The 144,179-nt window shown below is 39.4% G+C and overlaps 3 protein-coding genes across 9 annotated transcripts; 2 read left to right on the forward strand and 1 right to left on the reverse strand.

Moving 5' to 3' along the window:
* Positions 1-4,170: 4,170 nt before the first annotated feature.
* On the forward strand, positions 4,171-20,223 carry TSEN54 (tRNA splicing endonuclease subunit 54). Of its 2 annotated transcripts, none has more exons than XM_034408662.3 (11): positions 4,171-4,309; positions 5,940-6,104; positions 9,363-9,426; positions 10,178-10,261; positions 11,412-11,510; positions 13,785-13,837; positions 14,097-14,192; positions 15,819-16,441; positions 16,617-16,677; positions 18,468-18,584; positions 19,190-20,223. In XM_034408662.3, the coding sequence occupies exons 1-11, from the start codon at positions 4,266-4,268 to the stop codon at positions 19,338-19,340; spliced, it is 1,557 nt and encodes a 518-aa protein (XP_034264553.2). In that variant the 5' UTR covers positions 4,171-4,265; the 3' UTR covers positions 19,341-20,223. The 2 variants fall into 2 exon arrangements, with proteins under 2 accessions (XP_034264553.2, XP_087743308.1); XM_087887182.1 differs by lacking the exon at positions 4,171-4,309 and adding an exon at positions 4,471-4,833.
* A 5,481-nt stretch (positions 20,224-25,704) lies between these two features.
* LLGL2 (LLGL scribble cell polarity complex component 2) lies at positions 25,705-106,030 on the forward strand. 6 transcript variants are annotated; one of them, XM_087887183.1, is made up of 26 exons: positions 25,705-25,868; positions 39,015-39,118; positions 50,711-50,808; positions 52,089-52,170; positions 57,186-57,304; positions 58,145-58,303; positions 59,763-59,925; positions 61,539-61,671; positions 62,517-62,571; positions 64,298-64,452; positions 71,747-71,964; positions 74,054-74,121; positions 75,876-76,029; positions 76,156-76,260; positions 78,883-79,175; positions 80,857-80,995; positions 86,182-86,326; positions 87,799-87,915; positions 89,960-90,126; positions 90,423-90,684; positions 91,318-91,471; positions 92,248-92,294; positions 94,011-94,058; positions 94,571-94,613; positions 101,968-102,029; positions 105,359-106,030. In XM_087887183.1, the coding sequence occupies exons 2-26, from the start codon at positions 39,044-39,046 to the stop codon at positions 105,361-105,363; spliced, it is 3,066 nt and encodes a 1,021-aa protein (XP_087743309.1). In that variant the 5' UTR covers positions 25,705-25,868; positions 39,015-39,043; the 3' UTR covers positions 105,364-106,030. The 6 variants fall into 6 exon arrangements, with proteins under 6 accessions (XP_087743309.1, XP_060547019.2, XP_060547018.2 ...); XM_060691036.2 differs by lacking the exon at positions 25,705-25,868 and adding an exon at positions 25,941-26,148; XM_060691035.2 differs by lacking the exon at positions 25,705-25,868 and adding an exon at positions 26,128-26,233.
* A 161-nt stretch (positions 106,031-106,191) lies between these two features.
* On the reverse strand, positions 106,192-109,297 carry LOC117660508 (uncharacterized). Its single transcript, XM_087887185.1, has one exon. It carries the CDS (start codon positions 109,147-109,149, stop codon positions 108,238-108,240), a length of 912 nt encoding a protein of 303 aa, XP_087743311.1. The 5' UTR covers positions 109,150-109,297; the 3' UTR covers positions 106,192-108,237.
* Between the last annotated feature and the right edge of the window lie 34,882 nt (positions 109,298-144,179).

Raw genomic sequence — 144,179 nt, forward strand, 5'->3', positions numbered from 1 at the left:
GGTTTCACTTCTTCAAACTTCAAATAAATTGTTCCAGAGTCATTCTACAGTGTATTTGGGCCAGAATTAGAGCAAAATTACATTGAATTAAATCACAATCCATGCCATGGCTGAAGGTGAGAACTATATTTAGAAACACACTATATTTAGAAATGGACAGGCTTTCAAGATTCTGTTATAACCTACAACATTTCCTAATAGTTTATTAATTTAAGCTCAGCAAAAAATGTTCTTTGGCCTGCTCTTTTCCAATCCAGAAAATTCTGGGTCTTTCCTCTGTAGGAAGAAATATCCTTCTGGGTTCTGCTCCAAGTGGGGTAAAAGTGGGTGTTAACTTCCTACACCTCTTTGTGATGAAAATGATAAATTGTTAAAGAGATAAGAGTAAAGTTGCTTTTGTTGGGAGTCCATGGGGGAGCAGCCCATGGACTGGAGAGCATATTGTATTGGAGTCCAGGTCACCAAGTGACTTCTTTGGAAACAACTAATTTGTTCATAAAATATTCCGTGCTAGGTGTGACCAGTTCCAAAGCATTAGGGTTACCATACTGTATATGGTCCGCAAACATCTGGATGAAAAACAAAAACATAGCCTTAATTACCATCTAGTGGTCATCTGGATTTTTACAAGCCATGTCTGTGAACCCTAATGAACAGCAATTTACCTGAAAGCAACCAGGTGACACCTTACCTTCTCCTCTGCTTTCTCCTCAGGGTTCTTTTTACCATTACAGTTCTCCATTGTGTATGGAGACACAAAATATACCAGGCACATCCATTGATCACTTTTAGTTTCTAAATATACTTAAGGTGACCTAAAAATATAGAAAGAGTTTGGTCTAGTGGTTAAGCCACCAGGCTAGAAACCGGAAACTGAGTTCTAATCCTGCCTTAGGCATGAAAGCTGGCTGGGTGACTTTGAGGCACTCATTCTTTCTTAGCCTAACTCACCTCACAGGATTGTTGCTGTGGGGAAAACAGGAGGAGGAAGGAGTACTACGTATGTTTGCTGCCTTGAGTTATTTATAAAAATAAAGGCAGGATAAAAAATATAAAATAATGCTGAAGATTTTTTAATTTTTAAAATATTTTTATTGAATACATTTTCAACAGAATTTTAAAAAGTACAAATTTTGAATTAAGGAGGAACAAAGAAAAGTAATAAAGAACAAAACAGAAATACAGAAAAAGATTCTAAAGAAGCAGATTTTTATCTTCATGACAGCAGTTATAGATGTGTTTTATCTTTTCTTTCTCTAATGTGACATCATGATTTTCTTTTCATAAGCTATCCTAACCTCAAAATCATAATTCACAAATTCATTTTTTTCTTTTTTTCAGCTCTAGTCACTAATAAGAGTCTTTTAATTCTCATGCCAATTAAAAGAGAGACTAGGCTTATCCTGAGGGTCACAATCAAAAAAAGCAAGATATTGTACACAAGTAAAGAGGAATGAGTGGAAAAAAGGAGACATCACTTCTTTTATGCTTGGAAATAATATGCTGCATGTTTAGTCCAAGTTGATCTTCTCTTGCAGTTATTCTCATTTTAATAGTTCTTGCTCCTTTGTTTGAGGAATGAGGCCAGAGGCATCTGCTCTCCAATTCTAGGACAATTATTTTTTAAAAAAATTGATTTATATGCCGCCCTTCTCCGGAGACTCAGGGCGGCTTACAATGCGTTAAGCAATAGCCTTCATACTTTTGTATATTTATACAAAGTCATCTTATTGCCCCCATAATCTGGGTCCTCATTTTACCTACCTTAGAAAGGATGGAAGGCTGAGTCAACCTTGAGCCTGGTGAGATTTGAACTTGCAGTAATTGCAGGCAGCAGATGTATCTACAAGACCACATTCTGCCACTGATTGCCTCCCACCGACTGGTACGCTCACACAGAGAGGGCCTCCTCAGGGTGCCGTCAGCCAAACAATGTAGACTGGCGACCCCCAGGGGGAGAGCCTTCTCTGTGGGGGCCCCTGCCCTCTGGAATGAATTGCCCCTGGACATACGAAGGATCCCCGACCTCCGCGCCTTCCATTGTACAATGAAGACCCTGTTATTCCAGCAAGCCGCTCTGATGGGATAAATGGTTTTAATTTGGTTTTAATGGGGTTTTAAAATTGGTTTTAAATGAGAGTTTTAAATTCGGCCTATGATTTAATTATTTTAATCTGCTTTTAAATTCTATTTTGTACACTGTTTTATTATGGCTGTTCACCGCCCTGAGTCCTTCGGGAGAAGGGCGGTATATAAATAAAATAAAATAAATAAATAAATAAATAAATAAATAAAGTAAGTGGATGTTAATAACAGTGCTTTAGTTTGCTGAGCCACCAGAGCTCCTGTCAATAGAATTTGATAGTTCAATCTGGCTGGACTCTACAATTAACATAACAGACTTGGAAGGGAGCTTGGAGGTCGTCTAATCAAACCCCCTGCTCAAACAGAAGAATTTATACCATTCCAGACAAATGGCTCTCCAATCTCTTCTTGAAAGCCTCCAGTGATGGAGCATCCACAACTTTTGAAGGCAAACCATTCCACTGGTTAATTGTTCTTACCGTTAGGAAATTTCTCCTTAGTTCTAGGTTGCTTCTCTCAATTAATTTCCATCCATTGCTTCTTATCTTGACTTCTGGTGCTTTGGAGAATAGGTTGACTCCCTCTTTTTTGTGGCAGCCCCTCAAATATTGGAACATTGCTATCATGCCACCCCTAGTCCTTCTTCTCACTAGACTAAGAAACTCTTGAGTCTACTTTTAAAAGATGTGCTAGCTGTGGATTATGGAAAGTGTAGCCTTGCACATCTGAAATACACTAAGCTGGAAAGATTTAAAAACTTGTTCTTGAAATGAGAACATATGGGAATAACTAACCACGGGGACCAATTTAGAACCTTACTTACAATGTAGAACCTTACTTTTTTCACCACTGAATTTCATTTTGTTAGATAGCACCCAATGTTCAAGTCTGTCAAGATCCTTCTGTATCTTAAGCGTATCTTCTGGAGTGTTGGCTATTCCTGTCAGCTTGGTGCCATCTGCAAATCTGATGAGTTCCCCATCTATCCTCTTGTCCAAATCATTGATGAATATGTTGAAGAGTACTGGGCCTAAAACAGAGCCCTGGGATACCCAATTTGATCTAGCAGTGGCATCCAGAATAACAAGTTAGAAGAAACCTTGGAGGTCTTCTAGTCCAACCCCCGCTCATGTAGAAAACCCTATACCATTTCAGACAAATAGTTGTCCAATCTTTTTTAAAAAAACTTCCAGTGTTGGAGTACCCACAATTTCTGAAGGCAAGTTGGTCCATTGATTAATTGTTCTGCTGTCTTAGTTCTAGGTTGGATCTCTCCTTGATTAGTTTCCATCCATTACTTCTTGCCCTGCTTTCAGGTGCTTTGGAGAATGGGTTAACCCCCGTCTTCTTTGTGGCAGTCTCTCAAATATTGGAACATTGCTATCATGTCACCCCTAGCCCTTCTTTTCTAGCCATACCCAGTTAAAATAAAGGCTCCTCCACATCTTTTTATTTATTTATATGCCGCCCTTCTCCGGAGACTCAGGGCAGCTTACAATGTACTCAGCAATAGCCTTCATCCTTTTTGTATATTTATACAAAGTCAGCTTATTGCCCCCACAACTGGGTCCTCAATTTACCTACCTTAGAAAGGATGGAAGGCTGAGTCAACCTTGAGCCTTGGCGAGATTCGAACCTGCAGTAATTGCAGGCAGCTGGTCTTAATAACCAGCTTAATAACAGGGTGCCTTAGACCACTGTATTACCAAGGCACATCTGTGTGATGACACTTCTTCCTTTATGGTTTAACAGATTAACAGAGTTGGAAGGTACTTTATAGGTCATCTAGTCCAACCCCAACCCCCCCCCCATCCCCGCTCAAGCAGGAGACCCTACACCATTTCTGACAAATGGCAGTCTAATCTTTTCTTGAAAGTCTCAAGTGTGGTCAGCATGACTAAACGCCAAAGTGCCGCAACTTTTCTGTGTTTAACGCTTGACTGGATGAATGGAGGGACGGGAATCCCATCTGAAACAGAATTTGGATTAGAAACTTGGTTTATCCCGCTGATAGCGCCCGCCCGGTCGGCTTTCTTTTCCGAGACTACGAATTGTTTTCAACCACGCCAATTCTGAGCCGCGGGGCTCGGAAGCCTGATTAATTACGGCACTAGGACCCAGCGGGCAAGGCGGGCAAAGAGCGGAAGTTCGAAGAAGTGGCTGCGAACTGGCTCCTAATCATGGAGGCCGAAGAAGAACCTCCGGCCGGACGTCGCTTACTCAGGTATCTGCAAGGGAGGGAGGAACGGCGTGGGGATGAGGAGGATTAAAGGAGCCGCCTCCCTCCCGGGGGGTGGGGCGGGGGGAGGATGGGTGGCTGGAGAGAAGGCCGGAAGTGTTGGAGGGACGGGCGTTTTACTTCTCCCTCCTGCGCCTTTGCCACGTGCGGCTCCTCCCCGGGCCGTTCTGACATCTGCAAGCCGGGAGTTTTGCTCCAGGAAAGCCCCGCTTGCACACGCGATGCAGGAGCAGTGGTTACAACCAGGCAGGGAGGAAATAAGAGGCTACGGGTGCTTTTCAGTGGGTGGTGCGCACCCATTCTGTTTGCTCAGCTGGTTCCGCCCTCCCTAGAAATGACTTCAAATGTATATAGAGCGCGTTCCTTTTCTCTTAGCAGAAATCACATTTTTTTCGAGGAATTGCAATAGTCTGGCCTTCTCGGGGCTGCTTCTCCTATAGGGATTGAGGGGGAAGAGAAGAGGATAAGAAATTGCAGGCAGAGAGAGGTCGAGATAGGCAAATTAGCAGGTAATCTTAGGAGCTAAAAGAGCAAAGCAGAACGCTGGTGTGTGTGTGTGCATGTTAAAAGTATATATGCTAGAAATGGAAAGAAATGAGAAAGCATCACAACAATAGAATAGAAATAGACTTCAATTTATTTCATGATCGGTTCTGTCTCTCTGCCTTGTAGTGAAATCAATTAAACTAAAACTATTTTAAAAAGTAAATGACTATTAAGGAAGGTAAGTAAAGGTAGTCCTCGATTTACAACAGTTTGCTTAGTGACCAAAGTTACATCGCTGAAAAAAGTGACGTCTATTTTTCACATTGTAGCATCCCCATGGTCACCTGATTTACATTTGGTTGCTTAACAAGTAACATTTATGATGGTTTCAGGGTCCCAGAGTCGTGATCCTCTTTTGTGACCGTCTGACATGCAAAGTCAGTGGGGAAACCAGATTCAGTTAACAACTGTGTTACTAATTTAACAACTGCGGTGATTCGCTTAACAAATGTAAATAAAGTCACAAAACTCACGTAACAAATTTCTCACTTAACATAAATTTTGGGCTCAATTGTCATAAGTTGAGGACTACTTGTACAAAAAGAGAGTTTGAGGAAATCCAAAGGGATTTCCCTAAAATGAGCAAAAGAGCCATGTAGGGTGGACATTTTGGCAAAAATGCACATGCAAACTAGACGTTATGTAGGGCCCCGACAGTAATTCTCCTTGAAAGGACACAAGGTTTAAGCTTTTAATTTAGAGAAAAGATTAGAAGTGTGTATACTAGCAATTTTCCATGTTGGCAACTTTAAGTATGGCGATTGGGGAATTCTGGAAGTTGAAGGTACACATATTTTAAAGTTGCCAAGATGGAGAAACATTGGTGTGTACTTACATTGTAAACGGAAATTATCTTTATACTAAAACCTGGGGTGATTTGGGGAAGTTGAATAATAGGATATTTAGAAAGTGGGTAATAGCAGTTGTTGGAATTGGCTATGCTGGCTAAATAGACTTGTGGTCTGATCTGCTACTGTTTAGCATATTTGGAGGAATCCATCATGGAAAAATTGAATATTTAAGTGATTATTCTTACCTTCTCTCTCCCCCGATTCCTCCCCCCGTGAAGCCCAGCAGAACTGCTGGCAGCTCGAACACGTGATCACAAGATCCCCCAGCGCTCACTTGGTCAAAAAGATTTCATTCCTGATGGAGCAGAAGAACAAGAATCGAAGTTGCGTCAATGTCGGAAAGAACATTGGCAACTTTTGGAGGAGGAGCGTGTTGTGCGGTTGTATGTATGAATTATGCCTAGAACTAAAGTACTAAACTATCAATTAATTTAAAATGTTTTGTCTAGTATGTTTTTAGCTTTTCCAGTTCTACACAAGGGACTCTGTTAACAGGAAAGGGAAAAACTTTTCTTGTTCCAGCAAACTGGAGAGTTTCAGGCAGTTCTCAAATACACAGTTCTTAGCTAAATAACTGAGAAGATGGTTGTTTCACAATCTGAGATAAAGGTAGAGTCCGGACACATTTGAGTCAGGTTTTTAAATTGAAATATGGCACTGACTATTTTTGTTTTCTTGTTGTCTGATCTACATCAGGGGTGCTGAAATCAGGCCCTCAGGGCCTGCGTGGAAATAGCAAAGCCTCTGGACACGTCTGGCAGCCAAAATGGGGTGCGGGGGGGGGGGTCACACGCGGTCCCTGCATGGCCTGTTTTTGGCCTGGATGGCCTCTGCAACACTTTGCCAGCCAAAATGGGCGGGGTGCACGGCCCCTATGCCCCGTATTGGCCAGCAAAGTGTTGCAGGAAGCCGTCCAGGCCAAAAACAGGGCGTGCACGCCCCCTCACACCTCATTTTGGCTGGCAAAGTCCTGCAGGAGGTGTCCATCCCATCTCCCCCCCTCCCCCAGCTGGCCTGTGGAGAACTACAATGCTGATCCGGCCCTCGAAGAAATCCAGTTTGACACCCCTGATCTACATAAAAAGGGGAATGCTGAAAATATTAGATGCTTTTGACATTAATGGTCATAGTATCCTTTGTGATTGTGTGGGTATGTGTAAGGCTATATATTATATAATAACAGAGAGGTAGCTCTCTACCACAATGTTTTCTGGGTTTTCCTAGCTTCCTATCTGGATTTGGAAGGTAGGATGAAAATTTGTTAGTCAACATTATTGACAGACTCTTCCTTACTCTCTGTGATCAATATTTACATGAAATAGGTGAGAATACTCATTCAGAGCTTTATATATGCTTATTTATTTTTATCAAACATTTATTATTTTTGCAAATAATTCAAGGCAGCAAACATATCCAACACATCTTCCTGCTCCTATATTCCCCTCAACAACAATAACCCTGTGAGGTGGGTTGGGCTGAGAGACAGTGACTGGCCCAAAGTCAGCCAGATGGCTTTCATGGCTGACACAGGACTTGAACTTGGAGTCGCCCACTTTCTAGCCTGGAGCCTTAACCACTAGACCAGTTTCTGGCTCAATGATGCACATTCAACCTTGTTGCAGCTTGACATACTTTCAAGATAGAAGTCCAGAGTGTTGAACTTTAGACTTAGCCAAGATATTTATTTATTTATTTACTTATTAAACAAATTTATACAGTTGCCCAATTAATACCCCAGTGACTCCGGTTTACAAAATTTAAATGGATGATGGGCAACAAACTCTGTTTAAATTCAAACAAGACAAAAGAGATTCTGGTCAATAGAAAATCAGCTCAGGGGTTGAGGTTTATTTATATGCAAGGAAATGGCATTTCCTCTGAAAGTTGTATATGTCAATCCTACATTGTTCCAGGATTACTAAATGGTAGCAGATTTGTGCAATTAGATTTTACCTGTAGGCTGCAGCCACTCATGAATGGGTGGATCTTAACAAGAATTATTCTTTTGGCTGAAGCACAGCTAGACTTTTGCACATATTGTATGTTGATTTAAATTTTTTTTAAAATAAAATATAAATTTCATGAAGAGGCATACGGGCTACATCTGGATGCGACAGTTGGTGCAAAATGTGACCATTAGATTGTTGATTGGTGCAGGGATTATGATTATATCTGACATAGGGAAAGGTCTGCACTATTTTGGAATTTTGGGGTTAAATATGAGGAGTAAGTTTTCCCTTTAAAAATCCAAGCGCCTAGGGTTTGCCTGAGAAGCCACTTCGCTTGTTTTGAATCTGCCTGGTTACAGATATTTGCAGAAAGTCTCTTGTGAAAATGTCGTTGGCTTGTGAAACCTGCCAATCAGATATATGGAGAGATGCTTCTCTTTTTCACAGTATCTATCCTGAAGTAAACTAATGTCATATAAGGGGCCATGGACCACTTTTATAAGGTTTTCTGACAGTCTAACTATTTCATAATGAAATTGAGGTGAGGGTTTTTTGTTTTCCAAGGAATGGATACATCCCAGCATAGCAAATCTATACATGATGCTTTATTTATTAGAACATATCTTTTATTTTATGTACACTGAGAGCATATGCACCAAGACAAATTCCTTGTGTGTCCAATCACACTTGGCCAATAAAAATTCTATTCTATTCTATTTCAGCACTTACCTTCCCAAACAACAAGCTACTTTGGGTCAGCTCGACCCATCTAGGACTTGCAAGTTGCTGTGACCACATGTTTTTAATACTCTATACCAGTCTTTTAACACTCAGTTTAAAAAAAAAAAAAAAAGTTTCCAAAGTCTACAAAGTAGCATACAACTCTTTGTCTTTTTCCAAAAGTTCTTGCACGGGTTGGGATGGGGTGCTGTTTCAGTGTGGTTGCTCCTTTTCTAGGTGCTGCCAAGCTCCAGGCAAAGCTCTAAGCAGGACCCCCAGCAGGATATACAGTAGCTTGTGGTCCTGGCAGTTGAATGAAAGTCCTCTTGCCAGCTCATAATAGTAGCCAATCTCATGCCACCACTTCCACTTCCCCTCTATAGGCTATTTGCTATCACCTTTCCTCCTACGCCCCTCTCCACTGTCTTAGCATTTGCTCTTGTAAGCCAAGGGCCTGAGGTGGAGAGATGCTGCCTCTGGACGTCAGCACATCCTTGAAAACACCAGGGAGTGGCTCAATTATCACAGGCAGCTGCAACTTGGATGCTTAGTGCTTGTGAGTAAAGTGAATGTATGACGGCATGAGGGATGTGGGGGTGGGAAGCATTTCTGCTTGGCTACAGCTGCTTTTCCAAAGCACAGAAAGCAACCTCAACTTCACTCTCTTTTAACTTATTTAAAATCCTAGTAAGTGCTCTATAATCTAGACACCACAAGTTATTTCTTCTTAGATCTGTGTCTTTTCTATTAGCTGTTCTGTGCTGGTAGAACATGGATTTTGGAAGGGAAAGTTTCAATAATCTGCTTTGTTGTTTATGCATAGTAATTCTGGAGCTGCTCTGTACCTATTTTAAGAAGATGTAAATCTTCTGCTTCCTGTTAAAATTAAAATAACTTCTTAACCCTTTTTTATGGCCAAGAATATTGGAGAATGAACAGATAGAGATTCTTCTTTTTAAATTTCCTTTATAGGGGAAGTTTGGTGAAGGCTGAGTGGAAGCCCCAGGAAGGTATTGTGGAACTGAAATCCCCTGCAGTAAGTTTTACTACTGTATCTTTTATATGATGTCATTCCTACTCTCTTAAATAACTTACTGTTACCAGCTTCTATCTCAGAGCAGCATATACCAGTAGCCAGAGGCTTCTTTCAGATCAGAGCCAGATGTAGTAGGATTGATTTCAGTTTTCATATTATGACATTGCCACTGAATAATGTGTGCCCTCTCTCTTTCATCAGATTGCTCAAAATAAAAACTGTATTTGCAGTGTTTGGCTTGTAGCTGTGGCATTGTTTATACTGGAACCAGCTATGATTCTTGGAATGTGATATGTGGATAAAGAAGATATGGGATGAGCAAATGAAATCTGTTAACTTTTACTCTTGATTTCTTTCCTGTCCCTCCTAGTAGTGGTCTAAAAGCCAGCTTTTTTGAAAGTTAAGACAACAAGGTTATTGAATTATTCTTATTGTCTCACCTCCAATAATTCAATCCCTGGGAGAACCGGACATCAGGCTAACTTTCTCCACACACATACAATAGGGTGCATTGAGAGACCAAGAATTCTGGGGTTTTATGTTCCCTAATTGTAATTCAAGCCTTTGGCACAAGGATGAAATTCCATTCTTCAGTACAGCCTTAATTCAGATAGAGAAGGTCCGACTGAATCACTGAGTGAAAGTCTCCTAGAATGCTCCAACAATCCTGGGCTTATTTTGTTCTTTTTGAAATGTTAATAGAGATTGGGATTGATTTCCTAAATTAACAGTGTTTTTTTGTTGCCATCAGGGGAAATTCTGGCACACCATGGGTTTTACACAGCATGGAAAGCAGTGCCTGCTTCCAGAAGAAGCCTTGTATCTCCTGGAATGTGTAAGTAAATCACATCCACAAGCTTATGAAGCAGTTTCGTGTAGCTAAGCATCTCCCCTGTTCTGTTGTCTGGACACACAGTTCCAAATTTTGCCACAGAATAATCATGTAAATTAAGAAAGAAAGCTGTCTAAGTATTTGGAAAACGATTAGGAGGCGGGGATGCTAGAATGACTACAGCCATATAATACTTTTTCAAGAGAAGGAAATCTGTTTAGGGGAGTTGGCTCTCTGTCTTAACCTCGTACTAATGGGAATGTCTAAAATGAGAGTGTAACCACACTGCTAAGAGTGGTTGCAATCTCCATAGGATTGAGAATCCTGCACAATCAGGATTACACAGAAGATCTTCTGAATAATTGCCACTTCTTCATGTCAGACCTTTTCTTATGAACATGCAGGTTGGGATAAGCAGACTCGCAGGAAATGTTCCCATCTCCCATTCCTTGATATTGCAACACTAGTTTCTTCTGCAGAAAGCACATCTGTTTGAAACCTACAGATGTACATGACTTTATAAATACCAGTGTATAATTCTTGGAATTGGGTATCGTCAAAGCTGCTGCAGTATTTTCATTGCAGGTGTTTTATTTACAGAATTTGCCCCCAAATGGCCCATTCTGTGGGTCTGTGTGATCATTCTGTGTGATCGTTCTATAAGCCGTATTGTACTGTAAAACCAATTCCTGTATCTTGAGATTACAGGTTAGCAACCACTCATTCAGCAATTGTTCAAAGCACTGAACAAGTGGAATTTAACAACCAATCCTCAAAGTCGTGGCTATCATAGCATCCATGTGATCACATGATTGCGATTCAGGCACATGATAACTGACTCACATGTGTGATGTTTGCAACATCCCATGATCATGGGATCACTATTTGCAACCTTGCCTGCTGGCTTTCCAAATCAGACAATGTGATTGTCTGGATTTGTTTTCTCATTTTGTCTCTCATAGTTGAGGTCTACCTGTGATGACAATTACAGGCCTCTCTCATCTTTTTAAGTGGGAGAACTTGCACAATTGGTGGCTGACTAAATACTTTTTTGCCCCACTGTAGCTCTTTAGACCCCAGGGAATATATGAGGCAATCGCCACAAAGGTAGGTTTGCACAGTTCCTGAACATTGATTTTTTCTTTCCTTACAGGGATCCCTTCAGTTATTCTACAAAGACCTACCTTTGTCAGTCCAGGAAGCATATGAGGATCTGCTGTCTCCAAAGTCGGTCAGCCTACTAAAATACCAGGTGCATTTCGAAATTTGGAGTTCAACATCTATGGAAGTGAAATTTGGCAGTTTAAAAGAAGCATTAAATTTCAAAGCTGGCAATTCTGCTGTAATTACATTATCACAATTAGTTGTGCAGTTAAGTTGACGGGAAAGGGCATGTGAGGATATTTCATTGAAGTTTGAGGTTAACTGCTTATGCAGTGAATGCTGCTGTCCAGCTTTGTTGGACAGCAGCATTCACAATACCACAGACAATACCACAGGTAGTCCTCAACGTACGACCACAGTGGAGCCCAAAATTTATGTTGTTAGGTGAGAAATTTGTTAGAGTTTTGCCCCGTTTTACAATTTTTCTGACCACATTTGTTAAGTGAATTACTGCAGTTCTTAAATTAGTAACACGGATATTAAGCAAATCTGGTTTCCCCATTGACTTTGCTTGTCAGAAGGTCTCAAAAGGGGATCACATGAACCCGGGACACTGCAACTGTCATAAATGTGAGTTCAGCATCGAAATGTAAATCACGTGACCATGGGGATGCTGCCATGGTCATAAGTGTGAAAAATGATCATAAGTCACTTTTTTCAGTGCTGTTGTAATTTTGAATGGTCACTAAATGAACTGTTGTAAGTCGAGGACTACCTGTACTCTGCAGTATGATATCGATGGTATTCCTTAAAAAGTAGAGTGGACTGAAAAGGGGAAATCACTCATTAAAAATCTGTTTCTAATCATGCCTTTGAAGCATCAATAATGGCACTTACCATATTTTTCAGAGTATAAGCATATAGTGCAGTGCTTATACTTCAGAGCACTGCACTATAAGACGCACCTACTTTTTTTGGTGAGGAAAACAAGAAAAAGAAATCTGCCTCTGCCTCTGCCTCCCAGCAATTTTGCCTCATGGCAGCAAACAGCAAACAGCCTGCTTTACTTTAATTTTCGTTTTCAGCATAGCTTGATTAGCACAAGGAAAAAAAAAATCTGCTCCAGCAATTTACCTTCTTGCAGCAAGCAGCAGAGGCCTGCCCAAAACAGCTGAGAGCAAAACAGCTGAGAGTCTGGAGGCCCAGACTTGTGCTAATTAGGCTGTGCTAAAGCTGAAAGGAGCTATTTTTTCTTGCTGTTTGCTGCAAGGAGATAAACTGCTGGGAGGCAGAGGCCAAAGGGTGGGGGCCAGTGGGTGGGCAGGGCTACATTCGGTGTATAAGATACACCTAAATTTTCATCCCCTTTTAGGGGGGAAAAAGGTGCATCTTATACTCTGAAAAATACGGTAAATATATCAAGTTGCAGTCCAACCTAGATATTGCTGAATGGCCTGAGCAAATACAGTATTAGACCCAAAGTACAGAATTCAGGCAAGTGTCCTTAGCTTGATGGTTGAATGTAAAACATCATTGTTTAACTTGTTAATAATTTAGAACATAACTTGTTAATAATTTTTCATACCTTCATCTATGCAAAGACTAAATTGTGCCTCTTGTAATATCTGATTATTATGTATTATATAGTCTCTTCCTTATTTTTAAGGGGCGGTTTGTTTTAAAAAGAGATCAGATATCAGTGAAACCTTTCTATGGTGTTCTTAAGTTTATTCGGCTGAGACTTCAATGTTGATTAGAATCCTTAAGAGACTTAGGGGAACAAAATCTCAGTTAAAATTGTGATCTTCTCTAGGCGGATGGAAAAAAACCCAATGTTTGTTGTACTCAAATGAAAAGAGATCATTGTTAAATTTTAAAAATGATGCAGCATGTTAACTACCCCCGTATCATTTGTTGCTTTGGGGTCCCATCACTTTTGTACTACAATTTTATATGTTTACTTGGAAGTTAAAAAAGAAAAGTTTCCCTCAAATGGGGCTCAACTCCTAGTAACTACATGGATATGCCTATGTTTTCTTAGCAGCCTTATGGAAATAGTTTGCCACAGCTGCCTTCTGGTGTGGATCTTGTAGCCCTAATTTTCTGTGCTTTGTGAAGGCTGCAAGTTCAGTTAAATTGATTTTGTGCAGTTGACTTTAATGTATTCAAGGTTTTGTTTGCATGACAAATGGCTATTTAAATGCCTCTTTGATATAGATACACCTTTTTAACAACTAGGAGCATCTACAAATCGTGCTGTATGTATATATGGGAGACATTGTATGTGTGAACCACCTACCAATAGGAAGGTGGCTTTCATTCACACAACAATTCAGGTTAAAAAAGGGTTTGATATTTGAATCTCTAAAGAACGTAGAGTCCTTTCTCATGTGAACTGCTTACATTTCATCCCTATTGTAAGGTATATAGCCACTTGAAGCGACTGGGTTACATCGTTTTGAGATTCCATTCCAGGTAATTGTTTGACAATCATTTTCCCTCTCTCCTGGCACTGTGTCCATTATGAATCTCTTTAACTTTGCACGGTTGCTCCCTCTTCTCCCCTCTCAATATCCCTACTTCCTGAGATGATTGTATTTCTCTTTCAGTCTTTTGCTTCTCTGTTTGATTGAAGAAAAAGGAGAAAAGGTTTGCTTTTCTAGTGTGACCTGTTGCTGTCTCTGAACCGATTGTTTTGATCTTTTTTTGGGTGGGGGGGATCTCTCTTTTACAGCACTGTTCCAACACCTTACGAGAGGCAGCTGAATCTGGATAGCCACTACCAAAGCAGGGAGAGAAGCAGCCACAAGAGGAGATGCTCCAGCCCTGGGTAAAAGCATGTGGGCAGTGGGAGTGATGGCCTTGACAAGCTAGCCCTAGGTGGGCATGGAATTAAGCACTGAGAAATGCATCTGTTTTGTTCTTGTCTTCATATTTGTCTCTTGCTCTAGATGGAGAGCGAGTAGCTCTCCAGTTACTGCTGAACATAATTTGTAGCAACCACAGCCAACATGGCCGATAGTGTGATATATAGGTACTCCCATTACAGGCAGTCTTTAACTTACAACCCATTGCCGAGAAACTATTTGAGGTTACGACGGACCTCTTAGGGTACTTTTGTCCTGAATTTGAAGTTCTGACAATTGTGCCCCTCCTACGATCACATGACCACATTTCATGTTCTTATATCAATTGGTCCATATTTATGATGTTTGCAGCATTCTGTGATAATATGATGGCATTCTACAATGTTTTTGCCCAAAACTGGCATTTATTTTTGTTTTTTGGCAAAACCGTGCCCGTAGTGAACCATTGCTTCGCTTAACAACTGCAGATGCACTTAATGACTTCTGCAAAAAAAGTCAGAAAATTTGCTTAGTCACGTAAGTGAACATATTGATGACTGTCACAAGTTATAACCATGATGGGCAGGTTCCATTACAGTCGTTAAGTCAAGGACTTCCTATAGTGGGAGTACCTGAGGATCATAGATTTCTGGTCCCTGATTTTAAAAAAAGAAAAAGTTAGCTATAGTTAGTAAGAAAAATATATTACAAGACATACCTGTGTGACTTGCCCACTTTAAAAAAAAAATCAGGAGTGCCTCTTGTGAGTGACACACTATAGGGGGATCACCCTGTTGCCATTTTAAGTAGTACATATGAGATCAGTCATTTTGAAGGCTTTGAAATATGATCATCATTATGTTGGGAACACCAAGTTTTGTTTCTCTGAGTTACCTTAATCAAGGGAAGGTCTGGAGATGCTAAATCACTATCTGGATTTGGCAGAGGGATAAATATGGATAAGTAAGTTAAAGTCTCGAGAAGAAGGAAACTTTATTGGTAAACAGGTGGTTTGCAGGTTTAAAAATTTGGTACTAGATGTATTCTGGATGAAAGTGCATACCCACTGAAGAAGCAGGTAAAGTGTTAATTATGTCTTAATCCAAAATTTCAATACACAGATCAACCCTTAGCATTTTTTTCCTGACATATAGCAATGCCCTTTCCTGAACAGGGATAGCCTTGCTATGGTGGATTTATGCTCTAGGAATGTTTAATATCATGGGGCTGTCTTCAAAAATAGTTAAGACCCTTCAAGTGGTTCAGAATTCAACTGACGTAGCTAGTTTAATAAACTGTTAAGAAATTAAACTGTTTTACTTCATTAAACTTGCATGCTGCCTGTCATTGGTTCACAACGATCAAACAAAAGCTGTCACTTTTAAATCCTCAGTTTGACCCAGCAACTAAGGAGTTGTTTGAGTATTTTACACGTCTAGAGGTTTTTGAATGGACTGAATTATTGGTTGAAAAAATGATTAAAAGTAACTGAGGTATAATTACTTGCATCCTTTTGAACGAAAGACAGTTTATGAATAATGTGTTTGAATAATTTGGGGATAGTAACAGATAATCTGTGCCCATGTTTTTATCCTCTTCTCTTTTATAAGATCACAAGAGAAGACACCCAAGCTATCTGAGAAATCCCAAGAACGGTCACCTAAAAAGGCTAAGATCCGTCATGCTAATTCCAGTTCTACTGCATCAGATGGTTCACCCAAAGCAACAATAAAGACACCGGATCCAAAAATTGCAAATGTTGAATTAATCCCATCTTCAAGTGTCACAAGAGACTGCGGCGAATTGCCCACCTGTGCTCAAGACTACAAAGAGACATGTAGGAAGACCTTTGGGGAAAGCCATAAGGATATGCGTACATCCAGGTGGAATTTCACCTCCATTGATTTTCCTAACATGGGTGCTGATTGCCCTGAAGTCTTCCTGCCAGAGCCTGATAAGAGGCTCCTCCCAGAGAACGTAACAGCACAGGCAATTGACGCAAGCCATTGGCGCAGGCGGCTCAACCAGAAACACGAGCGGTTGACCCGCAAGGAACAGGAACAGCTGAAGTGGGAGAGCAGATACAAAATCAGTGTCAATGAGGATGCCGAAGTCCGGCGTTGCACCACCTGGCAAGAGTACAAGGCACTTCTGAGAGAGAGGAGTGATCGGGAAGATCTCTGCATACAGACAATCGCCCCACTTGTGAAACCAAGCCAAGGACTTTCCACAGGTATTGTGGCTTCTGAAAAAGAGAGAAAGATCTGACTTTTGTTCTCTGAAGAAGAATACATACCACCTTGTTTAAGGTGATGGGTATTTCTGAATGCCAGAATAGCTGGCTTGGCGGCAGAGACATGTTTTGTGAAGGCCCTAATCCAAATTTCTTTTCTTTCCTTCCCTTCCAGCTGACATCCTTCAACAGATCAGTGTTTTCCAACCCTCACGCTTATTGGAGGAAGCATTTCAGTAAGTATCAAACCAGAAAATGAGCTAAATGCTTTTAACCTGTCCCAGTAATTGTAGGTATGAGCAACAGTCATATTGAGCAGGATGCAGAACCTGTAGCCCTCTGCAACACCCTACCAGTTGGAGCTCTGGCTGTTCAGGTTCAACAACTTCTGGAGGGTCATAGGTTCTTCTCATATAGCATATACCTGGGGATGTTTACTTCCAAGCATTACAAATCATTAGTTTACACTTGGAAAACATTCTGGAACTAGTGGTTCTTCTGCCCCTATTTGCGTGTGGCATCTCTATTATTCATTAAAGCAGTATTTTTCAGGGTCGCACAGGATCATGAAAAATCCAGCTGCTTTAATGAGTAGCAGCAATGTGCTGTGTTCATGTGTGATCCAAAGGACTGCTTCCAAATCATTTTCCCAGCATCCATAGCACGACAAATTGTATGTCAGAAGCATTACTTGAAAGGTCAGCACCTAATCTTAAATCCCCTAAGCCTCTGTGCAGTGCAAATAATTCCATCCAATTTTGAAGGTGTTTCATGCAGTGCACCACGATACATGTCTCTTGTCTTGTAAAGTGTTAATTGTTAAGTTGCAATTCTTTTAACTAAATGCCAATAAAAGTAAATAAGTCTCAGATTCAAATAGGCATACTCTGCTGGTCTTAAGTATAGCTGTCCAAACTTCGTATTCTCCAGATACGTTGAACTAGAATTGTCCTTGTCCCCAAGCTAATAAGGAAGAAGGTGAGGTTGAGGAAGTCTACTTTAATTTTTTTCAGCATGTAATATTTTTTAGGAAATCCTCTTGCCCTTAGGCTAAAAATGATGGAGATAACTGGAATCTTAAAATTTATCTGAGTGTTGGTTTTTCTCTTGATGCAAATGCTTTCCTGTTTAAGGAGGTAGTTTGGTATTTACTGTAATTACATGCCTGGGAAGTGAAGTTGAGGTTCATGCTACATTAGTCATTCAGTGTACCATTGGCTATCTGCCTTTTTTTTTTTGGACACGAGAACAAGCCCATGGGATCCTCTGTATTGAAAACATTCGAGTGTTTGTGGAGAAGGAATGTAATTTTTTCCACCATCCGCTCCTGCTGCTTGCTATTTAATTCCACTCTTAAAAAGCCATTTAAAAATTTAATCCTGAGTCAGATATGCCATTCTGCTACTTTCCTTTCCTTGCTGACATGTTCATGTCCAGTATGGATTATCCAATTGCCTTCAGGGATCATGTTTTAATGGATGAGGACTTAAAGTAACATTTTGGGAAATCTGACAGCTGTGGCAATTGGTTTATTATTGTCAATTTTTGTGCTGCCTCAGTAAGTGACTTTAGATAGCTTGCATTATAGGGTAAAACATCTGGTAAATAATTACTCAAAACAAAAGCAAACAAAACTGAAAGAATACATGGCACGGGGAGGCACAGGAATTAATGAATTCACCATTAAACTACCCTCGAGGAGCAAGCACCTTCATCCAACCCAGTCCTAACAAAAGAATTTTTACAGGGTTGAACCAGTAATGGAAAGTGAATTATTTGAGGATTTCTTAGTATAAAAGAATAGTTTGCAACCTATGCTATAGTTTTCATGTCCTTTCTGGCTTAAATAGTGAGACTTTGTGCCACCAACTTTGAGCATTAACTGTTTGGGGTTGCTAAAGGATAGGGAGAAGGCTAATTATAAGTCCTGCTAAGATTTTCTGTACCTGAATATTTTTTTTTCCTTCCCCTCCTTTGGCACATCTGAGAATGGCCAAATTTTTGTACTAATGGTTAACCTCCACAGATTACAGAATGATTCATCAGAGCTAAAAATAGATTTTGATGTGTATCCTGCTGATGGTGCTTCAACTTTTAAAAAGAATGATCCTGGGAAGCCTTATGTCCGCATGTGCGTTCAAAGGTAATAGTTGCTTGTAATCTAATTTCAATCTGTTATAGATTTTGCTCATGTGTTTATATGGCTTGTCCAGTTTGTTTTGATGGATAAGAGAAAGAGATAACAGTTGTCCTGTTTGTGATGAACCTGTTGTGATAGATGACTGCCCAAACAGATTTAGGACTTCAGATGCCACCCTGAAACTAGATCCACCCTGAAACTAGATCCTCCAGTTACTGGATCTAACAATACTGGCTGTTATTGGAGTTCTTGCTTTTACCATGGGGACCTGAAACTCTTTTTTTAAAAAAATAGTTCCCTGTTTCATTGGAACAGATATGTTCCATCTCTTGCCCCCAGATACAGTAATACTTTTTATGATGTGACTCTTTAAAATTAGAATAGAATTGTTTATTGGCCAAGTGTGATTGGACACACAAGGAATATCTTTCATATATATGCTCTCAGTATACATAAGGAGAATAAAATACATTAATCAAGAATAAAAAGAAAAAACTGTCCCTGTGTCTAGTTTGTTCTTATTATTTATTATTATCAAATATAAATAATAATATTAAATTATTATCAAATAGGAAAAAAAAGTTGGGTTGTTTTTCTTTTTCTTCCAGTTTTGATGAGCAGGTCCCATCCCTGAAGATTGTCAAGCAACTGTCTTATCAAAGTGGAGATGTTCCGGTGGTGTTTGCTCTAGTTGACAATGGAAACCTCGCTTTCTTCTCTTTTAAGGAGTTCAAATTGCCAATTGATATTTATCCTTGATACTGAGGGTATCATTTGGAAAAGCTGTTTTATGAATGGGTGGGTTGAAATAAAAGATTACTCAGGGTTTGACATTGTTCAGTAGGATATCGCCCAGAGAGGTCTGATTGACAGTACTGTCCTGCCAGTAGGACACATATTCTATATAGCAAGAGCCTAAAAAGAAAGAACCATTCCAACAAAATCTCTTCTGGTTAGAAACACAGTTATTTTATTCTTTTAATCCACAAGTTCTCTGTTTTTAGTTTGCTATTACCTAAGATAGCATTTCTGCCAATCTGGAACAGTTCACGAATTTGAGCCTAGGCAGAATCCCAAAATATATTTCGGCATCAGCTGAATGTAAAAGTTGGAAGCTACTTTCATGAATCATCAAATAGCAAAGACAAAAATATTTTTTTTTCTTAGTAATCTTCAGTTCCAGACCCAAACATGGAACATATTAGAATAGCTGGATATATAGAACATTTTTTATTTTTTCTACAAGAAATGTTGGAGGCCAGAATCAATGGAATTATATCAACACTTAATTTCTATTTGCAGATTATCTAATTTGTTTAGGATTTGGTTAGTGGAAGGCCACGATTTTTGCTTTCTAGCATCTCTTCTAGATGCAATTTAAAAGGGTTTATATCAGCAAGTTTATTTTACATTCTTGGTTGCTATTTTTTCCCCCCTGCAGATCCTGATATTTTCTCCATACTATGAAATTCCAAGGCAGTTGAACCTTGCACTGTTACTAGGAAAAAAGGCACTGAATATTTCCTTGTTTAAGAATAACTGTCATGAGAATTTTTATATAGAAATTGGAGAAAAAATATTTTGCATTTTCAATTATTTCAGTTTGGAAACAGAAGTAATAAAATTATTTGTGTTAACAGAATTTTAAAAGATTTCATGTAACATCTTTTCTTGGCAAAATGATATATGCAATATATGCACAGAAATATATATATTTGTAAATATTTATAGTGGTATAATCTCTCCCAGTCCCAGAGGAGCAACAAATATGAAGATTTTAAAAAAATGCCCATCACCAAAGAGCAAAACTATTCAGATCAGCACCCGTTAGTGTCAACTGGAACCAAAGGCTCATTGAAACACGTCTTTGAGCTGTTTCTGAAAAATGGGAGTTGCACATACTTATGGGCACGAGGGTATTTTTCAAAGGGTGGGGGTTATCAGAGAAGAATCATATCTTGTGTACCTTGTTTTAGCAGACCCTCTGGACCAAACGCCTGAACTGGCTCTGGCAAGATATTGTGTGATGCATTTAAGTTCTGCAGTGTAGGCCTTTAAATAAAACAACCAGCATTTTGAATTTCAATGGAAATCTTGGGTGATAGATGCAATGAATTTAATATAAATATAATTCTGCACTGCTGGAATTGTCCCGCTTAAAAGTCCACCTGCTGCATTATATACCAGCCAGAGCTGCTGTGTCTTCTTCAGAGGAAATTCCATTCAGAATTGAAATTATAGTCACCCAGTTGAGTGGTGATCAGCATGGGTTACTGATATAGCAGGGATGGGCTGCTGGGATTCTGTGCAGTTTGGAGAACCTCCAAATCCCACTCCTGCCTGGCCCCACCCACCCTGCCCCTCCCTCCGGTTTTAGATGCAGGTAAATGCAGGGCGCGCACTGAGGCTTGGGGAGGGCGAAAAACAGGCCTACCGGAAGTTCGGGAAGGCTGGAAACGGGCCAGTTTCCGGCTTCCAGAGGGCCTCCGGAACCTGGGGAGGCCATTTTCACCCTCCCGGAGCTCAAGGAAAGCCTCCAGAGCCCGGGGAAACGCAAAAATGCCCCCCCACCATGGTACAGGAGGCCGACTAGGCCATGGCCACCATGGCCACGCCCACCCAGCAACCGGGCAGAGAACCCCTTGCTAAAATTTTTGAAGCCCACCCCTGGATATAGGGCATATGTACCTTGAGACTTTCTTCTCTGGTGGTGGTTTATAATAGCTACTGTCAGCAATTCTAACAAATTGCCTATAGTTATGATAATAAGCACTACATATTTGTCAAAGACAAAATGCCCCCATATCACTCAAGAGTTAGGAACCTTCTGAATGCATTTGCATGAGTTTGAAGGACTAGAAGAAAGCCTTCACGCATACAGCTCTCAATGGATCGTCTGCTACGTAAAAGGGATCTGCAGCGACATCATCTCGTGTCTCGTGGAAGCCAAAATATCCGTTCAAAGGATATTGTCTTCTATAAACAGTTGCTCTCTGACATTCTGTAAGAAATCCTCATCATTTGGACGGTGTGGACTGGAGATGGGGTTCAGGTTGCTTTCATGTGTAGTTGCTCCAGATTTGAGAATACCTAATTAGAGCTAGCAGATAAGATAGATATTTGGGTACTCCTGATTTGTAGAGATGGTTAAGTTTTGAAGGGCAGCAGCTCATTGTGATTGTGTGTACTCATTTCACCAGAAGTAGAGCGTGCAAATGATTCGCCTCAGCTCTTCACTTTTACGTAGGAATAGGGCCCTACGAGAGGTGGAGGCACTAAGCCTGCCTTAGAAACCTTTTTGTTCAGCTCCAATTAACTTACACGTGAAGAGGAATAGAAGAGTACTTTTTTCTACACATTTAATTGTTTTCCAGCCTAATTTGCTATTGTATTCAATCTTGAATTAGATTTTGTGTATATCTATCTGCGTTAGTGAAAGAACACAAGAAAAAAAGCAGAGAATGATGGTGGGTTTCTGAACAGCCTTGCATTGCAATCCATAAATGGTTGCCCACTTCTTTCTGAATAAAAAGTGGCATCAAGGATGTGGACTGAAAGGTAAAATAAATTTGACAGATGTTAGAAAAAAAATCAAATCCTTACATGTGGCTGAAAGGCATCTTGACTATAGTTTAAACCAACCAAAGCTGGCTGAGAAATCCTGAGGGATGAGGTCCACACCTCTTCAAGTTGCCATTGCCAAAGTTGAAAAACACTGGTTTAACTCTACCAAGATGTTTTGGTGTATGTAGGGACATATATAACTATAATAAGTAGGAGCAAGAAGATTGTGTAGCTGTAGGGTGAGCTAATTAACATGCTAGACTAAAATGTGGTTGGCTAGATTATAGTTCAGGATATTGTGTTGCAGTATAGTTAGTTGCAATGAATCATGTGAATCTAGGCAATGGGTTTATTCAGTACAGGTAGTCCTCAACTTACAAGAGTACATTTAGTGACCATTCAAAGTTACAATGGCATTGAAAAATGGGACGACCATTTTTCACATTTACAACCATTGTGCCATCCTCATGGTCATGGGATCAAAAGTCAGATGCTTGGCAACTGACTCATTTATGATGGCTGCAGTGTCCTGGAGTCATGTAATCACCCTTTGCGACCTTCTGACAAGCAAAGTCAATGAGGAAGCCAAATTTACTTAACAACCACTTTACTAACTTAACCACACTGATTCACTGAACAACTATGGCAAGAAAGGTTGTAAAATGGCACAAAACTCACTTAACAACTCAGCAACAGAAATTTTGGGCTCAATCGTGGTCGTAAGTCGACTACGTATACAGAATCCTGAGAATATGAACTTTAGAACTGAAAAGATGGGTATTACAAGATTTATTCAGCCTATTGCTGAATAAATCCAGATGGGTTGGAAAGCATCTAGTTGGAGATACTTCCGTATTTTTTGGTGTATAAGATGCACTTCCCCCCGCTCACCCAAAAGTGGGTGGAAATGTCTATGCGTCTTATAGAGCTAATGTTGCCGAAGCCCCGCCCACCCGCCGGCCTCCACTCTTCAGCCTCTGCCTGCCAGCAATTTGCCTCCTTGCAGCAAACAGTCTGGCCAGCTTCAGCACAGCCTGATTCAGCACGAGCAGCCGATTAGCGATTGGATCAGCTTCCCGGAATACCACCAATCAGCTATTCCAGGCTGCGGGGATCAGAGCTGCCTCGCGCACCCCATTTTGGCCTATGCTCGTCCCGTTTTAGGCCTCCATGCGCCCCAATTTCAGCCCATTCCAGGCAGTGGGCATAGGCGGTGGAGATCCCTGCTGCATGGAACAGGCTGAAAACGCGCCAAAAATGGGCTGTGCAGACAGCACAGCTATCAGCGGCAGCGATGGGCGGTGACAGCGGCTGATCGGCGGTATTCAGGGAAGCCGATCCAACTGCCAAATCAGTTGCTCATGCTAAATCAGGCTGTGCTGAAGCTGACCAGGCTGTTTGCTGTTTGCTGCAAGGTGGCAAATTGCTGGGAGGCAGAGGCAGATTTTTTTTCTTGTTTTCCGTCCTAAAAGCTAGGTGTGCCTTATAGTCTAGAGCATTTTATAATCCAAAAAATACGGTATTTTTACGGGTGACGTCATGATGTGCTAAAAAACACAAAGACCAAAAGGGGGAATGGTTAGGATGATTAACTTGCATCAAATGTCTATAGCGCTTTGAGGTATGTAATTTTATACATTCAGACAGTCTTTAATTTACGACCAGTTACTTAGCGTTTGAAGTTCTGATGGAGTTACCTGGGGGGTACCAGTACTTACAACCCAGATTCAAAGTTCTGACAGTTGCCCCTTCCCCTACAGTCACATGATCACACTTTTGGCATTCGGGCATGATTGGCTGATCAGCTTTGCATGATTCAGAAAAATCAGTAAATCCATCTTGTTGACTTGAGGACTTCACGGCAGTGTGACAGTGCAAATAATATTGCTAGTTTCTGGGCAAGATCTGTTTAAATTGTATATATTTTAATCTTGTATTTTAAATTTTATGTCATATAGTATGCTTTATTTTAATTGTGATGCTTCTAACACAAACAAACAGCAATACTGTATGTCTTGGAAGAATATCAAGTGCCAGATAGTGTGCTTTGTATCGTAAATTTCCGCAGAAGGAATGGGAACAATGAGCGTGATTATTTACTGTAATGCAAAACTAGAAATAGTAACATTAGGAAATACTGTTTAAAATATAGAACACAGTATTCAAAATGTTACTCCATGACTTACTAATCACATAAAAAAAAAAACACACACACAGTCACAACTCCTAGGCATTGATTTAAACAAATAAGGTCTTCATTTTTGAAGACTTGGAGTCTGGCCCTAAACACAGCAATCTAGTTATTACTTCTGACTAGATAAAGCTATAATTTTTAAAATCATAAATGTTGATGAAGCCACAGTTGTCTGCATTCCCTCAACACATTAAATTATAATATGCTTGATTTGATTTGATATAGCTGATATATAAACTGAGTCCACTGTTTGCTGTTTCCTGGTAGTTTTATCCCACCAGTGTCCTGTGCATTTTAAACCCTGTGTCAACTCGAGGTCTTAAGGTCTAGTCAAGGTTGGTTCCTATCTTTGCTTCTGAACTAGACAATAACACAGCCAGTATTCTCAGCATCTGCAAGCAGCATCAAATCAGAAATACGTAATTGAAAGGGTATTGTAAAAAATTATGAAATATGAGAGCCAATTTAGTGTAGTGCTTGAAGAAGCTGGCCTAGAAACCAGGAGTTTAGACCTTCCTTAGGAAGAAAGCTGGATAGGTGACCAGTCCCTTTCTCTTCCAGCCCACTTATAGGATTTTCACCTATAGGAAAATAGGTAGGAGTATTATATACCTGGTTTCCCTCAAAATAAGACTGACTCATATTTTTTTGAACCCTGAAATAAATGCTTGGCCTTTTTGCCATGTGCTCAAAAGCCTAATTGGGCTTATTATCGGGGGATGTCTTATTTTGGGGGAAACGGTACATTCACCCCATACATTTTTCTATAGGCATACACACATGCAAATAAAAACCTCATAGCGATGGCTCCCTATTTTGCCAGATAACCATGGCATGTAAATGAAAATAGACACATCAATTCAAGGAAAATCAATTAAGGACCATCAATTCTATCTTGATATTCTTAACCATGAGTGGCCAGGAAGAGCCCAATAGATCAATATTTATTGCCTTTATTACACAGACGGGGAGAGGCCGAACACTAGCCAAAACTCAAGACGGGTGGCCTTGTTAACTAAAGCTAAACTGGGGAATGCGAATGAAAATGCCAGTTTCGAGGAATAAAGCCCGATTTCATCCTTTCGCTGCCGCGTACGTACTTAAACAAGGGCAAAGAGGCCATGCATTATTTCTCCTCCGGAATCTACGGCTCCTTGCTTACAAATCGCGGGTCGGCTTCACCTGAAGCGCTTGAAAGCGGCAACCGAAAATTTTGGACGGAAAGAAATGCCAATTTGACCAAATTGGAGACCCGCTTTTCAAAGCAGTTCGATTCAGAACGGAAAGAGCCCAGCGCTGCCAGCGCGACTCCGCATTCTAGAACTCGCCGTCAGTGACCTCACTGACTAAGAACCTCCCGGGTTTTGCGTTCAATGCCCCCTTTTGTACCCGGCTGCTAACACACCGTCTGCTCTACCGGAAAAAGGTACGCCCAGGACGCGGCGGATGTGGGGCGTGGTCAAGGCTCATTACAAAAAAAAAAAAAAAAAAAAAAGCCATTCAGAAACCAGATCGAATGATAGCCTAAGGTACTCTCGGCGCGTTGATTTCCACCCCCTCTCCACCCCACCCTACCCCCACCTCCGCGGCCGACCTTGATCTTTTTCCATTGGTTGCAGGCAAAGAGAGAAGAAGGCTCTCGCCGCTTCCTGATTGGCCGGGATAGTTAAACAAAAAAAAAAAGAAAAAAAAAGAAAAAAAAAAAAGAAAGAAAAGCGGTGAGCGAAATTAATTATTCACGAGCCGCGTCGGGAGTTGAAAGAAAGGCGGCGGGGAGAACCACGCCCCTCCGGTCTCATTTACATACGGGTAAGGCACGCCCCTCCCGGAGGTATCCAGGAAGGAGGCAGGCGGCCGCGGCGGCGCGAGGAGGAGTTGTGTGGTTGCTTGCAGGGTAGGTGGGCTTAGCGCCAGTCCTCCCGTGGAGCGGGCGGGTGGGTGAGTGGGTGGGGTGCGCGCGCGCGGCCTGTGGGGTGGGGGTGAGGGTTGGGCGGGTCGCCCGTTTCGGGGAGCGGAGCGGCGAGGGGAGGGGAGTGGAAAGGGGCCGGCAGGTGAAAAGGCTCCTCGGAGGGATGGTGGGGGGGGGGTGAGTGGGGAGAAGGAAAGAAAGGAAGCGAAGGGGCTCGCTTGGACGGATGTGTGTGTGTGTGTGGGGGGGGAGTGGCGCTGAAGGGTGGACTCCGTGCCGAAAAGATGTAGCTGGGCTCCGCTGAGGTGGGGAGGGAAAGCGGTGGTGACTTAACAACTTCCAAGTCGGTCGGTCTCTGCGTGCCGCGCTCTGCCCGGGCTTCAGAAATAGGCGCGGTAAGTGTTGGTGGGGGAAAACGGGGTGGAGGCTGGCAGAGGGAAAGAGACTTGTAGGTATCGGGGCAGGGTGTTTCCGATGCGGGCGGGAGCCCATAGAGATGATTTAGCGGATGAATCGGGTGCCTTAAAATTGGAATGGGCTTTGGCGAGGGTATGTGGTGGGGTGATTTGGGGGGTGGCCCCAAATAAGCCGTCCGGAGTTGCCTTTGCATTGCGAGCTGGGCGGTGTATTTAATATGATTTAATTACATTTATTTATTTATTATGTTATTAAATAACATTTAATATGAATAAATAGATCTCTTACAAGCCCAGTGGGAGAGGTGTGAAAACTCGTACTAGATTAAACTTTGCAGGATCCTTGGCCGTCATAAAGACTTTGGTTCTGGGCACTCTCGCCTCTTTCAACGCGTGGAATAAGGAAGGTGGATGGTATTTCAGGAATGCTTTAACTTGAAACTAGTTGTCTTACAGGTGGAGACCGTAGGCTAAAAAAAAGCAAACAATGAGCTCCTAAGTATTATGTGGTTTTTTTTAAAGGGGGGGGGGGTTGCTTTTCTCCTGTTACTACCTGTTTTCAGGTGATTCTTATAAGTGCTGCCCAGATAATTCTTGCTTTCTGTTTTGAGAGTTGAGAGTATCTGCTCTTGGTGTAGAGAGCTATATTTCATAGAATAAACATACCGAAGGAAAACAAGGAAACCTAAAGGAAAAAAAAAAGCCAGATCAGTGTAGAGATTGTGGTTTTAATGCAAGCAATCTAGGTTGGAACAAAGCGTTGTCTTGGGGCCAATACATGTGCTTTTTAAATGAGTCTTGTAGACGTATGATAGAGTTTTCTTAAACTGAATATTACATATATGCCACCTTGAGTTATACAAATATAAAGGTGGAATATAAATCTAATAGTAATGTAAAGTTGCCCCATTATTGCCAAGGTTCTATACACTGCATTCAACTGCAGCGTATCTGTTAGGTTTACTGAGTTAGTATATTGGGTAAAGTTAGTATATTGAATGAACCTAGCCAGTTTTAACTGATTTAACAAACCATGTTATATTGGTAGTCCTCGATTTACAACAGTTCATTTAGTGACCGCTTAGTTACAATGGCATTGAACAAAGTGTCTTATGACCTTTTTTCACACTTAATGACAGTTCCTGTATCCCCATATTTACGTGACCGAAATTCATATGCTTGGCAACTGATTCATATTTATGATGGTTGCAGTGTCCCAGGATCATCTGATCAACTTTTGTAACTTTTTTACAAGAAAATTCAATGGGGAAGCCAGATTCCTTTAACAACCGTGTTACTAACACTGCAGTAATTCACTTAACTGTGGCACGAAAGGTCTTAAAATGGGAAAAAAATCACTTAACAAATGTTTCACTTAGCAACAAAACTGGTCTCAATTGTGGTCATAAGTTGAGGACTACATGTAGCCGTATGGGCTTAGTTTCAAAATTAGGTAACTTTTCTTTAAGGATCCAGAATTGGATCACATTTAGACCTATTTGTGAAACTTTGCTTAGAGGCTTGATACAGTGAACGCTTCTGCCAATAAAGTTTAAGAGAAACTGAACCTCCTTTGTAGTCTTTGTCAGTCTGAACTAATAAAATTTCCCACTTAAAGAGATTGGTCTGTTGAGTATCATCTTCTAAGCAAATAAGATAGTGAGTGCCAATTCTGCCTGACCCCCTGTTTGCCAGGAATCTCAGTGACCTGACAATCTACATTTTTCAAAACCATAAAAAGAGTAGCCAATGGCACATTTGAAAAATTAACTGCATTGTAAGCTGGGAAAAGTTGTCCTGTTTCCCCCTCCCCCCTCCAAAAAAAGTGGGCTGATTTAGTAGATACTAGAACCCTTTGAAATACTCCAGTTTATTTTTACATCAAACACAAACATCAAACACAAAAGATATTTATTTACCACTGGGCATTTAGCAGGTTTTTATTTCTGCATTCAAACAATGGTGCATAGACTTATGTATGGGTTTAATTCCCTTATCCAACCCTCTGCCTCTTTTTGCAGACATTTTTCAATGCATAAACTGGTGTGTTTTGTACTTAAAACTGCCTTTGTATATTTATTAAGTTGAGTAGTTGCCTATTCTTGCAGTTTCCTGTGATTAAACATTGGTAAACATGTATGTTTGTTGTTTTACATATTATATGCAGATATTTGGATAATTGTGTTTTTATATGCAGATCAATGACACCTGAATGGAATGCTTAAAATGAATCCAGCCCACAGGGAATAGCAATAGCACTTAGATTTATAAACCACTTCATAATACCTTACAGCCCTCTCTTAAGTGGTTTACAGAATCAGCACATTGCTCTCAAGTCTGGGTCCTCATTTTATTGACCTTGGAAGGTTGAGTCAACCTTGAGTTAGTAAACGTAAATGATAATGTTTGGTTATTCTGCAGCTGGACTCTAGCACCCACACTAGTTTAATAATATTCAGTTGACAATGATCCTCAGAGTATGTTCTTTATAATTGGTGAGTTCGTGGTTTTCCTTGGCAATGTTAGATACTCTCAAATTACTGGACCCCCAAGAGGAGTTACTTAAAAGAATGGGATTAATTTATGGATAAACATATGTAGGATATGAGTTACAGATTGCCTCTTCAGAGAGTTAAATTAGAAATTGCAATATCTCTTGACAACACAGGATGAATGCTACTGTTTTATAAGTTTTCTAGTATAGAGAAGCTACTTATCCTGTTCCTTTATGGGTATTAATACAAGTAGTGTATTAATGGATGGCTTAATATGCCATTTCTGATTCAGCTGCACTGTGGAACTTTTGATCACAGAACAGTCTTTTCATACAGTAAGAAGGCCACATAAAGATTTCTATCAAGAATTGATGAAATAATGTTGATAGATTATCTTTAACCTTTCAGGCCTTTGTGTTTTGTGCCTGTATATAAATATTGCAAGGTGATCTATTTGAAGACTGTTTAAATTATAAATCCTGAGTGATTATTGATCATTATTCTCAAAACATTCTTATTCCAGCAGGCTGGTCTGGCCTAACCTCCCTTTTTAAATGTTTTTAAATTGGTTTTATAATTGGGGTGTTTTAAATCTGGTCAATGTATTTAATGTATTTTAAAGGGTTTTTAACATTTGTATTATGTATATTTTACTTTCTGGCTGTTCACCGCCCTGAGTCCTTCGGGAGTAGGGCGGTATATAAATTTAATTACAAATAAATAAATAAATAAATTATGTTTTTATCCTGTTTTCAAAAAGGAAATAATATGCTGTTTGAAGTTGGTTCTGATTGGAGTGGCCACTATACCCTATAAATAACGAATTTAAAAGGGAAAAAAAATACTATTTGCCTTTGCTTGACACCAGCAAAATTTTTGTGTGACATTTGTTGTTTTAGTTCTTCAGATGGGATTAGCAAATAAATTAGCTATTCAGTACTGTATAAGAAACTGTATACATAGTACAGAAGTGAATGAAAATTGTAGTTTTCAGAATAAAATGAAACTCTTTACAATGGATGATAAATGTGTGGCATAATTTACGTGATATCAAATGATTTACTGTAGAATCATAACATGGTTTGAATCTAAATCTTTTCAGCCTTTGTTGAGAGTCTTGTGATTATTATATTCCTTGTTATCTTGTTATAAAACACTGTAGATGCAATTATGATAGTTAATGTTTATACCTCAAACTCTAAAAGAAAACTTAATGAATGCTTGAGCTGTAAAGGTATTAAACTGCTTATATATTTTATTACTTTTTTCAAGTTACCATAGCTAACTTTTTTCAATGCTAGATTGTCATCTTAGCCATTGAGCTCCTTAATAAATACATGCATCATGCTTAGCCTTAATATGGTATGTTTGATTTTTGCTTAACATGTGTGAACATTATCATTATGCTTTGTAATCCATAATTTTTAATTAGCAAGTTAGATAAATGCAGTCACTAATTCAAACAAACTATGGTTGAAAAAAAGGTCTTAGTGATGTGCGAACCCCGACTATATACCACAACAATGATCTGTTTAATTAAAGTGTCAATATTTGTGTTAATTCAGAGTTTTATAAATGTTGACATAATGCCTTGGGCAATATTTTTCTTTTGTTAATTATATATTAGTAATATATATAGGGTTTGATTTATAAAGATACTGTGGATCTATACATTTGGCAAGAAAGCTAATTTTACAAATATGTTTAATTTACCATATTTTCGTTTCATAATGTTCTATGTGCATATCTATATTTTTAAATGTCCTCAATTAGTTCAACAATTAATATTGTACTTGTGGTGTCATATTGAATCTTGGGCTTTAGTTTGTGCTCATCCTTATTTGATCATTCTGATTTTTGACTGCCAGTCAACCTTTTCTGCTTTTTTGGGGGGGAGGGGGGGTTTCTACTTGCTGTATCATTTCTGTTCAGTTATTTTAAAAATGTTAAAGGAATGAAGTATCTAATATGTTATAGAAATACCATGTAAAAGATTGTTTGGGATTTGTTAGTTATGAGGAATAATAACAGGTTCTCAAATTTCAGTTTTAGTGTAAAGCTTCATAAGTTAAATTAATATTCTGTGCATATTTGGATGACGATCCATTTCAGTGTTTTGTTATGTGACGAACTTGAAATCAGGGTGGTAGTTTCTGAAACTTAAATGATTTTTTTTTTTTAAAAAAAAGCATGATCTAGAAAAACTGGTTTGTGCATATACAGCAGAAGTATTTCCTGGTAGGTGTTGGAGGGTGGGCTATTTGGTTTTTCAAAATCCTAATCTTCCTTACTCAGAAGTAAATTTCACCAAATTTGCTTCTATTTATTTCTTAGTAATTTGTATTGATTCTCTATAATGGTGAAGAAGATTCACACAGACTATATAACATGCTAACTGGTAATTCTCAGTTACATTTGGCGCTGTAATTCTTGGTGCTACACAGGAATATAAAATATGTTGGTTTTAAACATGATTTTTTCAGACTACTACACAAAATGGAAACACATTTTGGAAAGAATAATGACATCTGCATAAAGACATACTTTTCAGAAAACTAAAATGTTGCCGTGGTTTCAAGTAAGCATAATTATTCTGTTTTGAGTTCTATTTATAATTGGCTTAGATTTATACGGAATCTAAACAATATGTATTAATTTCTTTAGGCTTTCATAAAATCTGAGTTTGAGTTTTTAGTTAAAAATAAATATGTAACTGGGAGCTTGGCACAAAGAGAAAGTAATTAAATTTTAGTCCTATAATTGCAGAGATTATTTTAAAATAAATTCACATCATCTTTCTCTTGCTTTATTTTATTGTTTATATCCCGTTTTTATAAATAACTCAAGATGGCAAACATGCCTAAAATTGCATCCTCATATTTTCCTCACAACACCAGTCGTGTAAGGGTTGGGCTGAAAGAGTGTCACTGGCTCAGAGTTACCCCACCAGCTTTGACATCTAAGGCGGAACTACAGCTCACAATCTCCTGGTTTCTAGGCCAGCACCTTAACCGTTTAACCAAATTTATTTAACTCTCCTGTCTGATTTATTTCTGGGAATGTTACATGCAGGCAGAGGTGAAGATTGAGAGTGAGCTGTCTTAATTATGCAAATTGTGTTTCTTTTTAAATGGCATAAAACATTTGTCAGCTGGAAGTTACCAAATAATGCTCCAGTATAAATTAAATAAATATGGAGAAGCTATATATGTTTCTGTGTTCCATATTTTAAAATTTAATGATTGAGCTATGTCCTGGTTTATACATACAAGCAACAATTTATGTAATTTATAATATTTCTATATCCTCGAGCAAAAGAGTTTGGTGACTATAATAAATTTGAATAAAAAAAGAATTTGGTTGATTTTGCTATGTGATGTGTGAATCGTTATGGTTTAGCATGAAGTACAAACTGATTACTGTGATTTGTTTAATCAGTTATTATTAAATAAGACTAAGGGGTTTTGTGTGGAAACATAACCAAAATATGTTCCAACGGGGCCATAGTTTAATTGGGTTTTTTTTTGTGGGCGGGGGTATGTGCAATATTTCCATGTTACCGGTAATTGAACTCCCACATGTGTTTACAAGGTCTGCCATTTTATTGTAAAATCTTGAGGTATTTTTGTCATTAGCAGAGACCTATTTACAATATAGTGAATATTGGACTTGATACAGTACTGTGAGGAGCATGTTCAGTATTGAAACTGAAATGCTTGCATTTGACAAGAAAAAAATTAGAATACTTTATTGAAGTGAATAACTCCATGTCATATATACAGTATAAATGGTCAAAAACTAAAGTAAGGAGATGAATTTGGATATCTTAGTATAATGTGTCTATGGAGATTCTCAGTCACCCAGGTCATGATTGTCCCAAAAGTGCTTTTTCAAAAGGCAACTGTTTCTTTGAAGACAGAAGTCGGAACTGAAGAAGCATCTTGGACGAGAAGCGAAACATCTTCAAGGAAAAACAAAGTCCACTTGCCTTTTGAAAATGCACTTTTGGGACTTAGTATAATGTCTATTAAAGATGGAAACACAATTAGAGATGTTTTAAAACAACTACTTTAGAAAGGTTATTGGTTGTACATGGTCTGTTGCAAAGAACAAGTGTCAAAATAAGTGAAAATGATTTTGTATCATTGCTTGCCTCTGCATACTTTATTTCAGTTTATGGAAATGAGTGTGGATTATATCAGGTGTAGAAGGCACTGGGAATGGATATGATAAAACAAGAACTAGAGTCGAGAATGAATGGGTACTGAATGAACATCGACTGAATAAAAAAGTGAATGGCCTGTGCAAACACATTAGAGTATGCTGAGTTTCTGAGATGCAGATAGAATGCACATCAAAGTGCAGAACAAATAAAGAATATATGAATAGGTTGAATAGAAAGATTATTATGCTAAATAACAATTGCTATCATTAAAGTGAAAACTTTAAAATAGACTCCATAGAAGTAACGTGTCATAAAAATTATTATGTCCTAATTCAGAAAACAAATCTACACTAATGCTTAGTTCTCCCTTTTAGCTCTTAGTCCTATGTTGATATTATGGAAGGTTTTTCCCTTCTATTTTACTCTAGCAAATTGGTTGTCATGTTATTAGTTCTCATGTTATTTTATGTCTTTTCAGCTGCTTTGAACAACTCTTAAATTCATTCAGTAAAAATGTATGTTCTTGGTATGCTCCTGGCTGTGAATTTGGGAGTTGGCTCAATTATGCGTAGCTCTTCTATCAGTCAGGTGCATATCTCTACTTTTTTTTTTAAATTGTATCACTGTAGGAATTGGAGCACATACAGCATTGTTAATTTTTTTTTTAAAACAATATGCAAACTGCGGTGTTAAGATAAAGCCAAATTGAATTCAAAGGACATCACTCTAAGGAGTAAAGAATTAGTTGAAGAATGCCTTTGAAGTGGCAGCATTTCTCTCCCACAATACTATTTAAAAGGAGGAGCAGTCTGCCAAGAAGGACTAGACTGGGTGACCAGACTTTAATCTTCTTAGTGTTGAGGGTATTGCATTGCAGAGAGAAATGTGTGCCCTGTGAACAGAGTAGTGCTCTCTGTATAAATCAAGTTAAACCTATCCTGCTCCTCCTATCCTGCTTTTAAGGGAAATGTGCTTAGGAGTGAACCAGGACATTTTGTTATGCACTGGATTTAACAACCTTGGAAAGCCTTTCTGTTACTTATTCATAATAATGAAGGGCAAAGGTTATTTGTTCAAACAACATCTTTATGAGCTTCTCACTGTGGTTTATTATTTCCACTTTTTTTTTTTTTTGTGCTTGGTACAGAGTTGGACACTGCCCTTCCCATTTGTTTTTCCTTATTGTAATTAAAGGACCTTCTTATTCTATCAAGGTACTACAATACCTGGCTATATTATTTTTACTCAAATTAGTATCTCAATTAGTTGGACTTTAGAAGCTACACAATAATGCAGATCGATGCATATAAACAGTTTGCTGAAGTGGAAGATAATTCCACTTTGTTCAAAGCTAGGTTAGGTTCTAAAACGTTAGTTTAATCCTAAAACAATACACAAGATGTCTAAGAGTCTTCTTAGATTTAGAGAAGAAATAAATTAAGTTAGTTGTAAAAATGAACTGATATTGTTAGGACTCTCATTTTGTCCCTTTACTCCTGTGTAGTGGTGACTACTAAATTAAACTATTCCTTTATGAATTTATGACATGACAAATGGGATGACCTCAGTATTGGTTGGAATGTGAAGACAATGAGCCCACTTGTTTACATAAGCATAAAGTAATGATGTACTTTATGTAATGAAGTAATGAATACTGTAGCTACCACAGTATTCCTGCGCAGTCCAAAAATTTCAAATGGAAGTAACTCAGAATGTTTTTTTAGTTCTCATAGTTTCATAATTAATATAATAGTTTTGTCTGTGCTTAGTTACTAACATTAAACTAAACCCTTTTAGGAATATTTATATTTGAAGTGGTTCTTGCATGGTTTATTTGTACTAGAGTAAAGATTTTATGGAAAACTGCTTCAGTGTGAATAATCTGATTTTAACATTCTCACAAATGTGTCTTAAAATCTCAAACAAATTATATATTAGATTCTTGTAGCGCTCCATATGGTGTTTGCTGCAAAAGACCAACATAGATATTATATTCATATAAAAACAGATTTTCAGAATTCTGTTTTAATTGCCTTTTACAATGTTTGTTTATAGCTTTTATGATTTTATGCCTACTCTACACTGCCCAAAGTTGCTCTGTGAGGAAGATGGGCGGTTTCTAAATGAGATATATAAATATATAAATATATGTAAATAAGAATTAAATTCTACAGCTTTCTTTGTGATCACAGACTATGGTCTCATTCATTTCTTGACAGAAGAACATGTGTTCTTACAAGATTGTTTTGATCTGGGAGATTTTTTTAAAAAATGCATGGAAGAGTTATAGCTCAGTCAAATGCTTTATATGAAGACTTAGTTTCATTATTTTTAGTTTATCATTTAAAATCAAGTTCTTTTGATTAAGATGCATTAGTACTAGATATTGCCACCCAAAGAACAGGTGTATATCTTCAAAGAAATTGGAATGATTTCTATGATGAATGTACATTGGCAACAGTCAATGTTTTGGTGCTAATTGTTTTGATTTAGCTTGAATTTCCATAATCCCCATCAGTACACTTGTGAGAGTTGATGTCCAATATGTCTGAAGGGTATCCAGCTTCGGGGGGGGGGGGGAGTAGCAGACTGCAAAATAAGGCCAAATGTTTGTCTCATTACTTTCTCTAAATAGGGCTCTTCTATTTTGATCAATGAATTGAGAATCCCAGTTGAACTACAAATGTAGTACAAGGAGAAATTTCCTGAGAGAATAATTAACCAGTGTAACAGCTTGCCTTCAGAAGCTGTGGGTGCTCCATCACTAGAGGATTGGACAGCCATTTGTTCGGAATAGTATAGGGCAGTGATAGTGAACCTTTTCGGCACCGGGTGCCTAAACTGGAACGTGCATGCGCACGCATACGTGCGCGCACACTGGAGCACCAGAAATCTGAAGACCAGTAGCCAATGCACATGCATGGCTGGACAGCTGGTCTTTGCGCACACCAGAGCGCCAGAAACCCAAAGACCAGCTGGCTGGCGCGCATGCACGCGCTGGAAACCACAAGAGCAGCTGGCGATGGCATGCGTGCCCACAGAGAGGGCTCTGCATGCCACCTCTGGCACGCGTGCCATAGGTTCGCCATCACAGGCATAGGGTCTCCTGATTGAGCAGGGATTTGGACTAGAAGACCTCCAAGGTCCCTTCCAACTCTGTTATTCTGTATTCTGCAACATCTTTAATCTGAATGCAACACTCTGTGAAGGGGAAGCTGATTCTCGAATGTACACAGATGTATGGCTCAAGGATTTATTTTTGTTTTGCTCAATCCACAACTTGGGGTTTTTTGCCTTTCATCCTGCTACGTATTATATACCAGCACATCTTATGTTTGAGGCGGTAACCTTTGATTTCTCAGCCTTCTTCTTTTATATTGGCCTTCCTTTATGGTCATAAACTTTCCCCAACTTTTTTTTGCAAATGAAGACAAGTGAACTCTGGACTCTAAATTGCACTGATTCAGAATTATTTCTGTTTCTATTTAGTTCATTGTTTATTAGTTTTTCAAGAGATACTCAACATTCTGTATGAAAAGATACAAGTACTCCATACTCCAAGGTGTTGCAATCCTTATTGTTTTGCCTTTTTCTGCTTTGAGCTTTTCTGTGCTTTCATAAAAATAGTTATTAACAAGGCCATATTCCACATTTTGTTACTTTCTTTTCTTAAAGGAAGGTTAGATATATAGTAGTTAGCTGACTAGTTGTAAGCAAAATGAAGATTCATGTATATCACCATTATTTCTTTAAATATTTATAATTGTTTGGAGTTGCATATAATTTTATTTATTATCTTCAACATCTCATTTAAGGAAACCTTGCTTTCTACTTGTTTCTCTTCAGCTGTGGCTGCAACTCTAAAGCATAATTTTAATAGAACTTTATTCCTTCAATTGCAACAGAATTTCACTTAAGGTTTCTAGGCCAAATATAGACAAAACATAAAACTTGGCTGTAGGTCCTCTTTGTCTATACGCCCTAAATTTGATATTCCTTTGCAAAAATAAACACCCATTATAATCTTGCCATCTTCAGCTCAGTCAAGGACATCTTCTGCATAATATCCATTAAAGGGACAAAAATAATTGAAAGGATTTTCATGCAATCTGGTTTTAGGCCTTTGTTCTACATGTAAATTGTTTAGCTTGTACTGATATGATTTACATTGAGGAATAGATTAAAATGCATATATTCTGATGGGTCTTTCAGAGACTTGAATATGCTATTAACCATGATATCCTTCTAATTTACTTGATTGATACAACATTAGAAATGGTATTGTGGATTTTAAATCTTTCTGTGAACCCTTGCTTATATCACTGTAAGGTGGTGTTACAGGTGGTTGTACCATTTGTGGAATAGGCCTTGGCTATGTTAGCATTATCAATTCCAAAGTTTGTGGAATTCCAAAGTCAGTTGAGGTATGTTATACCAAGTATTACATTGATTGCCATCCTTGAGACTAATTCTGTCCTAATCTCAACCAAAGTTTTCTTGGAAGACTACCATTCTCCATTGGAACCTACCATTCATATTTATATCAACTTATGGGCCTAGTTTGTGGGACCTTTGTGAGACCAATCAGTTTGATTGGTGTCCAATAGATGCTAGGTTGACTGACATATGCATCTTTTGAAGACCCATTTGTTTTGTTCTATTTTTTTCTGAAGTAATAGTTGGTCTTTTAAATTGGCTCAGAACAAGTTAGTCTCCTGATAAGTAGAACCAGTTAACGGAATAGTGTTTGCTATAGTCTTATGGCAGCACAGTTGATATGGTACATAGTTAGGCTTTTTAAAATGAGATTGTGTGTGTATGCATACAATTCCCACAATTAATTTCAAGTGTCTATGTGTTGCTTTACGCATTACAGCCCCAAATGGCGTACAGTAAAATATCATACTAGAAGATGTTCTCTAAGGACATGGTTTTTTTAAATTCCCAGAAATATTTTGTAATAAATCAATTCTAATGAAGAAATGCCAAGTCAGGATAATATATTCTCAGCTCTTTAAACTGGATTCTTGATTTAGATTACAGTGATGGGTAATATGAACAAAGGAGAAATATCCTCATAATAACATAACACATAAAATGTATATTTGCACACGTGACATTATTTTAATACGTTTATTAACAACTGGAGGTATCTTTATTACACTTATGGGAAGGCTAAGCTCCTTATTTTTCTTTCTCCCATATTCAATGAGCTTGATTTTGCTATGGCAGAAGATATTAGTACTAATTACCATTCTGGAATAATGAAGACCCTTTAAATAATCTGCTGGAGTCTTACCTAAACCTCTGATGTGTAGTGTAATCTCTTTTTTGCTAGTTTAAAGAGGCAAGATGCCTACTTTTCGTTCTGTGGGATTCTTAGTGCTCCCTAAACTTGGTTTTTGTTTTTTTGCTTGCAGACAATTCATTAGACAATTGGGTAACAACATCAATAATACTGAGTATCGGTTTTGCTACCTACACTCCCTTGCACTGATGATGCTACCTGTTTGGGTGATGAGAAAAGTCTGCAAGCAAACAATCAAGCTCAGAGAGCATCAAGAACTCCACAGTTTAATCCTGAGCTGCAGATATTATTTTCTACAGAATTTTCACTTTTATTTCTATCTAAGCACATTGTATGTAGCTGATATCCAAGTGTCTTTACAGATACTTTTTCTTCTCCACAGCTTTTGGTGCCTGACAATTAAAGAAGAAAATGAGAAGATTTCTGAGGCCGGGACATGATGCCGTAAGAGAGAGGCTCAAGCGTGACCTTTTCCAGTTTAACAAGGTATATTGTAGGGCTTGAATAAGATCTAAGAGGAAACAAATACAGAACCTTTCCACATTTTATGTTCCGTTGCTGATTCGGGTGAATTGAGGGATGGAAGAGATGGTTCTCTTTAATCCTATGACTTTTCCAAATGCCGCTTGCCCATAGTTATACTTAATTTTTGGCTTTGAACATAGCATGAAGCACAAAAGTATCTGATAAACCTCCCAGAGTTGTTGGGAGTTGGTGATGTTCAAATTTAATGAATCATCATCTTGTGCTGGACCCTATGTCACCACTGAGGCAATATATTTTTTTTGATATTTTTGTGTCTTAAACTTGCAGATGGTTTCCTGAATCCCAGATGGCCATTTAGAACTCATAATTTTTATTTATAATTTTTAAGACACAAAGTCTTTTTCTCTGGCAATATGTTCCCTCTGTGGAAGCACATGGCAGCTATTGTGGTTTGAATATAGTACTGTTTTTAAATAAACAAGCAAAGGGCAGTGTTGAATTCACAAGCTTGTATGCACTCCTTCAGTGCAAGTAGGAGGAATGTTAAATTTTATTTATTTTTTAAATGAAAGCAGTTAGTATGATTGTTTAGTAAAAAAATCTGAAAAGCTAATACTGCTATGGGTGTTAAAGTAACTCTAAATAGATTTCTGTTAATTGAGGATAAATTTCTCCTCCTTTGAATTCAACATCACAAACAGTGCAGTGAACAACAGATAGTCCTCACTTAACAACTGCCTCATTTAACAACCATTCAAAGGTACAACTATGTAAAAAATAGATTTATGACTATTTTTCACATTTATGACCATTCCGGCATCCCACAATCATGTGGTCACTATTCGGACACTGTTTGGCAACTGATGCTGTTTATGACATTGCAGTATCCCACAGTCAGATGATCACCATTACAATGCTTTGCAACTGGCTTGTGAGAAGCAGAATTTAAAATAGAGAAGTAAAATTGCCAGTTGGGTTCATGTAATGTTTCACATTGTGACCACAACATTTAGCAATAGGGTTGCTGGTCCCAATTGTGGTGGCAGTTAAGAGAGATAGTTAACTATATATAGCAGAAGTTAAAAAGTAGGCAATTCCTGGCAAATAGATGGAGAAGAAATGGAGGTAGTGACAGATTTTATTTTCCTGGGTTCCAAGGTCACTGCAGATGGGGATTATAGCCAAGAAATTAAAAGACGCTTCCTCCTGGGGAGGAAAGCTATGGCAAATCTAGACAGCATACTAAAAAGCAGAGACATCACCCTGCCAACAAAAGTGCGTATAGTCAAGGCTGTGATTTTCCCAGTTGCAATGTATGGCTGTGAAAGTTGGACCATAAGGAAGGCTGAGCGCCCAAGAATTGAGGCCTTTCTGAACTGCCATATTTCTTCATAGTGAACTGGAAAATTGCAAATTCAATTGTTCATGCATGGAATTCCATGTTAAACATAAGCCACCAAAATGATTTCATTTGAAAATATTATTTTGATATCCAGATTCTCATACTGCAGTTGGTTTACACACTTAAGTTTCATTTGCTAAATATAAACTGGAGTGCAGGAAGTATCCATCCTTGACCCTTCTCTCTCTCTTAAGTCATGAAACGGCAGTATTTTTAACTTACATTACATATCCAGTTTCTGATTGATGTGATTTGTGGTGAATTGGCCCAGGGCAGAAAAAGAATTATGCCTGTTGAACAAATTTCACAAAGCAATCAGATTTATTGACATGGTAATTTATTTTAAAACATTAAATTGTACTCAACCCAGGAAATCTTTCTTTAATATTGTCCATGAAGTAAAGAATCATTGGAAATATAGCTACATTCTGGAGGGTTCTTTTAAAGTTAAGGTTAAATTTTTGCAGTATTGAACTCAACTGCATTATTAAATATTTATTAATCTATATCATCACATAACACCTAATCACATAATGTTGGAGTCCAACTTTTTTGCTGCTAAGCGAGATAGTTTTTAAGTGAATTTTGCTCCATTTTACACCCTTTCTTGCCATAGTTGTTAAGTGAATCCCTGCAGTTGTAAGGTTATTAACACAGTTGTAAAGTGAATCTGCTTCCTCATTGACTTTGCTTGTCAGAAGGTCGCAAAAGGGGATCATATGACCTCCGGGCACTGCAACTGCTATAAATATGAGTCCGTTGCCAAGTATCCAAATTTTGATCATGTGACCTTGGGGATGCCGCAATGGTCATAAGTGTGAAAAATGGTCATAAATCACTTTTAACACTGAACGGTTGTAACCATTCACTCAACGAATGATTGTAAGTTGAAGACTACCTTGTGCAGGCATAATATACAGTAGATTTTGTCCTGCACTGGAATAGGGAGCCTAAAACCAAATCTTATTCAGCCCGAGTCCCATTTTTGTGGTGTTCAAAAACTGCTAAGATTGCATCATTGATTTTAGATACCAAAATACTGATTTTGGGTGGCATCATTTAGATGAACTACAGTCTCTGCAAATTTGTCATACCTATTTTACATGGAAACTCTTTTTAGCTATACATTACTTTGATTGCATTTTAAGAGCCATGAAAAAGATTGCCTGCTGTATTTTATATGTGTAATGGTGCATGGAGAATATTTAAATGTGCATTAGAAATGTTAGTTATTAAGTTATCTCATTGTTTATTCACTAGATAGCCACAATAAAACACTGAATTTATTGATGTATCTGGTTATTTATTTGCTTGAAATATTTATATGGCCAGCCATCTCAAAACAGTTCAATTCTGGGCAATGTGAGAAACAAAAAAAAAAAAAAAAAAAAGAGGGATGGGTGGGTGGGAAATAAACAAAACAAACCTATCATTAAAACCAAATAAACAGTAAACATAAATGGTAACATGATTGAGTCCATGATTCATGATTGAATCCATGAAAATGGAGTGTCTACTTATTTTGGCCCAAAGGCTTGTGAGAAGAGCTAGATCTTAATGGCCTCCTTAAAGTATTATAGGATCGGGGCCAACTCTGGGCTGGAAGAAGATTATTTTAAAGGACAGGTACCATGACTGAGATTGCATGGCTCCTGGATCCTACTGATAGTCCTTAGATTATTTTCATTTTTTCAGGGACTGCTCTAAATTATGATGTCATTGAAAAATGAACTTAAAACAAGTGCTTGCACTTTCAACAGTCGAAGCATTCCTAAGATCATGTGATCAAAATTTGGGCACTTTGTGACCAGCCACACTTATGACTGCTGCATTGTCCCACAGTACATTTTCCTGCCCTGCCCAGACTGTCTCTGCTTCAACTCCCCCCCCCCCTCCCACACACACATACACACTTCGCCTGTCTCCCTGGATGCAGAGTGAGCTTTGCAGAGCCAAGCACCAGTGTGGCCAGCAGTAGTACCACTTCCGCTGCATGCAAGCAATGGTGGGTGCAGCCTTGGAGGAGGCACATTGCGGGGTTCTCAACTGTGACTGCCCAAGAAGATGGCTCAGATGGGACACTCACCTATGTCACTCCATCTCTGCCCTTTTGCCCTTATGCAGCACCACAGAAATTTGCCTGTCCCACTTCCTTACTGATTTGATATCTATAACTGTCCATCTCAGCAAACCGCTCTGGGTGGCTTCATTTAGCATTAATTTACTGAAGACTTTAATAACTTCTTCATCTATTCATTCTCTTCTTGATTTGCTTTAAATATACATCTTACAAGTGGCTGAATATCAATTCTTTTTTTAAAAAGAAATTTGCTAAAATGTCACATCAATTGTTTGCAGTTTCTACGAGTCCATTTTTCATTTCTAGAGGCCATGAAGCATCCCAATTTTTATTTCAAGCTGCTTTAGTTACAAATAAGTATTCTTAACTGCAAACATACAATGCCTACAGCTCAGTCTTTGCTTTAAAGATTACCCAAAGCAAACCAGCTCTTCCAGTCTTTCTCCTTGGTGCTGGGAGTACTATACTTTCGGCAAATAAATAAACAAAATACCAAAACTACTGTGAATATTCAAGTTGGGGGATTCCTATTTGCTTGGGTCTATACTATGGGTATCATTTATATTTTCAGAACGTAAAATTCAGATATTTGTATTCTTAATCCAAAGGAAAATGTTTTCCTCTCTGAAAAGCTGCATCATAAACAAAGAGTACTAGAGGAGTGAGTTTCAAGTACCTAGACAAGGTTGCACTATGGGGTAGGGTGGAATGGAGAGAGAATCCACTGACTGATTCCCAAATCAGCTGCAGATATTGATAGGCACACCCTATGGCAGCTCTTTTCCTAATTAGTTAGTTTCACTCAAGCTTTTAATTTAAGGATATGTAAAACTTTGCAAATGGTCTAGAGTTTCAAGAATATTGGTCTGGTTAGTCTAAAATGTTGAGTGCTTGAAATAGTCCTGCCTCGCCCAAATTCAGAAATTCAACCTGGAGCTGTTTTACTACATAGTGCTTCCAAGTACAGGTAGTCCTCAATGTATGACCATAATTGAGCCCAAAATTTATGTTGCTAAGTGAAAAATTTGTTAAGTGAGTTTTGCCCCATTTTACGATTTTTCTCATCACATTTGTTAAGTGAATCACTGCAGTTCTTAAATTAGTAACACAGTTGTTAAGTAAATCTGGTTTCCCCATTGACGACTGCTTGTCAGAAGGTCGCAAAAAGGGATCATATGATTCCAGGACACTGCAACCATCATAAATGTGAGCCAGTTGTTAAGTGTCTGAATTTTGATCACATGATCATGGGGATGCTGCAACAGTCATAAATGTGAAAAATGATCATAAGTCACTTTTTTCAGTGCTGTTGCAACTTCGAACAGTCACTAAATGAACTGTTGTAAGTCAAGGACTAACTCTATAGTCAGAACAGTGAACTTCAAACTTTGAGCTTTCAACCTTAAACTACTACAAATCCAGAAATTTGGGGTATCTCTAGCTTTATTAAAACATTTTCCTTCTTGAAATAATCTGTCTCCAAATGAAGGTGAGACAAATGTAAGAAATATAGCAACAATTGAGTTGTGTTTGAATTATTTGAATTGTTCAGATCTTTCTAGAGTAATATAAAACTTTTAAAAAAATAAATGCTATCTTTTGAATTTGACTGTTACTGTTTGTTTTTTAAGATTCTGTCTTATAGCTTATTTTGAGTGTTTTTCCACATTTTGTTGCTCTTGAATTTCTCCTTTTTAAGCATGTCCATATTATGGTCAGGCATATCTTTAAAACAATGGGACATTGATCTGTTCACTCAGGCATTCCCCCCCCAGGCAAGGCCAAAAGCAGATACACCAACTGAAAGAGATTATCCTTTTAGTATGGTATCTCTCTGGTGGTGTTGCAGCATGTGGTCAGAGGGTGGGAGGGAGGCTGTATTTCTCTCCTAACCAGAGTGCCTTGTTCATGTCTAAGAACATGTATCCCAGCAACACAAGCAGCTGTCACTACCTAATGGCAGGGGAAACACTTGGGGATACTAAGAACACCTGTGATTCTATCTTGCAAAAATTCTCAGACCAATGAGCAACACAGTGTGAAATTTAATTCCCTCATCTTGGTATGGCTTGTTGTAAAATTCTGCAGGGCCAGACATGTCTCAATTGTGAAGTTAGCTGATCAGCCAAGTTCAGCTGCCAGACAGGCTGGTTTCACCTGTGTTTTACCCAACTGGAAGCAATCCACTTGGTTCATACCTGAATGGGGTTCTTTAAGCAGGTAGGCCTTTCAGCCTGCCTCGTTCACTGGGGTAAACACAGGCTTGTGTGTGGCAGCAAAGCAGTTGCCAAGATTTGATCTAAGGGCTATATTTCTAAGGACAGATTCAGAAAGCAACTTGTTTTTCTCATGGTTATAAAATGATTGTGTCACTTTTGAGTGAAACTTGGAAGAAACTTGTCAGAAAGTTGGTCCCTCCCATGAGAAAACAACCAAATATGGAGTTCCTTGTTCTGAGAATAAAATATTCTTTCCCTAAATAAAAGCCAACTTGATGGCTCATAATCAGTCAGCAAATTGAGTTGGTGTATGTGTGTCTGTTTTCCACTTCTGTTTCATTGTTCCCTTTCTTCCACGCCCATTCCAGGTGTACCTGCTTCTGTCCTCTACTGGTACTTCATGTTCTAAGGTGCAAGCTTCTTGGTCTTTTTTATTTCTTCCCCAAATCTGAATATTTTTGCTTTTCCTTCAAACTGCTACACCCCGCCGCAGGAAGGCGGAACCGACTAGGTTCCGCCCCAGGCGCTTGATGGATCCTGATAGGTTCCAGACGGAGCTTGGGCCATTCCCTGAGGCTCTGGCTGATGACCCGGCTGAAGATCTGGTGGCCGCCTGGGATAGGGTGGCCGCTGGAGCTTTGGACCGTGTCGTGCCTTTGCGGCCTCTGACCCGCCGCCGATCTCACTTAGCTCCCTGGTTCTCCGAGGAGCTGAGGGAGATGAAGCGCCGGAAAAGACGCCTAGAGAGCAGTTGGAGGGCTAGCCTTTCCAAATCCGACCGAACACTGGTAAGGTCTCATATTAAGACCTACCTAGTGGTGATAAAAGCACCACATTATTTTTCCGTTCTTATCGCATCTGCAGATAACTGCCCAGCCGCCCTGTTCAGGGTGACCCGCTCCCTGCTCCATCCGGGAGCGCGGGAGGACCCCTTGGAGGGCAGGGCTGAGGATTTTGTGCAGTATCTGCATGACAAAGTTGCTCAAATTCGGGAAGGCCTGGACTTTGACTGAGTAGATTCAGGCGGAGTGACGGAGACAGGTCTTGAGAGCGTTATCTGGGAGGAGTTTGACCCAGTGACCCGTGAAGACGTAGACGGGATTCTGGGTAGACTTAGCGCGGCCACATGTTTATTGGACCCGTGTCCCTCCTGGTTGGTGCTGACTTCCAGGGAGGTTACACAAGGCTGGCTCCAAGGGGTTGTTGATGCTTCTTTGAGAGAGGGCTACTTTCCCGCTGCCTTGAAAGAGGCGGTGGTGAGGCCTCTCCTCAAGAAGCCCTCCTTGGACCCGGCTGTTTTAGCAAATTATCATCCAGTCTCCAACCTTCGCTTTGTGATGAAGGTTGTTGAGAGTGTGGTGGCGCGACAGTTCCCCCAGTACCTGGATGAAGTGGTCTATCGCGATCCGTTCCAGTCGGGCTTCAGGCCTAAGCACAGCACAGAAACGGCATTGATCGCATTGGTTGATGATCTCTGGAGGGCTCGGGACAGGGGCTGTTCCTTTGTCCCGGTCCTGTTAGACCTCTCAGCGGCTTTTGATACCATTGACCATGGTATCATGCTGCGCCAGTTGGAAGGGTTAGGGGTGGAGGGGCATGGTTTTGCGGTGGTTCTCCTCCTTCCTCTCTGACCGGTCGCAGTTTGTGTTGACGGTGGGCCAGAGATCGACCCTGAGGTGCCTTGTATGTGGGGTGCCACAGGGGTCGGTCCTCTCGCCCCTTCTGTTCAACATTTATGTGAAGCCGCTGGGTGAGATCATCCGTGGTTTCGGGGTGAAGTACCATCAGTACGCTGATGACACTCAGCTGTACATCTCCACCCCGGACCACCCCAATGATGCCTTTGACGTGATGTCCCGGTGTCTGGAGGTTGTATGGATCTGGATGGGGAGAAACAGGCTCAAGCTCAACCCATCCAAGACCGAGTGGCTGTGGCTTCTGGCGTCCTGATATAGTCAGTTGGTGCCATCTCTGACTATTGGGGGCGAGTCGTTGGCCCCCACAGAGAGGGCTCGCAACTTGGGTGTCCTGGATGCACGGCTGTCTTTAAAAGAGCATGTGACGGCCGTGGCCAGAGGGGCTTTTTATCAGGTTCGCCTGATTCGCCAGTTGTGTCCCTTTCTGGATTGGGACTCCTTACGCACGGTCACTCATGTCCTCGTCACTTCCCGCCTGGACTACTGCAGTGGTCTCTACATGGAGCTCCCCTTGAAGAGCACCCGGAGGCTCCAACTGGTCCAGAATGTGGCCGCACGGGTGATTATGGGAGCGTCATGGCGCTCCCATGTAACACCTTTCCTGCGTGAGCTGCACTGGCTCCCGGTGGTCTTTCGGGTGCGATTCAAGTTGTTGGTGACCACCTTTAGAGCGCTCCATGGCTTAGGGCCGGGATATTTACGGGACCGCCTTCTGCCACTGAGAGCCTCCCACCGGCCAGTACGCTGTCACAGAGAGGAGCTCCTCCGGGTGCCGTCGTCCAAACAATGCCGACTGGCAGCCCCCAGGGGGAGAGCTTTCTCTGTGGGAGCATCTGCCCTCTGGAACGAGCTCCCCCCGGAGATACGGACGATTCCGGACTTACGTACTTTCCATCGGGCCCTCAAAACCTTTTTATTTCATCAAGTCTGGTTGACCTAATCTCTCCAATTGTGTATTTTAATTTGGATTTTTAATGGGGGATTTTAACTGTCAGGCCAAATTGTTTAATTCATTTTTAAATTGTTTTTATATTTTGTATTTGATGTTTCTTACTTCTGCCTCTTCACCGCCCTGAGTCCTTCGGGAGAAGGGCGGTATATAAATTTAAATATTACATTAAATTAAAATAAATTTTATGCCCAAATAAATCTCATTTATCAGTGGCCATATTGGTTGTGCTATAAAGACTTGGAGTGCTATAAAATGTAGCTAATTATGTTTAAACTGAAAGCAAAGCACCATAAATAAAGTTATCCTCTTCTACACAGCTAAACAGACTTTCCTGAGGGTTGGGTGGACTCTCAAACAACTGTGTTGTTCAGGCTGGTAAAATCAGTGGAAATGAAATCTCTTCAAAGCTTTCTGCTTGTGCAATAGGCTATGTGGACTCAACACATTAACATGTTTTTTTCTGAAACATGAAGCTTACAACAGGTGTACTTGCAGATAATAGAAACTGAGTAATGTTCATTGAATCCATAGTAGCAGAGTGTAGTTGAAAAAGATGCTTTGATAAAATTTATAACCTTTTATTTTCTTCAGTTATGTAATCAATGTTCATAAAATAAAAGTATGTCAGTTTTCAGCCAGGGATGATTTATTAAGCAGAATACAAAAAGCTGAATGCCAGAGAATGCAAGGATGACCAAATGTTGTTTTCTAAAGTTCTGCACCTCTGTTTGCAATGTATACAGTAATCAGGACTTAGGTGTTGCTTCTTTCAGTGTATATATAGCTTATTAATGCTCCATTTTATAGCGAAAGCCAGGAAAAATGACCTTTCATTTCTGCCATTCTATGCAATTGGCCTCTCATTTGTGAGTTCAATCTATGGTGTCCTTTCCAGCAAGCAACTTCTCAATGAAGGATAAGGACATCTTGGATGTTTTCCAGATTAAACTTTTTTTTTTAAATGCAAACTGAATGTTTTTATTTAAATCCAGACTTTCTACCAGACATTGCATAAAAGTACGGTGCTAATGCTGTGTTCCTTTTACAACTGCTGCATTCCTTTAACGGCCTCCATGGAAAATGTGATAAAATTGGATCAGCCATGTGACCGACCTATTTTATAACTATTAAGAGTTATGACCATAATGGGCGGGCTCCATTATGGTCATAACTTGGAGACTACCTATAGGCACCCTGGAGAGACATTTCTGTATTTGTACATGTGCAGGTCTTTTGTCTGCCTCTTTTCAGACAGCCAATTATTGCAAGTAATTCTTGAAGGATATTGTCATGATAAGACAACTTGACTTTCTATTGTGCCCCATGAATCCTGTTTGGAAAAAGCTGAAATAGTTCCCAGTGGTGCTTCAGCTCAGCTGGAAACCTCTTCCACCTGCAGATATTCTGCATACATAGATGTAAGGGGTTGGCTCCATGACATGTGACAGCAGAGAATAGTTTTATTCTGCACAGTCCTGGTTCCATCCATATTTTGGAAGATGTAAATTTGTCCATGGGGTCGCGATGGGTCGGACACGACTTCACAACTAACAACAACAACAAGTTTAGAGAATGCTGATCATGCTTTTAGGTTCTTATGAAACCAGAAATGTGACTGATTTGAAGCTGAACTTTACAAATTTTATCAGTCATGTCGTATTTTCATTGCTGCAAGGTTTCTAGCATTAAGAATAAAAAAACCACAATTGTTTCCTTCAGCAAGAGTATTTGCTGAGCCCATCTATTTATGCCTCACAGTGATCATTATAGTAAATAAATAGTTCTGGAGTTTGTATATTTCCCAGATTGTTTTTTTTTATAATGTTGCTATAGTGCAAATTATTTATTTATTGAGCATCAGCATATTTCCCAGATTGTTAATGTTGATGACACTGTCAACCAAACAGCTTTATTGCTCATTTTCATAGCATAGAAATATGTTTCCAAAAGTTCTCGGCGTCTTGGCCATAATGGGGTTTGACTTAAACCCTTATTCTAAAAATCTTTCACCCTAGTTTGTGTTATTTGCTCCTAAATAGAGGGCTGCAAATGAATGGAAGAAAGATTAGATTACATTTTCAACATTGCAAATGGCAACACTTCTCTTAACATATACATCTATTCCTGAAGAATCACTGATTCTTGTAAATGCAAGAGAAAGTATGTTTTACCGTGTTTCCTCGAAAATAAGACCCTGTCTTATATTTTTTGAACCCCAAAATAAACGCTTGGCCTTATTTTCGGGGAGTCTTATTATTTTGGGGCACGTGGAGCAAGACGGGGCTCCTCTTGCAGTCTTACCTGATTTCCAGCTCTGTCTCCCCAACCCTAACCAGAGGAAAAGGCAGGGATTGGCTGCACTTGCATTTAAATATTTTTGGGGAGGGCTTATTTTCGGGGGGGGGTTATTTTAGTGTATGCGCTCAAAAGCCCGATTGGGCTTATTATCAGGGGATGTCTTATTTTCAGGGAAACAGGGTGCCTGTTTGTGCATATCCAATTTTTTTTTAATTCCACTCTCGCGCTGGTAAACCATGCTCAATGGTTTAGATATTGTGTTAATACAATCCTTGTGGCTTATTCACCAAGCTATGGGTAGGGGAAACTGGATTAGAGCAATGTTCAAACCAGGTTATATATTTTCCTACATATTTTGCTTTGCTTCTGAAATTGCTTTGCCTGTACTTTGGAATGCTGTTGTTAAGATTAACGATACCTATATGGACTAAAGGTCTAGCTATATAAGACCATATAATACATGTTTTTCTGGCCTGACATATTTACAGAGTAAAGGCAATGCTGTACAGGATACTAGGTCTCCACTGTAGAAAATCACATAGCACATAGAAAATAATTTGTTAAAGTTAACATTAACAAGCTAAGTATGGAAGTTTTGGAAATAAAGGTTCTCAAGAGTGACTTTACTCAAGCCTGGTCTGGATGAATGGGGTAAACTTTGTGCTATCAATATTTTACAGTAAAAGGATTTTGAAGTGTATTTCTGAGCTGTTATTCTAGGGGAAGTTCTTCTATAATGGCTTTTAAGCATGATTAATGCAGACCTCTGGTTCTGTAAGATTTGTCTGAAGAAGTACTTTATTTCAATATTATATTGCTTGAGTCCAGATGTTATGAGTCCAGAGTTATGATGAAATTTGCTCTTATGTAAGTTCACATTTTTCATAGTTTTTTGTCTTCATGTATAATATATATTGCTGGTTTATCTTTTTCTTTTCCACCAGACAGTTGAACATGGTTTTCCTCACCAGCCAAGTGCCCTGGGCTACAGTGCTTTTCTCCACCTTATGGCTATTGGGACCCGGGCAGGAGCCATCAAAATGTATCCTTTCAGTTGTTTATTTCTGAGAAAGTAGGTTAGTTACACACTTAGTAGATATAATACTTTAGACCAGAATCCCTAAAGATGCTATGGAGCCCAGAAATAGTATTTATCTATAATTCCTTTAAAGCAACTATGCCTTTTCTAAGGACTGTGTGATAGCAGAACTCCTATGAATCACTTTTTAAAAATTTTAATCAAAGCACTGCACAGCCCTCATTCTTAGTCTGTAGATAGAACTTATTCAAAACATTTCTGCACATTATATTAGACTATAACAATAATAGCTCAGTTAAGATATTTGGTCTTCCTAAATATAGAACAGATTTCCCAGTTCTGTTCACAGTTTCCCGACCAGCAGGCTAAAGAATCAGAATTTAAATTATACTTGCTGGTCTTGTTCCTCCTCATCATATAAAGTATAATTGTGAACATGAATGGTACTAAGGTTATCTCTGTATTTGCAAAATGGGTTGGGAGAGTAGAATGGAAAAATGCTAGCTTGCTTTAAATCGGTTATCTTTGAAATGGTGATAAGACATGAACCAGGATAACCTAATCACATTAGAACGGAGTCCTAGGACCTCAATTGTGCCACGTTAAGCTAGTTTCTCTCATGGGTAATGGAATGTGTAAATTCTTGTTTAGAGATTCAAGAATACTGAATTAAAAAAAAAGACTGCTTTAAAATTACTTCTCTTATATTTAGCCCCAATATATAAAATGCAATCCTTATCTCTGCATCATGAAGCCAGTTAAATGTAGAAGAGTGGAGGAAATGGATGGCAAAGAGTCTAAATGCTTTCCCACATAATCGTCATTTTAATTGGCTTCTCTTTTGGAAATTGTTTATATAATTGGATCATCTGCATACCTGGATTTATGGATAGAAACAGGAGCCTCCTTGGGAACAAATAGGTTCCAGTCAATTCCATCTTGCTCATTTCTTAAAAAGGTGCATGTGATCAAGCCCCTCAAAAATTTAAAACTTAAAAACCTGTTAGAAAGTATAAGGAAAGGCTTTGAAAAGGGTCCTTTACTAGGGGATCTCATATAAATCAAGGAGTAAATTGCTATACTTCTGCTGTCTTCTCTTCAGACTAATAGAAATAGTCCTCAACTATTTAAACATATAAAAATGTTATTAGAAGAAGTATGGTCAGCCTTGAAAATTACAACAAAGAATGACTGTTTTCCTAAAATATAATTAATTGGTTCACGCTACATGTCAGTTGTAATAAATGTCTATTTCAATGCTATTGACCTCAATAGTGGTTCAGTTACGGTACTCCAGGAGTGGAATTCATGGGCTTGCACGAAGAGACCAACACTGTCATGCAGATACATTTCATTCCTGAACAGGTGAGCAAAACTAATGCAACCAAATTTGGTTTCCTCAGAGATAACGCAGTTACTCAATATTAAAATGAAAGTATTTTTAACGTAACCTGCTATAGCACTGATGTAGCTGGTAACTCAGTATGATTCCTGAAGTGTTTGTGAACTGAGCTTTCATTTTATTCCCAGCTTCCCAATCTTACATATTAATTTAAAAGGAGACTTCGATTTTGGATCTTGGTTCCAGCAGAACCTGTTAGAGGGAGGATTCCAGCTTTGTGGTCTTCTTCCTTAAGTGTTTTGTTGCCAGTTTCCTGAGAGACCAAATTCTGCTTGATGCAGTTATTGGGAGGAAGGTTTTGAGAATCATGGACTGTCCTGTCTCCTTTCCATTCCACTTAACCATCCTGAAGTTAATTCAGACTCTTTATTCCATAGTTGCCTAAGCAGAAAAGGGAGATCAAATAGAATGCTTGTGACTTCCTGAAAACTGCCCTGTACAATTCAGTTAGTGTCTAATGATACCCTTTTAAGAATAACGTTTTTATGATGACCTAAATCATTATAACCTAGCCCAGAGTCGCTTAATAGAGAAGTGGTTGACATATAAATTTAATAAATAAATAAAAGTAGAGCTTGAACATACCCAATGGCAGTTTCAGTATTCTCTCCTTTAATGTGATAGTAGATTCAATCTACTTCTGCAGTAGATTGAACATGCTGCTGGTTAAATTTGTTCAGCTAGTGGAACATATCAATCTAAGCAATTCGTTAACATGCGCATTATGGTATACAGATAAACCTTGCTTAATTTCCATTCAGTGTTGTGATAAACACTGAAAAAGGGACTTATGACCAGTCCTTGAAGTTCTGGCCATTATAGTGCAGTCATATGAACAAAATTCAGGCCCACCCACCTTATGACCACTCTTTGGCTGTCTGCTTACCCACTGGCACTAGCTGTCCTTGCCTAGCCCTGAGTCTCACGGTACTGCATACCAGTTGTGATCTTCCTTCATATCATCATCTTTCACATTAATGCAGCTGGGCCTTCTCTTGTGCCCCATCTGGGGCTACTGCATGCCAGCCAGACTCTTCCTTCATGTTCCACCAAGGGCTTGCTTTTGCCAAAGAAATCCAGTGCATGAAAGAAGGCCTCAGCTTCTGGGTTCTTTTGTACCACTGCAGTCAGCTCTTCTTTCATGTGCCTGGTTTTTTGTGTGTGAAAGAAGGCCCTGGGTGGAGCAGAATGGAGGCCCCAGAAAGGATGTGAAAGAAATGGCTGCACTAGTCTGAAAGAACACTCAGGCCAATATAGTAATAGTGCATAGTGTGGCATCAGGGCTAAGTGGCAGGGGTCAGCAGGCAGCCAAAAGGGCAGAATGGTGTGGGAAGAGAGGCATGTGGGTGAAGTTCAAAAGGAGGCAGAGGAGGCAGTCCTTATCAAGGCTTGGGGCTGGGAGGGACCAAGGCGGGAATAGTCCTCACTTAACAATTTGTGGGAATCAGTTAATGACATCAATGGGGACTGCCATGATTGCCATTGTTAAGCAATGTTAACCAAGGTTTACCTGTATATCAGATGTATGATTAGACGAAGAAGAGCACAGCCCTCTTATTTTCTATATGGGACCCTCATCTGAATTAGGACTTTTGGGTTTGTGGAAGAAGGAAATGATGTAAACATTTTCCCCAGTAACTTGCAGCCTGAAACTTCCTGCAGATTTTTTTTTAAAGCAACCATTAGTGCTAATGAAGGTTATCTCTTCTTAACCTTTATGTTTGGAGAAGAGCAGAACAGGAAGACAAGAGCTAAACATTTAAAAAGGCTAAATACCAGGGCTATGCATATATCTGAATTCAAAGGGTGATTCAAAATGTGCATGGCTGCATGCACTACAAATTGTTAAAACAAATGCTTTTTTTTTTCATTAGATTGTGTGTTTTCAGTTTGATTAAACGATTGCCAACAGGTACAATGATATGTTCACCCACACACTCCAAATTTCCTTTTCCCCTTTGAATCTGTTTTGCTGCACAATTCTCTTAAGTATCTTAAGTGCTGTGCTACGTTGAAGCATCATGTACTCACCTGGGAGTAAAAAGAGAAAGCAAAGAGCTATAAATTTAATGTATCATGTAATTTCCTTCAACATAGTTCTTATTTTGAAATAGGGTGTGTACCTATTGAGTGAAAGTCCCTTTCATATTAGGAAAAAGATCCTGCGTTTTAGAGTACATCCGTATTCCATTTGTTTCAGGAAATTTGGATCTGATTCCTATGCTTCAATCAGGAAATATCTATAGGAAAATTGGCATGCTCAGCTGAGTGTCGGTTTGGTGTTCAGAATATTTGATTTTAAATCTAAATAGTGGTTAGGGTTGGGCTTTAACAAATACTCTGGGGCACCAGTTTTAAGAATTAACTCATATCCAAAGAATGCAAAAATGAAAAAGGAGATTTAAAAATGTCACTTCATAAAAAGGTGTGTGTTTGTTTAATTCAGACATCAGGAATTCAGATTGTCAGCTAGGTAAAATTTATCCCTGGAAGCAGGTAGCTCAGATAACTTTGGGTTAACCGACCTAAAACACAATTTGTGTAAGTTCTTACTGTTGTGTAACACTAATGTTTAAATACTATGAAAAGCCCAGAAATAGTTTGGAGTGCTTAGACTTGATGGACAGAATCTTAAGGAAGTACAAGACATGGAATATTATTGGAGTGGGTTTGAGAACATCATGCAGGGTAAAAGTTTATGGTTGGTTGTGGTTTGTTCTCTGAGCTTGTTCTTTAGTTTCCGAACATTTCATCACCAGGCTAGGAAACATCATCAGCAGAACCAAAAACATCTACCACCCGAGCTACATTTTCCACTATATATAAAAGTTTATGGTACTACGTTAATGAATTTATTAAGGTGAAATAGGTTAGGGAAGTGGTTTCCAAACATGGAAGGTAATACCAAAAAAATACAATTAGAGAAAGCAGAGTAGGACCATTTTGCTGAACAAATTTGTGAACCAAAGAGGCACACTCTTTAATAAGCCTAATAAATTCAGCTTCATTTGATTTATGTGATTAAGTTATTGTATATTACTCATTAGAACTGAAAGTAACTTCCTGTTTGGGCCAGTTCTTTTCCAACATGTTAGATATCAAGTGTGTCCTGAATGTCCAGAATATATTCCCTATGTCAAAAGCAGTTAAATTTAAATTTGAGGAAACATTTAGTACTTTATAATATCTGTCAGTTGACTGCATGTGTACTGCGTTATAAATTTTTTTCCTTCTGGTTAATCAATTTAGAAACAATGTTCTAAACCATGGGTGTCAAACTCGCCATGTCACGTTGCCGTCATGTGATGTATTGCAATGTTTTTTCACCTCATGGAGCTGGGGTGGGTGTGGCCTGTGCATGATACATCCGTCCTGCGGGGCTGCCAGTTTGACATCCCCTGTTCTAAATGGAGACCACATATTAAATTGAGTAAATGTTGGTAACAGTACATTTATATTCTGAAATGTGCAAATCCAGTTTTATTTGCTCCGCTTTGGTACAGAATTTTTCTTAAGATCTTGCATGTTTTAATTATTTATTTTTGTTATACACCAGTGTGAGCAATTTATAATCTTTATGATACATCTTTCAAAGTACCCCCCCCTTTTTTTTAATGGCACTTCTTGGTTCCCTCAGATCAAACAACTGGAATTCAACAGCAAAGAGGTTTTATTGATTTTTTTCAAACTAAGAAATAAAATTAGAGTGTTAAATATCCTGTCAAATTTTACTAATAGCTGTATAAGTAATCTGCACTGACAGCTGCAGCTGTGCATGTTCACAAACATGCACATGCACACACAAACACGCAATAGCATTTTAGGTACCTGGCAACCAGCTCGCCTTTATGGCTATTTACAACTTGTTGTGACATGACTATGATTTCCTATTTTTTTGTCAGTTTCCATCATTTATTTTTGGTTTTCAGCAAAAAGAAAAAAATGCTTTCCCCGAAAATAAGTGTTTCCCCGAAAATAAGACCTCCCCAGATAATAAGCCCTCCCCCAAAAATAAACCATCCCCAAAATAAGCCCTCCCCTGAAAATAAGCCCTCCCTGAAACTATTTAAACGCATGCGTGGCTGGTCCCCGCCATTTCCTCTGGTTAGGGTTAGGGAGATAGAGCTGGCAATCAGGTAAGACAGCAAGTGGATCCCTGTCTTGCTCCATGCGCTCCAAAATAATAAGACCTCCCCGAAAATAAGGCCAAGCGCTTACTTTGGGGTTAAAAAAATATATAAGACAGAGTCTTATTTTCAGGGAAACATGGTAGCAAAAAATCAATTTTGGGTAAATTGATATACTTAACAATCATGGCATTTGCTTAATGGCCATTGTGTTTGCTTAACAATTGTGGGGTTCACTTAATGACCTTGGCAAAAAAAATAACATCGGGTCTGTCACGTGGTGATCTACTTAGCAACTTCGATGACAACATAATGCTTAATTACAGTTATAAGTCAAGGACTAACTGCATTCTGCTAATTGGATATTTCACACATAGCACACACACACACACACACACACACACACACACACACACACACACACAGAGCCATCTCCCTCCCCATCTCATTTGCTGATTCCTATGTTGTCCTATCATCACTGCCCTGTCCTTTATGGTTTTTAGAGGCTGGACTGTTTTGTTTTCATAGCATAGATCTTGTCTTAAAAGGGGTTCCTATGTTTGGTATAGACAGTATATGTGCTGAAATAAGCTGTCAACTTCTATAAAATATGTGAGCATTTGCCTATTGGTCTGGTTGTTGCTCTTGGCTACTCCCTTGAAATAGACTTCTGAAGTGGAGATTATGTAATAAATCTGTTTCTGTATAACTTTGTCCCATCCCAGATGGGAATTTTATTTCAGTTTAGTCATGGATTGTAGCTTAAAACAATAGCTCAGTTCTTGAAATGCTGCTGCACATAATAGTTCTCCAAAGATGGCTTTATCTCTGTTTCTTTTGATAAATTTCAGTGCCGCTTAGTGACCCTATTGGATGATAACAGCCTGCATTTATGGACCCTGAAACACTCCCATCATGGTACATCAGAGCTTCAGGAGGAAAGACACTTCACACTCCGTGGGCCTCCTGGGTAATTAGGATACTTCCAATCCTAGCACTTCTGGGCTGCTAAGAAAGCCAACTTGCTTGATATACAGTAGATTCTTCACTGTTGATAATTTCAAGGAAATATAAACTTGAAGTTCTCTTAAGTAATCTGTTTTTTTTTTTTTTTGTGGTATAGAGAATTGTGGTATGCATCATCTTTTGTAAACCCAGTTTTCCTCTTGGCCTTATTTTAGCAAATTTAATTTGTTATTTCATCTGAAGCAAAAACCAACTGTGGTTCAGCAAGAAAATTAGAGGATGGATACAGTGTCTGAATTTAGCCTAAATTATTTCAATTAAAACAATGGCAAAAGCGTAGTGCAGATTTTAGGATAGTGATGAAGGGGGAAATATTAACAAGCATCAATCTAGAGTAGTATTTGCTACCCTGTTTCCCCCAAAATAAGACATCCGCTGATAATAAGCCCAGTCGGGCTTTTGAGAGCATGCCAATAAGGCCAAGTGCTTGTTTCAGGGTTCAAAGAAATATAAGACAGGGTCTTATTTTCGGGGAAACACTGTAGTATTTTGTTTACTATTCCTTAAACCCAGCATTGTCAAGCAGATGAGGCTATCACAAAGTTCTTGCAAGTTTATGTATTCATAAACCACATGACATTTTCTGTTTCTTATACGTTTCTCTGCCACTGATAACTCCAGAGTTCAAATTTCAGTAACTTGTCTTCAGTACTCCTTTCTGAATTCTTGCAAATAGATTTTGGATCAATTATTTATTTTATATGGTGTTATATGAATGTTGATTGCAATATCAAGTTCATTCAACTGAATCTTAAAACTTTTTTTTGTTTTTGTCCACTTCTAGTTCCCCTCCAAGTGCTACCCAAATTACAGCAATCCTGACACATTCTTCTCAAGAACTTCTGTATCTTGGTACTGAAAGTGGTAATGTGTTTGTAGTAGAACTCCCATCCTTCAGGGTGCTAGAAGACCAGCTCATCAGTCCAGAAGAAGTATTGCAAAGGTGATGTCATACACTGGGTTATGTTAGCTAATGAAATTTCTGAGATTTTGCCCTGTTTATAAATCCAACCGTAGATGTGGATATAGATTCTGCAAATCTTGATCAGCATACAACCTGTCTGTATGTCATACATGAAGTCTGGAAGTTGAGTCATGGCGATTGGACTTCTTGTTGGTTTGAAACATTTTGCTGCATATCTAAGTAGCTTCTTGAATCTGAGCAAGTTGGTTAGGGGGACCCTATATATGTTTTCCAGGGAGGTTTCATTTCTTACCTAATCTGAATAGGCTCCTTATGTGGGTAGACAGAGTTGTTGGGATGTAAATATTCCAACTCTCTGTGGAGGAGTCAAAGCCTCCTCCTAGGAACATGGGTCAGCAAGGCCTAAATCAGAGAAAGTAGCATTCGGGGTGGCCTATGAGTTTACATTTGTCCAGTCTTGAATAACCTAGGTGATTTACATGTTTTCAAGGTTCAGCCTCCACACCATAACTACTAAAAGACTTCTGTTGTGACCACATTGTTCAGATAGGCCAAAGTACCATGTTGATTCCTTAAACACACCCCAGGAAAAAATAGACTGAATTAGATTATCTAAGTATGTTGCATTCAAACAACTCATGAGCTTAGAAATAGAAGTGTTTCTGTGGAAGATGAACTACCATACTTTTAGCAATTGTCCTGGAGCCTGCTAGTGAAAAAGCATGGTCTGCTTTGAACTGAAAGCAGTGGCACTGGCAAGAAGCCGTGTGTTCTGTTCCAGTTACGGACCCCAAATAACGCAGCACGCACAAAGTCTGTACAAACCTTAGTTTACTAAATTAAATCAGTCTTTTTCAAACAAAGGCTGTTAATTAACTTTCTTAACAGCCTACAAGAATCCAAAGAATAAATAATCGTAATCTTACTATGGTTGGCAGAAAGCCCAGAAGCAATTTGCAGAGAACTAAGATCAGGACGCGAAGGAGAGTGAACGAAGTTGTTCCCTGCAAATTGCCTCAGTCGTCGTCCTTCCTTAAATAGGCTAAGGGAGTGGCCAATTAGCCCGAAGCCTTACTCTCGAGGAGACCTCCTCTTGAGGAGCCACTCCTGCCTTTTGGCAGCTCTGCGCACCCGTGCATCGAGAAGAGGCTCCTCCTCTTTTTCGTCTTCACTTATGGGAGCTTCTGGAGGTTCTGAAGGCCCTGGCTGAATCCCCGCCTCTGGCACGACATCTTCTCCAGCCGCCTCATTGTCTGACTCAAGTGCCAGCTGCACAGGCTGCTGGCGCAGCACCACACCAGCCTCCTCGCTGTCAGAATCAGCTACTAGCTGCATAGGCCACTGATGGGCTGCAACACCATGTACTTGGCCTTGTGATAGTGCAGCGGAAGATGGAGCCCTCCCATATTACAAATTTCAGTTTCTTTCTTTTGCTTGCACAGTAATATTACATGGCTCCATTTGTGTTTCCTCACAGAGTGCCAGAAGATTATCGGAACAGGAGGTCACTGGAATTGGTAGAAGTGTTACGGGAACATCCTCGGAATCCCAATCAGATTTTGATTGGTTACAGCAGGGGCCTCATTGTTCTCTGGGATTTGATAAATAAGAAAGCAACACATCATTTACTTGGCAATCAGGTACTCATGGATGCTGAAAGTTCCAAACAAAGGCTAGGAAGTCCCCGTTTCCTTAGCTTATGTAGCAAGTTACAGTTTATTTTCATCCAAATTGATAAGCCGAAATGTGATTGGCTTGAATGTGGCTTAGTGTAGTGTATGAAACCATCTGTTGGTTTTTTTGTAAATTATTGTTTATGAGTTACTGTGGACCTGACAGATTTTGCTTTAATAACCTAGAATTAAATGGACTGGTCATTAACTGTAATAAAGAATCAAGCGATGAATGTATACAATACAATATGAGCAAGGTCATAGAACTCTGTGCAGACAAAGACCAGGGACATCTGGTTGGGCATTAACAATATCTTTTGTCTAACAATTATTATGACGTCCTTGCATATTATTTTTAAAAGGAGAGCAAGGAGGTGAAAGAATATGCATTTTTCCTATCCTGCAGTTTATCCTTTAAGCATCCTTCTTCCTAAGGTAGGGAATAGGAATTGGATGTTTCATTACCCTTGTCTGAAACATGAAAACAAACAATCCCCCCTAAATTATTATCAGGGTTTTATTATACCAGTTTATTAACATATAGCTAACCTTCAAGATCTCTAGTCCCTAGAATATGATTTCAAGTTCTTTAGTAGCATTTTCCAATAGCATTTTAAAGTGTTTGGTTTGCTGGTTAGAATAACAGACTTCTGAACAGTCAGAAGTGCATCTTGAAAAGACAAACCTTACACTGACAGGGTTAATGGAGAAACAAGAAGTCATAGGGCCCATGAGAGGAGAGAATGTGCTATGGAGGGAGCCCACAAGTTGTCAAAGGCTGCCTTATCTCTTTTGAACGCTCTGTTGAACTTTCTTAGTTGGCCTGATTTGTCGGTTACACCATAAAAGTGAAGAAGACTGACAGCACTATTTCCACATTATCACACATTTACTCTCTCTGATGAGAATATTGATTTTTTTCATTAGAAGGTCACAACGTATTAGGTCAGTTTGAAATAGAGAGACCAACCTTTCCCCAAAACTGTGGGTATGGCTCCTCTCCAAAAGTTTGCACTGGCTATGTATAAACAGAAGAAATGATTAAATCTTTCAGCAGCAGTCATATTAACTGTTCAAATTACATTTGGTTTAGCTTTTGTCCTGGCCCCACTTCTTTTTGGATGTGTGACCTCTGGTGACACTCTGACTCAGGTAAAGCTCAGATAAAGCACACTTCTCTGATTGGAAGATGAATGAATGTACTGTGGCTTTCATGGGTCAAGAGTTCAGGCGGGTATATGCTCACCACCTTTGTTCTGGGGAGAAAATGCAGAGTAGCACACTGTGGTAACACCACCACAGCCTGAATCTGGCCAGTTCAGACTGATGGTATCTAAAGGCAAAGAGACAGACCAGAGTCAGCTCTCCTGTTAGCTCTGCGGCCTGGTTCAAAGCATTTAGCTACAGGAGAAAAGATCCTGTTAACAACTTGTAATGAACTCCAGATTTCCAACACATCATATTTCTATAAGGATTCAAGATAAAAGACGGAGAAATAAAGAGACTGTGTTTTAAATACAGACATTCTGAGCAAATTGATCCTGTTGCTACTTCAGGATGTGTCTCTTGTTTCTCTCTAGCAACTAGAGAATCTCTTCTGGATGAGGGATGGTCATCATATCATCAGTTGCCATTATGATGGGAGCTATACGCAGTGGCCAATTTCAAGCGATGACAGGCAGCCTGAGCCTTTGGAAAGCAAAGTACATTATGGTTAGTATGTGGGAAGCTGGGAAGATATACCTTTGGCATCAACTTTGATTCTGATTTTATTGGAAGTCGCCTTTGGTGAAAGGGGTGGTATATAAATTTGTTAAATAAATTCAAAGCTTGATTTTAGAAACTCTGGACCTATAAAACTGAACATAACAGATTAGCTATTCCAAGAAGGCCTGTTCGGTTCAAATACCATATATGCCACTCTGAGGATATAAAAAGCAAGAAAGAGAGAGGATAGTTTAGTACCTGATCAATAGCATAACAATATATTGTGTAGAACTTTTTTAGAGCTTTGATTCATGTTGCTAGAGTTCCTCAAATGATGCGATAAAACAGTGCCACTTGATTAATTGCTACAGGGTTTATGTGTGAGCATGTGTTTATCTGAATGATTCTATGACCAGAGACTAAAACGTGTGCCAAAAGAAGCACTTGTATCGAAACAGTTGGAAAAAATACACTGCAAATCATAGAATCGTAGAAAACAAATTATCAGAATTGCTAGACAATTTGGTGTCTAACAGCAATAGCAATTCTAACAACTTTAATAAATCTTCTGGAGATATATAGGGATGGCAGGTTTTTTTAAACCCTTGGAATTATTTTTTTACCAGAAAATAGATGAAGGCTGTTCATATGAAACAGGATTAGCTTTTCCTTTTATCCTTCATGTTATAAAGGCAGTCTGAGTATACGTTGCTCTGCATAATTAGTTGGTGAAGCTGTCTGGCTGTGCAATTTATATGCAGTGTAGATGCTGTGTCAGCTTTACTAAAACTGTTTGTGAGTTTTGCAATACAAGAATATATGATACAATCTTCATAAATATTCTGTTGTAGGTCCCTTCCCTTGCAAGGCCATTTCCAAAATTTACTGGCTAACAACAAAGAATGGGTGAGTATTATGAATGAGTAACATGACAATGTTGTGTGTTGTCTGTATAGAGTGACTTTTTAGTAACAAGAGAGGCTATTCCTGGAAACCTGCAACTGGTTAAGTAACAACAACCATGTGTCCTTTTCTACATATAATAAAGATTTGTATATAGTTATCAGATACAATGTTGCTGTCTCTTTTTAGGCAATTTGAATTGATGCTGTGGCCTTTCATACAGGATTTATAATCTGCCTTTTGCTACAGGCTTTCCTTCTCTTAACTATAAATAGTTATCCTGTAATTATAAAATTCCATATTTCATATCATTCAGTGAAAACCTGAATGAGAACAATGGAAAATACAATGAAGAAATGACAGCTAAAGATCAGATAGAATTGCATGTGATAAAATGAAAGGACTCCTTAAGTACTGTGTTTCCCCAAAAATAAGACCCTGTCTTATATTTTTTTGAACCCTGAAATAAGTACTTGGCCTTATTGCCATGTGCTCAAAAGCCCAATTGGGCTTATTATCGGGGGATTATTTTGGGGGAAACAGGTTACCTAAAATATAACAGTCAAGACTATCAGACGACCCTGAGGAGAGAAAGTTCTCAGTAAGTTGCCACCACAAGGAACAGCTTCTCTTTAAAGGAGTTTTGGAAAAGCAATGTCTATTTCTGTAATGTGGGAACCTGCGTTGGGGGATGAGGGAAAGAGATACTGCTTAGGGAACAATCAGGTAAGAAAAGGATAAGACCCCAGTGCTTAACAGTCAGAGAAAGAAACTGAGAATCTGCCTGAATTGATAAGGCCATTAAAAACGATAAAGTGAGATTTGTATTTTCAGACTTGCAAGATTCTATTAATGTAGCCTTACCACAAAATAGAATTAGGTCATCTGGTCATGTTTCCGGTCTGGTTTATCATGGAGGGCTGGCAATTTATAAGTATAAGTAAATGCATATAAGTAAAGTTACTTATTTACAGCAGTTATATATATATGATTATCTAAGCAACTCACAACAACACATAAGGAGCATATTAAAAACAAAGTACCCGTCCAAATCAATCATCCTCACAGCTCAAACTCCATTCTAGCCCAATGCTTGAAGGAACAAGCCACGTTTTCACAACCCACTGGGAGATTAAAAGGTTAAGGATCCCTCAGAATCTCGGGTACGAGGCTGTTCCATGACTGAGACACCAAGACCACTATTTAGGCCTTACAATGTTTTTCTTGTACAGGTAGTCCTCGAGTTACGACCACAACTGAGCCCAAAATTTATGTTGCTAAGTGAAACATTTGTTAAGTGAGTTTGCTCCATTTTACGACTTTTTCTTGCCACAGTTAATAGTTAAGTTAATAACATGGTTGTTAAATGAATTTGGATTCCCCCATTGACTTCGCTTGTCAGAAGATTGCAAAAGCTGATCACATGTCCCCAAGACAGTGCAACTGTCATTAATGTGAGTCAGTGGCCAAGCATCTGGATTTTGATCACCTGATCATGGGGTGAAAAATGGCCCTAGGTCTCTTTTTTCAGTGCTGTTGTAACTTTGAACGGCCACTAAATGAACTGTTGTAAGTCAAGGACTACCTGTATGGTATGCTTGCTAATGTTTTAAAGGATTTCATTCTAAAGATGGAGAGATGCAGTTTTCAGTAAGACCATTTTAAAAAAATCCTAGCTATGAAATGCTATTAAAATGAAGACTCAGAATATTATCTGTTTTTCTTTAAGGCTCCCTTACCTCATATTCCAAGGAGGAATGCCTCGAGCCAGCTATGGTGACCGGCATAGCATTACAGTTGTTCATGGAGGTCGGCAGATTGCCTTTGACTTCACATCACGGGTGATAGACTTCTTTGTCATTGCCAATGCTGAACCATTCGCAGGTATGTAGAAGGCTGAAATAGTGATCTAATACAGTATCATTTCTGAACTCTTGGAGACTAATTCACTAATTTGACTAGTGAGTGGTTTGTTCCCTTGTCACACCATTCCTCTATATTCCTTAGAACTGAACTGCTTGCCTATTCATTTTTAGGTTCAATTACATTTAAACCCTAAGCCACTTAAGTTTTTAAAGACTGTGAAGCAACGATTAACTTGCCCATAGCTCAAAATGTGTTTCTGATACCCTGCTCCAAATACCTTTGTTGCAGAGGCACATTCTGCCAAGTATCACTTTCTTTTGCAGATAATTTTAGGGGGTATGCCCTGGTTTTGCAATATTATTTTGTGAAGTTATCCCTATCGTCTGTTTTGCAAATATTTAGATACCAGGGTAGGGCGCTGTTGTTCATTCAAGCACTTTCATTTTGTTTTCTGTTTTATATCCAGCCTTTTATCTCACCCAGTACAGTAGGTAGAAATGTACAATAATCTGTCAGTGGCTTTGTTGTAGGTTGCTATCATCAGATTCTTTGTTTTGTTGTAGTATATTTCACATATATTATGCAGTGATCTTATTCCATTAGCTTGTATTAAATACACAAAGTATATTCAAAGTTTAAATAGTATTTAAATGTATTAAATGTACATTAAAGTGAAAACAAAATGTTCAGATAAAGGAGTGAAATATAAAATGTTGGGGAAAATTGATTTTAAATATTTTTTTTTTTAAATTTTTTAATTTATTTATTTAAAACAGTACATCAAACAAAAAAAGAAATAGTCAAACAAACGATCGCGACAGAAATTTTACATGATATTTACACTTTCTACGGTATGTAGGCTTCAGTCAAGTTTAACAAAAATTAAGCATAGGCCTGGTTATACTTGACTTTTTGGGTGTCTGTTGTTCAACCAAACATACCATTTGTCCCAACATTGGAAATATACGGAGTCCTTTTGATCTCGCAATGCTTTAGTCAGTCTGTCGGCTTCCGCATAATCCAAAATTTTCTCCAGAATCAAATCTTCAGCCGGCAGGTCTTTCCCCTTCCAATGTTGGGCGAAACATATTCTTGCTGACGTGGTGATAAATACACACAGACACCATATATTTGTGCCTATATTATCTGGCCTAATGTTCAGTAAATAGTACTCTGGTTTCAGAATTAGGTTATAACCTGTGATTTCCATAATCCATGCCTGTATGGTTTTCCAGAATTCCCTCGTCCTGGAACAGGTCCACCACATGTGGAAATAGGTGCCGATCTCCCCGCACTTCCAACAGTTTGGTGAGAGATTTGGATACATTTTAGAAAGACGGGCAGGTGGAAGGTGCCATCTATACAGCATCTTGTACACATTTTCTTTATATGATGTTGCCCACAGGAGTTTCATATGTTTGAGCCAGATTTCTTCCCATTTGGTCAAATCAATTGGATAACCAATATTTCTCCCCCAGGCAATCATAGAATCTTTAACTATTTCATCCCCTATCCAATAGTCTATTAGAAGTTTATATATCCTTGATAACATTTTATCCTCTTTTCCTAGAATAATATTGTCCAGATCATGTTGATTCAAATTAATACCAGCTTGTTCCCTATCTTTTTTAAATTTCGAGCAAATTTGGGCATAAGCCCACCAATCCAGTTGTCTTCCCTGCAACTCCAACTCATTTCTTGTTTTCAGACTGCCACGGGGGTCCAAAAGTTCCCGGTAAGAGAGGTGATTTTCTTTGTTATATAGAGGCCTATACGTTATAGCTTCGAGTGGGACCAGCCAGGAGGGGACTGAAAAGTAAAATTTACCCTTAATTTTCCTCCATGACTCAATTAGCATATTCCTCACATAATGTCCTGCAAGGCACCTGTGCTTTGGGATTTTATTTTGCCAAAGAAAATAATGCCATCCTTGATGTAACCCCTCACCTTCCAAAATCAACAACCTCCTTCTTCTCAGCAATATCCAATCCCTGATCCAGACTAAATTTGCGGCCTGATAGTAGAATTCCCATTTTGGAACACCAAATCCTCCTCTTTCTTTAAGTTCTTGAAGCATTTTAAGTTTAATTCTGGGTTTTTTATTTTGCCAAATGAATTTAAGGACATAGGAATTTAATTTTTTAAAAAAATTATTATCCAGTCTAACTGGTGCTGTGTAGAATAGGTATATCCATTTCGGAAGTATATAAGTTTTTATAATTGCTATTCTACCTAGTAGGGATATCTGCATGTTCTTCCATTTCTCTAGATCCTGACCTGTTCTCTTGAGAAGGTTCAGATAGTTATCTTCTTTGATCGTGGAGCATTTGGCTGATATAATAATGCCTAGGTATTTTAGTTTGTTTACAATTTGGAACCCCAAATTCACTTCTAATTCTTTCCCTTGCTTTACTGTTAAATTTTTGGCAATAATTTTAGTTTTTTCCCTATTGACTTTTAATCCCGCCACCTTACCATATTTTTCTATTTCCTGGGTCAGACACGGTCCCGATATCAACGGATCTTCTAATATAAATACTATGTCATCAGCGTAAGCCTGCACCTTATATTGTTGATTTTGGATATAAAGACCTTTTATCCCCGTATTACGTCTAATTTCCCTCAATAAGGGTTCTAATGACAGAATAAATAGCAATGGGGAAAGCGGACACCCTTGTCTAGTTCCTTTCTCAATATCAATTTGACCGGATACATCACCATTAATTGAAATTTTAGCAGTCTGCTTCGAATAAATTGCACGGATTGCCCGAATAAATCTTTCTCCAAATTGCATATGTTGCAGTAAACCTATTAAAAAACTCCAGTTCACACGATCAAAGGCCTTATGTGCATCCATGAATACCAGGGCCAATTGTTTATCAGTATGGGTTTCGTAATATTCCAAAACATTCATGACTATTCTTACATTATCTCTAATCTGTCTGCCTGGTAAGAAACCAGTGTCACCAGTGATCTTATTCCATTAGCTTGTATTAAATACACAAAGTATATTCAAAGTTTAAATAGTATTTAAATGTATTAAATGTACATTAAAGTGAAAACAAAATGTTCAGATAAAGGAGTGAAATATAAAATGTTGGGGAAAATTGATTTTAAATATTGATAGTAGTTGAAAAGTCACATATCTTCCCTATCACAATACATTGATATAACAATCTGAAACAAACCTTACTTTATTGAAATGCAGGAACTGTTTCACAATGTTCACATCTTTTTTCTGATTTGCACCAATACATCATAGTTTTGTTTTTCTTAATTGCTATCTGGAACATTTAATTGTACAAACAAATAGTTTAGAGCAGGAAGGAAATTAGACCTGCTTCTTGTACTGGTGATTGCTGGGACTTAATGAGAGACAGACTTCAAGGTGAAAGGGCCCAAATGTCCTTTGGATTTAAGCCATTCTTTCTTCCCTCAAAGATTTGACTCCTAATTTACCAGGAAGCACTGGAGACTCATACTACTTGGGAAGGCTATCTTAAGTATCTGCAAACGAGTAAGCTTTCTTCATATGAAGCCCTGGGCTTTTCCTTATCTTGGTCTTGCTCCATCCCTTTGGCTTTGCTTCAGTTGCTTCCAGACAGAAGGAGCTGTTAATGCTATGCTCCATTCCTGTTCCTTGGGGGTGGGGGAAGAGAAAGAGAAAGAGAGAGAGAGAGAGAGAGAAAAGAAACACAAGCATTGAGCTCAGCTTTCTTCTGTGTTGCTGCCAAAAGAGGCAGTGCAACCTCAGTCCCTTGGAAGTTCAGGGTCCTAGTGACAGCGCTTTGCTGACAAGCTGCTGGCACGAACCGCATGAATTGCAATGTAAACCGGAACTTGCCTGCTTAATCCAGGAAATTGTTCAGTCATCTGAGGTTTCTGTGGCTTGCAGTGGCTGCTTTCTGAAGCCTTAGCCAGTCTTACTTATTGTTTGTTTTGCTCAGCACTTTGAGCCCTTCGGTCACTCGTTGTCCATGAGTAATATTCCTATAATTGTACGCCTGGTGTTGAGAAGCTGTTGTGTTTATTCAGGGTCTGGGCTCCAGTCAGTTGGGATGGCTTCTGAAAAAACAGGTTGTTGGGGAGAGTGTACAAAAGTGCTGGCTACTCTGCCAGTTGGAAATAATACGAGAGGAGAATATCTCTCTTTTCCAAGAACTGCTCCGGTGGAGAAATGGCACTCTTTTTTTTAATTATTGTATGTTTTTATACAGTGTTTTCTGCCTGAAATGTGCCACCAGATGTGGCCATTTCAGATGGCTTTGTACTTTGACTTAGCAATGCCTAATGAAGGAATGTTATCAGTAATGCTTAAGCAAAGTTTACATTGCACGGATACCAGCTTACAATGCATTTTGCAGGGCCACTTTTTGCATAGGGTGGGATATGCTTTTAATTGTGAAGATGTGGACTAATAACCAGATAGATAGGTAGGTAGGTAAGAGCCAGTTTAGCATAGAAACCAGGAAAACTCATCATCTCCTGTGAACTCACACATCTGTGGTTGAGACTTGGCTGCCTGCTCATAACAAGGCTGATTCATCTGCTGTGTGAGCCATGTCTGTGTGAGCACCTTGGCCTGAAGTGACATCTCCATCTTAGACCTGTATTGTGGGAAGTGCCAGGGTTTGCAGTGGCAAGGGCAAACACAACCCTGTCTGGTTTGAGGATACATTGATGAGAGGTTGGAATTCTAACTCTGATGAGAAGAGAGTCTGGTTGGCCAAACATCTCCCTCTTGGTCTAGGAGGCATAAGGCATGGGGCATGGTCCTCTTGGAATGAGAAGGGATGAAAGTAGAAATTCCGGGAGCTGAAGGGGGATGGAGGTGGGGAGGGTTCTATGTGCCCAGAGAGGGGGTGGGGCCTAATGAGAGGCAGCCTGGGGGGGAAGTGTTAGGAAGAAGTTGGCATGGCTTCACTCAGATAGAGTGGCAGGTGATTTGGGCATGAAACCAGAAATTGCTTCCCAGAACAGCAGTTATGCATAGAACATTTTGCACGTCCCTATTATTACATTTCACGAAAGCAAAAGTATGCGTATATCATCAGCACTCAGGAAGAAGTCATTTGGGTGTTCTAGAAGGTTCTTATCTTGCTTATCTCCTTCCTTAAATAAAGAAATGTTTTTTATCAGATTTCAGGCAGTTCTATAATTACTGTATTGATTGATGACATATAGTAGGAAAATGGTTAATGGTAATTTTACTTGCAAAGTGCACTGCTTATGTTATAGATGCTGGCACATGTTTGAAGGGAGATTACAATCCTACCCAAAAATGTTCCTCTTTTCAGCATAACATAATCTTTCCAATAAACGTCTGTAAAATTATAGTTTTTGTTGTTATAGTTGTTAATTATTGTTAAGTTTATTTATTGATAAATCTGTTTATATCTTTGTGTCTATTATGTTACACAGATATGTAATTTAAAGGTTTTTTTAGAGGAAAGAAGGAAGAATTCATTTACTTTTTTAAAAAATACTTTTTTTGAAAAATAAATCAAATTCTGCCTGGAATTAAATATGAATATCTTTAATTAATTTTTGATTAATTTAAATGTTGCTACCTGTTTACTTTTTTTTACATATAAATCATGTGACAATTTAAAGTTGCATGTGATAAAATTGTTAAATATGAAATTTTAGATATTTTTAAAGATTTGACATTTTGGAGGAGCTATGAATAATTCTTTGATAACACATTTTCTGAGCTTCCAGGATCCACTGTAACCTGAAAACTGTAACGATGCATTAGCGGAAAGTACATGCTGAGACTCTGGAATGGAAATAGCAATAGCACTTAGACTTATATACCACTTCATAGTGCTTTACAGAAATGTGTGTATAGTGATCATAGGGAAGAATCAGTGTTGCTAACTTCAGTTTTAATAGCATTTATTTTAACTGAAATGTAATGCTAACTTATCTGCATTTTCTTTTCCAAAAGCAAATTAATAAGTTCTCCAGTAGAAGTAGTGTCAAAGCTATAACGCAATTCTTATTCTCCAGATAACGATTCTCGTAACTAGCCAAGTTGGTACATTTTAAGAACCTGAAATTTACCCAATTGGCCTAAGTTCAAACTCCCCCTGGGGCTAGATTATGGACTAGATAAAGTGTTGCAAGTTAAAACTGAATTTAGACAAAAGAAAGAGCTTAGTGGGTTGGGAAAGAGTTAGAGCCTTTCAGAAGGGACTTTTTTCCCCCTCTAGTTACATATGTCTCTTCCTGGAAAGATCTGATTTAGCTACCAATATTGATGGGTTTGTGTACCACTTGATTGGATTGTTGTAATCCATTTGGTGAAAGGGTGGATGCCCTTGAAAAATTAGCCAAGCTGTCAACTGAATTCAAGTCTGAGCATGTAACACTTTTCTGACTAAACCATGTCGGTTCCCAATAGGTTTATCACAGGGCTGTCTTAATGCATGGGCCTGATGGGCACTTGTCCGTGGGCCCTACAAGCATAGGGGCCCCATACTAATCTGTGTATGTTAACCCTTCTATGTGCCTTGTATCATATAAATACAGCAACATATTTATTGCATTTTACTGCATTTTTAAATTAATACTAACATGCAAATATATGTTTAATTTTATTGACCATTTACATTTTTATTCCTGTGAGTAATTGTCGTAGGGGCCCCAGTACACTGCTTTGCCCGGGGGCCCATAATGCTGTTAAGATGGCCCTGAGTTTATGGCTAAAATGTCATTAATGTTTTGGAATTTTCTATCTTGAAAAAATGACTTCCTCTTTAAATAGTTATCTGGGAATTACATTCCTCTGGTAAAAGACTTTTGAACATGCCATTTTGGACAGTGGGTTGCCTTCAGTTATAAAGGCCATGGACTTTTGGGTGGTGGCTCCAGTGCTATGAAGTTCCCTTCCATAAAAGTGGAATCTGATGTCACTTTAGAATGTTTAGGAATAATGTAAACACTCACTTTTGTCTCTTAGTCTTTATTCAGTGGTGGGATTCAGCCAGTTTGCACCACTTCGGGAGAACCGGTTATTAACTTTCTGAGCAGTTTGGCAAAGTGGTTGTGGGAAGAAATCATTAGGGGCAGAGAACCGGTTGTTAAATTACTTGAATCCCACCACTATCTTTATTGTGTTTCTATGTTCCTAGATTTTACAAAAATGACACCCAGGGGTTTACAGCATAAAAATGTGAGATTCCCCTAACTCAGTATTAAATACTAGATTCTTGCTGAACCTTTAACCTAGATAAACCTTGTAACTAGTATTTTGAGTTTGTGCATCCCTCTGTGAAATGATAGTTATAGATGATTCTCTCTCCCACAGAGTTTGATGATCCTTCCGCCATGGTGGTATTGGCAGAAGAAGAACTAGTAGTAATAGATCTGAAATCTCCTGGCTGGCCATCTATCCAACCCCCGTATCTTGCATCTCTCCACTGCTCGGCCATCACATGTTCTCACCATGTCTCCAACATTCCTCTAAAATTGTGGGAAAGGATCATCAATGTTGGGAGCAAGCAGAATGTTCAGTTTTCTAATATGGTATGACTTGCATGTCCTACTGAAATAGGGATGCATTTGAAGTGGGTGCAGATTGTGATTGTTTTTCTCCTTGGTTAATATTGAATTTTGAATGACCTCAAATAAGGCTTTGGAGGTAAAAAGTATTCCTGCTTCTAAGGAAATATAGGAGCAAAGGGGAAAATGACAGTCTCAGCACCAGTTTCATTTGATAAGTTGTATAGTACCTGCTTGATTGACATTAGAGGAAAAATAAAGAATATAAGATGAATTAGAGATTGTGAATAATCCTGCCATGGTGATAAAGTACTCTTTGCTAGTACTAATATAATGTGGCAGAAGTATGAATCCAGAACTTACCTGCTACTCATTAAGGCAGCTGCATTATTTTTCACTGGGGGGAGGGGTGGGCTCATAGTATTCCTGGAAATAGGAACAATTGTTTTAATTGGGACAGAGACAGGTGCTTCATTTGGTCTTCTCCATAGTTCACCCAAATCAACTCTAAAATATTGCCTAGCTCACTAATGAAATTATTGGTAGATAATTTTAGCCACAAAATTATCCCAAGAGTTTGTTATTATGAGGAAAACTAGTTTTCCCACTAACACTAATGCAGGTAGTCCTCAACTTACAATCACAATGGAGCCCCAAATTTCCATTCCTAAGAAAGACAGTTGTTAAGCCCCATTTTATGATCTTTCTTATCACAGTTATTAAATTAATCATTGCAGTTGTTTGGTTAGTAACACGGTTGTTAAATGAATCTGGCTTTCCCATTGACTTTGCTTGTCAGAAGGTCGCAAGAGGGGATCACCATGACCCCAAGATACTGCAACCGTTATTAATATGAGTCTGTTGGCCAGCGTCTGAATTTTGACCATGCAATGGTTGTAAGTGTGAAAAACAGTCCGAAGTCATGTTTTTCAATGCAGTTGTAACTTCAAATGGTCACAAAATGGTTGTAAGTCGAGGACTGCCTGTATCTATCCCTTTGCTTTTTTATATGTCACTCTTGTGTGTCATGCAGTGAAGCTTAATCTTCCTTTTTATTTAAAAGTAACCGAATCCTGTACTTCTATTAAATCTTGCCCAGTTGTATAGTTATCTGCTTATCGGATATTATTTCCAAGCAGATCAGGAAAGAGTATCTTTCTGAAATTTTGGAAAGGTGTTGTCTTGTCAATTGGCAGAGCTCAAAAAAACTGAAATTGGGTCAGATTTCATTAGCACTTAAGAGTGTGAAAGCTAAGATTTGCTGCCAGCCTGGAAGATGCATAATGGGTTGCGTGAACCAACCTTACCTGCTGATCTCTGTCATATCCATGTTCCTCAGTCCCTACAGTAACTCTGTTATATAGATATTTGTATAGTATAGGAGAAGGGAGACTCTGGACATGTATTGATGTACATCTGTAGAGTTTCTTAACAGGAAGGGGGATTTGTGTTCAGCTGCAGTCCATCCTCACATGGAAAAATTGCACATGAATGCATGCAGTCATACATGCATAGAGTCATTTCAGATTTAGATTTTTAGATTTTATTGAACTTCTATACCGCCCTTCTCCCAAAGGACTCAGGGCGGTGTACAGCCATATTAAAACACATATACACCACAAAATTTAAGAACAATTTAAAAACAAATATATAAAATTTGGCCCACGAAATTAAAAACTAACAAACACCCAATTTAAAATTCCTATTAGGCCAGCCCGGCTTGTTGGAATAAAAGAGTCTTCAGGGCGCGGCGAAAGGTACGCAGGTCGGGGATCATACGAACCTCTAGGGGCAACTCATTCCAGAGGGCTGGTGCCCCCACAGAGAAGGCTCTCCCCCTGGGTATCGCCAGTTGACATTGTTTGGCTGACGGCACCCTGAGGAGCCCCTCTCTGTGGGAGCATATTGGCCGGTGGGAGGCTATCGGCGATCTCGTATATACCCCGGTCCTAAGCCATGGAGCGCTTTAAAGGTGGTAACCAACATCTTGAATCGCATAAACAAGTGGTTGATGGATTTTAATTGCTTCCTGCTACCAAGTCTTTTATTCTGTAAAGACATCATGGTCCTTCACTGTTTGTGAACTCTCCTCCCACAATTTCTCTTTTCCCAGCCCTGGCCAATTAATGGGGGTACCAGCAAAGCTCCAGATCCTCCCCAGCGGGATTTACTGCTTACCGGGTAGGTATAAGCATGCAAATTCATCCTTGGCTTTACTCCTGTAGAAACAGTAACTCGTCACTGCCTTATTCCCCTCTGCTTAGTCTGTAACAAGCAATCAATAGAAAATAAGGGCCATAACCTTTGCAGCAAGTAAATGAGGTGCCAATCATTTTGGAAATGACCAAATTGCAGGCTTTAAATTGGCTTTCTGAACACTCCATTTTAAAAACGACCTTTTAACATGTAAGTAAACAAGTGGGCTAGGATGCTACAGGTGATGTAATCCTTCATGCTCTGCACATTAAGTAGCCTCATATTGCTGCCTTTTCTATCTAGAATTTCAAAAAGAGAAAAAAGTGTTCTAAAAGGATTTTCAGGATTTTTGTGCAAATTCCTGATTGTACTTAAAGACCCAAACACTTTGCCAGTTAAATTAAAGAGAGATATTTGCATGCAAGAGTTGGGATATGGTAGTCCTGATAGCCAAATGTTACTGATGCTGTTTCTGGAATATGATACTTCTTCACCAAACCTCATATAATCAATTAGGATACAAATCAATTTCTTATGTACTGCTGTAAGCAGTAAAATGGGGATAGATCAGTCATTATCCCCCCCCCCCACACACATAACAATGTGAGATCTGTTTGATCTCACATGAAGGTGCATGGAATATATATCTGTGTGTATACATACACATGTGTAATACCAATATTTTAAAAAACACATTCATTTTTTTTAAAAAAAATAGCTGTGGTTTATATAGATCTCCTATATCTATCCTGCAAAAATCAGGAGGGTAACAAAGCGTTGCAGTTGGTTCAGGAATTTTGTAACTGTAATTTAAGAAATGAAAATAGAGGAGAAGTGGAACTAGAGAGAGGAAAATTGGTAAGTCCAGGCACCAATTATTTAAGTGCTATGTAGGGATTAGACAGACTAGTAACCATGGTAGGGAAGGATAGCCCAAGACTAGTAAACCAAAAGTGGACTGATAAACATTCAAATTGTTTATGGCAATTTATTTCTTTTATATTTGATTTACTAAGTTGAGCAATGAGAGAGAAGCTACTTTAGAACACTCATTGGAAAGAAAAGTCCCTTTCCAGGTAAATATTTTTTAATATACTTCAGAACTATTGGAAACAAGTATGGATAGAACATAGCTGCCCTACTTTTCTTTATCTTGATGAACTAAGGAGGAGGAACAGGCAAGTGTCCTCAAAAGACTTGCTGCCAGGCACCTGCAGACTGATGTGACCAAGAAATGTTCTGGGGCAGCTCTTCTTTCTGCACTAGGCAGATCAGCTCAGTATTGGTTTGGGCTATATGCCTATCTGTATAGTATAGGCTCAGTATGCACTTGATGACATTCTTCCCCAATCTGATGACCTCCAAGTGGTCTTCACCTGCAGTGACATAGATTTCTAGCCAGCATGCTGACTGGAGATTATGGATCTGAAGTCTAAATAGTCTGGAGACACCAAGTATGGAAAGGCTGCCCTACAATATTCTGCCAAAACTGCTTTGAGGTGCATGCAGAGAGAGATCAGTGTGAAAAGGAATTTCGCATAATGAAAGTTTTGTAAGCCTACATGAATAGCAAGAGGAAATTTAGATTATTATTTTTCCCATTAATACTTAATATGTATTGACTAAAACGCTTCCACCAAGCTAGCCTTGATTATGGAGCAGCCAGTCATTCAGCATCTCACTTGCTTAGAAATCAGGGTGTGATTCTGATATAACCTGCCTTTCTGCTTTGGGCTCAGGCACGAGGATGGCACAGTGCGGTTCTGGAATGCATCTGGTGTGTGTCTAAGCCTCCTGTATAAACTCAGCACAGTGAAGGTGTTTCTCACTGATGCAGATCTCAATGACAATATGAACCAACTGGGAGAGGATGAATGGCCTCCACTGCGCAAGGTAAGCAGCCTTAACCTGCCGAAGCCAAAGCTTGTTCCATATTATGTACTTTCAAAGAAGTGCTCTTTGCAGTACTGTATTTTTGTGCTCAGGTGATATTTGTTGCTTCTTTCTCTGCTGCATTAGGTTGGCTCCTTTGACCCTTACAGTGATGACCCCAGACTTGGAATCCAGAAGATCTTCTTATGCAAATACAGTGGCTATTTAGCTGTAGCAGGGACAGCAGGACAGGTACTAATAGGATGAATATATATCAAAGGGATTTGTATGGGCTATTGTAGCTTAGAGACCTGTGCTTTCACACTGGTACAATTATCCTTCTTAATTAGACAGATCTGTTAGATCGTCTCTGTTATCCTAACAATTTCAGGGTTGGGGGAATTGGATGAAATCCAGCCTACTCAGATATTGTGTCCTTTCTGTGCTAATCTGGCTAAAAAGTGGATTCTCAGACAATGGTCTCTTCACTGCACACTGGGGAAATAATTTCCAAACTCTAGCAAGCCATATCTCTTCAGCAATCCTTCTGCATGCAGTACCCAAGTGTTGCTATTTACTCAACGTGTTCCCAAATACAGCTACAATTACAGGTAATCCTCCCTTAATGAACCCATTTATGATCAGAATATTCATTACTAATCAAAGCGGTTATTAGATGAAATATCATATGAATTGATTGCTTATCAAGAGCAGTTCTAGTAATCCTGATTACGATTCACTAGGCTAGGACTATGCCATTGTTAGGCCAGGACCTCATACTTCTCCTGCCCTGTTCATCTCCTCTTCAGCTCCCCCCCAACTTGTTTCCCCCAAATCTCTGTCCTTTTGACCTCTCTGCACTCCATTTCTGTGGCCCCTGCCACCCCACCCCAGTACCTGTTGACTTTCGTTAAAACCAAAATAAGGAAATAAAATAACAAGTATATAGTCAGACCAAAACATGAAACTTGATGGTGAATCCAACTAGCAACACATATATCACACACTCAACCAGAGGCTCCATCCAGACTAGCCCAAAATGTGGGAGACGATGTTGAGTTTCATGAGATTCCAGAGGACAGGCACCATGAGAGTGGAGACACACTTCCACAATGCCAGTAGATGGCATTTTTGAATCAAAGAAATCCAAAAGAGATCAACTAGGGCAGACGCCACAGGAGAGGGCAAGGAAAATATCAAGTAACCAATAGATGGCCTTTTTAAAAAAGAAATCAGGAATGCATCAACTAGGCTTTATGTCACATAGGGCTTGATAGCTTATAAACAACATCTTGAGTTGCACCGAGAAGCTTATCGGCAACCAGTGCAGCTTGCAAAGTTAACCAGCCCAGTGCAGACATATAGTTAGATGCACTTGATGTGTAAATGATGTATCACCTACTCGAGCAGGAAAGGCCAGTTATGACAAATAAATCACATATGCATCTATTTTGTTCTAAAGTGCATTCCTGTAGATACAAATTTGCTTTTAATGCCTCTGTTGGATTTTCATTGAAATATATTACATAAACCACGGTAGATTCCTGATGAACTTAGAACCATTTTAAAAACTGATACAGGAGTCATTCAGATATTGACTGCAAGAAGCACTTGTATTGATTTGTCAAACAGTGTTTTTTAATTATTAGCCCTTGTCCCAGTCTCCATAAACACGAAGGTAGCAGCCTGTCATGCTCAAGTAATTTTATGAATGATTTTTCTTTTACTGGTTTTTTTTTAAAGGCTGTCATAAAGCGAATACCAACAAGCAGCTGGAGTAGCACTATATGTGTAAAAATCTCTTGTTGCACTGCTGGATAAAATCTTAGACATTTCACAAAATGCTTACAGGGCATAATTTTCTAAATGTTTAGGGTAATACTGTTTTGGGTAATACGTTCTTGTTCTTACTGGTCATAGCATTGTAAATGTTCCCCTAAAAGCTGCTTGTGCAAAAACATTTTAATACAGGTAGTCCTCAGTAGTGACCATTCAAAATTACAATGGCACTGAAAAGAGTGAGTTATGACTATTTATTTATGGAATTTATATTGCCGCCTGTTCGCCCATGGCGACTCAAGACGGCTTACAGAATATAAAACCTCATATAAAAGCAATAAAACTAATAAAAGAAGAGTCATATAATAACTTCATATAATAAAATCATCCCCCACCCTGGCAACAGCATCTCACACGAGCCATTTAATGGGCTCCATCCCGCTCTGGGTTCCCCAGGCTTGCTGGCAGAAACAGGTCTTCAGTCTTCATTTCTCACACTTACGACCATTGCAGCATTCCTATAGTAGTTATGTGATCAAAATATAGATGCTTGGCAATTGATTCATATTTATTGCAGTATTCCAGGGTCATGTGATCCTCTTTTGCGACCTTCTAAGAAGCAAAGTCAATGGGGAAGCCAGATTCACTTAACAATTATGTCACTAACTTAACATCTTCACTGATTCACTTAACAATTGTGGCAAGAAAGGTGGTAAAAATTCATTTAACAGATTGCTTATTTAGCAACAGAAACTTTGGGCTGTTATGGTTGTAAGTCGAGGACTACCGATAGTCACTTTACTACCAGATAAGGCTTACATCTTGCTTCTATTTTATTTGGACTTTTTGGATGTTAAAACAACATCCTTTTCTTGGATTATGTCCCAAAATAAATGTGATGGTTGGAATTCCCTGCCCCTACCAAGGAACATGAAAATAAAGCAGTCTGAAAACAAATGAAATGGTGAATTGTTTTGCGCCGGTAAAAGGAGGAAGTGTATTTATTTTGGATTAAATGCTTGTGCAAATAATGTGGGATTTGCAGTATTGAGATTTCACAGGGCAGCTCTGAATGAAATCTATCTCTATCTGAAGGTCCTTGTCATGGAACTGAATGATGAAGAAGCGGAACAAGGGATTGAACACGCAGAAGCAGACTTTCTCCAGGACCAAGAAGGCTACAAGTGGAAGGGCCATGAACGCCTGAAAACCAGGGATGGGCCTGTCCAATTTGAGCCTGGCTTTCAGCCATTTGTCTTGGTTCAGTGTCAGCCCCCGGCAGTCGTCACATCACTGGCCCTTCATTCAGAATGGAAACTTGTGGCCTTTGGTACAAGCCATGGATTTGGGCTGTTTGATCATCAGCAGAAGCGGCTGGTTTTTGTGAAGTAAGTCACTTTCTGGGAAAGATGATACTTAAAAGAAGGCTTATGCGACATATATTGATATACAGCTTCTAAAGCTTTTCTGTTTTCAATTCTGGTGTTACTATCATATTTTTTGACATAATAACCTGGAGGTTTTGCAATGAACTCTAACCCAGGCAGGGAATGGCCTAGGTCACTGAGTCCCAGTTTTTTACATTCCTGGAGCTCTTTCAAACTGCACCACCATGGCTGCTGCTAATTCGGAGGTGAGAAAAAAAACTTAAAAGTTTAACATAACTGTGAAAACAAAAAGGCCATCCTGTAAAACCCACTGATAATTCTGTTGCTATCATAAATGGGCACTATGCAGCCTTGCATGATTAGCATTGCTCTACCTCTGGGTTGTCTAAACTGGACGTGGCCGTGGCCAGCATGTGACGCATCGGGCCCACAGGCTGGGAGTTTGACAGCCTTGCTCTACCTACTTTGATTTTAGCTTCCCTAAACTTTAAATGTAACTACTAGCCATCAAAGCATTGCTTACTCCTGATTTAAGTAAATCATTATCCTCCTCATTATTAGATTAGATTAGAATTCTTTATTGGCCAAGTGTGATTGGACACACAAGGAATTTGTCTTGGTGCGTATGTTCTCAGTGTACATAAAAGAAAAGATACATTCGCCAAGAATCATAAGGTACAATACTTAATAATAGTCATAGGGAACAATAAGCAATCAAATCATATTAGGAAACAGTCAATATAAATCCTAAGGATACCAGCACAAGCTTACAATCATATAGTCATTAATGGGAGGAGATGGGTGATAGGAACAATGAGAAGATTAATAGTAATGCAGACTTAGTAACTAGTTTGACAGTGTTGAGGGAATTATTTGTTTAGCAGAGTGATGGCGTTTAGGAAAAAACTGTGTCTGATTGTTCTGATGTGCAATGCTCTAAAGTGTCATTTTGAGGGTAGGAGTTGAAACAGTTTATGTCCAGGATGCGAATATCTGTTAAATTAGTTGTAATTTGTACTGGACATCTGAAAAATAATAGGAAAAGTATCAAGAGTATGTCTGTATAATTAGATGGAATTCTCTGGGCAAACTATAGAGAAGAATCCTGGTTCCCAAAATCCTACCAAAAAAAGAGCTTAAGCTCCAATTAGTTCAGATGCAATATAGAGACAAAATGTACCAAATGGGTGCCAGTTCCAACTAAGGGAGAAGAAGATTAGGGATTCTAAAACATTCTAGAACATAGCAGAATAGGTGGAAACTATGCTGCTTCTAACTGTTTCGCTGGCAAAATAAAAGCAAAGCCCTCCTGACTGCTAGGTGGGGAGGTGTTGACAGGTGGATTCTTCATGAACTTAGGACTGGTGTTCCATTAGAAAGATAAGGATCACCGAGATAATTTATCTGAAGTTACCATAAATATTAACCAGCTACACAATTTTAAAATACCAGGTCAATATGGCTTGGAAACTAATCTGTGACATTGATTTGATAGAAATCCACAAGTAACTATTGGAAGGCTCTTGACAGGGCTTCTAATATTTTGCTAGCATGTTGGTTGTAAAGATTGGCCAATGTTGGCATCTAGCAAAGTATATTAAGTGCACAGTTTAGTATTTTGAATGGAAGAAATGTCATAATGCCCTGGGATTAGACCACATGTCTACTGGCTTCCTTCTAGGTGCACCCTCCATCCTAATGATCATCTGGCCTTGGAAGGCCCGCTTTCCAGGGTGAAGTCCTTAAAGAAGTCTCTCCGTCAGTCCTTCCGCAGGATACGAAGGAGCAGAGTCTCAAATCAGAAGCGGCAAACTGCCCAGGTGAGGCAATGCGTTCTTTGGCTTAACATCCTTTTTTTTTTTTAATGACAGGTCAGTGGTGCTGGATCTTGATATTACCTTCCGTGGCACTGACATGTTGCAAGAAGAAAAGAATGAGATTCAAATAAGAGGGCTGCTTTTGAGTGAAGACAACTTGGACTTTTATTATTATTATTATTATTATTATTATTATTATTATTATTATTATTATTATTATTATTTAATTTCTATACCGCCCTCCTCCCGAAGGACTAGGGGCTGTGTACAGCCAATTAAAACATAATAAATATGCATCAATTTAAAAACCATTTAAAAGTAATAAATAATTTTGGCTCAGAATTAAAACCTAATTAAAACACCCAATTTAAAATCATTCACAAAGCCCAGCCTGGCGGAACAGTAGGGTTTTAAGAGCGCAGCGAAATACACGGAGATCAGAAATCTTACATATTTCCCGAAGGCAGTTCGTTCCAAAGGGCAGGAGCACCCACAGAGAAGGCTCTCCCCCTGGGTGTCGCCAGCCGACATAACTTGGCCGATGGCACCCTGAGGAGCCCCTCTCTGTGGGAGCGAACTGGCCGGTGGGAGGCTACTGGCGGCAGAAGTCGGTCTCAGAGGTACCCCAGCCCTAAGCCATGGAGCGCTTTAAAAGTGGTAACCAACACCTTGAATCGCACCCGGAAGACCACTGGGAGCCAGTGCAGCTCGCGCAGGAGAGGTGTTACATGGGCGTAACGGGTCACGACCATAACTACCCGCACGGCCGCATTCTGGACCAGTTGGAGCCTCCGAGTGCTCTTCAAGGGGAGCCCCATGTAGAGAGCCTTACAGTAGTCCAGCCGGGAGGTGACAAGGGCATGAGTGACCATGCGCAAGGCGTCCCGATCCAGAAAGGGTCACAACTGGCGGATCGGGCGAACCTGATAAAAAGCCCCCGTGGCCATGGCCATCATATGCTCTTCTAAAGACAGCTGTGCATCCAGGAGGACGCCGAGATTGCGAGCCCTCTCTGTGGGGGGGAGAGATTCACCCCCAATAGTCAGCGATGGCGCCAGCTGACTATATCGGGGCGCCGGAAGCCACAGCCACTCGGTCTTGGAAGGGTTGAGTCTGAGCCTATTTCTCCCCATCCAGACCCGCATGGCCTCCAGGCAGCAGGACATCGCATCAAGGGCATCATTGGGGTTGTTTGGGGTGGAGATGTACAGCTGAGTGTCATCAGCGTACTGATGGACTCTCACCCCAAAACCACGAATGATCTCACCCAGCGGCTTCACATAAATGTTGAACAGAAGGGGCGAGAGGACCGACCCTTGCGGCACCCCCCAATCGAGGCGTCTCGAGGTCGACCTCTGCCCCCCTGTCAACACAAACTGCAAGCGGTTGGAGAGGAAGGAGGAGAACTGCTGTAGCACGGTGCCTCCTATTCCCAACCCCCTCAACCGCTGCAGCATGATACCATGGTTGATGGTATCAAAAGCCACTGAGAGATCTAGTAGGACCAGGACAGAGGAGCAACCCCTGTCCCAAGCCCTCCAGAGATCATCCACCAATGTGACCAATGCCATTTCCGTGCTGTACCCCTGCCTGAAGCCCGACTGGTACCAGTCCAAATAAGTAGCTTCATCCAGGTATTGAGGAAGTTGTCGTGCCACCACACTCTCAACAACCTTCACCACAAAGCGCAGGTTGGAGACCGGATGGTAATTAGCTAAGATAGCCAGGTCCAGGGATGGCTTCTTGAGGAGGGGCCTCACCACTGCTCTTTCAAGGCGGCGGGAAAGACACCCTCACTCAAAGAAGCATTTATAATCCCCTGGAGCCAGCCTCGTGTAACCTCCCGGGAGGCCAGTACCAACCAGGAGGGACACGGGTCCAACAAACATGTGGCAGCACTAATCCTTCCCAGAATCCTGTCCACATCCTTGGGAGTCACAGGATCAAATCCTTCCCAGATAACATTCTCCAGACCTGCCCCGGTCTCCTCCCCTGGACTCACCCAGTCGGAGTCCAGGCCTTCCCTAATCTGAGCGACTTTATCATGCAGGAATTGTACAAAATCCTCAGCTCGACCCTGCAAGGGATCTTCCCGCACTTCCCCCCGAAGAAGGGAGTGGGTCACCCTAAACAGAGCGGCTGGGCAATTCTCTGCAGATGCGATAAGAGCGGAAAAATAGTTAGATTTTGCCGCTTTTATCGCCATTAGGTAGGTCTTGATATATGCCCTCACCAGTGTTCGGTCAGAATCGGATTGACTAGTCCTCCAAATGCTCTCTAGGTGTCTTTTCCGACGCTTCATCTCTCTCAGCTCCTCGGAGAACCAAGGTACTAATTGAGATCGGCATTGGGTCAGAGGCCACAAAGGCATGACGCGGTCCAAGGCCCCGGTGGCTGCACTATCCCAGGCGGCCACCAGGTCTTCAGTCGAGTCGTGTGCCAGAGTCTCAGGAAATGGCCCAAGCTCCATCAGGAACCTTTTGGGATCCATCAGGCGCCTGGGACGGAACCATCTAGTCAGTTCCGTCTCCCTGCGGCAGGGGGAAGCGATTGGAAAGTCCAAATGAAGGAGTGAATGATCTGTCCATGACAAGGGTTTAATGTCTAGGTCCCCTCTACCAAGATCATTCAACCACTGACCAGAGACGAAAATCAAGTCCAGGGTGTGTCCCCCCATGTGAGTGGGGCCTTGAACTAACTGGGTCAGGTCCATGGCTGCCATGGAAGCCATGAACTCCCTAGCCACCTCTGACGTCTCGCCGGCAGATGGTAGGTTGAAGTCCCCCATGACAATAAGTCTGAGGGTGTCAACCGCCACCCCGGCAATAACGTCGAGTAGCTCGGGCAGGGTCGCCGCCATGTGGCAGGGAGCCAGGTATGCAGCCAGCAAACCCATCTGCACCCTACGACTCCACTTCACAAACAGGGACTCACACCCGGCTATCTGAGGAACAGTGTTCTCCCTCAGACAAAGACTTTCCCTAATAATCACCGCCCCTCCCCCCCTCCCCTGAGCCCTCGGCTGATGAAATGCACGGAAACCTGGTGGACACATTTCTACGAGGGGGAACCCCCTACCTAGCCCAACCAGGTCTCCGTAATTCCTGCCAGGTCCGTACCCCCCCCCAAAATAAGATCACAAAAGAGGGGGGCTTTATTAACTACCGACCTGGCATTACACATCATCAGCCGAGGGCCCCGGGCCTGAGACTCTGTGCAACCTAGGGCCCGAGTCGTGCATTGGGGGCCGGAGTGCGCAATCGCTTGAATACAGCGCATGCGCACCCCCGGGACATGATATGGCCCCCTGCGCCTGTCATATCTGCCCCTCCCACTTATTGTTTCAATTTCACTGCCCTTCCTGTAAGCCCCTGGCTCTCCATTCCGACTACCATATTCATCCCCTCCTCTGCGCCCATCCAACACCCCCCCCTGTGCAGTGGCTATATGGACCCCCCCAGGTCCATCTCTACAACCCTCTCCCCCCCTCCTGGGTCCCCTTAAAAACTTCCCTACTACCCTTATTAAAACCCCCTAGTTTTCACATGCCATCTCTCTGGGTCCCAAAGCCCGTCATTGAGATAGACCCTCGATAGTGAGGAGGGCCACATCTGCGAGAGGGGGGAATCTCGCAGCGCAAGAAGATCCAGTGTGGTATACATCTGCAAGTGCAATGATAGAGGCAAAGAGCATAATCAGGGGTCCATATAATAGTTCCAAAGAAAGATGTAACATGCAGCCATTGTTCAGTGAGGCTCCACTGGTATCTCCACTGTCCTCTCACGATAGTAGGAAGGGTCCTGGCGATTGCATTCAAACAGGAGCGACATCCAACCCGCCCTCTCACGGTGGGGGGCCCTGAAACGGCCATAGATCGAAAAAATGCTCCTCCCGATGGCACGATCGTGGTGTAGCAAAAGACCCCCTCAGCAGTTGCTTCACTGGCTGTCCATGGTCGGAGAGAGAAGTCTTATCAATCCGTCAGTCATTCAATCCGGGGGCAAAAATGGAATAATCCTTGGCGTAATCCTATACTCAATGATCATATCCGAGTAATAGTCCCGATAAAGAGGGGAGAAGGAGGGAAGGAGAAAGGAAGGGAGGAGGAGGGAAACCCCTTCAGTTGAGGGCAGATAATAAGCCCATTTCTCGGCATAAATAGTACTGTGGGGGGGGGGGGAGGTTGATATCATTCCAACGAGGAAAAACCCTGTCGCCCCCCCCCCTCCTCCTCCTCAGTTCTTCTGGGATAACATACAGTTTCCAGTCCCCAGCCTCCATTAAATTCCATAGGAGACCTCCAGGTCTTCTGTAGCCATCAGAGGTCTTCCCTGAAGGGGTCTCTCATCTCTAGTCCAGAAACAGGTCGTTTGTACTCCTCTCGGTTTCGCCCTGGCAATCCTTTTATATGCCAGTGATAGCGTTTGGCAACAGCGACCAGCACTTCAATGGGGTGTGCCGCAGCCCTGTTTTAATATCAGGGCCCACTTCGCCATCCCCGCTAATGCCATCACCGCCATCTCCGGCTCCAAGTATTGCTGAGGGGCTTACCGAGTGGAGCAGATGGATTTCAAACAGGCCGCCTTCCACTCACTGCTAACGCCGCCACCGACAAACCACCATTCCACCACTCTACTGCCTCAGCCGCGTCGCAGCGGTGCGGCTACAGCCCTCCGTAGACCGACTCCAGGTACTCCCAGGGGCGAGGAAGATCTCAAAATGCTTGCCCCAAGCTCATCCGACCAAGCCAGGGGTCGCGGGTAACCCCGCGCCCCTGTGGTACCCCCTAGAGCCCTAAAACCATCTCCATCAGATCGCAGCACTTTGCGGCGCGGTCGCCATCTTGCGCATGCTTCTTCAATTTTTTGGATTAGTAGAAAGGAAAAATTATTTCTTGCCCTTCTGCCATTTTCAACAAATGCATGGACTCAGAAGCTAGTCCATTCAGAAGCCTTAAATTTATTACAACAGGAATCTGATACTCAGCTTCTTACCCAGCAGTCTGGTTTCATTTTATAAGACCCGTTTGATATTTTTACACAAGGGCTCTATGTGTTTGTTCTCAATTAACTGCTAAATTAGTAAAAGTGGGGTAGCAGCATCATAATCTGAACAGTTTTGCTTGTTTGAGAGCTGCAAAGGCTGATGATATTCAATTGTTGCCCATTTTATTTCATGGGACAATGCAGGAGGGAATTTCCAGGCATAATCGTGATGCATTACAAGAAATTGAATTAGCTCCAGTCCAACGAAAGATTGAAGCACGATCAGCAGAGGACTCTTTCACGGGCTTTGTGCGCACCTTATATTTTGCTGACACCTTCCTAAGAGACAGTAAGTAAGAAATACTTCACTTTTGAGGACTTGCTGTGTGTCCCTTTGCTCAGAGAACAAATAATGGTTAGTAGAGAAGCATTTATAATTTCCTGGTCATCATTGGCTAGAATCTAACTCTCCACCAATGCCTGCAAAACACACATGAATGCATGGATCACTTGATTCTTTATAACTGGTCACTACAATTGGCTGGAAAGGTTATATATACCGCTTTACTGTGCTTTACAGCCTTCTCTAAGAGGTTTACAGAGTCAGCATATTGCCCCCAACAATTTGGGTCCTCATTCTACTGACCTCAGAAGGATAGAACAGCGGTCACCAACTGGTGGTCCGTGGGCACTGGTGGTCCACAGAAAAATTATTTGCATTTTTTATATTGCACTAAATCAGGGGTCCTCAAACTACAGCTCCTGGGACAGATATGTGACCACCCAGTCACATGACCACCTAGCCATGCCCACCCAGCCGGTCATTAGGCAGATCATATTAGTGGTCCGTGGGATTTAAAATTATGAATTTAGTGGTCCCTGAAGTCCAAAAGGTTGGTGACCCCTGGGATAGACGGCTGAGTCAACCTTGAGCCAGTGAGAAGCGAACTGCTGGCAACCGGCAGTCAGCAGAAATAGTCTGCAGTACTGCATTCTAACCACTGCGCTCACTATGGCTCAGTGTGAGAGTTATGCATCTTGAATAAATGGCGACCATTGATCAATGGATCAGTGATCACCATTTATTCAAGATGCATAATTTCTAGAGTAGGGGTGTCAAACTCGCGGCCTGCGGGCCAGATGTGTCACGCACTGGCCATGCCTACCCCCATTTTAGCAAAGGGGGGAAAAGTCATGTGATGACGTGTTGACGAAGTTTGAAACCCCTGTTCTAGAGTAATTTTTTAGAACTTGAATAACAAATCACACTAAGAAAAGGAATATTGGCTTTAATGAGGAAGGCATTTGTGACAATCCAATTTTTAATTTAGGGAAAAAATGGCATGCTTGTATAAACTTTTACAAGCCACATGCAGTGTAAAAAACGGGCTACATGATGGCTTTCCCCATCGTATACAGAAGAAAATACTACCTCTTCGATTTTGTTGGACAACAAATGTTAAAAAAAGGAAATACATTGCTGGATTAGGCACATTTTTATCTGGTTCATTAGGGCTGTTTGGATATACAGATTCTGGTCCAGACTCATAATTGTTTCCATTTTTTCAGTCTCTTCACATTGTCTCAAATGCTAGGAATATAAATATTTTTAAAGAAAGCATTTAGTCCACATTATTCATTATGTCTTTGAGCTGGAATGGACTGGGCTGAGTCAGAGAAGTTCTGTACTTATACAGAAAACATTGATGCTTACATTGGAGATCTGAGCCCAGTGTGAACAAAACAAAACAAAACAAAAACCATTGTTTTTCATCACTTGTTACGCATGAGAATTCCACTCATGACTTTTCCCCTTTTCAGGTTCTCGGCACAGCCCTTCTTTGTGGGCAGGTACTAATGGGGGCACAGTGTATGCCTTCTGCTTGCGCATTCCTCCAGCAGAGAGAAGAATGGATGAGCCTGTGAGAGCAGAGCAGGGTGAGTGAGACACATTGATGAACTGCATTTAGGGTTGAGGATGTGATGATCTTATCCACTCTATCAGAAGGAGCTGACTCATGATTTTTTCATGATAAATGGTCTTGAGGGTGATGAGTTCATAGTGTAACAGAAAATCAGAAAACTACTTGGGTGAGTATATTACCGGCCCTTGGTGAATGGATGTGCAGTCTCTGATGTATTTATACATGCTGTAGTGTTCTGAGCTGCAGAGACCCATGGAGATGGCTGTGTGGTTTATATAAACAACATTCACACAATGTGCAAAAGATACAATCAACAAGTTAAAAAAGGAACAAAAAGGCCAAAACACATCTCCATCAGCAACCAACACCCACATGAGCATAGAGTAGCAACCAAGATTAACATCAAACCAACAGTCAAGAAGGAATCAAGGAAGTGCCAAACAAGCTAACATTAAACAGCCCAACCAAAAACCCACCAAGATCACTCCCACCAACACTGACGGGGCAAGCCACTAGAACCATGATGGCAAACCTATGGTACCCATGCCAGAGGTGGCACACAGTGCCCTCTCTGTGGGCACGCGAGCCATTGGCCCAGTTCAGCTCTGTTGCACATGCACGCACACCTCCCACTGGCCAGCTGGTCTTTGGATCTCTACCGCACATGCGCAGGGGGCTAGGCGTTTTCTGGGGGCCGCATGCACATGTGCATGTGTGGGGCGCACGCATCAGGTGGGTTTCACTTACCTTTGCTACCGGTATGCTCGCATGCTTGTTTCACTCGCGCGTGTGCCGCTTCTGTGCATGCGCAGATCGTATTTGATGATGTCCAGGCAGGTGGGTGGAGCAACTCACCACTGGTGCGCATCTGTATGTGGCAGGGCGCATGTGGGGAACCACATGCTCATGCGTGGGGGCCACACGCACATTGCATTTTGGGGGTTCAGGCATGCACGCACGCACATGCGTGCACTTTGGGCACTCGGTTCGGAAAAGGTTAGCCATCGCTGCACTAGAATATCAACTGAGAGCAAATTCCACTCAGATAGCACTGATGATGTTATCTAGTTTGGGTAATGAAACATCTGAAAAAAAATCGAGCTCAGAGAGCAACAAGGATCCCTCATTAACCCCTAATATTACCACATCAATTATCAAACTTCTTTTCAACCATAGTTATATTTGACCTGTTGTGAGCCAAGATTCCCACAATATTTTAACCTATTCATTTTCAACTACTTTTTCCAGCTCTATATTCTCACCAATTTTTCATTACTGATACATGATATTTTTACAGGTGTTCAATGAGTCATTTTGACATAACATTTTGGTGTTAATGTCTTTGTAATCAGTTTGTGCAATCTTAATTGCACAAGATGAGTATATAATCTACTCCTTTATGATGATGATTATTTTCAGATAAAATTATCCAATTATTTGAACATTATTTGCTATTTGTTAGTGCTAAACAATTGTTCAAGCTTTAAAATTTTGCCCATTTATCAGTTTTTAATTCTTGCATTTTTATTACATTTATCTTATCTTTCTAATATGGAGCTTAGAGCAACATAATTTGTCTGCTCCTCTTCTTTATTTTTGCAATTGCCTATGAGGGAAGTATGATTGTGAGAAAGTAACTAGACAAGGAAATTAGAAATTTGAACCCAGATCTCTCCATTCATAGTCTAAAGCCACATTGGCTCTTCTTGAATTTCATCTGAGTCATGATGAAATCATTAAGGCGCTAACAATGCATGCAAAACAAGGGAGCTGTGTTCTATCAGGAAATTAATCAAGTTAGCTAAAGAATAAATTTTTTACTTATATAACACCTGGCATCTACAGTTCTAATAAGCCATGAGCTAAACCAATTATAAAAAGCTGTCTGTCTGTCTGTCTGTCTGTCTGTCTGTCTGTCTGTCTATCATAAAAAAAAAATCAAAAGAAACACAAACCAAAAAAACACATCCCAAAGCAAAGCAGCTGCTTCTTCACTGATGTCTTGGACTGAGACCTGGCCTTATTGCTGTGTGCATTTTCTCTTCTCGTTTTTTTAGCCAAAGAGATCCAGCTAATGCATAGAGCTCCAGTTATTGGCATTATTATTCTGGATGGCCAAAGCACTCCTCTTCCTGAACCACTTGAAGTAGCACACGACCTCTCCAAAAGTCCCAACATGCAAGGTTGTCATCAGCTTCTTGTAGTGTCTGAAGAACAACTTAAGGTAACAGGGTTGTCTGTATGTAAGGTTCTGTACACTGTGTGAATGCATGATGCTCTTTGGAATGCAGTGTTCAAAGAACGTCTAGAAATACAGTGTTACTCCCTTGCCTTTTCCTTGCTTTCAAGAGGCATTCAGTGACATGTATCATTGCTTTAAAAAAAAAAAAAAACAACCAGGCTCTTTTACTAGTGAAGGAGGGAAATGCTGCACTTTTCTTATTACAGGTTGTCTGGCAGAGGCTTTGATATAGTTCTTCCACTAAGGAAGGAAATGATAGAATTTGTTCATGTTGGCAGGTTTTCACTTTACCCAAAGTCATCTCCAAACTGAAGTTGAAACTTACAGCTCTGGAAGGCTCCCGGGTGCGAAAAGTGGCCGTTGCCAACTTTGTCAGCTCTAAGACAGAGCATAGTGAGAATGACTTGGCTGTCCTGACAAATCAGGGAGACATCCAGATTATCTCTCTGCCTTCGCTTAAAATCCAAGCGCGTTATCCCTGTATTCGCAAGGAGGATGTGAGTGGCATTGCTTCCTGCGTGTTCACCCGATATGGACAAGGTAATATGAGGATCATCCACGAGTTACCACACGTTGGTGTGCTAGGCCTTTGGAACCTTTGAACTGATGCCTCAAGTTGAGAGCATAGAGATGTTTTGTCTTTGTGCTTACAATATTAGGAAGGCTAAGGAAGAAGACCGGGTTGGGGAAATGGGGAAGAATCATCTCCTTTTGCACTGAAACCCAAATTTTGCTTAAACTGGTCTATTAATAAAGTGATCTCTACTTTAATATTTGCACAAAAGTGCCTTTATGAGGTAACAGCCCAAGGAATCAATATACATATCCTAGTTGCGATTTTTCATCCTTAGGATTTTTTTTTTTTACATATCCATCCAAAAAACGGTTAGATACTTTATTTGGAACTTCAGTAATAAAATAAATCTAATTAGTTCAGATGTGACACTGGACGTTGACCATATAGTCTGCTCTATATGTTTGTTCAGAACTTAAGTCTGCTTTGCTCAGGTGCACTTATTTCCAAATAAGGGGATATTTACAGCTTCCATGTATGTTTGTAACCTTAATCTGTTTAGAAGGGAGAATGTGCATATGTAGGACTTTAGGAAACAAGACCCCCTTGCATTATATCTATCCCTGCTCAACTGGCCGTTTCTCCATCATTCCCTTCAGGGTTCTATCTCATCTCCCCATCGGAATTTGAAAGATTTTCCCTTTCGCCAAAGTGGCTGGTGGAACCTCGATGTCTTGTCAAAGCATTGGAAAACAGAGAAAACAGCTACGGGCACAGCACATCTGGCACAGAAAGGACTTCAAAGAAACCGAAGTATGTCTGTCAGAGTTTCTGTCTGTCAAGTCAAGTATCCATTTTGTAACACTTACAAAGTGTAACTTATTTGACAGTATGGCTGATATTTTAATATTCTTGTTTTGTTGTTGAAGAACCCAAATCCCTAGGGAGCCTGGCCAGTGTTGAACAACACCATGATAACATTGCCTATGCATTCATATTACTATAATTTTTGGAATGTATATTTCACAGAACTATGGGAAGACCTATGTCCAAAAGAGATCCATGTCTGATGTGGAAAAGATTTGAATAGAATAGAATGGAATGGAATGGAATAGAATAGAATTTTTTATTGGCCAAGTGTGATTGGACACACAAGGAATTTGTTTTGGTGCACATGCTCTCAATGTACATAAAAGAAAAAAATTTTAGATGCTGTTTTATACTCCGTATATGAGCATAATATGTCAATGCGTCTGGTTGTCCCCTGATGTCCAATCAACTGATTTGTAGGGTTTACCCAGTGCAAGTAATCCTTGAGTTATGACAGCAATCAAACTCACGTCGTCGTCACATGATATATTTGGACTTTTTCCGGGGTTGGGCGTGGCCAGCACGTGACGTATCCGGCCCGTGGGCTGTGAATTTGACGCCCCTGTTCTAGGTGTTCTCTTTCTAAATGTTGCAAGTTGTGACTTAAATAAAACATGGCTTACTGTAATGTTAGGACTAAAGAATAGTGCTTGATATATCAAGTTCTGAGCCAGAACTATTGAACAGTTGGTCTCATTGGCTTTTTTCTTTTTTTGCAGCAGCATTAGGGAATCAAGACAAACCTCTGGTGAAGCAGGTGGTGATGGTAAGTATTTAGAACTCAGTTGCTTTTGTGCCTATCATAGAAAATGATGGTATCTTGGAACAATTTCCTCCCTTGCATTGTATCCCATAGTCATAAGAATAGAATAGAATTCTTTATTGGCCAAATTGAGGACCCAGTTTGTGGGGGCAATAAACTAACTTTGTAAAAATATACAAAAGTATGAAGGCTATTGCTTAACACATTGTACGCCGCCCTGAGTCTCCGGAGAAGGGCAGCATATAAATCAAATTTTTTAAAAAAGTGTGATTGGACACACAAGGTATTTGTCTTCGGTGCATAAGCTCTCAGTCTACATAAGCTCTCAGCTCAACCAATCTCATCATATATATGTTGTGCACTGACAATAAAGATTTGAATTTGAATAGCTATAAGTGATAAATCATGATCATAGTCAACATAAAAATACATTCATCATAAATCATAAGATACAACACTTAGTCATAGTCATTGGATACTAAATAAACAGTGAACATAAATCATACTAGGAAACTGAATAAAACAATATAAATCGTAAAGCGCAACAAAGTTATAGTTATATGTAGAAAAGGAGATAGGTAATAGGAAGATGAGAAGAATAATAGTAATACAGCTTTAGTAAATAGTTTGACAGTGTTGTGGAAATTAGTTGTTTAGCAGAGTGATGGTATGGGGGGGGGACTGTCCTTGTGTCATTTTGAGGGTAGAAGTTGAAACAATTTATGTCCAGGATGTGAGGGGTCTGTAGATATTTTCACAGCCCTCCTTTTGACTCGTGCAGTATACAGGTCCTCAATGGAAGGCAGGTTTGGTAGCAATTGTTTTTTCTGCAGTTCTAATTATCTGTTGAAGTCTGGGTACTACACTTGCAGAAAAAATAACCAAAACATTTATAAAACATTTTAGAAAACTTCATCCCCCTCCCCCCCCCCAAGAAAAAGCTGAAACAGCAAGGAAGAAAACAATTTATTACAAAATATCAGAAAAGTCCTCCATCTGCATGCACAGACACATACTCCTACCACCACACATACCCCTACATACCCATGCCTTCTTAACTAAGAGTTAATTTTTGGTTATTTAAATAAACTCTACAACTATCTGGTGAATTCTGGGAATTGAAGTTGCCAGATTTGAGAAAGACTGCTCTAGGGGCATTTAAATAAATCCAAAGACCTAGTCTCTCCTCAGCATTCTTTTCAGGTAGCATCTCTTGGCCTGGAAGTAAATGGAGCAGTAATGTTTTACTCCTTGCCATCTCTATGACCAATTCATCAAGTAGGTTGGTAGCAGAGAATCTTATAATTCCCACTTCAGGTTCAAGCAGTTGGTTTACCTTATTTTTATTACAACTAAATGCTGTTTTGTTTAACTCATGTTGAACCATTAAAGCATAACAACTAGTAATACTACTAATACTAATAGCAGTTAATTAATAGGTGCTATGTCCATGTCTCTGCATGGTCTGAATCACCTTCTTCAAATCTGGATCATTGCAGTCATTTTACTGTAGATTTTAATTTCAAAATGGGGTTTTGGTATGCAGAAGTAAGTCATGGCCTTTGTTGTTCAGAGGATTTAAGGACCTGTCAGCCATTTTAATAACTTTTTAAAAAATTCTCTTTCTGTGTTGACAATACAATCACTCTCAAAAGTCTATTTTTGTCTCTAGACTGTGATAATTAGTTGCTTTAATATTAATATGATATTTTTTTCCAGAAAGAATGACTGGTAGGCTGATGGAACACGCCCTCCTCAATGATGAAAGTAAGAAAAAGGGTTGTGAAATGGACTTTTCGTGGAAATTATCCTGAATGTTTTTACTAACGCAGTTTCAACTACTTGTTTTTCCACCCAAAGGCATATAACTTCAATAGATTTCTTTTTTGAGTTGTATGTTTTGGCTGTTTAATAGATCAGACTTAATATATCTGAGATGACTAATAGGCATTATTTAGCATAGCTGGCCATTTGTGTATGGTATGTACTCTTTAATACTTGCATCACATAGTTTCCAGCTGTCGTTCATAATTCAATTGCTATGCATAAAAACCAAACCACATTTACTTTGTGTCTGTTCTGGGCACAATGGTCAGTTACTACATCTGTGAAATGGATAATGTTAACCTACCTAACAAAACAGTTTGAAAGAAGTTTCAGTGTACAAAGTGTTCTGCAGTTCCAAAATGTTACATTCACTTATTGTTTCTATATTTCTTCCAGGCTATGATGATATAGGCATCTATATTTCTCATGACTTATTTTTTTCCTCCTTTCAGATGTTCTGAAGGAAATCCAGAGTACTCTGGAAGATGGGAGAGGGTGAGTATGATACACGCATATTTGTGATGTCTGTTAAGGAATTAATTTGGTAGGTCAATAATGTTTTTTGGTATTTTTGGAGATAAAACATTCTGAAGGAAGAGGGATGTTACCATTTGGATTCTAATTACACAGCTTTCAGCCAATTTGGATGAGATGCATGTATTTTTTGTTTTAGGAAGAGCTTTTAAATGGTTAAAAAGACATTAAGACTTATAAACTAGGTCATGGGTGTCAAACTGGCAGCCCGTGGGCCAGTGGTGGGTTTCAAAAATTTTTACTACCAGTTCTGTGGGTGTGGCTTGCTGGGCATGGCATGGCTGGTGTGGCTTGGTGGGCGTGGCAGGAGAAGGATACTGTAAAATCTCCATTCCCGTCCCTCTCCAGGGGAAGGTTACTGCAAAATCCCCATTTCTTCCCAATCAGCTGGGACTCAGGAGGCAGAGAATAGATAGGGGCGGGGGCGGTCAGAGGTGGTATTTACCGGTTCTCTGAACTACTCAAAATTTCCAATACCAGTTCTCCAGAACTGGTCAGAACCTGCTGAAACCCACCTCTGCCGTAGGCTGGATGCATCATGCGCAGGTCATGCCCACCCCAGCTCCGCAAAGGGGAAAAAGTCACGAAATATCATGTGACGGCAACGTGACACTGTCAGGGCATTTATTAATCCCATGTTTGGCTCTGGGACTAATTACCCTGGTTTAGAGAAGATGGATCGTGGCTTATTCCAAGTTGCAATATTTTGATAAAGAAAACGCGAAGAAAGGTTTCTAATAAAACTCATTTATTTGTTATAAAGAAAATAAAACACCTCACTAACTAAGAAAAAGTTAATTGTTACATTTTGGCAAGCGAGATCTCCTGCCGGTCCAGCCGGACCTTGCTGGCAGGAGAACAAAGGAAAAGAGTGTGTGAAGGAATGTGGGTGGATGGACATGCGTAGTAGCTTCTGATAACAATTCTTGGCAAGGTACGGAAAGTCTGATAGTCCAGAAATAATTAGCTCAGCTGGTAAATAAAATAACGCAGTGACATTCCCCTTCTTTGCCAGTTGAGCGAATATCAGTACATCATCAAATAAGGCACATCTTCTTACGCAGATACTCGTGTTGAGCTGCTGGAAGTGGTTTGTTGAGCATATCAGCAATTTGATCATGTGTAGATACATATTGCATTTTGACAAAACCTTTTTTCACTAAATGTTTTATGTTTTGATAACGGATGTCAATGTGTCTGGACCTAGAACCTGTAAAATGAGATTCAGAAATATAAACCACCGATTCATTGTCTTCCATCACGGTGATCGGTCGGATCGGGTGTGTCCAGATATCTGTGACTAAAGCATCAAACCAAGTTAGAGAATTACATGCATCTGAAACACAAGCATATTCAGCTTCAGTAGATGAACAAGAAACAAAATTCTGTTTACGTACTTGCCAATAAACAGGACATCCATTTAAGAACATCATATAACCTGAAGTACTTTTACGTGATTTCTTATCACTTGCCCAATCAGAATCTGCATAACAACATAATTCTGCATAATCAGTATGTGTTGGTTCTAACAATAATTTCAAATGTTTAGTGTATTTTAGGTATCTCAGTAATTTCTTAATGCATGTCCAATGAAACTGTTTTGCCTTACCTACGTGTCGAGACAAGAGATTAACACTAAGTGCAATGTCGGGTCTGGTCCAACTACTAATGTATAATAGTGACCCAATGACTGAACGATAAAGTGTTTGATCCTCGAACTCAGGACTTTCTTCTTGTGTCAAGTTGTGAAAATCTGTTTGCATGGGTGTCTTTGTTGTGTTAGCATCTTTCATGTTGCAATGATGCAAAACTTGTTCAATTTTATCTTCTTGTGAAAGACTAAACCCCTTCTGTGTTTTTTCAATCTGAACACCTAAATAAGTGCTAATATGACCTAATGATTTCAATGTGAAGTATCTCTGCAAAGCTTTGGCAAAAATTTCACTCATTTGCTTATTTGGACCAATATAAACAATATCATCAACATAAACAAGAACTATCTCATATGCATTGTTAGATCTTTTTGTGAACACGCACTCATCAGTTTCGGACTTAATAAAGCCCATTGAATTTAGTTTGTCAGTAAGACATAAATACCACATTAAACCAGATTGTTTCAGACCATAGAGACTTTTGTTTAGGAACCAGGTATCCCCTTCTTGCTGTCGGAATCCTGGAGGACTTCTCACGTAGATCTCTTCGTCTAGGTCTGCATGTAGATAAGCCGTGTCAACATCAAACTGGAAAACTTCTAAACCAAGGATAGTTGCAGTTGCTAAAGCAATTTTTACACTCTCAGTTCTGACTGTCGGTGAGTAGGTATTTGTGTAGTCCTCAGGATAACGTTGAGCGAAACCCTGAGCTACAAGTCTGGCCTTGTACAGTGACTCACCATTTGGTTTCTTTTTGATTCTGTAGACCCATCGAGTGCCAATGACCTTTTTGTTTGCTGGAGGTTTTGCAGGTGTAAATACTTTAAGTTTCTTTAGACTGTCCATTTCAACCTGCATTGCTTCATACCATTTGTCTTGCTCTGAATCAGGGAGCTGCTTGATTTGCGTGAAATTATCAGGTGGAAGTGTGACATTGCAAATCAAAGGCAAGGGTGCTTTTGTCAGTTGCCAAGAATATCGTTGTGGAGGGATTCCTTTTGTGACCCTCTTGGAACGTCTCGGAACAACTGTCCAGTCTTCTTCTGCTTCGTCCTCGTCCTCACTTTCGTCGCTAGCGTCAGCATCCGCGGCTTGCGAAGACGGAACATTGGGTTGAGAAGAATCAGTGGAACCTTGATCATCAATCTGTGTGGCATCAGCAATATTATCTCTGGGAAAGTAAACTCCAGGATCATTGGAATGAATCCTGGACCAGTCAATATCTTCTTCAAAATTAGCAGATTGGGAAATCACAATTACATGTTTAGAGTCAATAAATTTGCTCCATTTTGAGTTATCATCAATACCCATAAATCTCAGTCTCTTTGCTGCTGGACTTCCTTTTCTTCTTTGAGCTAAGGGAATGTTCACCATAGCATATGAACCAAAAATATGGATGTTTTTAAGATCGGGCTTGTAGCCATACAACATGAAGAAAGGAGTCTGATTTGTTACACTGCTCCAAGTACGGTTGACAATGTAATTTGCGTACTTGATAGCTTCACCCCAGTATATCTTACCAAGGTTGGCGTCTTCTAGGAGACAATGCATCATGGTTTGTAGGACCTCTCCGTTGTGAGCCGATGTGTCAGGGGCCGAAGTCTGATGAATAATTCCATTCTTACGCATCCAGTCCTGGAAACGCTGAGACATGAATTCGGCACCACGATCACTCTGGATTCTGGCGATGCGAACTTGATGTTGGGTAGAAACAAGGGCTGCAAAGTCTTTAAAGATCTGAAAGGTCTCTGATTTTTCTTTCATAGGATATACATATCCATATCTGGAGTAATTATCAACAATTGTTAGAAAATATTTTCTACCACCAAATGATGGCGGGAATGGACCAACTATGTCAATGTGAACCAAATCAAAGATGCGTGTTGACAGGCGTGTAGCGTGTTTGGGAATGGCTGCTGCTTTGGATTTGGCTTTCTTGCATACAGCACAATCCAAAAACACCTTACACCCCTTTAGATCCAAACCTTTTGCGAACTCCGGCATCTTCCTTAGAACACGGAAACTGGCATGCCCCAATCTTCTATGCCATTTGTGGATACACCTGGAATGCAAAGGTTTACCAGTTAGTGAATTCTCAACATTAACAGTTTTATGCGGAACCTCAGGCTTGCTCTGAGCATCCTGTTTACCAATTCTATTTTTGTTGGCTTTAGGAGCCTTAGGGGTAGCAACAGGATCTCTCTCTGGAGCATCTCTCTCTGGGCCTGTGCGTTCCCTTTTTGGAGTTTGCATACTTGCGTGTGTTTGGGTTTTAGGCTTTGGCTTTAAGTAATAAACACCACCAATTAATATGGTTTCAGCAACAATATCTCCATCTTTAACTATGTAACTTGCTTTTTCAAGGTGGTGAACTTGGAACTTTAACATTCTAGACAAGTGACACTGACTAAGCAAATTACTGGTTGCTGTTGGTATGTAATAAACATCAGGAATGAATGCATCGAGCTCTTCAACATAAACAGTTCCTTTTCCTTTGACCTGACAAGGATGATTTGAAAAAGAATAAAGTTCACGTAGCTCTGGTTCAGGCTCGTGCATTTCTGTGAAAAGTTCCTTTCTGTAGGTAACATGCAATGCTGCACCACTGTCCAAAGTCCACAGGAGTCGTCTGTCGTACTCTGGTTGAGGTTGTGGATCATTGGTTAAAGCCAACGTGGCGAGTGGAGTTTGTGGATCACGCCGGGGACCACGACGACCTTGTCTTCCACCTCTGCCTCTGCCTCTGGAATCTGTTCCTCTGGGCTGGTACGTGACGGGAGCTGGAACTCGTTGGGGACAATCCCGGGTGGCATGTCCCACACGATCGCAGGCGTAGCATCTTGGCATCCTTGGAGCGTAGGTCCTTCCTCGGAAGGGGCGTCTAGCTGGAGCTCTTGATGCGGGTGGTCCTCTCAAGTGTGGCGTGGCCAACATGAATGCCTCTTCTTCAATTAAAAGCCTACAGACATTGTCCACTGTGCGTTGAGCAATTGGGACATGGTTAATTTTTGTAACAGCATCTTTCCATTCATAATTCAAAGAGTTAATAATGATGCTGATCATTTGAATATCTTCAATGTTATGGCCTCTTTCTCTCAATTCTGTTCTCAGACCTTTCAGTTTGGTCAAATGTCCTCCAATTTGTTCACCAGGTTTCAATCTCGAACCGTGGAGTTCAGACATGAGTAAACATGAAGATTCAATTGAGATAGGCCTGTAGCAATTTTCCAATTCAGCCCAAATTTGTCGGGCTGTTGTATTTGGTGGAAAAGTGACCTGCAGTTCAGTATCCATGGACATCAATAATGTTGTGCGAGCCCTTATCTCTAAATCTCTTATTGCATAAGTCCAAGGTTGAGCAGGAGGATTGAAGACCATACAGTGAGAGCCTTCTCTAAGAAGCAATAGTGTAATCTCACTGACCCAGGCTTTGTAATTATGTCCTGACATTTTTAGTTTTGACTCACCAGTTAGTGGAGAGACAGAAAATGCCTGGTGAGGAGCTTGCACTTGGTATGCTGGCTGTGCTGGCAGAAATGCCTGTGGTATTTGCTGTGCCTGTTGTGGACCTAAAAATGGCCTTGGTTGTGCCATTGGAGGTGGGCCAGGAGGTGGCCCTATTTGCACTTGTGGCTGGGGCACATATGCAGGCATTTGTAGCTGCTGTGGCTGATGCACTGGAATCTGCTGTATTCCAGTTGCCATTTGTGCTTGAGCTGCAATATTGGCATGACCTGCTGGAGATGCAGTAATTTTCCTTTGCTGCATAAAGTGTGCCTGTGTTCCATCTAAAAGGAGACCAACACCACCAGGGAGTGTTTGAGTTTGGGCCTGTGGAAACACTTGTGGCATTTCAGCTTCTTGTAGTAAATTACTTTTGCCAGCAGATGGTGCTGCACCTTTAGCTTCGGGCAGCTTTGCACTTACAAAGAATGTTTGCATGGCAGGTTTATATGTAACTTGATCAGGGAGACTTTCATGTGACGTATGCAGTTCCCTCTGTCTTAATTGGCCTGACACAGGATCCACCAGGGGGAGTGTCTTTGGCTCCGAGGAAGAAGACAATATGGCGCTTTTTGAAAAATTTAAGTCACGGGATTCTTCCTTATCTTGCTCAAGCATAGATATAGCCATTTTTGCCTGGGATAGCTGCTGTTCATAGAGTTTTATACGGTCACGATAGGCTTTCATAGCCAGCTCATCCAGGGTGAGCTTAGAGCTTCGAGGAGAATAATGAATTGTTTCTCTCTCTGCGTGGGAGTAATTTTGCTCAGCAGTTTGCTTTGGCCTTGCATCGAGCGTTACAAATTCAGAAGGTTCTGGGAAGACAGGTTGAGAGCTGGCATAATTAGAAGGGGGAGTTACTGACCTCAGTCGTAATGCTTCTCCTTCAAAAACAGCTTCTGTCTTATCTCCCTCCATATCTGTTCCCACGGCTTCTTGTTCCAGGCGTGTGGCTGTAGTAAGGGGCTGTAAATCTGGAAACCTCCTGTCTGCCACCTCTTCGCTGGAAAAATCAATCAAATCATTTACGAAGAGTGGTCTTGGTTTCACTTTGCCTTTTTTCTTCTGTTTCGGCATCTTAGCAAAAATAATTAGCGTACCTCAGTAGCTAAAAACTAATTGCCTATGCGCTTTTATCAGAAATAACAAAACAAGGAAAAAAGCCATAAATCAAACCGTCCTCGTGCTATCAGATGTCAGGGCATTTATTAATCCCATGTTTGGCTCTGGGACTAATTACCCTGGTTTAGAGAAGATGGATCGTGGCTTATTCCAAGTTGCAATATTTTGATAAAGAAAACGCGAAGAAAGGTTTCTAATAAAACTCATTTATTTGTTATAAAGAAAATAAAACACCTCACTAACTAAGAAAAAGTTAATTGTTACATTTTGGCAAGCGAGATCTCCTGCCGGTCCAGCCGGACCTTGCTGGCAGGAGAACAAAGGAAAAGAGTGTGTGAAGGAATGTGGGTGGATGGACATGCGTAGTAGCTTCTGATAACAATTCTTGGCAAGGTACGGAAAGTCTGATAGTCCAGAAATAATTAGCTCAGCTGGTAAATAAAATAACGCAGTGACAGACACCACGAGTTTGACACCCGTGAACTAGGTCTTCCTTTTGATAGTTAGAGTATGTAACTGAGTTGTTTCCTTTTTGAAGAGAGTGTCTTTCCTAAATAGTAAATAAATTTACTTAGAAATAGAAAGCTGCATGTGTGTATGATATATGCATAATATGTGTGTATCCAATGAGAACAAAATGGAAAGTTGATTGTATGAATTTGGTTTTTAATTTAATTTAATTTTCCAATTCATTCAGTTTGTAACATTGGAGAGATAATTCTTCTTAGAAAGACAGCTGCTTTTTGTCCCAAAGGTGCCTTTCCAAAAGGCAACTTTCTTGGTTTTTCTCTCTGAAAACTTTTGCTTCTTTAATCAGCCATGACCTGGATGATTGAGAGTCTCCATAGACACAGCTGCTTTTTTCTGACTCAAAAAACCCATGAAATATTGTTGCAATGTATTACTTGCATATGTTTGCTTGGAAAAAAACTGCCACTATATACTGTATATGAAAATGATACAGCATAAACTGGCTATCTCATAATCTCCTGTTTTTCATTTTGTGTTGTTTTTGGTTTTATTTCTTTTTTTGGTAGGAGTTACTATAATAGAAGTTCAGGAAGAATCCAAGTAGGGCATACGTTAAGTAATGGAGGAGGTAAGTTGACTTTATATTTTTACTTGTAGTTGGTATTGAAACATAATAAACTATGGCTTGTTACAAAAATATATTGCTTCCTACTCTTCATTTGGGGCTGCTGAGCAGTCTTATAAAATTTTTCCCCTTTAACTTGAATAGGAAACAACTGGTTTCTCTGAACGTGAGAATGTTAGCAAACAAAAATTGTATTTTTCCCAATAATTTTATTATGGTTGATTTTGAACAAATGAAACGAACAAATCCAATACAAATACGTATATATAAAAAAAGAAAGTGTGAAAAATAAGGAAAAAAATCCCCCCCAAAAGTAAGAAATAGTAAGAAAATAGTGAGAAAAAGAAACTTTCCTCTTCATCCATAGCAAGCATATTCAACATTAGCAATTTATGACTGTCTCTTAAAATTACAACCAGATGCATCTTCATTCTGTACTTCATTCCATTGTCTGTAAACTCATCTCTAAATTGCAGGATCCAATCTGGGTCATCTCTAAATCTTCAGCTCTCCTTATTGATCAATAAAGGTCCAGTAAAAATTAACAAAAATAACTAACAACATAAGTAGAAGCCCCCTCTTTCCATTTAGTCTATATCCTCTTCTTAACAAAAATTAAAAAAGAATAAAATTGAAAGCTGTTAAACATTACCAGAAATTTACATATCCAAAAATGATAACATAAATATTACAAATGAATCCATTGCAGCACTGAACATTTCCAAACCAGATAACTATGAAATACCACCAAAGATAGCAAATCATTATTTATCTACAGTCAAATAAACCAATTTTGTAGGGGTTTTTTTTCCTTCTTTCTCCCAGCCATCCTTAAGTCTCAGAGATAAAATTCTAACTCCAGTTTTCTTATAGTCTCTTTGCTTCATCTGTTGAAGTTCTTATCTTTATTCAAGCCCATATACAATTTCTATGAATTTAATTCCAATAAATCTCTCACATTTCAATTTAAAAGAATAGTCCACGTTGCTCTTAGGGTACATTGTTTGAATGATCATACTTGTAAATCCAGCATTTCCATCTCATTTTTGTAATTTTTAAGTTTTAATTTCCACCTTGAAGTCCAGTCTGTTGTCTTCAAAGGGGTTTGTTCATTTTCGGTAGCAACATTTAGTTCCAGTAAAGAGTTAAAAAGCTCAAGGACTTCTTCATATGCTCACACATCAAATGTTTCCTATCATGTGCTTTAGTAATAGACCTTCAAAGTCTTGCTTTGCAGAGAAACAAAACAGACTTTTCCTACAGGAAAGGATCTTTCTCATTAGTTTCAAAGTGTTTCTTTAAACCAGTTTCATGAAGCATTAGCATTTAAACTCTAAAAACAACTCTAAAGCCACTTCTTTGCTGTATATTGCAAAGTTATCAAAATAAATATCTTACAAAGCTAAAGAGGTGTAGTTTCCTTTAAAAAAAAAAAAACTCAGCCAGCAACTTATAGGCTTGCAGTTCTGAAGGTTTTTCAATCTTAAAGAGGCAGTTCAAAAAATTAAACTCCAGAGTGATTAAAAAGAATGAGGTTTGGTCATATCTTGAATCCATGAAAGGCTGCATTTTGAGTTCAGAACAGGATGGAACCTACAATTCACAGTTAATTGCATATGGCAAATTCTGTCATCTGCACCCAAAAATCAGCTGTTGAGGTGTACATATTTATTAGTAAACTTTATATGCTGTTCTTCCCAATAAGGAACATATGTGCATCTCCAGAGCTCTCTTTATTCCAGAGAGAATTTCAGCAGTCTGGTCCTCATATCCAGTTGCCTTTTCAGCCATAGTGCCCCTGCAATCTGCACCGAGTGGAGAAAAATATGGGCACCAAGTTGCCTTGCTTCAGTGAAAGCCTGGATTGTGTCCTGATATCTTTTTGTAAAAAATGTTTATTAAATTTTCATAATATAAATACAAATTAAAATAGACAGTAGGAAAAAGGGGGAAAGAGAGAAGTGTAGGATAGAGAGAAAAAGAATAAAAATGTGTTAACTTCCAACTTTTCTCAGAGCAGTAGAATAAAAATGATAAGATACAACCTCGCTTTTTTCTTTGACATATTTAATATACTAGGCATTTCTATAACAGACTTGTCTAATCAGCAAATCCCAAAGTCAAAATTTCATTTTTTTTCCTGTCTTCAGTCTAGAAGTGGTTTCCAAGTAGAAATAAAACAATGTATTTTTCAATTAAAGCATTTGATTCCACCATCTCTGCTACCTCCATCAGTTTCTCCATCCATTCTTTCATTGTGAAGATTAATCTTTCCCTTTTTAAGCATAAAGAATTCTTGCTGCAGTCAGGGGTGTCAAATTCACGTCATCAGGGCAGCATCACATGACATATCGCGACTTCCCGCCCCCCCTTCGCTAAACCAGGCATGGGCATGGCCAGTGTGACGCATCCAGTCTGTGGGCCGCGAGTTTGACAGCCCTAATATACAGCAACAAAGTCACAGATTTTTTAAAAAGTTCCTTGGCCAGTTACTGGGTACTGAGATCTTGATGGAAACCTTAATCTTGTTTTATCCAGAAGAAAAGGCTGTTCTTAAAGCCTATTTTGCTCTTCAAAGGCAGCCTTGTCATGACAATTCTTGACATTATGGTTGTCAACAAGACCGTTCAGTATTTTTTTTTCCAGACTCTTATTTTTTTTCAAATGAATGGAGGATTTATTCCTCATTTTCTTCCTACATTCTTTTTCTCTCTTTAAGACAGACTACTTGGAACCTAGCCAGAATTTACTACAAAACCCAACATACTAACAGAGCCTTTTGGCCCTCTTTTTTCCTTCTGGGAAAAATAGTTTAGCTCCTTTCTCCAAAAGGCCTAGCAACAGTGGAACACTTCTAGCAGGAGCTGCTAGAGAGATGGGGTTGGCATTTCTTGGACTATTTTCTTACTATGTCAGGCCAGTTAGAAGCTGCTGGATGAATCAAACACCATTGTGTAAATAGAAAGATAAGTTAAATGGTGTCACTGATACAGAATTTGAACTGGGGGAAATACCAGCAAGTAGTACATAGATTATGTCTGTCACGGATCTTTAAAATCTAGATATTAAATACACAAGCCTGGCCCAAGCTAGTTAGATGTGCTGAGACCACAATATCCAGTTATTCACTTTTGTGGTCAGTACCTGCACTGGCTCAAATAAATTCAATGTTTCATTAGTCAACTGACGGTATAAACTAGCTAGAAATCATGGAACTTCTAAATCCATCATATCTGGTTATTGCACTAAGTTGGCAAAGACTGTTGTAAATTGAATAATGATATGTTAAGTCTTCAAGTTATGTAGAGTAACTGCTTTTTTCTTTCCAACAGAATGATTGTGCCTTGGCGTGTCATTTGTGAGGTTTGGGCATTTAAAAGGAGTGCCATAACACTACTGTCGTAGGTACACCATCGTCGGGGCTGAGACGCATCCCCTGGCCAGGGCTTTGGATGAAATTGAAGGGCTGCATCCTTTTCCTCATTGTGCCTCATCTGAAGCTCGTACCTATCTTGAGTTATCCGCCTTGTGAAGAGACTGGAACCACTCTAGCCTCTTCCTTTTTATGCCTCTGGATCTGTGTTTTGCAATTCTTCAAGTGTTTGCACAATTTATTTCCTTTTTAAATATATATATATATTTGTACTGGGATGGGTTTTAAATTATAAAAATTACTGTTTTGGAAGCAGACTTTTAAGAATAAGTACTGTTTCCATTAAGATTATTATTTTTTGTACATTTTTAAAATCATAATGGGTGTTTAACAGAGGCATATTTTAGAAGTGTGCTTTTTAAAAAAATGATTGAAATAATATATGTCACTTTAAATCCCTGTGGCTGCTCCAATGAAGTTTTTGTTGTATTACAGTACTGTTAAATTGTTTGGCAGACTGGGTAGATTATTTTTGTAGCTGTTCAGATGTGAACAAACTAATCAAATTTAACTTGATTTGTATGTGAACACTACATTAATTTTTCTTGAAATAAAACAGTACCTTTACTTATTTTTTTCTTGCGACCAACACATTTTGTGATACTATCTTAATTTTACAGTCTCTGAAATGTTTAGAATATCTATAAATTCCAAATGCTTGGGTTTTTTCTTCTTCATGTTTTGCTTTTAACTTTAGACTTAAAATAATCTAAACCGTTCCTTCACAAGTAGTTTTGCAAAATCCTTTTTAATATATGCAATTTCTCCACATACTGTATATTTCAAAGTACATGTTTCCCACTTTGAAGAGCCTTGACTTTGAAGAGATGCTGTAGGCCAAATTATAACAAGTTTTTATTACACTAATTAATGCATTTTTCTATGTAATTGTGAGCCCTGTTACAATCCACTGAAAGTAAATCTAATCCCACCAAATTCCACATTACTATCCTGACTGGATCTTCATCAGTTAACTTTATTTCCAAGTTCTATGCAAAGGATTATATAATATAGTGCTTCTCTAGGACAGTAATGGTGAACCTAGGACAAGTTGGTCAAAGGCAACATGCCACAATGCTTTGGATCATGCTAGCGTTCACCAACACCCAATAGCTATTTTTGAATGCCCACCCCATTCTCCTGTGATTTTTGAAGGTTGCAAAGTTCCCTTAAGAAGGCAATGCTCTTATGGAGCCTTGACCCTCCAAAAATTGTTTGGGAAAGGGGTATGTTTTTGTGTAGTTTTCTGAGGCTGCAGAGGCCATGAAAGTTCATTTTCTGAAGCCAGTGTGTGAGCAATCTCAGGTAGGCCACAGGGACTTGTGAACAAAAAGTACATTGCCTGAAATTAAGCAGCACATGGTAGATCCTGGGGATCACACACAATTGTATTTTTTTAAAATAAATGAACATGTAAAGAATTGTTTCTCTTTTGTTTTGGGACAGCAATGTGACATGCCAACAGAGTCAAGTTAGGTATTTCTGAAATGTTGACATGCGAAGCCCAAAACTTTTGCCACCACTGCTCTAGAGAAAATGGTATAGTATGTTGAACAATGACCCAAATTATTCTTGCCAAGACTAAGAGACATAAACTACGTTCTGAGATACAGGACAAGGTGATTCCCATCTCCTGTGATCCAATGAACTTTAATGAACACCTCATCAAATCATTAACAACTGGTCTTGCTCAAGACTTTGTTATAACCTATTTCAATGAAATATAGTTGTATTCTTCCTATGACATCTTACCAAGCTTGTCTACTTTAAAAGGCTGCTGTCAGCCTTGCAAGTCTAATTGTGCTTTTCCTCCCCTCTCATTTATATCCCAGTGAATTAGAGTGGAATTTGCCTCTTTCCAATACTATCTAGTTTCCCAGAATCCCTAGGAACTATTTCAGGCCTCTTTATATGGTGGTTCTTGCATAGGGAGTAGGGATTGCAACTACTAAAAAAAAAATGACAGTACAGTAATACCAAAGCTGAATGATGTAAGCTAATGAAAAGCAACTTAAAAGAAAGGGGAATTTGAAACCATAGACAAATGTTTTCATTTCTTCTTATATCCATTGTGAAAAATATGTGCCACTGCTCCTCTCTCCAGAAAATGTTTCCCAGATGAAACAAAGTGAAAGGCTAAAAATCTCAGGGGTACAGCCTCTGATTTTACCTACTCTCCCAGATTTAATTCCTGGGCTTCAGACTACAGCCTGAACACATGAGATAGTACAGAATTAGGCAGGTATAAGGGGCATTTACATGTTCTTATTTTAGAATACAAGATCCTTTTTCTGGCCAATAAAGTGACATCAAACTTGAAAAAAGTATTGCAAAAAAAAAAATTGCACACACACAATAGGAAAATACGTGATTGTGTCACATTTTATGTACACAAAGTAGTGACATCCTACATTTCTACAATATCCCTCACACTCTGAAATAATTCCTGTTTGTGAGCATGTAAAAATGGACCATCCAATTTCATTGCTGATGGAGCCACACTGCGGACAGAAGTGTTTTTCAAAGTATCTTGTTTTGGCAGGTGGAAAGGGGAGAAAATAATATCCTATTTCTAAAGTTACTAAGAATTAGTGAAAAACAAGTTCAATTACATCCTTCAAAAAAATTATTTCAAAAATACAAAAGTAACATCTTACACTAAGCACTGTAAAATATCTAATATATATTCATTTATGGTTATTATTTGGAAGATTTGTTAAAAGCTTTGGTCTTAGGCACATCTAGAATAAAATGGCAGGCAACTTAGCCGCAAATCTCTTAGAGACAGCCATGAGTGTATCGTTTCTTTGGTGGCAGGTGGATATTTTGAGAGTTCATGGATTCTAGGTTTGCCACCATAAGATCAGGTAAAGGAGAACTTCTCTTCAAGCTCAGTTGCTGATGTTGCTTGGCAATTCTTCCTTCAGCCTCTTGAGAGGTAGAAACGTCTGTGTTCCTGACAAGCAAAAAGCCATCGGTTCCTGACTGGATTGGACTGTTCTTCCTATCACAACTTTGTTTTAATTTAGGATTAAATCTGCGATAAAAAGATTCTACTTCAGGGAGGTCAGCAAGATTGGTCATTGACATGGTATCTACCAGGTGATTGTATGCCAATGGGACTGGATTTCTTGCATGCTCCTGCAAAGGGGGTGAAGCCTCTTTCTTCCATACTTCCACATGCATCTTTCGGTGAGGTGGCAGCAATCTGGGCCTCTTCCGTGCTGGAGACTCCATCAGTAAATCAGAAACACAAATCTGTAGGAGTTCCTCTTCAACACTTGTCATGGATCCACTTGGCACCTTCTTGTCTGTAGCATCATGGTTGCTATTCCAAGATGACATAGCATCTTGCTGTGGGCAGTGTTCACCTACACATACATCCCCAGGAGTTGGATGCATTTGCTCTGGAGGAAAAGGCATTACTTTCACAAAATAAACGGCGTTTTCATTATGTTGCAATGAGGCCCTTGTTTGTAAATCTGACAGGGCCTTGTTCCTTATTCGCATTTCCTGGACAGAAATATCAACTGCCGACCGAGATGCTAGTGTTTGAGAATACAATATGGGACATGGCTGGAGTTTCAGCTTTTCATTCCATGCTTGAAGAAACTTCTCCCTGCAAGATTTTGGCTTTTCTGTGTCATTGGGATGCACGGCCATCTTATCTTTTGTGACTGCTGCCTCCATGAGAGTTTCTGAGATGTAAAGATTGAGATAGAAGTGAAAGTCAGTGAAAAGAGCTTTCTAATATGTAATTTGCTAAAGGGTGGTACTTCTAGTATTTTCCCTCACCTCCAGGTCTCTAATTGATGTAGGAATAGCTGTAGTGTTGCCAGGCAACACACATTCTAGATCTCACAGGCCTGGAGTAAGCTTCGTGGCCTAAGCCATGGAAGCTGTAGCAGTTGGGACAAAGATCCAAACTTTCCAGGGTCATAAGCATTCTGACATCAGAATAAACTGAAATTATCAGTTAATTTAGGTCAGGATGCCCTTTTTACATGGAATCTATTCCTAACCAAAGCTGCAGCTGGGAAACCTTGAATATATTGTGTGTGTTTACAGCAGTGTTTTTCAACCTTGACTGCTTGAAGATGTGTGGGCTTTAATTCCTAGAATTCCCCAGCCAGCATGCTCACTGGGGAATTCTTGGAACCAAAGTCCACAACATCTTCAAGCTGCCAAGGTTGAAAAATACTTATTTATATTGCAATTATGCACCCAGAAATCAGAATTGTTTTCCTTTCTGATTATATGCTGTCATAGTCCTCCTGTGGCTGCTCACAGAGAAGAGAGCCCTGAAACTTGCAGAAGCCACTCCCGATCTGCTGCTCTCTTGACATACGACTTCAATCAAACACTGTGCTGGCAGAGAATTATAGGAAATCCAAAACAGGAGGCTACCAGACTGGAGGAAATGGTATATCACTTGCCTGATCCCACTGCATCAAGCAGAATGGGAGGTCATAATACCATAATATCCTCAGATTCTACTGGCTTTTGGACTTGATGTAAATGAGTAAGGAGGCAAAGTACAGATCTTTTGGAGAGACTCTGCTTACCAAGCCTTTTCAAATATAAGATCCTTCTACTATCATAGGCAGTTGCAATGTTAATTGCATTCATACTCTGGTCTTGGTTAAGCAACCAGATCTGCCCTGCAAAAATCCAGGTGACCATTAGATGGCAGCAAAAAAACCTGCTGGCTTCCTTTAAAAAAATTTTTTCGAAGCAAAACCCTTTCAATTTTTTTTGCTTTCCTTCTCTAGTAAATATGCCTGCTCTGCAGCTAGATATATATATATATATATATATATATATATATATATATATATATATATATATATATATATATATATATATATATATATATATATATATATATATATAGTTAGCTTTGATCTTTGAACCTTGTGACCCTTTTCATGATTTTAGAGAGTTTGATATTTGTATTATCAGATGGGCTATTTCATTTTTCAACTTGACAGAAATCTAATTAATAAGAAGCCCTTTAAACTAATCCCATTAACACTTCTATAAAATTGGGTCTTATAAATTTGGTACAGTGATTAAGGTAGCAGGCTAGAAAACAGTTGTGCATCAGTTCTGGTCCTGTCTTAGACACAAAACAAGCTGGGTGACTTTCGACCAGTCCCTCTCTCCAGCCCTAAGAAAGGTAAATCTTGCCAGAAAAACTGCAGGGATTAGCCTAGGGACTGTTGCCAGGAGTTAACACTGACTTGAAGACACAAAACAAACAAACAAACAACAAACAACTGGATCAATAAATAATGTGCTATTCACCCGCAATATAAATATTTTGCTTGCACCTTTATGTCCAAAAATCATTTGGTGTAGTGGTTGAGAACAGCCAGTTTGGTGTAGCATCAGGCTAGCAACTCTGAGTTCTAATCCTGCCTTAGGCATAAAGCCAACGGGGTGACCGTGAGCCAGTCACTTTCTCTTAGCCCTAGGAAAAAGGCAATGGCAAATCACTTCTGAAAATCCTTGCCAAGAAAATTACAGGGACTTATCCAAGTAGTGTCTTAGAATTGGACCCAATTGAAGAGAGGAAGAAAAATAAAAGAGCATCCTAACTCTCTGACCTATGACATTCCTGAGGGCCCAGAAGGAGAGCCAGCACTTCCGTTAAAACAGCAACTGTGTCCTGAGCCTGACTGAGCGACCAACAATTAGGCCACAAAGGATCTGTGAAATGTAAGGGAACAGTTTTTCCAAACTGTGTGTCATTTAATTGCTCCGGTTCTCTCTTCCTAGGCATGAATATTTTAGCAAATCGCCTCCGGTTTCTTTTTGAGGAGGAAGAGATTGGATATGAACTTTCTTTCCTTTTCAAAGCAGTAACATGATCTCCCAGAGCACAGAAGCAAATTGGGGAGATTCAATTCAATTCAAAAACTGCTAGTTCTGTGTAAGCAAAGTGGGGGCTCTGTGGGGGGGAGGGGGGGCGAGAGACAGCACTGATTCACTTGCAATTGGGTTTCAAAAACTATGGTTACTAAATAAAAGGGATATAATACCAAATGCCACTGTCAATAACTCTCTTGGCTTTTAATTTATTACACAACTAAAATTATTTACCTGATTGAAATGGTAAAACTATGAAACAGCTTGCCAGGCAGGAAAGACAAGGTCTATATGTGAAGATCCAATTAAATTAATTTATTGGTAAAAGGTCTATACCAGGGCTCCTCAAACTACGGCCCGCGGGCCACATATGGCCCGCCAAAGCCATTAATCCGGCCCGCACAGGACCATGAAGCTACCCCACCCACATCACTACCCCCACCCACTGGCCCCCACTCTTCAGCCGAGTGCAGGATTTACCTTCGCGAGCCCCGCGGGCTGGAATTGGAAGGTAAGCCCAACATTTTTGGCCTGCAGAATGATTCTCGAGGTGGGAGGTGAAAAATGGGACAGATGGACAACCTGGGAGGCCAAAAATGGCCCGTTTTAGCCTGTTTTTGGCCTGCAGAATGCTTCTGGAGGTGGGGGAGGTAAAAACCAGGACTGTTTTTGGCTTCCCCTACCTCCTGTAACATTCTGCAGGCCAAAAACGGGGAGCATGGAGGCCTCCCAGGGTATCCGTGCATCCGGTTTTTTATCTCCCCCGCCTCCAGAAGATAGAGAAAGAAAGAGAGACAGAGAGAGAGAGAGAAAGAGAGAGAGATAGAGAAAGGAAGGGAAAAAGAGAGAGACAAGACACATACAGAGAAAGAGCTAGACAGACAGAGAGAGAGAGAGAGAAAGAGAGAGGGGGAGAGAGAGACAGAAAGAGACAAGACACACACACACACACACACACACACACAGAGCTAGACAGAGAAAGAGAGCTAGACAGAGAGAGAGAGAAAGAGAGAGAGAGATAGAAAGAGAAAGGGAGGGAAAGAGAGAGAGACAAGACACACACAGAGCGAAAGAGCTAGACAGAGAGAGAGGGGGAAAGAGAGGGGGGATGAGAGGGAGAGGGAGGGAGGGAGAGGGAGACCTTGATTGTAAGCTCCTTGGGCTGAGAAGAATTGCTGCAAAACTGTAAGTGGACCATTAGACTCCTAAACAACTGAAAAAATGATCTAGCAAAAAGAAGTCAACCAAAAGAGCAACATGCAAACAAAAGCCAATAAAACACTCCCAGGAGCAAAACAAATTAAAGTTTAATTTGTGTGCATTGTTTAATGGATTGCTAAATTGGCCATGCCTTTAGTCACATGACCTCCTAGCCATGCCCACCCAGCCAGTCTGGCCCCCCAACAGTCTGAGGGACCATGAATTGGCCCCGTTTAAAAAGTTTTGAGGATTATACATAGGAATCTTCTCAACTAATGGTTAGCACCTGCTTGGAGTTAGATAAGTATCAACTGAATTTAAGGGGAGGAGTGAACTTAGTCCATGGCTACATAGGGATTCTAGGCTGACCCCTCTTTTAACCCACTCCAGATTCTGCCACTCCTTCATCTACATTTTCCTGACTAATTAATACTCATCTTTTCATGAAAAGAGAGATGTATCTCTTATTTAATCCAATGAGGTTGCAAAATTAGAATATGGGGTGGATACAATTTCAATAATATCTATTTTAACGTATGTAAATTATCTAAGCCAGCTCAGTAATTAATTCATGGACATTGTCTCTTGAACTGAGTACCAACCCTGCTTTTCTTGAATCTATTCTTTTCATGTCTGTTCCCACATTTTTTTTTCAACCATGTATTATCGCAAACCTTTTAAATTCATATGCTGATCTCAACACTTTATTTTTTAAAAAAACTGGCAGGATTTGACTTCCAGGAGAAAAATGGTGAAAATAGTGATGACCTTGGCAGAATGAAGAGCTGGCAAGGAGAGTTCATGAGAATGTCTACAACGTGATAGGATGGGATTTTTAAGGTTGGACATTAGAGGGAACAAGAAAGAACTAAAGGTTACAATTAAAGGAAAATAACACTTATATAAGAATGGAGGTAAATTATTTTAATATTTGACATACTGAAGGATATTTTTGAACAATGGCCCTAGAAGCTAATTTTAACTTTTGATTGTGTTTAAAAGAAGTTATGGAAGAGAAATCAATTTTATCAGACAAGAATGAGATTTATTAGAAAATGGATTTAAAAAATGACAGGCTAGAAGAATGATGTGGAAAAAGATGCCTCACTGGACATGTAAATGAAACCAGCTGATATGTTAATAATTTAAAGGAATATACAAATAACAAACCAAAACAGTGACCTGGATAACTTTCCTATATTGAAATTGCAAAAGGGAATTGCTAAAAAGCTTTGAAGAATTTTGTGAGAAGGAACAATTATAAATGAAAAGAAATAAAGTTCTAAGACATTATTTGAAGGGTCAGGATTCAAATTATTAAAAGTAAAAGGAACAAATGCAAATTTGGTTTATTTGATCAAATAGATGTGCTGTTATTTTTGCTAACCCTTAACAGACTTTTGCTGATCAGGGTTGAAATGATGAGTTTTAAGGATTTGTTTATAGACAAGAGATGAATTATGGAAAGAAGTCACCTTCAAAAAAAGGTGAGAAGTAACTAAAATAGTTTGTACTTGTGATGAAGGGGAAGTTATTCTTTTTTTTTACTATATATTTTTATTCTTTCTTTCTAGTTTTCCTTCTATTTTTCCTATTCTGCATTTTTAAATTCTTTTTAGTTTGTATTTGTTTTTATCTTTTTAATTGTAATTTTAATAAAAGTATTTTTAAAAATCTGGCAACATTTCAGTGGGATATGCAGATGTGCATTTGGTCTTAAAATCCCAGGAATCCTACCACAGAAACACAATGCCCACCCAGCTTTTATGATTCTCCAAACCACAAAAAGGTAATGAATCATTATTAGCAATATACCCATATTTTACAGTGAACAATGGTTTGAATATTTTCCACTATTTCTGCATCAATAAATTTTTACAAAGCAAGGATGCTTTCCACCTTAAGAGTAGAAAATTAAAATGTAAATTGAAACATCAAGGAAGAAGGAGAACTTAAAATGGTCCCTTCCACTTCTCATCCAAGGTGGCCATTGGTCCCCATGTCTTCAGAAGCACCCAGTGCCCAGGTTGAAATGGATGTATTGGATGAGATATAGTAAAGAGGAGGTGGAGGTGGAGAAGAAGGAGGAGGAGGAAGATGAAGAAGGGGAAGGGGAAGAGAGAAGAGGAGGAGGAAGAAGAAATCAAAATCAGATCAGATTTAGATTTAGCATGTTAACCTTATATTTAGAACCACTAGGCTGTCTTAAAAACTCCTGCAAGTTATAGAAACTAAGTCAAAAATTCAGTGAAATCAACAGTTAAAATTTACTAAAACAAACATGGATAATTTGAAAGAAATTTAGACTAGAGAATTGAAGTTTCCTAGTTTGCTACGTTAATGGCTCTGGTTTTTTTCAAAAGTTAAATGTTTCATACAGTATCTAAAGAGAAATTAACCAAAAAAAATTTTTTAGGTTTAATAATGAATGTTCCCAAATGGCTTTGTTCCCAAAAACTACTGATTTTACAGACTGATTTATCTACTGATGTAAATTTGAAGGTACATGAGTAGACATGCTTTAATTAAAGTTTGATTGCTTTGTATTTGTTAAATATTCCAGCCAGGATGTTGGAAGAAAGTTAAGTTTTAAAGGTGTTAATGTGTTGCTATTATGTTCCATAAATGGGGAATGTATCTATGTGTAAGGAATTTTGGATTTGCCTGCCTGGATTGTTGCTAAGTGAATTGTCTTCTGTTCTTGGAAAGACGTTTGCGTATCAGATACCAAAGGTTGGGCTGATGGCCTAATCAACTACCAAGCTTTGAAATACTCTTTTTATCAGCATAAAGAAAAGACTGAACAATATAATTTCACATAGTTAAGATTCAAGTTTTTGTTTGATAATTTATTTCTAATAATTTCCACAGAGTTATCGTTATTGGTATATCTTAATTTTTGCTTATATGTCTGTTGTTTTTCTTTATTTGTAATCACAGAACTCTGTTCTTCCTTGTAGTTATATTAAAGCAATACAGTAAAATTTAATTTTAAATTTAATTTTAAATTTAAAAGTATTAAATTTTTTAAAAGATTAAAGTAAAATTTTTAAGTACTAAAAAAAATTAAAATTTAATTTAATTTTACTTTTGATCTGGATGGCATGTCTCCAGACATTTAATAATTAGCTTGAGAGAACTAGAATATTCTATGTCTCCCTAGTAGTTTTTTGGACTTCTGTAGTCCTGATTTATTAACCCTACCTATTCCAAAAAATAATTTTAAAAATGTCTCTCATATAATTGTTTATAGTTTATATTCAAAATTATGATAGAAATTTTCCTTGGAATGCTTGTAAATTAATAATATTATTAAAAATAATAATTAGGAGGGAGAACCAATCATGTCTTGAATTGCTCAGTGGCAAACTAAGATAGAAATAGAAGAATAATTCTCAATTTACTTATTCTGTTATAATTTGGGAGAAAAAAAATGGAAGTACTAAAACCGTATTAGTTTTAATATTAAATTTGAATACCCAAATACTTTCCTGTGGCCTGGCATATAAAAAGTTAATTCAAAGCTTACAATTATCCAGTTTGGCTAGCATTGGCTTTATTGAAATGTATTTTTAGAAATGGTCCTTTTTCTCCAAAAGAATGTAATAGCATGCATCTGCTAAACAAAACCATTTCCTGTTGAGGAGTCAACATTACTTTATTTTGTCTCCTGCCTAAAGTGTGCATTTGTAGACTATCAATTTCATTTTATTTCATTACCTTCCATTCTCCAAAAGTGTTTTCTTCTAAGACACTTGTATCTTTAATTACACAGCAGGCTGAAAACCATCAATGGAATCACTGCTTTCTGTTGGCACAAAGAAACCAAACATTTTCCTAAGTATTTATTTACTTATGAAATTTATAGGCCACTTAATTAGTTACAACACTGGAAGGCTTACAAAATAGAACAATAGAAGTATGACAAAAAGACAAAAAAAACCCCACCCCATTAAAAATCTGGAAAAAAGCAACAATCGTTTAAGGGGGAAAAAACCCAGCATCATCCAAGGGATCCATCATCCACTATAGCCAAAATCCTGGGGATACAGCCAGGTTTTAAGGATTTGTTTAAATAAGGTCAGAGTAGGTGGGCTGTTTGAATCTTGGGGGGTAATGTATATTGCTCATGAAGCCAGGTGTCGTGACAGGCAAGACTGGATCTCATCATTTTAGGATCCAGAACAGGCAAAATTTGCAGTCATTCAAGGGATTTTGGCATGTCAGAGGAAAGTGAATATAAACCCTTGTTTTATATTTCACCCCAATACTGTATTTTGCAAAGATCTAGCTGCACGAAATCTATGCCTTTCATTCTGTTGATGGGTGTTAGAAGGTGGAAGCTGTCTTCAATAAGTGTTTTAAAGGAAACTAAGTCAATCTGCTTAAGTCTCAAAATATTATTCATTTAAATATCTCTAAAACGTGTTTAACAAATAGGGAGGAGAGGAAAGAGGGGTGAGGACGGGGAGTTATTAATTTCTGCTCCATTGAATCCAAAGAAGAGGCCAGTCCTGTAGGGTTAGGTGTTCTTGGGAATTGGTAGTGTAACTTGGTCTCTTTCCCCAGTGAAAGTTACAATCGGTTTCTTTTCTCTTTGAAACTGGATGATTACCTCCATTAATGGGTATGAGTATGTGTTTGCAGAGGATATTCCTTCTCTGGAATTCTTTCCCAATTGCTTTTATTTATTTATTTGTTTATTTATTTTGGAGAGGTTATTCTTTTTGTCTTTCCAATTCGCTCTCATATTAAAACTGGCATTCTGGAGGCTTAAGCACAGAGGCTTAAATCAGATTTAAAAAAACATTTTATAGTTTATTTTCAGATGGGTACTCACGTTGCAGCTTGTCTGAACATCAGTGCTGACTTTTCAAGGCAAATACCTTAAAACAACAGTCCACTTGATCAATTGCATGTACAATCCCTGGATGGTTAGCTAGCCATTTCGGGATGATACTAGAAGACGAACGGCTAAGAATTTGATTAGCAATGGGATTTTTGAAGCTAGCAAGTTTATGGCCAAGCCTGATCATATTTGATATTTGGGTTAGTGGACTTCAAAATCCATTTCATCCCCTAGTAGTGAATGCAATATTGCTTCAAAGTGGAATATGAATATCTGCCTCTAGAAACAACACAGTTTCCCCCCCACCCCACCCTTTTTTCCTAGAATCTGTTATCTTGGTGGCCTTCAGAAACAGAATTCATAGCCTATCATCCTCTCCCCTGTTCCACTGCCATAAAGCAGCAGCAAAACAAGATAGAACCACAAGATTGTGGTTATTTTTCTGATTTAATCTCAGGAAATTTAGTCTTTGTCATGTCCATGTCGTGTATATTGGAGATGGTGACCCCTTGAGAGCTGAATTTCATTCTAATGTATGCCGATTACTGTACATTTAAAGTGACCATCAAGTTATTCCTAAATTTAAGAAGAAGGAAAAAGTATCCTCTCCGTTATCCTGTCCAAATTAAATAAGCTATGCCATGCATTTACAACAACGTCCTGAGAACGTTCCTAATTTGACTGACTTGAGCAACTGGGTTTAAGCGCCACTCTGAAGCTCTCCATCCAATTTAAATTGCACGTGAGAAGGAGTCGCAGTCACGCCCGTCCTTTCTCCAATAGCCGAGACCATATTTTGCGCTCAGGCCGCCGCGGGGCCCTGGCAGACGACTTCCCCGCTTCGCAACGGAGCTGTTGTCAACTTCGGACCCGATACCGCCCCCCCTTCCCCTTTGGGGTTGAAAAGAGCGCCTGAATTGAGGTTACAGGTTGAACCTGGCCGGTAAAACCAAGCCAAAGCGCGACACCGCGGCTTCCCTGCTAAGTTTGCCTTCACCAGGCAAGGGCGAATGCCGCGCTTCTTCTGCCACGCGATCCTGAGCAAGTCTCCAAACACGGACATTTTTTTATACCGAGACGCCATTCGGTGCTGCCTCGAAATCTGGCTGAAACGAAATCTTGTGGGGAGGAGGGGGAGGAAGAGTCGTCCAGCTGGGCCCCTCTCCTCGACCTTGGAAAAGAGGAAGCTGGCACGGAAGCCCCTGGATCTTTTCTTAGATCCAAGTCATGCAAGAAAACCCATCTTCCGATCCCATGCTCCTGAGCCCACGTAGGGCACGCTGCACCCGTTGCAATATTAATAATAAAAATAATAATAAAAAAAGGCAGTGATGCTGAATTTGGGAAAGACCCGGTCCCAAATGAGGGGGAGGGGGGAAACCACACCGATTTGACTGATTCAATTATATATATTTTTTCCAAAGGGGCATTCAAAGACAAGGAAACTCCACGCATCTTAAAGGTAGAAATAAATGCGTTAACGTGTGAACGTAGCCCAATCTTCTCCCCCCCCCCCAAAAAAAGCGCCCCTGCCACTTCGGAATGGCCTTCGAAGAAATCGGGCAGAAGGGAATGGAGACTCTTCCAATCGACCCAGGAAGACGCGAGTGGCGATGGTGGGGAAGAGGCAGCCAAGCCCTCCCCGCCTCCCCAAAACTATTCCCCGCGGCCTCTACTTTGCAGGCTTCCCCTTGGCAGCGTCCTGGTCTGAAAAAAGAAGCGGGCGAGACGGATCAAAAGGGAAAGAGAGCTACTTCGAATGAGATACTTTCGACTTTTTAGGGAGCCAAACTGGGAATCATTAAAATCATCATCATCATCATCTATATATGAGGGGAAAACCCAGGAAAACCCGAACTAACCTGCTTCTTTCCAAACGTTCAGTCCCAGGGCGCGAACTCTCAGGAAAAGCGAAGTCTATCTGGTTGGAAAGCGACTGGAGGAAGATAAAAGTGTAAATCGGGATCGGCTTTTGGGAGATTTCTCTCCTCTCGCCACCCCCCCACCCCCCAAAGTAAGTAGATGTTAACTAAGTAACCTCTTACGGGCCGAGGGAGAGATTCAGGCCCCACCCAGTTTGCAAAGAAGGGCTAGCATCCAGGTCTTATCTTAACGACCTTGCGGGGGGTGCAGGATCTAGCTGCTTTTTTCTTTTTTAACAATAGATAACAGGACTTTAACACCGCCTCAAGCACTTCCCTCTCGACTCTTTCCATCGCCCCTAGGCAGGCGGACAAACTAGCTTGCAAAAAAAAAAAAACCACCAAAAAACCCCCCAAAACCCTGGATGAGTGTGTTTAGTACTGAAAACTGAGGTTCAGTCAATGGATCTCCCACCACCAGCACCTGAGTTTTCCTGATAGGGTGGTGGTGAGAGGGTAGGCATGGTGCAACAAGGGGGCTTTATTACTGTGAATAAAGTTAAGAAGCCCCCATCCTCTAATCCATGGTCTACCAAAAAATAAAAAAGATGATTTACTCAGCAGCTGAGATGGGAAGCCTTCAAAAAGAGGTGGAGATTTATAGGTGGAAGAGGAGGGCAGCATTTTTCCTTGGAAAAGAACATGTGGGCATAGATAATATTAATATATCAGATAAAGAGGGTGTTTGGGAGAGGTTGTCAATGAAGTTTCAAGTGGGATGCCATTAGCAAAAGGTCATACAGTGCAACCACAAATGCATATGCACCAAAGACAAGTTCCTTGTGTGTCCAATCACACTTGGTCAATAAAGAATTGTGTATATATATAGTGGAGGAGAGAGAGAAGAACAGCTTGCTGATTCTTCATCACTGCTAAAGGTAAAACCGTTGCCTTCTTACCCTGTAGACGAGGTATGTATACGTCATTGCCTTTTTTCATGGCTCTCTTTTTGTCCTCTTGGTTCCATCTCGAAGCTGCCCTGCATCAAGCAGAACCCAAGGAAACCAGTATTTCTCAAAGTACAGGCATATTTCCCCATCTTCCAAGCAAGATATATGAAACAAGAGCCGCAACGTTTTGGGATCAGTAGCTTTTGATACAATTCTGAGAGTCAAATTGTATGTACTCTTCTCTGCTCTCATTTAGCCCAATGGTTACTGAAATATTGGGACTGGATTTTGTTGAACCCACCTACCTGCAAGGCTTCACCAGAAAAAGAAAAGGCCCCAGCCTAAAGTTGTTAGCTTTGAATTGATATGCAGATTTAATACTCTCAGGCTTAGAGTGGCGAAACAATTACAGTTTTTTACCTTACTATTATTAGGGGCACATCAACCTTAATTGGATCATTTACTATTTGATGAGGATTCTCCCCCCCCCCCAAATATTCTCTGGTTTTTAGGAAATCTGTTTCGCTGAGCTTCATTTGACTTTTTTCCTTCTTTCTGTGCCTAGCAGTACATTTGTGATGGCAAATAAAAGTTTGTACCACAATTGATTCATTAGCTTTTCAAATGCTGCAGGATTTGTTGTCTTTTTAATACGCAAAATTGTTTAAGAAAATCTAGCTTTAAATCCACATGTCACAATCAGGAATACATAAATTAAAAATGCAGCCGTAATGATTCCTGAGTTAATTCCAATGTAAAATCTACCGTTTTTATGAGCACTTTTTTGCTCCTGTATCTGAATCTGGCATGTCCTCTACATTCAATCAAAACTCATTGGTTCTATTTTGCCAGAGGACTGCTAGCCACCTGCTGCCATTGTTGGTTGAAAAGTTCAACTGTGCCATACAGAATCTTGAATTATTGATACTAGCTTCCCTTCATCCTTCTGTTCCTCACCGCATAGACTTCCTAGTTCAACCAAAGTTTGCTATCAAAGTGGATATGCTTATAAATATTGGAAAGATCTGTACTGGTTATTAGAGAAATAAGGATCATGGTTTGCTTAGTTTTGCAAAAGTGTGAGTTCTGCTAACTTCATCACAACTAATCCTTTAAATGAAATCAGAGTGGACAGGTAAGTAGGAACAAGTGAAAAAATATGCTTGTTTTTGCAATATTAAGATAAAACAGAACTTTTAGTTAGAATGAAAACATTTTAAAATCAGGATGCACTGAAAATATGGCTTTAGATCCCGAGTCAATAAAATGTTATTGCTGTGGTAGCTCCATTCATTTGGGATGCAGTACAATCTACCAAATTTTATCGGAGTAGCTTTTATTAATGTAAGATAGACAAATAGGACTGTCTGCATGTCTGAATTTTACTTGTGTTACAATGCAAAAAGCTAACAGTTATGTATGTCACCACTTTTGTAAGAAATCTCAATTTTTCTAGCTAAGAAGAAAAAGCTGAAAGCCTATCTGAATCAATATCAGACTTACCCATTTGTCAAATGTAGAGTTTTCTTTCTCATACCCAATATTATTTTTCATGTACTCCCTATCAGCAGACTGTGACACAATTGTTGCTGGGGGCACAATATTGCCTGTTTGGTTTTAGAATACAGTTTATTCTTTTCAATTTCCATGGAATAGGATTGCTGTATTTTCCTAAGGAGAATTAAAAAAGAAAACATATCTGCTGGTGCTTGGTGCTTGAGAAAAATTAAAAGTTTAATTACATTCTGTACTTGGTGACCATTCACCTTAGTTTAGCATCTTTCCTTCTAGTGAAATAATGCATTAATGCAACTCCCAGGTTGTTTGTGTTATTGACATAAGCAGAAACTGTAATTTTGGACTTATCATAAACTACATAGGATCCCATCCTTCCTGCTAGGATTGCATTGAATTGAATTTGAAATGTTTAATTCTCCTAACTCTTTAATTCAGAAGCAGCAAAAAAATTGTCCTCAATCTCAATGGAGAGAGAAAGGAAACTGTATTTAAAGTCCAGGTATAAAATATAAAGATAGAAATATTACATTTTTGTATAATATTTTGCCAAGATACCTAATATCATAGGTGTGTTGGAATAATAAAACATTGATGCCCTTACTGTCTTGATATGTAAAGTAAAACATAAGTGTTGGATGGGCTGACAAGTCCCTAAAATCCTGGAGGACAGAATTTCCTCAGATAATACAGAAATTGATCCTCTTATTTGTTAGTGTGTTGCATTGCATATAAGGATTGTTATTTGCAAACGGTTGGACATAGAAATGGCATTTTTCTCTTCCTCCCCCTCACAGATATGCTCACAAATGAAGAAAAATGGCACCTTCTCAATCTAAGGCAGAACAAAAAACACATCGAAAAAAGAAATCCAGCAATCCTTCTCAGAAAAAAAAAAAGCATGCTGAAGAATTTAAAAGGCAGAAGAAAAGACAGAAGAAAAGAAAGAGCGATGAAGAAATTAATTCTGATTATAGGTTCTCTGATCAGGATGGGGATTGTGTTTCCCTACAAAGCCTGACAAAAAGTGGGAAAGATTTGACCAAGGGAGAAAGAAGGAGCGGCTTCAAAGAAGTAAAAGAAAAGAGACAAATTAGAGAAGGTCATTACGAGAGAAGATATGGAGAACCAATAATCTGTTTGGGAGAGAAGACTAAAAGAAGGACCCAGAAACCAGAATATCAGGGTTCAGTGCAACTACACAATGTCATTGTCAAAAGCTACAAACCAGGAGGCATTGAAAATCATGAGAAATATGCATTGAAAGAAGAAGATAAAGTGCCAGCAAGAAAGTATAAAGCTACTCCTGATGCAGAATCTTTCAGAATAGAAAGTGAGGAAGAGTTCTCTTGGAAGCAAGAGTCATGCCAAAGAAGAAATTATAATAAAACTGGAAACCAATCTAAATGGGAGGCTCACTCTCACAGCAGTAAGAGGTACAACAGAAAAAACAAGGAAGGCAAAGCAATGAAGGCTAAAAAATTGGCCAAAACGCTTTCCAAAGGAAGTCCTGTGAATTCAGAAGATTCATCATGTTTGGATTCCCAAGATGAATGCAGGTGGAACCAAAGAAGTGGAAATAAAGTGACAGGCAAGACCAAGTTCAAAACAATAGAGAAGAGGAGCTCTTTGGAAGATAACCTTGGTGAGAAATGGCGACCAGCTTTTACAGAAAATCAGTTTGCCAGAGAAAGAAGAAATTATCGGACATCTCAGAAAACAATTAGGCAAAAGAAAGAAAAGCCTGAGATCAAAAAGAAGAAAAAAGACTTACAAACTAAAGAAAATTATTTTAAGAGAAATGAGAAAATAAAGAGGAAGGAGAGAAGTTCAGTGACAGGAATAGCCCTACTGAGTGACAGCCATGAACAAACTGATGATGAAAGCAGCCCAGAAAACCATAGCAGAAGCAACACTGAAGACGAGAGATATTCTTGGGAACATGGAAATCCACCAGAATATGAAAGTAAAGACGAGTCTTACTATGAGGACAGTAGAGGTGGAAGTGAAGATATTGAAAATGAGATAAGTAGCACTGGGGGAAAAAGTGGCAGTAAGAAGGGAACAGCACTTCTTGACATGACAAGATCAAAGTTCCATAATGTTAGCTTGAATAAGTCCCTACAAGAGAACATCACTGTAGAAGAAAATACAAGTTTCAGTGACCCAATGGCCAGTATTCAAAGCACATCTTCACAATTGGTAACATGTAGAAGTCAGGCTCCTAATAAATCTGATGCAGCCAAACAAAGATCCTGTTTAGAACAGCAGTCAAGCCAAGTGGGTCAAACCAGGGTGGATGGAGTAGTTTCGCTGGCCAAAAAATATACTCACTCTGATTCTCAGCCTCAAATTCTGCTGAAGGTGGACAGCAAACATGCTAAAACCAAGCAATTAGCGATTAGCAAGCTTTTTTCTCCCAGAAAGGAAACAGAAATTGGTTCTGAACTGGAGGAAACTGAAAGTCTCCATTTAGAAAAAAAATCAAGAAAAAATAAATCACTTTCAAGATCTAAAGCGAAAGAACATTCTGCTGAGAAGAAAGACACAGAAGGGGAAAAAATAGGAAAGGTCAAAACAGTTGCACACCAGACTCTAGGCAGAAAAGAGACCAAGGAGATTGCATGGGAACAAACTCCTGGTGCAAAACAATTCATGGTTAAGCAACCCAGACACAGATCATTACAAACAATTTCAGCATTTAGGAAAGTAACCCATTGGCTCAGCCATAAATCTCACACAAAAGCAAACTTGAAACATCGTTTCTTAAAGATAGTGCGTGCAATTGGCATCTCAGGATGGTTCTCCAAGAGGTTTGATAAGAGGATGAGGAGCAGCCAACCATATGGATTCAGGAGAAAAATGACCAACAGAATTGTTAATTTAGTTGGGCTGGCCAAAAAGTGTAACAAGACTTCCACAGGACAGTACATGAGAAAGGATTTAGATATCAAAGGATATTCTTGTTCTTCATCAAATTGTGATCAAATTTCAAACGAAGAGACATTAATAGAAAAGGATCAGCAAGAAAGGAGGACTTCAAATGATCTCTTCAATGAAGCTGGTTTTTCACTGATGAAGTCCAATGAACTTTCTGAGGAAGAAAATCATGTTACTAAAAATAAGTTTGCCATTGTATTTCCCCAGGTTCACCAATTATTGAATTCAGAAAATGTTTCTCTTGGAATCTCTAGAAATAATGGGAAAAGAAATACACAAGGATTTCCTTGCAGTTTTCAAGCTGATGAATCCATACTAAGTAAGCCCAATCATGTGAAATCTAAAGTAAATGAAAATTCTTTGTGGTACATGAAGATTTTAAAGTCAAACTTACACAACTGGTTATTTTCTAAATGTTTTTGCTGTGTCCCCTTTCTTCCAAGTTTAGGTTCCCGGTACATTCTCTTTTTGGGCTCAGCTACTATATAATTCCATTTTCTTACTAATGGCTACATATGTTCTTGCTTCTTAGAATCAAAACTTAGCAGTATTAAGGGGATCAGTCCCAATTTTCTGCTCTACTCTTTCTTTAGCCATGCTGAGTCCATTTCACAGATTGATTATATTCTTCCCTTCTGCAGTACTGGGAATAAATAAAGTGTTGTACATTGAAACAAACCACACACAAATTAATGGACTGTCCAATATACATGATCTTCACTGTTCTCCAAAATACATATGTTAGTAACAAAGTTCAAATGTGACACTGTCAAAGGAGATTATGTATCTACCTACCCCATTCTATTTTCTAGAAAATACGTTTTTTTTTCCTTTGCGGTATTTATAGCTACAATTTTAAATGATTCTGCAATTATTCTTTTATTTTTAGCTGAAATTAGACATCACCAAATCAAGAGGCAAACCTATTTCCAATGATACATCGTTGTTTAAAAATTTGAAGTAAAATCTGAGTGCACAAAATGCACAAAACAATGTGTTCACATTTTTTAAAACATCCGTACTGTAATTTCTCTGTAGCATTTTTGTTTTCCATTCTTTGGAAGGACCAAAGGTTTAGATAGACACTCCAGACTCATATATCTTGAAATACAAGATATTTCTCTCTTTTAGTGGAAAAGAAAAAGTCCCAGGGCTCTTCTTCCGGCCACTTTGAGGAAGAAGATATGGAAGACTTCAATCAGAGCATCGAGCCAGAAACCACGAAGCAAGTACACTGGACTCAGTACCAACCTCCTACATGTGACTCTACAACTTGGTTGAATTCTGAAATGCTACTTCCACGGCTTACCATTGAGAACCTAAGCAAGTGGACTTTATATAAGGAGAAGGGCTCAATCCAGTCTCATAAATCAAAAAAGTCGCTGTTGGAAAGATGGGAAGCGGAAGATATCGCTGAAGATATTCTTCAGCAGGACATGGCCCAGAAACAGGTTAGGAACATAGGAAACTCTCGTATACCATTATTCAGTCTAATGGCACTAGTTTGCCCTTGTTTCAAAAGAGTTCTTTCTTAGCCCACCCAAAGATGAACCTAGGTCTAGAGCAGAGGTGTCAAACTCACATTGTCACGTGACATATCACGACTTTTTTCCCCTTTGCTAAACTGGGCGTGGGCGTGGCCAGTGCATGATGCATCCGGGCCGCGAGTTTGGCAGCCCTGATCTAGAGGATTATAGAAACTGCCTGATCCACAGCTGCGGAAAAGATTTAGTTCAATCTGAGTCATTTCAGAAACAGTATGGTCTGACTTGATGGTTTGCTTGAAAGTCAAGGGAAACACTTCCAGGACAGAGCTTTGCTTAACCTATAACTGGAATAATATAAGTTCAGACCCATCTGTTTCCTTTAGATCAATACAAATCATTCCATGCTTCCTCAGAATTTGGTGTGTGGTTGAACGACATACAACCTTCTCTACGCAAATGTATCTGCAATCACAGATCCACTATCTTATCCTACTACATACACTTGTATTTAAAATTGTTTTAATAAAGCTCTTGCATTGTGGTTAGCCACATGCATAAAGGATCATTATAATCGCTAATTGATTAAAACGATGCTATATATAACTTAGAAATATCTTGATCATATTTTTCCAGGTATATAAAGATGGATACACAGAATTAGAAAAGACAGAAGACCTTTCCAGGCTGGAGTAAGTAAAACATGGGTAATTATTGACAGAACATCCCTTGCAGTTTTTGATTTCCACTCCAAAGTATTAGGGAAGCAGTTCTTAAAACACAGTGGAACGCTCTACATTCTGAAACTAGTCCATCCCTGGAAATGAATCACTATTTACTTCAAAGATTGACCATGTTTCCACCTGACTTTAGTTTGAGGTTAGTAAAGTATGTGAATATTAAAAATAACTACAATATTTCTGTTTCTTCTTATAGGGAGGTCTGTGAAAGCTCTGTGTTGTTGTGCCTGAAGAAGAGATTCCATCAAGGTGTTATCTATGTATGACCATTATTATTTTTTTTAAATATCTGTGATTGTTGTATATGATTGAAACGTGGGGCGTGGGAAGGGAACATGTTGTCTATGAAGATCCATAATCACCTTGAATAAACAATAGAAGAGAAGCAACTGTCTTGTAATAGCTCTCTAGAGGATCTCTTGTTGCTTTTCCTGGTCTTCTAGAGACTGAACATGGGAGATCTTTCAGGCAAAGCCTATGCTCAACACAAGAAATGGAACTATTTGTTGACATGCCAGCTAAGCTAATGAGCATAAATGCAATAAAGTCATATTCTGTTTCTTCCCAGACCTATGTTGGCCACATCTTGATCTGCATCAATCCATTCAAGGCTGTCAATCTTTATTCAGAAGATGTGATCATCCAGTACCAGAAAGGAATGCTTTCTAGACATGCCCCGTATGTCTGTATTTTTAATTCCTCTTTTATTTGGGTTTTTTGTTGGGATACAGTAAGGCTAAAACCGGTATAGCTGAATGTGGATGTATGGAGAAGTGTTCCCTTTGGGCTCTGGGAATTCATATTGTGGTCTTTAAACATTTTTGTTTTATTGCTGTTCTGGGAGCTAAACAAGGTTATGGTCAGAGGTGAAATGCTCCCGGTTCGGACCGGATGACCCGATCTGGTAGCGATGGCAGCAGGTGGTTCGGAGAACCGGTAGCAAAAATCCCTGCGCCCCCCCCCCCATGTCCAGCTGAGCCGCACGATCATCAGAGCCTTTTTTTTTTTTTTACTTTTAAAAGCATTTTTTCTACAACCTCTTCCAATGAAAAAATGATTTTAAAAGTAAAAAAAAAAAAAAGCCTCTGATGATCGCCCGGCTCAGCTGGGATCGTCAGGCTTTTCAAAGCATTTTTTTCTGCAACCTCTTGGCTGAAGAGGTGGTTAAAAAAATGGTTTGAAAAGTCTCTGATGATCCCAGCTGAATTACCTGATCGGCAGAGAGGCTTTTCAAAGCATTTTTAAAAAAGCCTCTCTGACGATCCCAGCTGAGTTGTCTGATCGGCAGAGGCTTTTCAAAGCATTAGAAAAAATGCTTTGAAAAGTTAAAAAAAAAAAAAAAGTTGGCCACACCCACCCAGTCACATTACTCCCCCCCCCAAGCCATGCCCACAGAACCGGTAATAACAAATTTTACATTTCACCCCTGGTTATGGTGCATAAGATGGATGGCTATATAAGTTAAATATATAATTTACATCCTATAAATGTATCATTCAATTTATATTAGTTAAAATTCTTATTGTCCCTCATGATCTTAGAATAATTTCTTCTGACTAAAACCATCTTTGGAACTAAGCAAAACAGTGTATTTATCATCAATGAGCATGGTATTTTTCCTTGATGTTTTAACAACTTAATTTGGGGGAGGGGGAAAATATGCCTCTATGGCTAAAGAGTTGGAAATTCTTGTTGATCTCTGCAAATTACAGGTAGTCCTCAATTTATGACCACAACTGAGCCTCATATTTCTGTTGCTAAGCAAGACAGGGAAGTGAGTTTTGCTCCATTTTACGACCTTTCTTGCCACAGTTGTTAAGTTAGTGACATGATTGTTAAGTGAATCTCGCTTCCCCAAGAGGTGATCATATGATCCTTTGACACTGCAATCATCATAAATATGAGTCATCTGCCAAGCATCTGAGTTTTGATCACGTGACCATGGGGATGTTGCAAGAGTAGTGTGAAAAATGGTGATAACTTACTTATTTGAGTGCCATTGTAATTTTGAATGGTCACTAAATGAACTGTTTACTACTTGTATTTTCATTGACTTTCTACCCATGCCATTCTTAACTAAGCCTGCCCTTGGTTCTAAAACCCTTTAATTCATAGAATGTAATGATGCAACTTTCACTCTCTGTTGTATTTATTTAACGTTCTCTTGCTTCTCATAGCGAAGAGGCAATAAAGAAATCTGTAGTTATGATTTGCTCTCGCAGTAGGGATGATATAATTATGTCATCCTGGACTTTGAAACTGATAGTTTCACTGATGCCTTCCCTTTCATATTAATGGACTCATGTGGGTTGTTAGATTATAATCATCATTTATTTCCCATTGGGATGAGTCAGAGCAGTTGTTACAGGGTCTGCAGTCTGAAGTCTTTGATTTGTGCTCCAAAGTTCTACCCTGATGTTACTGAACAACAGGTACCATCCAAGACCGAAGACCTTTGAATGAAAGAACCTTCAAATATTCTCACTAGACAAAGAGACATACAGCTCTCAGATTTTCTTATTTCTGTGTCCACAACATTTAGTACATGGGATTAGTTTTTTTAAAAAGTGTATCATTACTTTACAACTATGGTCCTTTGTATCTGGAGCATCTTATTTTGATGTGGTTCAGTTTCATTTCCAAACTGATAGGCATCAGGTATGTTGACAGCAGGCGAAATTATATTCTGCTGAAAAAAAAAACTAAGAATTTATAAGTTTCTTTGAGTTGTAGACATTACATCTTAGACTGTGGATATGTCAAAGTTAAGAACATTGAATATTTAGTCAGAAAAAGTATCCCCAAAATAATATTACTAAGAATCCTTTTATTAGATTTTTTTTAGCAGCATGGCCCTATATATGCTCACCCAGAAAGAAGCTCCATTGTGTACTGAAGATTTCATCCAGGTAGCTCCGTAGGGTTACCGCCTTTGTGACTTTGTCTTGGGAACTGATTTTTAGTATGTTTCCCCTTTCAGTGTTCATTTCAGTATCTGCAGACTTTTTTTTTCTTTTGGTGAAGGTAGGAAGAATACACATGTAAGTATCATGTTTTATTTCTGAAACAAATAAAACTGAAGTGACATTGCTGAGCAGAGTTGGAAGTTTGGTGGGTATATTAAGAAAATTGTGTTTGTTTCTTTGTGGCTTTCCAGACATATCTTTGCTGTAACAGAAATGGCTTATGCCTTCTCTCAGAGCTCAGAGAAAGAACAGTGTATTGTTATCAGGTAAAAGTAAAGGTACCTTTGTCAATATAATGTCATAGTTTTCTCTTTTTTATATATATTTCCTTGTTGTCTTGAATAAATACAAATCAAGAAGCATTCTGGGGAATACTGTTGCCTGTCCCCTTTACTTCGTGTATCACAGTGAGGTTATTTCTGTTTTTTTCCTCCAACTTTCTCTTTTTTTAGGGCTTTGTAGTTTTGGCAGCTAATCTGAGGGTGTTTGGGGTAGAGGGCCAGGGGATTAAATCACCTAACTGGCCTCACTAAGCCAATCAGTTGGGCCAAAAGGAAAGGCAGAAATGATCTGGCTTTGTGTTCTGCATCCTATCCAACTTCCCTTACCTACCTGCTGAGGGCTTTTAGTCAGAAGATCTACAAATGGTAGAAAGAAACAGTCAGAGTTGTCTTCTGTGATATCATTTTATGAGCAAAACAATTAACATTTTTATAATGATGTTGACTTTGAAACAACAGTGAGTTGACATCAGTAAAAAAAAAGTTTAAAAAGAGCAATCCTTAAATCTCTTGGTCGGAAAAGATTTAACTGTCCCCAACAAAATAATTTCAGGTGCTGGACTGAGTTCCTTTTTTTTTTATGGGTTTGGTTCTCATGATCTTCTGGAGAAGGCTGGTGGTGGAAATGACGGGACAAAGCTCCCCCCCTCCCCCTGGGTTCTCTCTGGCCAAGTGCCTTTCCTCAAGGGCTTTCTTTCCAATCCCTCATGGTTATCACAGTGGCACTGTGCCCCTGGGAAAAGTAATACAAGAGAAATGTTGGAAAAGAATTGCTGATACAGTTTGTTTAGTGGTTCTTATGATTAATTTGTGCATTTCAATTTTGTCAGATCTGAGGCACATATTTTACCAAAATATATATTTGGGGATCTACTTTAACAGATTTACAAGAGTTGGAAGGGACCTTATAGGTCATCTAGTCCAACCCCCTGCTCAAGCAGGAGATCCTACACCATTTCTGACAAATGGCAGTCCAATCTTTTCTTGAAAGTCTCAAGTGATGAAGCTCCCACCACTTCCGAAGGCAACTTCTGTTCCATTGGTCGATTGTTCTCACTGTCAGAAAGTTCCTCCTCATTTCTAGGTTGAATCTCTCCTTGGTCAGTTTCCATCCATTATTCCTTGTCTGGCCTTCAGGTGCTTTGGAAAACAGCTTGACCCCCTCCTCTCTGTGGCAGCCCATCAAATATTCAAACATTGTTATCATGTCTCCCCTGGTCCTTTAAAAGGTGTTTGTATTAATAAAGGGCTGTTGTTCTTCTGATTGATTTAAGTCAGGTTAGAGTCATGAGTCCTACACCACAAACCAAAGACCCCGTAGATACATATTAAATTGGGTAGGAGGAACACAACATCCTAATTAGATTGTCCTAACATGATACTGAAGAGTGCAGACCTAGATGCATATACATTCATCAAGTTACAGTATTATTTCAAAAGTACATGGAATATTTCCTTGGTAAAAATACCATAATTTATTATTATACAGAAGGAATTTACAAAAAGAAGTTTCTCTACAAATTTATTGTACTGTATTTTTGTAACACATTAGAACAATAGATGCAATCACACCACTTTGCTGGAAAGACTTATTATTTCAAGTCCCAATTATTCTGAAGTAGTTTATGGATTATTGTATTTTTATCAAGTGTTTGATGTGCTTTTTGCTAGCTGGAATGATTTAAGACTTTTGATTTATTATTGTATCCCTTATGTGTATATACATGAGAATCCAGAGATCTCAATTAGGCAATGTGTTCTAATGAATAAAAATACAAATACATTAAATTAAACACTTTTCTATTACATCAAGATGGTCTGATGAAAATGCTGATCACAACTGATTTTTTTTAAAAAAAATGTTTTCTGCTACAGTGGTCAGAGTGGCTCAGGAAAGAGTGAAGCTGCCAAAGCTGCTGTCCTATACTTATCTAGGCTATACCAAAAGCAAGAGTGTCATGGAGGAAAGCAAGTATGATGGTCGTATCATTATCATGATAGAACAATATGCAACTAATGATAGAAGAGAATATTTATTGCTCAGGGTTGAACTGTGGAGTCCTTGGTGCTCTCTGACCTTGGTGTTTTCTTGCAGATGTTTCATTACAAAGCTAAGTAACATCATTAATAATAGAAGGGAGTAGGACTTGTTCCCTTTCTATATATAGCAACTTGAACTGTGAGTATTGGTGGGAGTATTCTTGTGGTTCATTGATTAGGCTGTTGTTAATGTTAGCTAGTTGGTCGGAATTGATAATTTCTTGACTGGGGTATTGTTTACTTCTTGATTGTTGGTCTAGTATTAATCTTGGTGTTAATCTTGAAAGCCTGGCACTCAGACAAATCAACAGACAGGCATATAGAGATAAACAACATATATCGGTACATACTATTCAAAAGAGACAATCAAAAAACTAGAAAGGAAACAAAACAACCAAAACAACACGTCACCACCAATCAAAACCTAGATAAACAGAGATTAAGTGTTTTAGCATTGATGATGTTACTGAGTTCAGTAATGAAACATCTGGAAGAAAACCACCAACCTCAGAGAGTCCACAATATGCAAGTAACTCAGTCCCTGTTCATTGTTAGCTTACGTTTAACATTACTATGATCTGACCTCAGTCACATGTGCTAAGTCTCTAGTTTATGCAAACCTAATTGATCAGTTAAGGAGCAGTCTGAAATTCCTGTGGGGGTCTGCTAAGTATCTGTAAGTGACTGCAGATCTCTCTCTCTGCAGGTAGAAATGGAGATCTGTGAACAGAGGGAACAAAGTGAACTGGGAATTGAGGTTCATTGCTTTGGTGGCTTAGCTACTCCTGTTGATTGGTCAATGCTGAGAGTCAAATAGGGCATTTTAGGGTATGCTTTGGGTTGATACTGTAGGATCCTGAACCTTCTTATTCATTCTTTCTGTAAAATCTGATTGGTTTCAGTGAGAAGGAACAATTATGGTGTTGGGGGGGGGGATGGACAGGATGGACACAAACCTGTTACAAAACCTATCAGCACCCCTACTTATTGTGAAGTCAGCAAACCTTTAGATATGACTGATTATCTCTGCATATCCTGTCTCTGGATGTTGGCCCACCTCAACTAGTACATTTCTTCTGTTAATTAAAACTCATACAAAGGTTCCATTAATTTCCTTTTATTAAATTGCAGTCATATTGAATAACAACAACAACAGTATTTATCTTGCTCTTATAGCCATCCAATGTGCTCCCCATCCTAGAAAGTTTTGGAAATGCAAAGACTGTCCTGAATGACAACTCCAGCCGTTTGGGGAAATTCTTGCACTTCCACTTGAGACAGTGAGTAGAGAAAGACATTCAGATGGGCATATTCCTGCCTTAAGCTTTAGTGGGTCCAACTATCCCTCTGAAACAGGGGTCTCCAACCTTGGCAACTTTAAGGCTTGTGGACTTCAACTCCCAGAATTGTGGACTTCAACTCTGGGAGTTGAAGTCCACAAGTCTTAAAGTTGCCAAGGTTGGAGACCCCTGCTCTGAAACATATGCTTATTGTTTTAGCCAGTAACTAAATCAATTTATGTTGGATCAATTTATTATAATATAATAGCTTAATTAAGCTTCCATGATTGAGAAATCTGTCTGTTAGAAGCTGGGGCTACTATTCAAGCCCCTCTTTATTAAGGGAAAGAATAAATTGCTGCTAATATCACAATCTACACTCCAAAGAGTCAAAGAGGCATTCACAGAGGTGAGCCATCTTTTGTTTATTATGATTTTGTGAATAAACATAGTTGGTTTAGTTCATATAGCAAGTTAATCCAAAATCAATTATATTATGATTTAGCACATAAAACCAATCCGTGTAAAACCAATCTGTTTATTGACACTTAAAAGCTAAAAATCTAACTAAACCATAGAAAGTGTTTAATTTTTTTTCCACCACTGAATGACAGTTCAGTTCTGCTAAGGCTTGTTGTGAACTATCAAGATATACAGTAATATATTGACAACTCTAATCTCCAGATGTTATCTCTTGAAAGTCTATTGATGCTGAATTCATTGACTGAGTTCACACATAATGCTAAATGACAATGTTTAACCAGTGTTATGTGTAAACCAGAGAAGGAGGATCTAAGCTCTTTCTGTTCTGAGTTTCCATTATTGATTTTGGAAGTAAATTTAAATATATATTTAATCTTGTATCTTTCAATTTATATTGTTTTTATTTGTTTCCTAGTACGATTTGATAGCTTATTAGTAACCTTGACTATCACTAAGTGTTGTATCTTTTTATTCTTGATGAATGTGTTTTATTCTCCTTATATACACTGAGAGCATATACACCTAAGACAAATTCCTTGTGTGTGTCCAATCACACTTAGCCGATAAAGTATTTTATTCTATTCTATAGTAGCAAAGACCTCTCATAATGAATCTCAGGCATTTGCAGGCTCTTACTTCCTCTTCTTGGTTTCAAGTACAATGTCTATTGTCAGGATGAGAAGTAAAATGACTCCAGGATCCAATCTGAGTTGGTCACCGAGATCAAAGGTTTATTTTTCCAAGCTGCACATTATGGAGACAAAGGAGTTCCCTGATGATGGGCTCCAGTACAAGGCCAAAAGTTTGGAAGAAAAAAATCTTTGGTCCCAGTAACCAATTTAGATCGGATCTGCAACATTTTACCTTCATTCATGTAAAAATGACTCTTTTTATAATAATATTTTTCCTTATAGCGGTTTCATTGTGGGTACATCGATTTCTCAGTACCTTTTGGAAAAATCTAGAGTTGTTTTTCAGGTAAGCCTCAATCATCCATATGTATCAGACCATAGGTAGTTATGTATATGCATTGTATAATTATGTATCAAGGAATCCTAACTGTGTGATAAATCCATGCAGTATTCAACAGAACTGAATGTTTGCTTAAAATAATAATAATAATAATAATAATAATAATAATAATAATAATAATAATAATAATATAATATATTCACCTTCTCATCACCCAATAAAAGGCCTTGTGGAGCTCTTCTGCATTTTTCCTTCTTTTTCTTTGTTCTTATTTTGGTGGCAGCAGAAAAGATAGAAAACATGGGAGGGTTATAAGTGGAATTATCTAGAATTCCTGTGAAATCCTGTGAACGGGACAGATTTATTTTCTACTACCAGCTCTGAAGAGACTCAGTTAATCAGGTTCTGATCAGTACCTCATCTTCATAGAGTTGCTTTTAAATTGCACTACTCTTGGCAGTGTTCCCTAAGAAACTCTCCCCCTAGTCTGGCACCTTCCACATATATTGGGCAATTCCTAAAACATCTGGTGAGTAGCAAGCTAAGGGTAGGTTGCTTTGAAGCCTCCTTATTTTCCTTTTTTCCTTTTTGAGGGGTGTGGTGAAAGGAGCTTTCATATATTTTATGAGCTGTTGGCTGGCCTGCCAACAGAACAGAAAGAAGAACTGTATTTGCAAGAGCCGGAGACTTACTTTTATCTCAACCAGGCAAGTAAACAGATGACTTCAGAGATGTGATTCAGTCATAACAGGATTTGTCCTTGCATTACATTGAGAATAGAAGAAATGAGCCCCTGAGCTCATTTTTTTTAATGGCCTTCAAAGCCCTTTTGATTGCACTGCTAAATATTCTTATCGCTGTGAGGAACAGAATATAATAAATAGTGGAAATTAGTATATGAGTGTGCGTCTTCCTGCCTATATATCAGGGGTGAAATCCAGCAGGTCCTAACAGGTTCTGGAGAAACGGTAGCGGAAATTTTGAGTAGTTCAGAGAACCGGCAAATACCACCTTTGGCTGGCCCCAGAGTGGGGTGGGAATGGAGATTTTGCAATATCTTTCCCCCAGGAGGGGAGGGAATGGAGATTTTGCAGTATCCTTCCCCTGGAGTGGGGTGGGAATGGAGATTTTGCAATATCCTTCCCCTGCCATGCCCACCAAGCCACGCCCACAGAACCGGTAGGGAAAAATTTTGGATTTCACCCCTGCTACATATGTATACTTGCGTTTATATGCACATAAGACACAAATAACATAATCATCCATATCCCATAAAAAATAGAAAATCCCATAAAAACATTACAAGTGATCCTCAACTTATGATGACAGTTGGGACCAGAACCTCTGTCATTAAGTGAAGTGGTCATTAAATGAGTCATGCCTGATTTTATTACCTATTTTGCTGTGATTTTTAATCAAATGACCATTTTTGTTAAGTGAATCATCTAGTCATTAATTACATCTGGCTTTCCCCATTGGCTTTGCATGTCGGAAACTTGCTGGGAAAGTCACAAATGGTGATTAGATGATCTTGGAATACTGATAAATCATGATAAATACATTCCTGTTGCCAAGCAGCTAAATTTTGATCACGTGACCATGAGGATACTGTGACGGCTGTAAATGCGAGGACCAGTCAATGGTCACCTTTTTTAGCATTGTTGCAATTTTGAATGGTTTTAAATGAAAGGTCATAATTTGAGGATTATCTGTCCTATTCTGAAGTTTATTGCACATTGAAAGCAATACAATAAACATGTAACAGAGTCAGTCATGGTAAGAGGAGCATTTCAATATTGAAGAGCAGATTTTTCTAAAAATAAAGATGGGTAATACAATAACCATTCTCTGTTGTGAAGAATTCTTAATACTTTTGTCAGACTATACTTTTTAAGAACATAAAGGTTCATACCACAGTTTCTTCCCCCTCAAGTCTGTTTTTGACGAAGTCTGATAAAGTCTGAGGATCATCTTTTACTATCCAGATCCAATTGCAATTATATAAACTGAGATTTCTAATTCTAACTGACTTAGTCTAATCAATCGTTTTTCTTCTGTCTGGGACGAAGATACTCAACTCTTTTAGGCTGAGAACAAGTTTGGTCCCATGAATGAGGCACCAGAGATTCCACTTCCCAGTGTCCGCTGGCCAAAGACAAAAAAACAATAACAGGCAGACCCAGGAAATATTAAAAAGATATTCATGATTCAAGTTAATAATTAACAAGACATTTGTGTTGACTCTTCCAGGGTAGAACATGCAAGGTTTCAAGGAAACATGATGATCAAGATTTTCTGGTCTTGATTAAAGCTCTCCAGATAATTGGCCTTTCTGAAGATCAGTTGACTTCCATCTGGGCAATCCTTGCCGGAATCCTGCAATTAGGAAATATCTGCTTTACTTCTTTTGAGGTTTGTTACATTCTTGTTAATTTCAGGCAGCCTTCATGATGCTGCCTGAGTCTAATGTCTCATCCATTCCTTGCATTGGGCCACCTTTTTTTCTTCTAGAAGGAGCTGCATGAACTGCTATTCATATTAGACTAATAAGATGTGCTATCCTTGGACTAGTTTATTTATTTATTTACAGCATTTGTCAGCTACCTCTTATGAGCCCTGAATGGTATACAACAAAGCAAGAAATATCAAACATAAAATAATAAAGTATGGTCATATAATTGCATAGTCAACATTGCTATTACACCAATGATATGGTCCAATTGCAATACATTTTGGCATGATGTACATATAGACATATGCTCTTACTTATAATGTCCTTACCTGGAGCTGAACACTCTTATAACTGAAGAGATGATAGGAGATTGTAGAAGAAGCTCTCCTATTCTACCAGCTCTAGGTAGTATTAGGCAACACAGTATCAAGAGTAGAAATCTTCAGGTTTCTAGGTTCTGTTATCTCCAAGGACTTGAAATGGAGACTTAACATTAGAACCATCATTAAAAAGGCACAACAAAGAATGTTTTTCCTGTGTCAACTCAGAAAGCTCAGATTGCCCAAGGATCTGCTGAAACAGTTCTACAGAGGAATTATTGAGTCTGCCATTTGTACCTCAGTAATTGTCTGGTTTGGCACAGCAACCAAACAGGACAGATACAGACTTCAACGAATAGTTAGGACTGCAGAAAAAAAAATCGCAACCAGCCTGCCTTCCATTGAGGAGCTGTTTACTGCATGAACCAGAAAGTGGGCTGAGAAAGTATCTACAGATCCCTCACACCCTGGACATAAACTGTTTCAACTTTTCCCCTCAGGACACCGCTATAGAGCATTGCATGCCATAACAAGTAGATATAGTTTTTCCCCCTGTGCCATCACTTCATTGACTGCCACAGCACTGTCTCATCTATCAACTTTTCTCATCTTCTCATCTTTCCTACTATCTTCCCCTTTTGGTTTTCTAATGTGTTATCAATTGTTTGTACCTTATGATTAATTTTGTAACTATGATTTATGACCTATGACCTATTACTTGCTGTTTATATGTACATCGTGTGGTTATGAACTAGAAACAAAACCCCTGTGTGTCGAATCACACTTGGCCAATAAAGAATTCTATTCTATTCTATTCTATTCTATTCTATTCTATTCTATTCTATTCTATTCTATGCTATGCTATGCTATGCTATGCTATGCTACGCTACGCTACGCTACGCTACGCTACGCTACGCCATGCCATGCCATGCCATGCCATTTTCTCTTGCATGTGCGTGACACATGCAAGAGAAAATACACACATTCTTTTGTTACTTAGAAAGAATCCTTTGAGTTTGTGGTCATCCCCAGTGAAACCGAAATCCAGATTGTTGCCAGATTGCTGCATGTTTCAGCAGAGCTTCTTCAGAGAGCCATCACTCATCGGGTCACTGTGAGTATCATTCCCCCTCTTAGCCATGTCTCACTGCTTTGCACGGGGCTCTCAACTTTGGCAAATTTAAGATGTGTGACCTTCAACAAGCCTTCAATTTAAAATGTGTGGCTTTCAATTCCCAGCATTCCCTTGCTGGCTGGGAGTTGATGGCCATACATCTTAAAATTCTAAGGTTGAGAAACATTGCTGTAGAAGATTGAGTGAATGATGCTGATTGTATTCTTGCTGGAGTTAACACAGTTGGCTTTTTGCCACTTGTGGCCAGCTAGAAAATGGTGAATTGCCAGATCTTGCAAGAGGATGGTGGGCTATTGGGAGCCAGAGAACTGGGTGGCTCTTACGTGGTGGTCTTTGAAAGAGGCTGATCTTGGAAGGTGAGTTTTTAATTTGATTCTCAACACATTTATGAATGTATATTTATATAGGTAGTCCTTGGTGTCTGACCATAATTGAGTCCGGATTTCCATTGTTAAGCAAGACAGTTGTTAAATGAGTTTTGCCCCATTTTACAACTGTTCTTGCCACAGTTAAGTGAATCAGTGCAGTTAAATTAGTAACATGGTTGTTATGTGTATCTGGCTTCCCCATTGACTTTGCTTGTCAGAAGGTTGCAAAAGGGGATCACATGACTTCAGGGCACTGCAACCGTCATAAATGTGAGTCGGTTGCTAAATGTCCAAATTTTGAACACGTGACCATGGGGATGTTGCAACAGTCGTAAGTGTGAAAAATGATCATAAATCACTTTTTTCAGTGCTGTTGTAACTTTGAACAGTCACTAAATGAATAGTTGTTAGTTAAGAATTACGTGTATGTATATGTACATGTGCACATGCATATGTATATGTAAGTGTACATGTACATTTTCCCAAAGCAATTCCCTTTCTTGTGATTTAACCGGCTATGTTTTATAATGTTATTAAATTCCTTAGTGACAACAAAAAAACAGTGAAATTATTTTATTGTGCTAACAGTACTAAAATTTATTTGCTGAAGTTAAAGGTGCATAGTTCGGTTTCAGACACTAAAAAAAGAAAAAGCATATAAAAGTCTTTGTGGCATTGTATATAGAGAAGGAAGACTCTTAATGAGAAGGAGGGACTCACTGGAGAAGAGCCTAATGTTGGGAACGATTGAGGGCAAAAGAAGAAAGGGGCGGCAGAGAATGAGGTGGATGGGTGGAGTCACTGAAGCAGTCGGTGTGAGCCTAAATGGACTCGGCGGGATGTCTTGGAGGGCCTGGAAGGCCTGGAGGAATGTTGTCCATGGGGTTGCGATGGGTTGGCGCAACTTCACAACTAACAACAACATATAGAGAAGAAATTTAAAATTTCAGTCCAGGGATTATGAAAATTCCAAAAGGATTAAAAATCCTATGTGTATTTGTCTTGTGGCTCAAGAGCAGGGATGGGCAACCATGGCTCCTTTGTGTCCTGGGGACATCAACTCCCAGAATTCCTGAGCCATGACTGGCTAAGGAATTCTGGAAGTTGAAGTCCACAGGTCATAAGGGGCCATAGTTGCCCATCCCTGCTTAAGAGGGAATGGAAGCTCTCCCTATTTTTTGTCCCAATATCTGTGGATTCTGATTCAGGTACAGGGATTTCCCTGTATAATTGAGGAGGCACATGGGACTTTGCATTCCTAAAAATGTTGGATTTCCAGAGGGTGTCCATTTAATGTTTTGCTTATCATTCTGCTTTTGAAGGTCAAAGCTGTTGTTAACAAAGAGTATATACATTGACACACTAATTGGATGCTCCAGGTTACACTCAAAAAAGAGGATAGTTTTAGTACAGCTGCCCAAAGTCATTTGCTTCAGTTTGCCAGGGGCAGAACTACAAGTGTGTAAATACTGAACTCAGAATGAATTCTGACTTGTTAAGAAGATGAGAGTAAGATGTGTAGCACAAGGGCAATATCACGTGTCTGTTTTCAAGTCTCCCTCACCATTGTGGAAAAGGAATTCTCTGGTAAGAATAGGTGGCTCGTAGATGTTACAGATAAGCCTCCTCGCAAAAGAGCTGTACATAAGTTTAGAAGTCTTATAAATCATTTAATTTGAAAGGGAGATGGGGTTTTGGTGGAGGAGAAGGAAAGCTGTGCCATTTTTTTTGTTATTAAACCATTGTCTCCAATTACATCTGAAAAATAAACGGATATCAGTATTTCTCTGAATTTGGCCAATGGGCTGAAGAAGATAGAGGAAGTTATTGAATGGCCATTATGGTCATTTTGCAGTTCAGAAAAATAGAATATGTACTTGGCTTGCAGAATCTCATGAGTTCTCAGAAGGTTATCAGGACACTGCTGAATGATTGGTTGATTTTTAACCTGTATGTTATTTTTATGACTACGTTGCTTTGGTGATATTGTATTCCTTTCTAAACAAAAGTATTTGTTTATATTGATTTCTCAGGTAGAACTTGCATTTTATTGCATGTCTTAATTGCATTATTTCTTTCTCTACCAGGAAGGACAGCTACAATGCTGCTTTTGATAGTTTTAATATTTCAATATAATACTGGGTTGGATGTTGTAGGTTAAGGGAGTAGACTTCATTTCTTAACTAAATGTATTAATTTCAGTGGGAATCCTGGTCAGTTGACTTGGTCTGGATCCAATTCTTCAATTTGATTTTAATTTTCAATGTGCTATTTAAAAAGAGAATATGTGTTAATAAGTATTTGATTCAGATAGATGAGAGAGACTGATAGTTATAGCCTACTGTAATGAACAGTGCTAATCTGGCCAAACTTTAGTGTATCAAGATATTTGTAATGTGCAGTTTTTTACTTCCAAAACCAGATGATCACACTTTACATTAATACTTTTTAAGAGGAAAGATGTGAACATACTTTGATGAATAATGAAACTTACAATTTTTCTGTCACCATAAAATATTTCTTACTGGACAACAACTTGACAATTACTAATAGTTGCTTAACAGTAGAATCAATTATTCTGAGAGGCAGTAGGCTCCCCTTTATTGGAGGTCTTTGAGCACAATTTAGACAGCCATCTGTCAAGGATACCTTAATCTAGAATCCTGGACTGATCAGGGAATTGGAGTCTCTGGCCTAAAGCCTCCCGCACTTCAACCCTATGAATTCTACTATGTAATAAATCATATCAAATTCATTTTTTTCCCTAGGAAACACATTATGACCAGATACTTAATCCATTGTCAGTAGAAAGTGCTATAGATGCCAGGTAAGATTCTTTTTCTTTCTCTGACACCTTAAACACTTCAGCCATGTACTAATCCTTGCCTCATTTTCCTCCCTTCTCCCCCTTTCCTCCTTATTCAGGGATTCGATAGCCAAAATGCTGTACTCTCAGCTGTTTGATTGGCTGCTGATGAAAATCAATGAGTGGCTGGCTCCCTTGGAAATAGACAGCACTGTTGGCATTGTTGACATGCATGGATTTGAGGTCACTTTCTACGTACAACATATGCTTTTGATGGGGCGGGGGGTGGTATAGCTTGCGATCTGCCCTCTGCTTGGATGGATGAAAATGTTGATGAAGAACTACCTGAAGCACCTTGCTCAGTGGAGGTTTGTAAAAACGAGGCCAGGCATACTGTATATAATGAAGAGGATCAGGTGGAAGTATCTTATCTCTTGGCCGTGATGGAATTTGAATGCAGTAGTGAGTTGATCTTGCTGTTGTTGGGGGGGGGGGGTCGGTTGTCAGCTACCTTGCATATCAGGGCATGTATGGACTTGCTATCATACCTTAGTTCATGATTTTAGGTGGGGGAAAACTCCCCAAGGTGTTGTGGCTCCTCCTTATCTCCAATAAAGAAAGCTGAAATACAAAGGAACAATTCTCTCCATCCCTTTCATGACTCCAATATCTCAATAAGGAGATGACTCATAGCTTCCCTGTGGAGGAGGAGAGTCCCTGTATACGTAAATATTTTAACCTTAACTAAAATTGTGTGGTTGCGAAGGAACAATCACAATTTCAATTCTCAGCATTTGAAGTCTGTCCAGCTTGCAGTAGATGCTAAAACCGGCAGGGCCCAATTGCAAAGATTCTTAATTCAAGGCTACTTGGTCCTATACATACATCCTCTCCAAAAAGTTGAAGTGTATTATTTTATCAATTCGTAAGTTTTAATGTTGACAAGGGAAAATTCCTTAAACATAGTAGGTGACTGGAAAGTAATATTACATGTATTTAATTTCAAATAAAGGTAAATGAGATGAAGTCAACTTCAGCTTTTGTCCCATCTCTACACATCATTTGGGGAGTGACCCTAGTACACTGATTACTAAGTGCATAGTACTTTGTGTGCAAAATTGTGAATTAGAAGTGAAAGAAGTTTGGGTTCCTTCCTCCTTCCTTCCTTCCTTCCTTCCTTCCTTCCTTCCTTCCTTCCTTCCTTCCTTCCTTCCTTCCTTCCTCCCTCTCCCTCCCTCCCTCCCTCCCTCCCGCCCTCCCTCTCTTTCTTTTGTTCTTTCTTACTTTCTCTGCAGAATCTTGGGACGAATAGCCTGGAACAGCTATGCATTAATTTTGCCAGTGAACGTCTCCAGCACTTCTTCCATCAGATAGTTGTCACCCAAGAGGAGGTAAGAGACACAATTAGGAATATGTGGATGCACAATTGTATAAAAACACAAGAGAAAATGTCACCTTCTACAGAGGCAGTTCAGTGTAGTTGTTCCCGCCCTGTGCAAAGAGAAGTGAGGTCTTCAATTAAGAGTGGGGAGACCAAGATTCAAGCCTACCCTGAGCCATGAAAGCTCATTGGATGAGGTTGTCAGCCCAATCTATTCTTCAGGACTCCTGGGAGAAAGAAGCTGGAGCTCCGGGAGAGTAGGCAGGACGCAAATTTAGCATATAAATTTATAAAATAGATATGGATCTCATTTGCATTCTTTCAGGCTACCCACCATGGGCAACTGCTGGCAACATCACCTATCTGGGTCTTATTCTACATTTTCTAAATTTTGCAACACTTAGGCAAATATATGATCTGCATGGTTTTGTACTTGCACTGGGGAACACCAGAACACTAAGACTTTATTTAGAATTATGAGTATTTTGCATGTCAGTGGAATTTTACTTGGATGATATCTAACTACTAGGAGGAGTATACCCAAGAAAATCTCCTCTGGAGTCCTGTGTCCAAGAGGCCTTCTGAATTGTGCCTGGATCTGGTAGCCGCAAAGCCCCATGGGATCTTGCATATCCTGGATGAGCAAACACTCCTGTCACAGGTCAGGATTTTATTAAGGTTCATATTCTTCTTGCATTTGGAATGCAGAAGACTTCTATGGGCGGAATGAGCTTTCTGTTTTGCTGTATACCCCATCTCTGATTTTGGATCCAGACAGCCAAATGACAAATTCTGGAAAATTCCAGAATCTTTGACACTCTTTCA

Source organism: Pantherophis guttatus, chromosome 2 (assembly GCF_059756535.1).
Source record: "Pantherophis guttatus breed Tessera chromosome 2, ASM5975653v1, whole genome shotgun sequence".
Lineage (NCBI taxonomy): Eukaryota > Metazoa > Chordata > Lepidosauria > Squamata > Colubridae > Pantherophis > Pantherophis guttatus.

Bases quoted from the DNA above. Each gene is read 5' to 3' on its own strand.
- TSEN54 (XM_034408662.3), top strand. From the start codon at position 4,266: ATGGAGGCCGAAGAAGAACCTCCGGCCGGACGTCGCTTACTCAG. The intron at 6,105-9,362 runs GTATGTATGAAT...TTTCCTTTATAG, and splicing joins GAGGAGCGTGTTGTGCGGTT to GGGAAGTTTGGTGAAGGCTG. The intron at 10,262-11,411 runs GTAAGTAAATCA...CTTTCCTTACAG, and splicing joins CCTTGTATCTCCTGGAATGT to GGATCCCTTCAGTTATTCTA.
- LLGL2 (XM_087887183.1), top strand. From the start codon at position 39,044: ATGAGAAGATTTCTGAGGCCGGGACATGATGCCGTAAGAGAGAGGCTC. The intron at 58,304-59,762 runs GTGATGTCATAC...GTTTCCTCACAG, and splicing joins CCAGAAGAAGTATTGCAAAG to AGTGCCAGAAGATTATCGGA. The intron at 74,122-75,875 runs GTAGGTATAAGC...CTTTGGGCTCAG, and splicing joins CGGGATTTACTGCTTACCGG to GCACGAGGATGGCACAGTGC.
- LOC117660508 (XM_087887185.1), bottom strand. From the start codon at position 109,149: ATGGAGGCAGCAGTCACAAAAGATAAGATGGCCGTGCATCCCAATGAC.